This window comes from Molothrus ater, chromosome 4, assembly GCF_012460135.2.
Source record: "Molothrus ater isolate BHLD 08-10-18 breed brown headed cowbird chromosome 4, BPBGC_Mater_1.1, whole genome shotgun sequence".
Lineage (NCBI taxonomy): Eukaryota > Metazoa > Chordata > Aves > Passeriformes > Icteridae > Molothrus > Molothrus ater.
In genome coordinates this window covers 236538-380716 of record NC_050481.2, presented here as the reverse complement: position 1 = coordinate 380716, position 144179 = coordinate 236538, and the positions used below count along the sequence as shown (strand labels likewise).

At 39.2% G+C, this 144179-nt stretch overlaps 1 protein-coding gene across 2 annotated transcripts; it reads right to left on the bottom strand.

The window, feature by feature from the left end:
• Nucleotides 1–66755: 66755 nt before the first annotated feature.
• SLC7A11 (solute carrier family 7 member 11) lies at nucleotides 66756–132923 on the bottom strand. Of its 2 annotated transcripts, XM_036382962.1 has the most exons (13): nucleotides 132848–132923; nucleotides 128842–129067; nucleotides 126043–126169; nucleotides 121387–121502; nucleotides 112918–113043; nucleotides 110752–110851; nucleotides 107549–107593; nucleotides 81244–81367; nucleotides 79975–80078; nucleotides 79413–79509; nucleotides 75785–75934; nucleotides 73856–74033; nucleotides 66756–68956 (listed from the first exon to the last, which is right to left on the bottom strand). In XM_036382962.1, the coding sequence occupies exons 1-13, from the start codon at nucleotides 132866–132868 to the stop codon at nucleotides 68889–68891; spliced, it is 1482 nt and encodes a 493-aa protein (XP_036238855.1). In that variant the 5' UTR covers nucleotides 132869–132923; the 3' UTR covers nucleotides 66756–68888. The 2 variants fall into 2 exon arrangements, with proteins under 2 accessions (XP_036238855.1, XP_036238854.1); XM_036382961.1 differs by lacking the exon at nucleotides 132848–132923 and having other exon boundaries at nucleotides 128842–129161.
• Between the last annotated feature and the right edge of the window lie 11256 nt (nucleotides 132924–144179).

The following is a 144179-nucleotide window of genomic DNA, read 5'->3' as shown; positions in this document are numbered from 1 at the left end:
AAGTCTCTGAACAATCCTCAGTGGTAAATCCTTTGGTTTACATTAGCCACAGAATCCCTTTTTTTTTTATAGTCTGGGTATAATTGCTTCCAAAATGTACGTCTGTTTTGGAAAAGGACACAGAGCAAACCAGTTTCCAAACTGTGGATTCATCATCTACCTAACCATCTTTAACTTCCTGAGGGAACTTAGTTTCCAAGGTGATATTAAACCTAGGAAACAGCTTTATAGATGTACTTGATTTTGGTACTCTTAAAGCAGAAGAAAGTTTTATAGGGAAAAAACATCTCCTGAATATTAACGTTTTCTCTGCCCTTTTCTTGTTATTTTCCAGTTTTCCTTCTGGAGCTTTTGAAAATAATAGCTTCCTAAGGATATTGTAAAATACTGGAGAGTGGGATCCCAAAAGAGGTGGCCATTTGCAGAACCTACGAACCTACAGTTTTCTTCAGAAGTAAAGGCCAGGAGACTTCCAGTCCTTCTCTCTTCCCACCCAATTCTGTCTCTGAGCACTCAAACTAGACACAGCAGAATTCACAGAACTCTGTCCTTCATTTCTTGTTGATCAGAATGTTTTCTTTTGGTAGAGTCCAACACAGTTGGGTGTAGAAGGGCTCACAGTTTCCTAACATGGCATATATACCATAATTATTATAAAGGCTAACAAGGAGAAGGAGAATGTTCACTGAACTGCCCAAGCTCTGTTTCATCTAAATTCCTATGCTGTACAGTCATCTAGAAGTTCCTTTGTGGTATCATCCCTAGGGATATTTACATTGAAAGGTTTAAGACAAGAACACTTAGAACACCTGAGTTGCCATAGAGAGATTCTACTTCACCTTGTTACATAAAACACAAGATCTCTCAGCAGACATTATGCAGTAGAAAATAACCCCAGGTTTTTAGACCACATCAGGTGAAGTAAGGTGCAGATGTAGGCCTCTTGGCAGGTCTTCCCATTCAAAAATAAGGTATCAATACCTTGGAAATTCATTAAAGCATCCCAGTGCTAGTGCAAATGTGGAGAATGGATCATAGACAAGAGCACAGACATGCTGCAATGACACACAATGTGGAGTTTTCCTCCTCTCAGCCTCAATGCTCTCAAAACCTGTCCAGTGTGAGGGTGCAATCAAACTATGCCTTAAAATCTGTGAACTGTGAACTACATCTTCAAAAAGAACTTCAGTTTCCCAGCTGAGGGATTTCTTTTGCTTTAATGCAACATACCAAGTGTTTTACCCTGGCTGACCCAAGAATCAGATAGGATCAGCAAACACCCTGAGATCCCATCAACATCAATACCCCCCGTAACTGTCGGTAGAAATATAACAGCAGTGAACTTTATGTGTACCACTGAGGCTGGTTTATGTAAATTAACTGAAGTAAACCTACCAAAATAAACTTGGGGGGGGGGTCTAAGGAAGTGAAGTGGAGATATTCCTAACAGGAGCAAAGAAACTGATAGAAATAAGAGAGAAAAATCAAGATTAGACTGAAAGACTGACTTGTTCTATGTGAGAATATGGAAAAATGGATTAAAAACATCTTTCTGCCAAGGAACAACATAAGAGCAAAATCTGGACTACTTTTCAAAAAACCTTTGTAAAGCACTTTAGATTCAGATACAAGTAACTTCTCATGCCATGCAGGTAGTTCTCACTTCTCATTATCTTTAATGAGAGCATAAGGCCATAAGAAAAATGTGCAACAGTGATTCATGCCATGGATCAAATATGACCAGGCTAATGTAGCAGAATAACAGAATCTCTGAGAAAAACTATAAAAATTTGAATACATTGTATACATTTTGGTGAATGCAGCCAGTGAAAAGAAGAGAAACAGAAACTGAAGATCTAATTAAAGTGAATTAAAATCAACATTTTTGCATCAAACTGCTTTAACTCCTAACAACATACCCTCAAGAGAAAAAAAGCCTGTACTGGCTCTTTGTATGCAGGTTTGCCACTTGTTTTATTTGAAGAGAGATTGCAAGGAAGTTCTGAAGAATTAGAGACTTGTCAACTCCAGCTATCAATAGGTGGAGACTTGAAAGTCTTCCTATTGAGATTTTCAACAATAAAATTTTGGCTTTTCTCTGCTTCTGAAGACAAACATGATTCAACCAGTATATGTAGTATTTAGAAATCATAACTAAGAATTCCCTTGATGACAATAGTAACAACTATGGGTTTAAGCACTCGATAACCTTTCTGCCTGTGATGAATGTGAAAATGAGCAGGCACTGAAACAGCCATAAGAAACAGTCATGAACTCAAGCGACAGCAGGAATAAAATGACCAGGTTGTATAAAAGAAAAGTGTGTGAAGTACTCAAGAATGAAATAAGAACAGCCTACATCAAGCAGGGCTATGTTCACCACAAACAATGTACTCATCACACACAAAAAAGGAAGATCATTAAAGAGAAATTACTACCTGACCAGCACAACACTTAAGACTGCAGAAGAGTCTACAAAGTAGAGAAATAAAAGGTCTCATATATGAGAGTCTGAAGTATATTCAGAGGAAATGGAAAATATCGTCAGAAATAGTTTAAAAAATACATTCTTCTGAACAGAGGGTCTACCAATATAACATGTCATAAAGAATAATCTGCCAGTAGAAAAAAAACTGAAATATTTTATTATTTCAGTACTTCAGCATTTCTCCTCATGAGCATTACCTACATTGTTATTGCTGATAATTTTTACAACTCTTCTGTGAGTTACAACTGTTTTGGTGATATTAATATTTTCCCTCTCTGCTTTATATATTTATTTTTCTTTGAAGATTTTTTAAATTCATTGAGTAACCATAAAGGAAGTTGTTCTTCAGGAATTTGTCTTTTTTTGTGCTAGTATAATTTTTTATGCCAAACTGTCATATATGAGTAAAAGTCTTTAATTTTGTATAGTGATGGTCCAAAATTGCTTTAATTCTTGGATATTGAGCTCTGTCCACATGCATGATATCCAGATAGAAATGAAATTTTCATGTCTTATTCCACATGATATTTAATACTCCCATTTCAGGTTAAGAGTGCCCAAGATAAATTTTTAGTTTTAAAAGATCAACATTAGAACTACTCACAGAATTTCTCTGTTAAAACCAATCCACAGTTCACCATGATGTTTATAACCAAATTGACTATTTTTACTGCAGCAATGGATTGGCTCGTCACAGGGTGATTTCCCTTTCCTTTTAAGGTATTGGTACCCAGGATTAGAAGTCTATCATTTTCTCCTTTCAGTTTACTACTTGTATATATTACTTTCATTCAGATAGCATATAAATTGCAAATCTAGAGATGAGCATTAGGAAAAATGTCTCAAGTGCATTTCAATGCTTCCAATGTTTTTTTTTTTTTAAGAACACTGTAGAGCTTAAAAAAGGCACAAATCCAGTTTCAGATCACACCATGTGACTTAATTGCCTACTGATTGATAGAGGAGTGAATTATTTGATCTGTAAATTCTCCCCTTGCACATAACTTCAAAGGGAGCACTCCTTAGTCTGTGCCTCTCCTAAGTCTGGGTGTCATTGCATTGGTCAGTGGAAGCAATTCTGCCAGTTCTGCCTTTATTCTTGCAAAGGAAGAATCATAATTTTCCTGGTGCAACACAGCTACAAGAGAGTTGGATTGTTCTTTAAACATTAAGAATAAAACTGCTGTTTTTTCCCCTCCCACAGGTGCTGAATAGGTGATGCTTGACTGAGGGTGTCAAAAGGCCTTTTTGACCAGTGACCCTTTCTGAACCTGAATTTAAATGCTTTTTGAGGAAAGGGAAAATGTTTGTTTTAACAGACTTCTCACACTTCAAATTCTGCCATCAAACCTTGATAACCTTCAGAGAAATTCACTGAAAGACACAGCTACTCAGTGGGGTGACAAAAATGGGTATGAATATTTTTGCCATAGTGCTGTTATCTGATTTTTCAATCACTACTCATGTCTATTAGCCTTTTCTATTTATAGATTATTTCTAAATACTTCCTGTGATCAAGATGTATCAAAAATAATGGTCCAGTTTTTATAAGGTTGAACAAAACATGTAAAGTTCCAATGCTACGATTAAAGCACTGGTTTTGCAATATTAAAAAATCCCAGCATGAACAATTAGGCTTCCGATTCTACAGTGACATTATCAAAGAAAAACGCTTCAAATTCCTTCTAATTCCCAGTGCAAAGACTGTGGAACCTGCTCTGGTATCAATAAAGTTTCCCAATTGCCACATAATTCTAAGATACAAATGACATTGGATGTAAAAATTCATAAATAATGATGATAAAAAGCCACTGTTCCTGTACATCTGGGTTCCCTCACTGATATTTTGAAGTGTCAAGGGCATTAAATTTAATTCCTGGCTTTTTGTATGCACAATAAAGATTTAGATTACCAATCTAGTTAAATCAGCAATATATGGGCGCTCATCTGCAGCCTCTGTAAATCAAGCAATGAGACTCAGCCAGTTATAAATCTAAGACATGAAATAGCAGACAAGAAATTGTCACTTAGACAGTACAAGCAGGAGGCATAAATTATTTTTGTCTGTGCAAATAGGCAATTAAAAGAAAAAATTAAGTAATGATTTTAAATAATTTTTGCTCAAGTACAAGAGAAATTAGGGTTTTGGAAAGAGGGTGGTCCACATTTGAAGGATTTTAGTATGGTCTCACTCAGCAAAATAATTCACAGTCCATAATCTGTCTCTGGAATGAAACAAATGTCCAAGATCTTACACACAGAATAAGAAGGAATCAGGGCACAGACTTCACTTCAGCTGGGATTTACACTTTTAGTAAATGTCCAGCATAAACATCACGTGACTGTAGCAGCTGAGAAAACATTTTTCCAAGCACCCTCATGTCATAGTCAAAGCAAAGTGAAAGGCAGAAAAAATATAATTAAAATCACCCTCTGCAATTTGCAAGAGCTCATTTATTGAAGCCTCCAAACTTTCTGCCAAGGGTAGGTGGGGGTCTTTCCAGTTTACTTCTCACATTTTACACTTCAAACAGCTCAAGAATTTTTTAGATTTCTAAAGGGTTTTGGTGGGTTTTGTTCTGAAGTTGATCCCAACTTTATATAAAACTATTTATTGTGACTGGCTATGTTTCACACTCAGAATAATTATTAAAGGACTATTAGTAAAGCCTTAACATGAAAAAAATACAGTACTGAGTGTAAGGTATCTTGCCTCCTGAGAATGATAGGGAGCTGAAACTGTGGCAAAACTAACTAGCAGACTGCTTGAAATCACAAAACAAACTTCTGCAGCAACTTTTGTAGTGTAGATATTGTAAGGGCAGTCTTTTATTCTCCAACAGTATGTCAAAAAGATGATGTGTGTGGTATTCCCCTGTTGTACAGAGCTTGACACTAAACAGGTCCCTGTTCTTCAGTCAAGAAATAAAAACAATGAAACGCACCAGTACAGAAGATTTGCAGCATAAGAAACTAGAAAGCAATTTCTGATTTTCCCCTCTAAGGATACATAAAATGAAACAAAACAGAAACAGAAAATTACAAAATTGTATTTGGATAAGATATTTTTGATTGTGTTTTTTACACAATTCACATATCACAAAGTCAACTTTGACATTGTAGTGCTGCCATGCTTGAACATTTCAAGTTCAGTCATCAGTTTTAAACAGTGGGCTTTGATATTCTTATGTGTTAATTAGTGATAGAAATCACAGAAGCTGAAATTAATCATTCATCAAGTCCTAACTCAAGGAATTTTGGATTGAGGCTTGCCAAGACTGTTTGATGAAGATTAAAGTAGCAGTGACATGGCAAGTGCTTGCATCACTCTAAGTCTGAAACCTTCCAAGATTTAGAGTAAGGGAGCTGGTAGTGTTGGGAATACATTCCTTGCTTTGTCTAACTCTACTGGATTAGGAATCTGGAACAATTTACCCTTCTCCCTTGGAAATATGAACATAGGATACATTAACAATAATAAGGTAGGAGCTTATTAATACATTGCTAGTAAATTAAGAATAATAAACTATGATCAGGCATCATAGTGCATAATCCCAAACAACAGTTTACCTTCAAGTATCATAGCTACAGGCCAAAAAATACTGCACTAGCAATAAGCTTTTTATTTTAGGTACCTACAAGTCACTACAGAAAAGGTGGCAGCCTTTAGCATGCTACTCTTCCTAGCAGTAAAACCTTTGAGGAAGTCTCTGAAACTCATGAAGTCTCCTAAATAAACTCAGTGTGTATGACAGCAAAAGAAGAGAATGAAAATGGAGAAGGCATCTTGAAGTAAGTGGGAGCACAGCAAGAAACAAAGACACAGAGTCTGGGCTTGGGGAGGTTTTTGTGATGGTGATTTTAAAATTTTTTTAAAGCTTAGAATTTAAAGAAGGAAATTAAGAAGTAAGAACTATTTTGATGCCTGCTTTGATATACAACATGCGACAAGGATAAAGTCAAGTATTCCAAATGAGAAAATGAGTTGGATTAAATCAGAATGAGAGCCAGCCCAAAAGTTACTTGGTTAAAAACATGAGGTGGTAGGTGCAGTCATAACTTCCCTCTGTCCTATTTCTGCTGAGAAGTGTGTTAAGATCTTGTTTGCATAGATGCACTTAGCATTTAGTTTCTTCTCATTTTATTTTAGCTGCAATTCTGCATTGCCAAAAATGTTTTTTTACAGTGAAGGGCCGTTTGTTAATCCTCCTATTTAAAAGAAACATACAGAGAGCTCAGCTGTCTCTAGCACTAGCTCATGATTTATTTTACAAGCAGTTTCACACAGCTCTTTACTAAACAGACATTCTTTGTGCTTTATTACAAGTTTATTCCATTGAGTCATGCTCTCTGCGGGATGTTGTGTCTATATTTTATTTCACTCTAGCCATTAATTACCTTCTGGGCCCTGTATCATGTGTCTCACAGTCTCATTTATTACAACGGTACCTGCTAGTGTTGCTAGTCCAGGGGCTGTCAGTATTTCCATTAGAAAACCCATCTCTCAGGGATTTATAAGTCAGCTGTAAAGCTTTACTCCTGGCTGATGGCTGGCATACATGGCCATAGCCAGAAGGGTTCTTTCTTTTCTTTCTTAAATTGAACTAAGAAAAAAAAAAACCCTCAATGTTTTTAAGTCATAGAATCAGACATGAGTTTTGACTCCATGTTTTCAAAACTCAGAAACAGCTTTATTTCTTTAAACCAAGTTTGGCAGGCTATTTGCTGATAGTGTGAGCCAGTGCTGGGGAGTTTGGCTGTTTTCAAAGGATTCAAGTCATCCTTCCACTTCCTTTTCCATCACTGAACTTCCTTCCACAACACTTGCCTCTGACTGACAGGTCTGGAGTCTGCTCCTCAGAAGCTGCTGCTGTCTGAAACAGTTTTTGAATATTCCTGCAGATATGTGCCCTTCCATTTAAGTCCAGCAACAAACAAATTGCTCTCTTCTGCCTATATCTCTATAATCATCATACTCACTTGTAGTGAATATCTCCATATGTCCATTTTGCCCAGAGAAGTTGTTGGTGCCCACCCCAAGAAGTGTTAAAGGCCAGGTTGGATGGGGCTGTGAGCATTCTGGTCTAGTGGATGGTGTCCCTGCCCATGGCAGGGGGATTGAAACAGGATGATCTTTAAGGTCCCTTCCAACACCACCCATTCTATGTTTCTATGAGTTTGAGCAGAACTGGGAGGATGCAAAACCTTGGCATTTCCATGCAGCAACACCTGATTTCTCCTCCATTTAGAACCAAAATGGGCATCCCAAAAGCTTCTTTGTAAGGACTCAGAGACAAGATAGGACAGCCAGGGCCCCAAAAGTCCAAGCAGTCAAGGAGCAATCAGGAGCCTCAGAGAGCCAGCACTTTCCAGATTTAGCACTATAGCATGCAGATGTCTACTCCAACTCAAAATATAAAGCAATTTCTTCCAATTTTATTCCAATAATTTTAGTGCAACCTTTCAATGGCAGGCATTTTCCAAAAATAAGTCCTTACAAGGTATGCGGTATGAGGAGATATTCTACAAAAACTGAGGTGCACACTAGAGATGTGTTGGATCCCGGTGTTCTTATCACGGGGGAGTATCTTTACAGAAAAAAAAAAAAAAAAGAAAAAAAGGTACACATCAACTACTATTTACTATAATAGTACAAAACACTTGGAAGACAGATGTTTTAACTAAATGTATGAAGTTTATCCTAGGTCACTTCCCAAATAGGCTGGTTTTCACATGCTACACAGGAGTTTATGAAAAAGAAGCCTGGGGCATATAAAAGAAATAAGCTACAAAAGACTTCTTTATAGTCTTGATTCATGTGCATTTTGATTCATTAGCTGCATAGTGGTGGAGAGAACTGAGAATTAAATTACTGCATTTATGAATTTCAGGTAAGATGAAAGTGAAAACTTCTTTAGCATGGTAAGAAGTGGGTAATGAGGCTGATAAAGACCAGATAATGAGCACCACTAAATACTCTGGCAAAAAATCCAGTTAAATAGAATTACTACCTATAAAAATCAACAGTACTTGCCATTAAGCTTTATTTGTCTTAAACTCCCTAGGATACATCCTGGTTTATCAAACTTCTTGGATAGAGGGTAGGTTGCTTATTTCTATGCTCTTATGTAAGTGAAGTGGCCATAAATTCTGAAAATTCATTATCCCCATTCTTTTATTTTAACTGGTCAGAATATTCTGCTTTTTTTTGTCATCCAATGCCAATACTCCTTTAGACTATCAGTAAGGAAGAACATTATATAGAAGATGAGATACAGAGACAAGAGGACAATAAATCTATAGCAAATAATTTACTTTATCCAGGAGAAAGAACCAAAGGAAAAGGAAAATATTGGTAGAGAGAAAAAAGTCTTTCTAATGCATACCGAGAATTCTCTATTGATTATACAACCATATTAACTATTAAAATAATCTTAAAGAGTTTAAAGATAACCCAACTGAATCCAGGTTTTGCAACCCCTCCTCTGTAAGCATCCTTTTCAGATGCTCCCAAGAGCATTGTCATTATCCACTGGCTCTCATTCTGAGAAAATTATTCCCTCTCTAGTAAATTTAAGAGAGTTAAGATAGTTTACATCAGAATAAATTGGGGGACTGGGGGGGTATAGCTACAGAATCAGAAGTTACTGTCATAAAACTGGCCATAAGTTTGAAAGATAGATATGGAAGTTCTGTCATCTGTTGCTTTAGGATTTGCATTTGGGTCTTAATTGCTTCGTCCCTTGGAGTTTAACATCCCTTAGAGAAGGGGACTGAACTCTGAACTGAACCTGTGAAACTCAGCTCAATATTGAATACTAGATATAAACTCACCTCATGAAATTCCCTCTTTTTTGTAGGCCTAATATTTTGGCATCATCATCATATTCATAAGGAATTCAGGGTTTTTGCTGTGTTAACCTTACAAAATCAGTCTAGTTCATTCTCTCTGCATCTGTTTGAATTCATCAAAGACAAAAATAAATCTTTACACAAGAAGAATATAGAGCAAAAGTGCCACCTCTGAATCCAGTTTCTTTGACTGATCTTACATTTCTACCCCCAGTTCTTATTTAGTGGGAGGAATAGTGTTTTCTTATATTTTCTCTTCAAGTTTTACAGTGACATTAAAGATTCACTTCAATCAAGAAGTGGTAGCTTTTATTTAAATCCATGTTCATATACAGCAAGCTTACTGTCCATAAATCAAACTGATATTTCTCCATAACTCCTCTCAAGCTATTCTGCTCTCTTCTCTGATTCAGAGAGGAAGTGTCAGTCATGAAAATTAGTTTCTGATTCATTTTCAGTTTATTACCTTAGTTGACTTAGCAGGCTTCCCTGCTAGCTCTGACCTATACTTGCCATTGTAAAACAATTAGAAATGATGCCTCAAAATATGTACTGCCGTGGGTTTGTTGAAATTAAGTTTTGCTCAGGATAACAAGCAGCATGCCTAGATGAAGACAATGAAACCTTCAATGGGGAAAGAAGACTTCACTAACTACAGACAGTCATGGCTTGTGGTCATTTTTCTAGAATTCATGTCAATATTGAAACAATAAAAAGAGAATATGCAAAAATTTCATATTGATATTGCCATTTCTGCTCCCTCCCTGTGAAATTCAGGGGGCAGATTGACAAGTGATATAAGTATCTCCTATGCCAATATTCAGGATTACTTGAATACCAGAATAACAAAGAAGTCACAAACTATTGACAAAAAACACTGCATTATCAACAAGCTTTTATTTTAGGTACCTCCAAGTAGCTACAGAAAAGGTGGCAGCCTTTAGCATGCCACTCTTCCTAGCAGTGAAACCTTTGAGGAAGTCTCTGAAACTCATGAAGTCTCCTAAATAAACTCAGTGTGTGACAGGAAATTAGGAGAAAAAAAATGGAGAAGACATCTTGAAGGTTCTTAAAAATGTCCTAAATGTCAGAACTTATAAGGCATTCCTTTGAAAAGCTTGAGATACTGAGAGCTCAACATGGAGTTACTTACCAAGGAGACAATTTATTAAAGTAAGAGCATGTCCTAACTATGACAGAAGCCTGTTTGTTTAGTTTTGTAATAATTTTTAAAAGTAATATAGTTGTGAACAATGAAGAACCTACAGCAAAGCTCAGAACTTTCAATATGAAAAGCACATATTTTATTAAAGAAAAAATATTTGTGCGCATTAAACTTGCTTTTAAAAGCAATTAGACATTTATAAAAGCTGTTGGTTATAGAGATATATTCATCCAGAATGCATTAGATGAACTTTTTCTGGGTTATTTTTCACCTGATTAGCAGTGATAATAGAGTCATCCTTTGCATTAATTTATGTTTTCACTGAGTTATCACTTAGAAACACAGTGATCATCTCTGAAGTGCTCTACAGCAAGGATACCATAAATATGTACCTAAGCCACTCTTTGGCTGCGGCTGATGAGCGGGTGGAGAGTTTGCAGGGCTGAAAGTCAAATGAGGTGGAGTACAACACCTAAAACTCTGCTTTGGCAAAAAAAATTGATCAATGCAGAGGTGATAGAGGATCTAAAGATACTCAAATTCAGATTTATATTTCTCCTGATCTCATAGTAGTTCCATAATGTTTGGCTCAGAGAGTTTGACTTTTTTAGACCTTTAATCCCACATCTGTGCACCAGAAGTGCTATCCAGATGCTGCCATCAATCACAGCAAGGTCCAAATGCAGCCCTTCAACATGGCCCTAGAGACATCACCCACAGGGAAGTGAACTCACCTGGCTCATTTTGCAAATCTATTAAATATTTGACCCCGAATGTTTCCGGGTGTGGGGTGCCTGGCTTCGTCTGGCCTCGCTGCTGGACCAAAGGCTGCAGCTGTGGTGTTTTCACCGCAGAGATACCTCTGGCTGGCTGGATGCTGCATCTGGGCACCCAGAACAAATCCAGGCAAAATAGGAACTCAGTTTACCTTTGGTGGAAAAGGTTCAGGCGACAGTGAAGAGAAAAGAAGCAGGTTCTGTCATAGAGTCTTTAATCCAGAGTTTTATTTCAGCATGGTAGACCTCTGAATGTGGTAACAGCGCTCAGACAAACACCCCAGCTGCATCTTCTCATGTCCTTTTAAGCCCCAGGGACAGGGGGAGGGGAGGGACAGGTGAGGGCCAACCAGGTGGGAGGAGGGGAAGGCTCCCGGGATACAGACACTTGGACAGGCCAATGAGCCCAGACCTGAGGAGCATCTGCCAACCTCACGATGCCCTGTTGGAATGTTAAGAATGAGGGACAGCTCTTAGGCAGGAGGGCAAAAGGGGGAGGGGGAAAGGTTGGCACACCTGAGGGGGCTGGGACAGGTCAAAAAGGAAACTGCACTGCAACACAAATCTGCAAATATATACTCAAAGTCTGGGACCTCTGCTAATGGTCCTGAATACTTCACCTTCCCATTGCAGGCACATGGTCAGTATTGCCTATTCATAGTCAATTCAAAATTAAATTTTCTCTTGACCCATCCTGTTAACCAGTTATATTTAAATTAATTAAGACATTAAGTATAGTCATAAATAATTAGTAAGTCATATGTGTTGCACTGTAGAGCAAAATGCTGCAGTTCCTTTGGTGTTTAGCCTTTTTAATGCTCTTCTGATAAAAATGAAAAAAGAAAAAAAGAAAAAGAAAAAAAGAAAAAGGAAAAGAAGAAAAGAAGAAAAAGAGAAAAATGAAAAAAGAAAAAAAATAAAAAGAAAAAGAAAAAAAAGAAAAAGAAAAAGAAAAAGAGAAAGAAAAAGGAAAAGAAGAAAAAGAAAAGAAAAAGAAAAAGCATGTATTTTAATAGACTGGCACCAAAGATTGGTGTTCTACAGATCTGTACACTCCCTTCTCCAGGACACCCAGAGAACTGTGTTCATGAACAGCTCTAGACTGGAGCACTTGGGTTGGCAGTGACCACAGAGGTACTCATGGAGCAAGCAGGGATCTGGAAGGGGAAAAAGGATTATCTAATGGAATGTTTCAAAGTCCCTTGGCCATGTATCATTCTGTCTGCTTACAGATACTCTTCTTGGCTTCCAGGGGAGTAGGGTCCTGTCTCAGAGCGAGTGGCACTCTTCCCTCTGCTTAAATAAATATGAGCTGTGCTGAGACAAACAATCTGGGCTGGTCCTCACCACACTGGCACATGCCTTTTGACATATTTCCTGATGCCAGGGGCTGCCTGGTATACAAAAACACTCACTGCAAGTATGGCATTTAAGTTTGGTGACAACCATTTTCCTGCAGAGTGAGCAGACCAGGTTATAGTCAATCTTCCCAGTGTGGTTATTGCAATTTATACTGCACCAAACAATTTCTCCTAGTTTTGCACAATATTGGCAAAGGGCCAAAGTACCCTTATCCATGTTGAGTTTATTTCTCATTGCTTCAAGCACTCTGACACTATTTCTGTGTGCTAAAAAAGGGACTCTGCACCCCTTATGTAGCACAAGGGACACAAGCCTATCCCCACACAGGCCTCCAAAAACCATCTGCATCCTAGGGAGCATAGAAAAGCATATTCCTGCAGAGAATTACCTCTGCAGGGTTCAGTCCCACAAAAACTATTGCATGGGAGTACATGGACTGAAGTGGGAAGCATTTGAATCCTGAAAGAAGAGATTTCTGCACAAACCAGTTCTTCTCAAACATTTGCAGAAAGTGAATTAAAATGATAGAATAGTTGAATTAACTTCTCTATAAGCTTTACCCAGGGGTGTACATTACCTAAATAATGTACATAAAATAAAAACAAGATAAAAAAAAATTGTTCTGATTTTCATACATTGATCAAAAGCATTAGAAGGATGAATTTATTTTTTGTTGTTTTCTAAACTAATACACCACACTAAATATGTAAATTCTGACTCTAATCAATTAACTACAATTCAAGCTGCAAACAAGCTGTTGTTCTTTAGGTATTATGTAGATTGAAGTCTCTGTCACTTTTAAGTGCACCATTATCTTCCACTGAAATGTTTGATTTATGATACAGACACAGTGGAAGTTTAAAGTTTTATTCCCCAAAGTCTCAGAAAAATGAAGACAAAGCAAGCATGTAACTAGGAATGACACCAAATGACAACATCCTAGCAGTTTATACAAGAAATGGACTCACATGGGTAGTGCTGTGGAGGGCCAGGGCAAAACAAAATAAATGGGTCACCCAAAGGCCACTTTGGGGTGATTATATAATACATTTTTGACAGAATCTTAGTCATTCAAAAACAGCTTTCTTTTCCCCAACTAAAATCAACATGTTTTTCCTCTACTTTGCTTTGACCTTGACCACAAGCAAATATCCTTCCTGAGAAACAATTCTAAGTCAACAACATAAGCTTCATTATTGCCTACATTTTTCAAACAGACAAGAATGATGCACAGCCCAAAATCCATGCTTGAGACCCTTATGAACTGCAGTGATCCTTCTGTACATGGAGGGGTCTGGAGGAAAAGCAACCTGATTTGGGTTGTCAGAATTCACATAGTTAATTTAGCGCTGGCATGAGTGTGAACTTAGAAAATGTCATGTCAGCGATGTCAAACGCAGCCATGATGTTACTTTAACTTTTCAGTTAATAGCACAGTACCTAAAGTCTCTTGATAGTTATTTGGTGGGCAAGACATTTTGACTCAAAGCTTGAGCTGGTCAGGATGCCCAGCTAGTTGCAGGTAACAGGGAGCCTGTTGTTCCTGGGCAAGCACACCCGGCAGAGAAGGAAGGTGCACTTAATAACTGCAAAGCCTCTGCACAAAACAAACCCACCACATTTCAGCCAAGCTGGCATGCACACATTATCACACACTGTGCTAGACATGCCACAGCCCACACAGAAAAGGAAAAGGAGCCCTCAACTCAGAGATCAGAGTTTACAGATTTATAGATTAGCATAGAGAAATCTGCATCCTCACTGCCATGGCTCTTAATGGAGCACCACATAGTCCCTGCAGAGCAGTCTTGTTCATGCTCAGGAAGATGTTATCCAGACTTTAGTGAGTGCCTCTATTGGTGAACAAATCTGTTGACTTTCAGAAACAGATTTAGGTGTTCTATGAAAGGTAAGTTTAGACACTGTTTTAATAAAATCTTTTTATTTGTGTGGAAATAGACAAAACAAATATGACAGATATTCTTTTCAGATATTGATGCACAGAGAAAAGCAGCAGAGATACAATATGGAAAATTGCTAGAAGAAAAAATAATTACAACTTTACAATGTCCTGTAAAACTGAATTGGTGGATCTTTACCAAATTTTACTAGAGAAACAAGAAAAAAACGTAGTGTTATAGTAATGGCATAAAATTCTTATTGGCATTCCCAGAACAAGTTTCTCAATGTTTTTCCCCAAAGTATTTTTTAATCATCTACTGCTGTAGAAATAAGTCAATATTGAAAGGAAATAATTACTAGTCCAAAATTGCTTTTTCACTGGATTTTACTTGGAGAATATAGAAATCAGTGGGCTTATTCTAAAAGAAAGGGGATTGTTGCGTTTTGCAGAAGGCATTCTAACCATAGAGACAAATTTAGATAACAGAGCAAAGTGTTCTTATGTTGCTCAGGGCAGTAGCTCTGGTGTAGATCCCAGTCTGACAGAGGCTGCTGACTGGAAGTCCCAGCACTCTGCTGACCAGGGACTGATGAGTACCTGTGATGGTGTTCACAGAGGTTTTTGGTGGAGGAAAGAGATGAGAATCTGACTCCATGTTTCAGAAGGCTTGATTTATTATTTTATGATACTTCTTACAGGCTAACTAAGAATAGAATAGGCAGGAATGATAACAAAAGCTTTTGTTTCGGACAGAGAATCTGAGCCAGCTGGGCTGTGATTGGCCATTAATTAGAAACATCCAACATGGGCCAATCACAGATCCACCTGTTGCATTCCACAGCAGCAGATAATCAATGTTTACATTTTGTTCCTGAGGCCTCTCAGCTTCTCAGGAGGAAAAATCCTAAGGAAAGGATTTTTCATAAAAGATGTCTGCCCCAAGTACCCACCATGTCTGCCAAGCATGGGGGACACACTCCCAGAAGCTCTGCCTGTTTGTTCCACACATCTGCTCTGACACTTGAGCTCTGTGTCCTCAACTGGACCTTTCCCAGACCTCTGGCCACTGCACACTGACCCACAAGACCGGCATGGGGAGAGTGCTCAGTGCTCTGCCAGCAAAGCAGAAAAGCAGCAGCCTGGGGCAGCAGTAACATCCCCACCTGCAAGTGCCACTAGAAAAAGTGACATCAGATGCAGGGGGAAAAACCCCCTACATGCTTAATGTCTAGGACAGCAAGTGTTATTGAACTGTTTTGCTTTCCTTCTGCAAAGGAAAAGGGATGAAGCTGTTATTCTCCCAAATACAAAGCTGTGCGAAAGAGAGGCTGACTAAAGCCTCCCAAATTTACTCTGTGGCTACAGGCAAGCTTTTTGTACTGAGTTAAGAGTCTGAACACACCTGTGATTGGTGGCCAGGCAGAAGGAGAATCTGTGCCTCAGGCTGCCCAGTCTGCTCTGGGTGAACAAAGAGCAGAACAGCTTTTCTCTTGTGCTCCAAATGGTGCAAAACATGTTCTCACTAATGCTACTCATGGAGGTTCTGGAGCTGATGTCCAAGAAACAGCTGTTTTCTGATCTCTGTAGAGCTTGTGCCACTAGGGTTTGAAGCCTTATTCTTAAATTATGCAGAATCTGAGATTTTACCTAAATACTGCAGCAATAGGGACATATTTTAAGTAGCAGTTAAGTAGCAGTGATTAGTTTTGCTACCTATGCTTAATCTGAGAACAAACACTCAGAATTCAGTAATTCAGCTTAGTTATTCACCTCCCTTCCAACTTGGAGATAACTTTGGAAAAAAAGAATACTATTCATAATGGAAGTGGTGTTATTTTATCTAACTTGGAATTAAGGTGCCGCCTACCAGAATAAATCAGGAGGATTTAACTGGGTCCATTGAAAAGAGTAGGTCAAAAGTAAATCTGTCTGCTTACATAACTGCTAAGTAAAATACACTATAATTAGATTTCTATATCCACAGATACCAAGAAGGGGGTCATTATACCTGCTCTTCCCAAGAAGAATTGGTACAATTCAGTAGTTAACTGTCCATGTCCATTTTCCCAAAAAATGGTGATTATAACAAGTACTCATCTTCAGTTCTTAGCTACTTGACAAGGATTATTCAGTGCTTAAAAATGCAAGCTGAATACCTTTCTTAATTATTACTATTAATGTTGAAATGTCTGACTTAAGAGTCCCAGGCTTTTTCAAGATAGCCAGATGCCTCAGCCATGCAACAAGGGGGCAAGAATGAAGGAATGAGAACTTCCCACACAGTAGGGGGGTGAGGAATTTAATTTCTAATTGCAGACACAAGTGTCTCTTCACTGCTAAGTACCAACTGCAGAGAAGCAGCAAGCTATGTCTATTCTTAAAGGATTTGTTTGGTGGTGGGCAGATGCAGGCTTTAACTTCAAAGAGGGAGAAAGTAATAAATATTTTAAAACACCCATGGGTAGTTTTGAAGAGTAGTTAAAGTCTGTTCCAGCTACAGAGGACGCTTCAGAGAGAGAAGGCCACCAGCAATATGCCCTCCATACTTCCACAACTTCCCCTTCAAGCATAAGATGCTTCACTTATCTTCTGCAGTTACCTCTGCCAATATAATTTTTCCATTTGGAATAGAGAAATGCCTCATCACCAATGCATCACTAAGAGCTGTAAATTCTGTCATGAAGCATCTGAAACACAATTCCTCTTACTTTAGCAATAAGAGTTCAATCCGCAAATTTTATGCCTTAAGGTGTTAAAGATTTCCCTACTAACAACACACAGGAACAGAACCAAACTTGAGTAAGCCAAAGCCTTTGACATATTCCAAGTAGCATGCCCTGTCAAGTTTATCTTTTATCCATCTCTTGTCCATGAGACGGAGATATACATAGATAAAAATGAGTGGAAGAGCATTGCATCAACTGCTCTTCAGAATCTGTTTATTTATATCCATTACTTTTTTTATTTTGGAGGCAAGAGATTTATATTTATAGGGCCTAGAAACTTAAAACTGACGGAGATTCAGATCTCATAATGCAATACTGGGAATTGATGCCTGACAGTTGACAGTCTGCGAAGTGTAGGTAAGCACGTAACACAGTTTCTCTCCCTTGGATTTGGTCACTTAAATACTTTGGGAATCTGAATTACAGTCAGGACACTAAGTAAAGCAAGAAATATTGAAACTTTCCCTAAATTGGCACCAAACTCTCAGAGGAACCTCTGAAATGGAAGGGAAGGGACACTCAGAGAAGTTACACTGAAGAAACCTGTAGTTTTTTTAGCAACTATTATAACACAGATTCAAGTTGTAGCTCACAATCCTGCCATACAGTCCACAGGTCTGTTTGCCCAATGCTCAGGACCCAACCTCATGACAAAAAAAGCTCTGGGAAAGTGGGCACTTATTCCTGGACTTAACATCCCTGTGATTTTTTGTAAACTTGCCTGTTAGGTGACGTTTACACTTTTGGTTTGGTACAGACTTTAAACCGTTGCTGATGAGTTTTACATACACAGTGGAATTCCTCAGGGCTAGTTGGAGAGCAGAGGAAATTATGTGTTACTGGGTTTGACTCCAGTAACATCTGTGGAATTGAAATATTTCTTTCCAGAGAGACTGAAGTATGTATATACCTTCATACCAACCTCAGTGAAAAGGAGGCAATAACTAGTCTGGCTGTGTATGGCCTTGCTTCCATTGCAAAGCACACTGAAAAAAGAGTTTAAATAATATTCCATGATGCCAGAGACTTACAAAAAGAAAATAAAAGAGTCAATTCTGATAAAAGAAGATCCAGCCCATGTACAGAAGACCAGCGGATAAGGTGTGTGCAATTCCTCAACTGGGGAGACCACAGGAATGTTTCAGGTTTCTCACATCTTCTCTCAGGGTCTAACTCCACTTGCTCCTACAGCTGTGCTTTCTCCTTTATAGCATAACAAAATGCACTTGAACCCCAACTCCTTTTCCACTCCCCTGGCATGAAGTCTCCTGTTTCCAAATCAAACAAGCAAAACACTTACAGAAGAAAAGCAGAGAACATAATTACCTCCCCCTGCTAAGCATGCTGGCCTCAGATTGCAGAGCAAGACCATTAAATAAAGTAACCCAAAAGCCTCCAAACTCCTACCCCTACCCCAAAGCAAGACAGCCTTTGCACAGAGCCCACCCACCACTAGACCAAAAAGATTTTACTGTGCTCACAAGGTAAACTCTAGACACTCCAGAATTAAATCCAAACTACCTTGGAGACTTCGTTGTTTAGGTGTTGCAAAATATGGCTCAGATTATGAGCCAGTGAAGCCATAACTCACCCCTCATGTTTTTCTTAACTATAGATCAGCCTAATATGTTGCAGCCTTATATTGCAGCCTAATAACAAAACATTTATGTGGTCCTTAAAGTATAATATGAAACTAGAGTTCTTCTGCTTGTGATTCATACATATTGAAAACCTCTTTCAAAACACTGCTCTTTCACCTGTGAACTGCAAGAATCTATTTCTCTAGTGAAGCATATATAAGACTAAGGACTTTTCTGGAACTAGCTTTTCCCCCAAAATATGCCAATGTGCATACCTAGTGGATGTACCTCTTTTCTTGAAATAATCTCTGAATTATAGCATATATTGTACTAAAAAGAAAAAAGCAGAAATATGAAGGTTGAGTGATTGAATGACTGCTTTATTCATCCAAGTTATTACAAGACCTAAGGAAACATTTCAGTGGGTAAGCGTATCACAGTATGTCTAAGCTTATCATATCATCTGGTTATGGTTAGAATCTCATTCCAAAACCATCCTGTCATTGAAATAAATGTGTCCCATAGCACAGAAAAATTACTAGATGTGAGAAGACACTGAGCATATAGACACCAGATGGATAATGTAGTTCTGAGCTATGTAGAACACAAGTGAACACTATTTTCCAAAATTTCTTTTCCTTCTAGTGTGTTGGAGTTTAGAGGAGGAAAATAATATAAATAGTTTTCTATAACCTGCATTTTAACAATTTGCTGTGAAGTTATACAGTGAATTTTTTCTGAAATTTCAAACAATGTGTAGTATCTTGTTAGAATGATGTGAGAAAATTCCTTTAAGACATTTTTGCACATTATTGTAGCCCCTTTATTACAAAAAAACCCTTCATCTAAATTTTCAGAGTAACAATTTTTTGAAAAGAGGAGAAAAGCAGGAGAAGCATTCACTACCATCACCAAATGCAGGAAACTTCACATGGTTTTAATCTTAGGGCAGCTTTCAGTGTAATTGTTGGTTCTACCCTGACTATTTGACTCCCCAAAATGGCAGAAGGTGATGTTGACACAAGATAACAAGTCATGGTACAGAATGTCTGAAAGAATGAAAAACTGGAAATGGTGTAATAATGATAGTCCATCACCTTGATTCTGAAACTCCTGACTAATTTGAGGATGGATGTCCATCCTTTTCACCAAGCCACTCTGATTTTTCTACTTCATTTTCCTTTTCCTTTGATTTTTCACTCACTTTGAACAAAATGAAATGCAGACTTAAGAGCCCCGTCAGGAGTGGGAAATCATGTAAACTTTAGAGCTGCCAGAGTTAACTCTGTCAGCTGCTCTAAGTGAAGGGTTGTACAGCACAAGGGTGTCTAACATATAAATCCTAATGAAGACTCTGTGAGGTGGGACACCTGGTTATAGTGAACTGGACCAATCAGAAGTGAGAGTAAGTCAGAGTGAATTTTCAGGTATGTTCATAACTTTAAGACTTTTACCCCCCAAAAAAAAAAGAGGTACAAATTACAAAATACCTAAACTACACAACAAAGTAAATTTGAAAACTTCACAAGACCAAAGGTATTTTCTTAATCCGTTTTGCTTCCTATAGCAGCAGGGAAAGAAATTACTCTAAAATTTTGAAAAACTGCACTTCTATTAGCATCTGCTAGCCCAAAGTACTTGGAAAGCTACTTAGCATATGTTTCTTTATGAATGTAGTTATTTTTTCCCACCACAGCAATACAAAATAAAGAGGAGAAATTTGGTTGTAGACTATCTTTTCCCAAATATAAGTAGTCCAGTCTTCAGTGCCTAAAGCTGCTGAAGATGGTCAGTAATGGCTTCCAAAAATAACATTTCTTCCTCCTTTTGACTGAAATAGCATATTCCCCAGAGCAAAAAAATATATTTGCCTGTGGCTGAAGACTTGTTGAGGATTGTGAATCAGGATTTCCAAACCACCAGCAACATTTTTTCTGCCATCCCCTACCTGGAGTATTAAGTTCCCCACACAGGCACAGACCTGGGAAAGCCATGATTAAAACAGCTTGTGAAATCTGTCAGATCACAGAACAAGGTGGGAAGGAAAGCTGCAGATTTTCTTGACATGAAAATCTGAGGACATTGAAGGACATTTCTGGGGTTCCCAAGAAATCCTGAAAAGACAGAGAACCCACGTAAGGAATATGGCTCTGTATCTTCTGACATTTGGATAGGTCTAGTAGAAAATACAAATCTGATCAAAAAGAACCACCCCACACCCCACAAATACATCCACTTCCACTTACATGCTTGTATTAAAAACTAGCTGTGTTCACATCCCAGCCAAAGAACTGAAACATCAGGTTAAGCCAAATATGTCATGTTTCCTCACCACTCCACTGAGTTACTATACCAAAATATAGTGAAATTATGTAGACAAACACGAACTCCAATTTACACTTTTTTCTCATGAGACTAAAGAAACTGCACACAAAGCAGCTTGTTAAGAAATAAGTAATATTTTTTAAAAGGCATTTAGCAATCTGTTCCTGCTACAACTCCTTTCCAGCCAATTTGCACCTGTAAGTTGTAGTACAACTGCTTTGGAATCCAGAAAACATGAGTTACATGTTTTTATTACACATGAGATGTATAACAATACCATTAGTACATATATACATAGTTTTCCTTCACTGCCTTTCATGAGCACTTCAGCAAAGTCTTCTTATGTGTATCCCAGATAAAATCAATGTCAAATGGTAGAAAATTGGCAGAAACAGAAGAATGAGTTTTGTTCATCTTCTTTTCATTGTCCTCTGCACCAAAAATGGATTTCTGAATGTCCCTGTGACATTTCTGCCTTCAGATAAAACTTTGCCTAAAGTACTTTATTCTCTTTTAAAGCAGAATCTACTTACCCAGAGGGAAAAGACCCCAAGACTTTCTGCAATCAATAGTTCTTACAATAAATCCCTTGTCAATGAATACAACACCAAGGCAATCTGTGCCTGGGATTTTCATTTCCCCATGGGCAGCACTCAGGTGCCCATTTATATCACTTTGTGCTCAGATATTGACATTAAACATTACTGGCTCTTTCTTCCATAAAGGGCCACTGGTACCAGTGGTAGAGACTATTTTTGTCTCATAAATAATCAATCAAAAATCTGTTCAGCCTTTCTGCAGACATGTGTTTGTCACATGGCACATGGGGGGTTGGAGAAAAAATGTGGAATAGATCATAGGATGGACCTTAAAGATGACCTAGCTCTCCTCCTTCTGTGGACAGGAACATTTTTTGCTATATCAGCTTGCTCAGAGCTCCATCCATCCTGGCCTTGAACTCTCCCAGGGATGGAGCATCCACAAATTCTCTGAGCAGCCCATGCTAGTGCCTCACCACCCTCACAGTGAATAATTTTTTCTTAATATTTCATCTAAACCTACTTTTTCAGTTTGAAGACATTCCCCCTTGTCCTGTCTCTACATGTCCCTATAAAAACCCCTTTTCCATCTTTCTTGTAGTCTCCCTTCAGGTACTGGAAGGCCTCAATTAGGTCACCCTCAAGCCTTCTCTTTTCCAGTCTGAACAAACCCATTATGCTCAGCCTTTCCTCAAGGAGAGGTGCTCTTTCCCTCCAGTCACCTTGGTGTCCCTCCTCTGGAGTCACTCCAACAGCTCCATGTCCTTCCTGTGCTGGGAGCCCAGAGCTGGATGCAGCTCTGCAGGTGGGCTATCACCAGAGCAGAGGGGCAGAATCCCCTCCCTCCCTCCCCTGTGCTCTGGATGCAGCCCAGGACACTTTTGGCTCTCTGAGCTGTGAGTGCCATGGCCAGGGCATGTCCAGCCTCTCCTCCACCAGCATCCCCAAATCCTTCTGGGCAGGGCTGCTCTCCACCTGCTCATCCCAGCCTGGATTGATACTGGAGGTTGCTCTGACCCAGGTGCAGCACCTTGCACTTGGTCTTGTTAAACCTTGGGATATTCCCATGGCCCCACTTCCTGAGGTTGTCCAGGTCCCACTGGATGGCATCCAATCCTTCAGGTGTGTCAACTGCACCACTTAGCCTGGTGTCATGGGCTGAAGATGCACTTGATCCCTCTGCCAGCATCATTAATGAAGATATTAAATAACACTGTTCCAATACAGACCTGAGGGATGCCACTTGTTACCGATGTCCACTGGGACTCTGAGCCATTGACCACAGCCCTCTTGATGTGACTGTCCAACCACTTTCTTATCCATGTAACAGACCAATTACCAGACCATTTAAAGAAAAATGATATTTGGATTATCAGAGCTTGTTGTCATTCACATATTTTCCAGTATAAATTATGAATTGCCATTTCTGAAGCATCAGGTCACTGTTCTTATGAACTCCCACATTTGTGGTGTTTTCTGAGGTCCCCATCACAGGGAGGAATGAATGAATCTGACTCCATGTTCTTAGAAGGCTAATTTATTATTTTATGGTATTAGATTATATTGTATTAAAGAATATTAAACTGATCGATACTAAAGAATAGAGAAAGGGTACAGACAGAAGGCTAAAAGATAATAATGAAAAACTCATGACTCTCTCCAGAGTCCCAACACAGCTGGCTGTGATTGGTCATTAAGAAAAAACAAATTCACATGAAACCAACAAAACATGCACCTGTTGGATAAACAATGTCCAAACCACATTCCAAAGCAGCAAAACACAGGAGAAGCAAATGAGCTAATACTGTTTTCCTTTATCTCTGAGGCTTCTCAGCTTCCCAGGAGAAGAACCCTGGGCAAGGGGATTTTTCAGAAAATATGACGGTGACACACATTAACTTGCAAGATGGTCCCAGATGGCATGAAGACATCAGACGTGCCTCCAATGCCTTTGTCATTCCTTGTCACCCACTATGTGACAGGACAGCTGCTTTCAAGAGTTATGCTGAAGGAACACCGGGATGCATGGTCAGAAGCACAGGTGCTGTCTTCCTGGACAGGTATATTTTATGTGGAATTTCTTGCTTTTGTAACAGAAACAGAGGGCACCTAAAATCAAAGGGTCGAAAGTATTATGAAAATACATGAGTAGGAATGAACATTAGTCCTTTTACTTGAAATTTCAGATATGCTCTATAACAAAAAAAAACCAAAACAGCCTCTCTACTCTGAAGCAAAAAGCTTAGGTAATTACAGAATATTCAGATATTCAGGATCATCACAAAATAATTGTATTATTGCTCTTCATTGAATTAAGTCGTTATTCAGTCTCCCTCAATTTAGGCATGACATGCCTGACTGGTGTTTCAGGCAGGAATAAATCTAGCTCCTAGGGACAGAAACATATATTCAGCTTTGTTAGTGAATTCAGTCAGGTCAAATTTGGTTTTCTGGATATTTCTTGGTTTTTTTTGGAGGCAAAAGAACTTAATAAATGTACTTGGGAAATTGAATGGAATATGGGAAAATGTATGGAATTTTTACTTTTGCTAAATGCTTCTTCCTCTGTCTAAAAGATAGTTTATACTTTTTCAATCTTTTGACTTGCCAGTTTAGACACAATTAGCCTAATATTAATTCATCATAATTAGCAACACTCATTCTACTGCAGTGTCTGTTGAATTATAAATGTTATGCATCTCATTGTTAACAAGAAAATTTAAATTAAAATGGTTACAGCAGAGGTGTGTGCACCAGAATTTCACTGTTCCACCCTCAGTCTGTGACAGTTCTTTACAGAGACTCACAATGGTAAGTTTTCTCCAGACTCCATTTTTAAAACTGTTCAGGGAAGAGGATGCAACACTAAGCTCAGATATTTCTGTATAATTTTGGGCCACTCTGCTGGAGTTTCACATCTATCAAGTGTTAACCACAGTAAATGTCATTCAATACCCTTAGATATTTGATTTAGAGTAGCAACCAGTCATGCACACAAAAAATGAATTTCTAAGTAGTCAGCAACATAAGATTGCAATTCATATATCTTTTTAGTAATAAAATTGCTAACCTCCTTGTAGTTTAGGATAGGCAATGTCTTCTGGGCCAGCCTACCATGCAAGAAGCTAGAATTTGGAAAGAGCTCCATAGGAGCACAGTTAACATTCTGACCTATGCTGACACTATTATCATGAGGAGGAAATGCAGAGAAATAGAAGCAAAAAGAAAGATACAATGAGTTTGTTAAAATCTATATGCACATTAAGAAGAGAGAAAAAGCCTTTCAATCCCTTTGACATTTATAAATGCCACCAGTTAATATTTTTCCAAAGATATTTTACTTCCAATTCACATGCATACTATAATCAACATAAATTAGTGTTTGTCATCAATATTTTAAGGTTCCTGACTGGAACTAGATATTTGATTTCTCAGCTGAAAGTAAAAGCTATGCTGTACTAGATTTAGAGTAGCAACCAGTCATAGATAAGGGTGTGCAAAGAGAATTATTTGACAAGAAGCAATGTAAAACTAAAGTAGACAAACATCACACAAAAAAAAAAAATGGGCTGGAGAAAAACAACCTGCTGCTTCACTTCCTGGCAAAAACACCCCAAAAAAATACAAAAAAGCACAAAGAAAAAACAAAACAAAACAAAACAAAAGCATAGAGGGATTGCCAGGAAACTAGCTTTTGAGCTTTTATGGCTAAGAAGGGAGTGAAAGACCTTCAGTCTCACACAGATGCTTTTCTAAGACATGATAAACTTTTTCGAACACAACTTCTCCACTGGGACTCCATTTCAGGTTACCTTTTCCTGAGTACATGTTCAATAACATCCACAAATATCATTTAAAACTTAAACACTGCAAAGGACTCTCCAACTGCATTTGGAGTTAATACAGATGCCAGTTTTGTTATTTGAAGATGAAACTTCAATATTGTTACATAATTGAACGGAATTTCCATAGCTGTCACCTATAACCTTATAGTAGCATCTTCCAAACACTGCCATTTTTGATCATCCAAAAAAATCCCTATCCTGATCCTCCAAAAGGTTTTAAAAAAGGCAAATGCCATATACAGATTAATTAACACAGTTGTCTGAAGGTCTGCATTAAGCCAAGATAAGAGCAGTTCACCAGAACACAACTATTTAAGTGATCACTGCTTTTGTTTCAAATCAATACTCAATTAAAAATTTCCTACAGTCTTAGCTGTTAATTGCTTCACAGTAGAACAAATAACATTTTAACTGCCTGTAGGCTTGTTAACAAGCCCATTTCTTTCTGTTGTAATTGCTTCTCTTCTTGGCACCCTCACATGTCTTCCTTGATCCTGTTGAAAGAAATTGAACGAATGGATGATAGGAGAATGTACACATAGAGATTGATTGTACGCATTTTGATTATAAAAAATCTATTGAGATAAATAAGAGCAAGTAGAAAAATTGTAAAAAGTGATAATTTTGATCCAAAATATCTTTCCAATGTTTTTTGTTCTTAATTTGTAAAAACATCTCAAACTTTTTCAAATTTAAAAAGCATTCAGAGTTCAAAAACAGAAGATATTTTAGAATATTTAAGTTTCTTTTTATATATAGTTTGCAATTGGGATGATACCAGTAATATTACCACAAAATCTTACAAAGAGAGTAACAAACATCTATCTAGATGTAGAAAGTATTTTGTATCCAAAGTTTCCAATGCCCGAATCACAAGAAATTGCTTGTTGGCATCTTATTCCTTACAGAACAGCAGAAATCAATACACAATGCTGGACTTTATTCTCACCATAAGATAAGCAGTAAAACATCTGCTCTGCCTAAAATGAAAGGACTCTATTTTCGTTTAGAGACTTCTTGCATTCCCTAGGTCATTGCATCACCCGCACAGACCTCTGCTATTCCTTCTTTTCTGCAGAAGAATTCATATGGTGCTTTAATTTCCTCCTTCCCAGAGTGGTCACATACCCTTCTGTATGTTTTTTTCTGTTCCAGGAAGCTGCTCAGACCTCGGAAACACAGGGACTTGAAGGAGTACATCTCTCTCACACAGATCCACTGCCCCTTATTTGTCAAGATTAGTTTGCTAGCAGGTTGCAAAACTTCAACAGATTTGTTTGCAAAGATATCTGCTTTTATACTTGATCCCTTGCCTACCCATCCCTACCTGCCACTGAACATCTGTATTCATGGGCTTCTGGGGCCTTTATCTAGAATAGCCTTTTCACAGCTTCTTCTCCTGACTTAATTACATCAATAAAAGAATTGCAAAACACCTTTAAAAGTAATGAGCTCTCTCTCACACACACACTACTGCTGTTTCTTTTCTTATGTAGTCCATAAAATGTAGCAGGAACTGATGATTCTACTTTACAAAGGGTAACTAACTGGCAATACAGTGTACAGCCCTCTGTTTATATCTTACTTATTAATAGCAATAATAAACAGTAAAACTAATTCATGCAACAAATCAGGGACCTTAATCTGATGCTCAAGATCAAGACTTCAACAGGTAAACTGTGACTGATATTCTCTGAGTATCAGTGAAGATTAAGAACACTGAAAACACAGCTTATCTGATTTTATCACTACACCTTGTCACACTGTTTTTCAAGTACAAGGTGCAGCCCATGTGAAATTATTATGTCTTCAAATACACTTCTAATAGGAATTTTCAAGGCTTCCCTGCAGCTCACATTCTTAAAAATAAAAAGTTCTGCATGTCTACAAAACAATCTTCTGTTAGTAACCATCAAGAAATTTTCACACAAACATCTAGTGAGAAGACAAAAAGATATAAATCTCAGTGGGATGAACTAACATAACTTTCTCTAGACTAAACTAACTTGATTTGTTTAAATCCATTTTTATAGAACTATGCACACGTGTTCTGTGCCCCATTGTGGCCCAATCACATCCAAGATAAGAAATGAACATTTCTGATCAAAAATCACACACACACACACACACACACACATATATATATATATGTGTGTGTGTTGTGTGTGTGTATATATATGTATATATATATATATTTGTTTGTTTTTCTATGTTCATTATTTGGTTATTGTTTGAAGAAAACATGAAACTAACAATAAATTATTATATAGCCAACTGGCTATCCTCCTGAAATATTAAGAGGAAAAAGATCAAGTCACTGTATGCCAATGAACTTACAGGAATGCTTCTGCCACAGCAAATGCAACTGTCCAACAGTGCTGAAAGCAAAATTAAATACTGGGGGAGGTTGTTTCCTTTGATTTTTCACATGAAATATAATCTAAGAATCCTGAAATCACTGTTTCTAGAGACCACACAGGTGTCACTGACATATTTTATGAAAAATCCTTTTGCCAGGATTTCTTCTCCTGGGAAGCTGGGAAGCTTCAGCTTTTCCATGTTTTGCTCCTCTGGAATGTGATTTGGAGAACTGTATACCCAGCATGTGAATTTTTTTTAATTAATGGGCAATCACAGCCAGCTGTGTCAGACTCCCTGAGTCTGTCACGAGATTTTATTATTCATTCCTTTCTAGCTTCTGATGTTTCCTTTCTCTTTCTTTAGTATAGTTTTAATATATGAATATAATATAATATAATATAATATAATATAATATAATATAATATAATATAATATAATATAATATAATATAATATAATATAATATGATAAAGTAATAAATCAGGCTTCTGAAACATGGAGTCAAGATTCTCATCTCTCACCTCATTCTGGGGGCCCTGCAAACACCACCACACACAGGAATCACTAATTTAGTTTAATTGCACTATGAATCTTGCCACTGGTGGAAAAACTTTGATGAAGCACAAGGGAGAGAAGTCAAAAATAGAGAATTTCATATGCCATCTGAAGTTTTCAAGTGAGCTGTGTTCCTGTTTTCCAAATAGTAAAATTCAATCAGAGGGTTAAAACACAAATTCACTGCATTGTTGTTCATTCATACCTCCAAGAAGTTCTGATCAAAAACTTGCAGGAAACCAGTTTTTAGCCTTCAGCTTGTCCTTGGAAGGGACACATAGAGGAAGTGATCTCCCAGACTGCCTTTATAGTCATTACCTCTTAAAGCTCACAAGTTTCCAAATGTGTTACCTCCTTTTAGAATGACAGACAAGCTCTGGCAGGCTGTTGACATCTTAGTGTTTCCCACAAACACCCCAGGTTCTGGCTGTCAGTGGGGTTTTAAAGCTTTTTAAAGTCTTCCTGCAGTTATTTGAATGGCGTACTCCATTTGGATGCTCTTCTAAGTAATTTTCCACTGGTATATACACAATTACTCCTTAAGAGGAATAGTGACATCTGTTCCTCACAGAAAGAAGCGGTAGACTGAGCAATACTGTCAACCCTCAGCCATTTTTTCTTGGCCAGTGGCTAAAACAAAGTTTTACATGAGAATTTAGCACTAATGGGATCAAGAATCACTCTTAAAATTGTGTGCACAACAACAGTCAGGAAATTTTTCCTTTTGTCTATTCTTTCTTACACAACTTTAGCTTGCATTGATTTCACAGTGATACAGGAAGTCAAATCAGGAAACATATTCCCAGTGTTCTATTCCCACATTCCCAATGTATTCTACCAGTTCTTGTAAACTACATCACCAAAAGTAATTAAAATTGAGAAAAATGGATAAGAAAAGCGGAGGGAAAGTAGAGTTCCCTCCTTCCTTATGTATATACTTAATGTTTTTAAAATATTTGCACAATGTTTTTCAAAATTCAACTTTTCCACTGATGTCAAATTCTTATATAGTTATATTTTGGGTCACGTAAATAAGGATAGTTAGAAATCATCAGTTGCTTCCTGTTGACTGGTGAATGAAGCAATTTCTAGACTTCTTTTATTTTTGAAATATTGATAAACCATACATTCTTTTCACATAATCTGGAAAAATCCATCTTCATTTTGTAGGTATGGTAAAGAGAAATAAGACCTTTCCCTTTTCCAGATAATTTGTGTAACAATAAGAGGCAGTCTCCAAATTTTTTCCCATGAAAAATCTGCTGAGGATTTTATATAGCTTTTCTTCTAAATGCCCTATTTGTTCTATCTATTCATCAGAGCAGCACTCGAGATCCAGCTGTCACTGAACTTTATCCATCCATAAAAGCAGGAGAATAAATTATATATAAATAAATCCAAACTGTATGGTGACAAAGAGCACTCAGTATGCCTTAGTTAATAGCAAGTGTGTCCTGATAAAGGATAATGATGATCTTTAGTGATCTTTAGGTGATCTTTTTCTTATGAAGAAGCTGTAGACAGCAAAAAATAAATGCATGTGCTAAGCTAAAATAAATTAACATGGAAGATAACAGGAAGGATGGTTTCCTATGTACAGCTTGAGAAATTATAGCATCAATAAATAGTAACATATTTCTATTCTGTAAAATTTATTAATACTCCTCCAGGAAGTTCAGCACAATAAATTAACATTCCTCCTTTCTAGAAAATTCTGAAAGGAATTGGTAAAATCAGATCATCTGAATCCAGTGTCCTGGATTCAGGAGAGTACCTTTTTGAATTAAGATAAAAACCATGCCTAAGTCTTTTATTGACTGCATTAAAACTTTCTTTAGGGGATTATGTCACATAAAGGATAGTGGCTGAGAAATTTAACCTATATAAAAAGATATTTTAAAAATCTAAAATTATGGTGCTCTACGGTAAAAAGAACTCAGCCAACCCAAAACTTAATTTTTAGAATATAATAAACAAAAAAAAAAATCAAAACCAACTAAAAAAAAGACAAAAACAAAATCAAAGTTGTATCATTCTTCATAACGAAAAAGAGTGTCTCTAGAATAAAATGGGACTCTGACTTCTTTGACTACGTGTTACTTGGGGTAATTACATAGTGCCTCACTACAGCCCACAGAATCTACCTTTACTACATGGTCCTTTTCTTTTGCATCGAAGAGTTGTCACATTTTACCCTGCAAAAGGCCACATTCCAATAGGGATGAACAGCTCTTGTGTATTGCTTGCAAACAATTTCAAGCTTTAAAAGCTTCACAGGGCTACTTGGTCAATTGTTCCTTACAAAGGATACAAGGAACATATATAAAGATGTACCATTTTTTCTCAGACATCACGTGGAATAGTTGTCCAGCACAATGACAATTTCTCTATAATGATAAAATAACTTCTTTCCTACTCATTCTTGTGGAGAGATGCTGTTAAATCTTCCATTTAAACCCTAAAACCCCCAAATGAGAAAGATTTGGAAACTGTTCCATTTTCTTTGGGTTTCTTTAAGAATTTCCTCAACAACATTTCTAATGTAGCTCATGATCAATTAATACAGATAACATAATCTTATGACTCCAAGAGTTTCATAACAACCACATGAGATCACCTGCAGCAAGAGCAAACACATCGCCACAGTTTTCTTTTTTTAAATAAGCCCTTACTACTTAACAACAAAAACAGCAATGTTTTGCTGTCCTGTGTTTTGCAGAAAGACTCAGTTCTGATGCTCTCGCTCCTGCCAAGAACTCCTTCCTGCACAAACATTTACTCTGACTTCAATGTGGTTATGCAAATCCTTGAACCAGGAGGCAAACGAACTCTGGCAGGTAAAGAAACCTCCAGTTAATTGCATTCTTAAATGTAAGCAGAGGCATAAATTCCTTGTTGAATTTTGCTTAAGATGATAGTCAAGACAGAAAAAAATTAATTAGAATTTTACTTGAAAGACTCTAATCATCCATAAGGAAAAAAAATTACTACTGTTTAACTGTATTGAAGTTGAGTAATTTGGTATCCAAAGAAAACTCATCCATGTCTGGTTCTAACAAAATACCATGACATAGACATAAACCTCATTTACCCTCTCTTAATTGTCCTTTGAAAATATTGTCATTCCAAATTTAAATCTTTTCACAAAATTCTGCAGCCATTCTTCTCCTAAGGATATAACTCTGGAGAGGAAAACAGTAAAATAAAATTGAGGGGGATTTCCAAAAACAGTTAGTGTAATCCAACCTGAGCAATGCATAATAAATAATTATGCAAAACTCAGAAAAAGTAGATGAAAGTAGACACCATATTCATGTCAAAGGCTATTGAACACATGACATAAACCCCATATAATTCAGTAGCAGCAGGATTTCCTTATGCCCCAATTTTCTCCTCCAAATGCAACGCAGTTGATTTATAACTAGTATTTTCATGGAAAGTGAGATGAAGCAAGTGGATGAGGCATCCTCCCTTTCAGAGAGGGGCAATGAGAGGTTCCCCCACCTTCAATCAGCCTCCAAGCCACTGCAGGATGAGAAGATGGCTTTGGAGCATCTTCTCTTGACTGACTTCAGGAGGAAGAGGCCAGTCAAAAAACATGTTCAGAGTGGGTCTGTATTTGTAAAAACCAAAACCAATAACACAATAGGCAACACCAGCAGTGAATATTTTATAAGCCAATGTTCTTTTGGTAGTGTGGTATTTTTTTGAGGAAAACACCTGCCTGTTTGCCACTGAAGAAGGGCTAATAAATCTATAGTCTCTCTCAAGAGCTCCACAAGCCCAGTGGACTACTCTGCCCAGAGCAGATGAGTCTGTTCTTCTGCCAAAGGTTGCCACTAGGGAAAATCACAGGCTTTCTGGCCACTTTCTATGTCCCATGGCACAGACATGAAGCATGAGGAAATCAGCCCCTGAATCTCTGCACAAGTCCTAAAAGAGGCACTTATAGTTCCTGCAGTTTTTCAATGAAACTATCCCAGCTCCTGAAGAAAAAAACCATGTTTATCCCTTCTCTGCAGCAAAAGCACCCTGCTCCTGTTCTCCTTAATCACTTAAATGCTTTCCCAGCAGCAGCACATGGAAAAAGATCCTTTCATTCCCACAATGCCTGTGCTAGCAGCAATACCAGAACCAAGGATGGCAGCACACGCCTTTCTTAGTCAAACACTGTTTCTTTCTCTGAATTCTGACCTTCAGCCTCCCCATTAAAAATGTTGCTTTTGGCAGAAGCAAACGTTCTTAACCACAAAATCAGGTGAAGCTGGAGGAAGAGGAGGAAACAGTGATGAAATGGAAAAAGGCAAGCATTTGACCAGAAATTACTCTGTTGTAAGAATAACATTTCCAACTTATTTGTCCCAGCAGAAATAAGGGAGTGAATGAAATGTTACCATTCCCTTCGGGATCCTGAGGGGATGAGGTGATACCATGAAACAATTCTGCCAGGTGACTTATCTTCATGACTTTCCCTTTCTCTCCTCCCTCTGAGAGTCTCGCCACGTCCAGTTCTTGTCATACCCAAACGGGCATCTGCAGCCAGCAGGGACAGAGCCACTCCAGGCCATTTGCTGCTTCTGACTCAATGACAAAAGCCTCAAGGATGATCTTGTAAAGATTGTGTTTTACCTAATGCAGCCCAAATAGGAAGCGGCATCTCATTCAGAACCTCCTTGCTGCAGAGAGATGTGTTTGTATCTCTCAGAAGAGAAAGTCAGGAAAGAGAGAGAGGGAGAATTTATGCCTGATTTTAAAAGATGTCTGGTTTACTGTAAGTCATTGGCCTGTTTTGCTAACCTCTTTTAACTGCTGCTCCTGGGAGCCTACAGCCTGTTCTCTGCTTGTGCCCTACAGTGGGATGAGAGGTGTGCAAATATGTATAAATTTGTTTATAAATTTGTGTATGTGCACATGTTGCTTCGCCTTTTGCACCACCAAGGCAAAGCACCACAGCAGAAATCTATTCTCTCATTTTCAAAGGGTGTGGGGCTGGGATACTTAACAAAATGAAAAGCTATCAGCTAAAGAGAAGCATCAGAAAAACAGCTTTGGAAAGGAACAGGCCACGCACTTTGAGTCTGAAACTGCCTCAAGTTAACAACACACATAAGAAGAATAAACTCGTGGTGCTGTAATTGAATTTTTATGGAAATAAACAGGTGGCAGATTTACTATGGCTGCAGGGATAGCAGGGGGTGAAATGCTGCAGCTACATTAACCTGTTTAATTTAATAGCCTCTCTACTCCAAGAGGGAAAAAAAAGATACTGTGCTGTTAGTTCAGTCAGCTGGATGCCAAATGTAAATAACTGCAATTACCCTACTATGCCCATGTGCTGGATGGGGAAGGGCTTTGTGCCAAGTCCCACTTTTGTTGTCATGTTTATTAATTAAACTCCAGGAAGTTTAAAAACACAACAGTTTTCATAAAAAATCAAGGCAAGAGTAGCCTGCATATGGCAGCAAGTGCAGGGTGTACCTGAGTCATCTCTGTAGTGTCTGCTGCTTAAACCCAGCACTGCATCAGAGATGTGGCCAAGTCACTGCCTTCATTGGCAGGCTTTTAATGCCTGCTGGGGTCTTTAAAACTGGTCAGCATTTAAGAGCAACGTTTAATGCTCACAGGGATCCTGCAGCAATTCAGCACAGGGAATCCAAAACCATTATGTATTTATAATCAAGGAAATTGTATGGGGAGGGATGGAAATATTAGATTTAGCTTTTTTACCCTAACTGCTGATGCAAAACAAAAATAGGTTGAAGCATTAAGAGCAATATATTTGCATCCTGGCATGAGAGAGGTATATGAAAGAAATGCTGCAATAACACTTGAAGAGGGCTCCAGAGCATCCCTATAAAATTACACATTAATGGAGTGGGGAAACTGCACATTTAGGCAGCTGCCAGCCAAAAATGGGTTCCAGGACTCTGCCCCTTGTCCATATGGATGATGATACAGGTTTATTAAGTATATTATCAGTCTTTAATGATGTAAAATAATAACAACACATTTCCTGGTGTACTGCCCTTAATAAGCTTATGCAGCCCCGTACTCCTGTGAGTAAGTAGACCAGATTAAAATACATAGAATTTTTTTAATTTAAGTAAATGAAGGTTCTTCTCTGGAAAATTACTCTGTTCAAGGAAAGGAATTACATTCTCTGCTAGTGTACACTGGCATTGACTCTGAGGGAGCTAAAGTCGTTTATATGCATTGTGGGTCTGGTCCAAGCAATCATGTAATTAAAGACTGCAATGCAATTGCGTCTCATTAGTATGACTGAGATAAAGCTTTAATTTAGTTACTACCTACCTTATGAGCAAAATATCTGAGGTTTTAACATACTGCCACTGTTAGTCTTTATGTAATTTTCTGTCTTAAAAGAGTATGTCTGAATAAAAGAAGATCCCATAATTTAAAACACTTTAGAAAAAACATGACTGGAAGAATGCATATTGATCTCTTTCTCATTTACTATGTCCTGTGCAATATACTGACTGCACACACAAGGATCCTTCCTTATTCCTCACTAATCTTCAGTAAATGTTTTGCTTTAGTTGTTTATTCATGGACAAAAAAACTCCTCTGTCTTTCCCTTTAAAAGTTTCTGCTCAACTTGCCAAACATCTTCAAAATCTTCATCACCAAAATACTTAGCCCTACCTGCCACTCTAAATGACCTAAGAAGGTCAGGAGGACAGTGAAAATGGAAAGGAGAAATTAAAGATAACTGTCTTTTAAGGCAAAACAGGTAACATTTAGCCTGGGAAACTGGAGTCCATTTTTCTATCAGTCTAGATATTCTCTGAATCTCAAGAAGAAAAGCAGGACCTGGTACTCCTGGCTCCATTTTAACTTGCTCCATTGCACTTTCTGAAAGAATACTGATTTTGAATAGTTACAGTGATAAAAGTATAAAACACATGCAGAACAAGGGCCAGGATTTCTGACCCAAATGATGCATCTGAACAAAAGATAAATTTAAACACCAGTAAGGACTTTATGTTGCAAAAATACAACTGCTAAAATATAGCTCATTCTGAGACATTATTAATGGTCCTCCTCTTAGCTGCTATCTATGTTAAATACTGCAATGCAAAATTAGAGTATGCAAAAGATATGGGATAATAGATCTGAGGGTAAAAAACCAACACTGTTAGAGAGATGATTCTTATTTCCTTCATTTCTCTCAATAGTCTTCAGCCTGATCTGCACAAAGCTGCCATGTGTGCATCCCTAGTCCTAAGGAGAAAATCATAGAATGGTTTGGCTTAGAATGGAGTTCTAAAGGTCACCTAGTTCAATCCCTGTGCCATGAGCGGGGACATCTTCAATTAGGTCAGGTGCATCTAAATGATCTATCCAACCTGACCTTGAATGTTTCCAGGGATGGGACATCTACCACCTCTCTGGGCAACCTGCTCCAGTGATTCACGACCATCACAGTAAAAACTTCTTCCTTATATCCAGTCTAAACCAAATTTCTTTTAGTTTATCACAATGGGCTCTGGTAAGAAGTCTGTCTGTGTGGGAATCCACAAAATCAGAGGATTTTGGGAAAGATTCAAAAGGCAGGCCCCAGAGACAGTAGAACTGTGATTAGAGCTAAGCAGCAGCCATGAGATTGGTCAGCAGAAAAATTATTTAAAAAGTAGAAAAGCAAGGACAAATAGAACAATGGTCTGTGTATTAACGCTTGTCTAGAATAACTCTCTAAGCTACAGAAAAGTTTATCTAGCAAGATATTAGGAAGTTTGAAGCTTAATAATGGAGATCTGTGCATTGTGTTTTAAGGCTTACAAGCAGGTATTGTATTCGAAATAAGCAAGCATTGTTTAACCAAAGGTACCTGTGCTTATAGAGGTTGGATAGAACTACTGTCAATGTGCTTTTGCTTTGTGTGATTGGTCAGAAACCTTTTAAAGTAAGTTGTAACATTAAGTTCTTTGTCTGCTGCCTGGGATGTGAGCTGCTGGCATCTTCCCATTGTCAAACCATGGAATGAGACTGATGCTGGAAAATAAAACAGTTCAAGGCAAGTTCCACAGCAGTCCTGTCCCGTTTGTGATTTGTACACAGACTCCGGCCAGCGATGCGCCTGCACCCTTATTATAAGCTGCCATTAAATATTAAAAGGCAGCAAGAGTATTCTTCAGGCTGAGCAAATATTTTTCACAGCAAGAGGTGCTCCAACCATCTTTGTGGCCTCCTCTGGAGTCACTCCAACAGCTCCATGTCCTTCCTGTGCTAGGAGCCCAGAGCTGGATGCAGCAATTCAGGTGGGCTCTCAGCAGAGCAGAGGAGAGAAGAGGGACAGAATCCCTCCCTCCCCTGCTGCCCACGGTGCTCTGGATGCAGCCCAGGACACATTTGGCTCTCTGGGCTGTGAGTGCACATTGCTGGGTCGTGTCCAGCCTCTCTTCCACCAGCACTCCTAAGTCCTTCTGGGCAGGGCTGTCCTCAATCTGTTCATCCCCAGCCTGGATTGATACTGGGGGTTGCACCAACCCCATCCAATAAACACTGCTGTCACCTTTCCTGCTGAGACACCACCCCAGAAGCAGCACGAAGCACCTCAGAACGGCAAGAACAGAGATTCCTTCCACAAAACAAACCAAAAAAGAAAAAATAAAATAAATAAATAAAATAATTTAAAAAAAAAAAAGGGCAAATCCCATGGCTGGAGGAGCTGGAATTCGGAGCTGGGCTGACACTACCATCTAGTGGGGATCGCTGGGAGAGCCAAAGCAGGGAGGCAGCACAAAGCAGCTGAGGCAAATCCAGTATCCTCCCAGCTCTCTAATGCGCCTGCAATTCGACTGGAACCACGCTGAAAAGGCTAAAAAGTAGCCTTTAAGCCTATTACCCCTTCTCCTGTGGCAAACAGTCGGGTGTTTTCCTCAAAAAAATAGCACATTACCAAAAGAACACTGGCTTATAAAATATTGACTACTAGTGTTGCCTGTTGCATTATTGGTTTTGATTTTTACAAAAAAGTAAGTTAGAAATTACAAGTTACCAAGTCTCACAGTGTGTGAAGCTTTTCAGGGGGGTCCCAAACGAAGCAGGAAGACTTGATGGAAAATATTTTATTTGAGCAAAAAAAAAGATCAGGACTCTTTAAAAGCAGTCAGGAGTCTGTCATGCACAGGGAGCAAAGGATGATCCATGCACTGTTTCTGGGCTATGAGAAACAGCCCATATCTGGTAAAAAAACTCAGTATTTCTTATTATTGAGTCTCCCACTGAATTATTATCACTACAATTGCAAATGAAAAAAGCAGAAAATTACTTTATTGATATTTTTAATTGGGTTGTTTTCCTTTTTTCTTTCTTTTTTCCCCTTTTTCTTCTGGGTTGGTTTGGGTTTTTTGGGTTTTTTTGTTGGGGAATTTTTGCTTGTTTGTTGTTGTGGAGTTTTGGGGTTTTTTTTCTAATTGGGTGTTTTCAATGTAAATAAATAAAACCAGCATGTCTTTTTCCTTTTTTTCCTGAAGTTCTGTTAAACTTCAGGAGGATTTCTGTTCTAGAAGAAATATCTTCAGGCTTCCTGGTCCCTCCCAGTACTAGGATTTAGCACACAAGGAGAAGACATTTTTATAGACAAAATACACAAAATAGTACACTGGTGGGGACCTTCTTAGTCGGTAGCCTGTGTATATGTGGCTGCTACAAGCCATAAACGTAGGAAAATTATGTTGCTCCTCATGGTGGTATAGGATAATGAAAGTGTTCAAACTAGAAAAACATGATATAGGTGTACAAGTGTCCTTGGAGTCTGAAGACATCATAAACTACTCATGTTTTTGTCTTTTTACTACCAGAACCCCATAATGCCTACAGAGTGCTTTCCCATCAGTTTTTCCTCAGATGGCCTTTTATATGTAATAGATAAAAAAACTCTCATAGCTATGGCTGTAATATTCATCTATGTAGTACCAGTAAGCAAGAAAGTCTGATTTTATTTCTTCTTCAGGAAAACTGGTGGCTTTTAATCGTTGTTACTCTTTGGCACACATGAATGAGAAGTTAGTATTCCTTTCAACAAACAAAAAAATTTTAGGTAACCCAAATAGCTACTAGAATAAATCTTGAAGGATTTCCCCCTGACATGGTGATGAATATTCCAAAGAACCGAGTTCTATATGAGTACAGGAATTTTACAGCCATTCAACAATGTAAGTGTAAAACCACTGCAAAATGAAGGCCAAAGAAACTTTGTATATATTTACTTATCATACTTCTAAATATTTTTGTCTCTTTTATGCTGTTGTCTTCTTTTTCTTGTTATTATTTTCTTGTTGTTTCTGTATTTGGTTCCTGCCACTAAAGCATCTCCTGTTTGTTTTCTAGGACATATTTTCAGTCTGGAGTAACATATGCAACTTATATTTAGGTATTCTGATAATGATTCTTGCTTTGGATTTGGGATTTTATTTCCTTACTTGCTCAATGGTTTCTTTATAGCATTATATGTCAAAACATGCCAGAATCTGATTTTACTAATAGATCATCTTGTTTGCAATTATATGGGTGCATGATACAATATTCTTCATCTTCCATTCCAGGAGAATTAAAAAGCTTTTGGTTTAATGGAGTTTTGGTTTGGATTCTCAGAGGATTATGTAAAACATTCCTCTAATCTGAATGTGATATCCTGGAATTTTATTGTTCACAAGCACATAAAAGGTCTGACCCAAGCGAAACTCTATCTGAACTTGAGTTTATTCTGAAGTCACATCACCTCTATCCAAACTTTTTTTTTATTTTTCTAGATACAGAATTTTAAACCAAGTGAAATTCAATTCACATTCAACCTACCGTCAGTGCAGTCACCTGAAATGTTTGAGAAGCTTAGAATGGTGGAACAAGCACTTATATTTGTGAGCTTTAAGGTAACTTGAATACCATGCAAAAATAAGTCCCATGGCTCTGGAACATTTCACATTCCAAAAGTCTGAACCACCACAGCTGAAGCATCACTTCAATTTACATGTTTCCATTTGTTTGCAAACAGATCACAGTGCTTTTCTGTTAAACCCACCCAGGAGTGGGAATATGGACACATTAAGAGCCCCCAGTTCCTGCTTATGAGAATCAGCTGATGTCAGTGGAATTGGGTAATTTACACTGTTTGAAAATCTGGCCCTCTGGAATTGTCCATCAAATAGAGCTAGAGTAACAGTTAAATGGCTAAGCATAAACTAACTGATAGTGAGCATAAATAAAACAGTTTTCCATTTTGTAATTGGCAAAGTAAGAAATAGAGTTTTCCGATAAGACTTAGTTCTTCATCTTGCACGAAAGTGCATTCATCTGAAATTTAGATGCTGAAAATACTTGACTATAACTTGCCTTAACATGCAGAACTACTTCAGGCTGGATACACACAGACCTCCCCAGCACTTAAACCATGACAAAGCCCCTGCAGTGTTCACCAGCCAGTGTTTCCCTCACCACTCAGGGATATGCTGAATTTCTCCTGCTGAAGTGGCTCTGCTTGCAAAAAGGGATTCAGTGTTAAATCAGTGAGGAACCCAGCTCAGAGAGATAATATCTCTCTCTCTTTCTCAGTAGTGGTAGAAACCAAAATCCCCTCAAGCCCCCTGAAAGCTTAGCCTGACACTGATAACCTCTCCAAGTGAGTCCAGAGGAGACCCAGGATTGTGATCATAGACCTGGAATATCTCTCTTGTGAAGAGAGGCAGGGAGAGCTGGGGGTGTTCTCCCTAGAGATAAAAGCACACCAGGGGGACCTTAAATTACCTTCCAGTACCTAAAGTGACCTACAAAAGTCTGGAGAGGGACATTTTACCAGGGCAGGTAGTGACAGGAAAAGGAGGAAGGGCTTCAAACTGAAAGAGGGCAGATTTATATCGGATATTAGGTAGAAATTATTTACTGTGAGGATGATTAGGCATTGGAAGAGGTTGCCCAGAGAAGTTGTGGATGCCCCATCCCCAAAAGTGTTCAAGGCTAGGCTGGATGGAGCTCTGAACAATCAGTCTATTGAAAGCTATCCCTGCCATTCTGTGATGCTTTGATTCATAGGATTTTTCTGCTTGTATGCTTTTTCAGAGCAGGGAGGGGTTGGCCAGCTTTCACAGCTGTGCATCCTGAACACACACAGAGACATTTCCCTCTCATTTCTGAGTAAGGTATCTAAACATTTCTCTTGCTTTCTGCTGGGCAGGCTAAACAGCTTCTTACTCAGCATGCTGGTTTTTATCAGCCCCAGTCTTGGGCTTTTAAGAGATATTTCCAAATCCAGGTGGTGCTCTTCAAGGCAACACAGGTAGCAAAAGGGCTCTGGCTGTGTTAGCCGAGTCCACTGATGACTGGGCGGTGTGTGCCCAGGGAGGCTGTGGATCCAACATAGCCATGCTACACCCAGTGCTCTGAGACAGAGTAGAAATTCTCCAGAGTAGCAATCCATTTTGATTTAGGTGAAATGTACATCTTTGAGTCTGTAGTTAAAAAAAACAACCCAGCCATCTGAGCAAAGCAAACTGGCTCTCCCTGTGCATCATCTCCCTGCATTGAAGCACTAATCCACTAATTGTGACAGTGTTCACAGGGGTGTCAGGTTGAGGGAAGAGATGAGGATCTGACTCCATGTTTCAGAAGGCTTGATTTATTAATTTATAATATATATTTTATATTATACTATATGAAAAGAATAGAAGAAAGGATTTCCTCAGAAAGCTAGCTAAGAATAGAATAGGAAAGAATGATAACAAAAGTTTCTGTTTTGGACAGAGAGTCTGAGCCAGCTGACTGTGATTGGCCATTAGTTAGAAACAACCAACATGGGCCAATCACAGATCCACCTGTTGCATTCCACAGCAGCAGATAATCATTATTTACATTTTGTTCCTGAGGCCTCTCAGCTTCTCAGGAGGAAAAATCCTAAGGAAAGGATTTTTCATAAAAGATGTCTGCAACAACTAATCTTAGTTTTTTTTCTATGGCTAGAAAAGGTTAATTTGCATCCTGATGAGGCAATGAGTTAAACTGGATTTTTTTTTTTCTTTTGGGGGGATCTGAATCCAGACATAAAAATCTTTCTCATGCTCCTATCACCCCCTAAAATTTGTTCCATGTGTCTTCTGAAGCAGTTTTTCTCTGCTTCAATCATCACACCCAAATAATACAGTCATCTCCCAAGTGCCAGCCGCTGCCATCTTCTCAGCAGGAAAAAAGGGATCTTTGATCTGAGCTAATTATTCTTCTTGCCGCACACCTACTACTACTGTTAAAACACATAACACATCAGAAGTAGATTGTGCTATATTTCATGAACATTCACTGCTGGCACTAAGGGACATGCCCATCTGTTATTTGCTCTTAACTTCACTTACTGATAAAACAGGAAAGACAGAATGCTGATGGGCTCTTTGAAGCAAAAGCCTTCACTCTTTTACAATTAAAGTCTATAAATTATTTTTTTTCAGTAGACAGCATGCAACCTTGCTCAAATCAAAATTACTTCTACTAAATTAAAACTAAGTACTCTGTACTTTTTTTTTCTGTATCATGTAACTTTGAGTGATGGAAACTTACACCAGTGTGACTTTCTTTAAATTGTATTGGACTTTCTCCCAGCACAATCTGCCTGTTATCTGGATTTCAAACATGTGCTCTAGTCTGTGTTTCAGCTGTGTCTTTGTAGAAAAATCTGTGAGGGGATTTGTGCATTCTGGCTCAGGGACCCAAGGAGGGAATCAAGGGCAGAAGGCAGAGGGCAGATAGGCAATGCAAATGTCTGTAGGATGGAGGCTTTGACAGATTCTGTCCTTTCAGGGGTTCTTTCTGCTAATTTTTATGGCCATCACAGATCCCAAGAACTTCCCAGCACAGAGGACAGACAGCCTATAATGCACCAGGAGGGAGTCACAACCCACTGGTAGCAGACATATATAGCAGGTGTTTGTTATAAATTTTCACCAGGCGGAACAAAGACACCAGACACACGTCAGGAGCTCTTCTGTTTTCTTGTATATTGTCGCAGACATCCTTTATGAAAAATCCTTTCCTTAGAATTTTTCCTCCTGAGAAGCTGAGAGGCCTCAGGAACAAAATTTAAACAATGGTTATCTGCTGCTGTGGAATGCAACAGGTGGATCTGTGATTGGCCCATGTTGGTTGTTTCTAACTAATGGCCAATCACAGTCAGCTGGCTCAGACTCTCTGTCCAAGACAGAAGCCTTTGTTATCATTCTTTCCTATTCTATTCTTAGCTAGCCTTCTGATGAAATCCTTTCTTCTATTCTTTTAGTATAGTTTTAACATAATATATATCATAAAATAATAAATCAAGCCTTCTGAAACATGGAGTCAGATCCTCATCTCTTCCCTCAACCTGACACCCCTGTGAACACGGCCACAGTACATCACACTCCAGTAAGTTTTCAACTCCCACCACAAACTCCTGAAAGGTGCTGACTCACAAGCCAAAACACACCTCCAGCATCTTAACAGGGATGGTTTTCACCTCCTGGAACATGCAGTAGGGGATAGAGCACAGGTTTTGTACAGGTAAATTGTGTTATCAGAGCGTGAGTCGCTCCCTCCTTTTTGTCACTCAGAGCAGTCACCACACTCCCAACCTCCATCCATCTGTGCATCAGCTCAGATTTAATCCCAAAAGTATTAAAAGTTACCCAGGAAGATTTCCAGTTTTCCCAGACACATAATGTGGCAGCAGCTCATCTAATACATGTTACCTGTGTCACCCCTCGTGCCATATCAGTGGACCTCTGGCCAGCCCTGGAGTCTTCATTCAGCACAGGAACACTAGGCAGTGACCTCTCTGAGGATCAGAAATACTCAATGTCACTCTCATCAGTGACAGGGGACATAGACTTTCTCTTGTTATACATCTCAAAGCAATATTTAAAGCTTTTTGGAGGAAAGTTAATTTTCTGATAATAATTAAACTTTCTGCATGCTGTTATTCTACAGGCAGGAAGTACAGGAAGAGCCATCCTCTGTGATTCACAGTCAGTGAGTTCTGATCTTCCAGGATTCAGATGCACTATCCAATAAAGTGCAACAGTTAACAGCACCTTCTTTGTGCTTCTCACAATATTTGAAAAAAAGTAATTGTTCTGGCAAGGTCATTTCTACTTCTTGAACCAATTAAACTGCTTAAGGAGAAAAAAAATAGCCTGCTAAGCACAGAAAATTCAGCTCTAGGTTCAAAGTACCTGAATAGTTCTGAGTAAATAACCTTGTAACTTTGGGACAAATTTGCTAACACAAACGTCTCTGCACAACCACTGTCATTTTGCTCAATGGGATCAACATATAGAACACCTACAATATAGCCTTGTGGGTATGCACCCTCCATATGAGATACCCAAATAACTAGAAAAGCAAAATTTTGCTGTCCTTCTTCCCCACATATTGCCCTATTGTCTACAGTAATCTACAACAGGACCAAAATCTGAGGAGATCTGTTGACTGGTGAATTCTTACTGCTTTGGGAGGCTGAAGGTCTTCATGAACTGACTCACTGAGCCACAGACATCATACTAAAATATCCTAGGAGAACACTTCATGGAAAAACATCAATGCTCCCTGATTATATTATTATTCTATCTTTCCCATACCAACAAGCCTTCAGAGAAGACTGATGATTCTGTCTTACTGTCATGACTTAACTCTATCGAGCAACTAAGTACCACTTAGTGAGCAGATGCTCACTCACTTCCTTCCCCACTGTGAGATGGGGAGGGGAATCAGAAAAAGAGAAAAAGCCCTCGTGGATTAAGGTAAGAGTTTAATAATAGAAAAAACATTAAATAAATAAAATAAAAATAACAAAAAACATTATAGTGACGAGGGGGAAAAAAAAGAGAAAGAAATAAAATCCATGACAGACAAGTTGCACATGATAAAATTGCTTACCACTGACCAATAGGCAGCTCATTCCCAAACAGTGATTGCCCTTTTTTTGGGTAACCCTCTCCAGTTTATACTGACCACGACATTCTAAGATATGGAATAGCCTTTTGGCCAGTTCAGTTCAGCTGTCCCAGCCATGGTCCCTCCCAGATGCTCATGCACCTTCTCACTGCAGAGCCTGGAGCTAGAGCACTGAAAAGTGCTTTATTTAGGGTAAGCCCTACTGAACAACAGCCAAAACATCAGTGTGTTATCCATGCTATTCTCATACTAAATCCAAGCCACAGCACTGTACCAGCTGTTAAGATGAACATGAACTCTGTCCCAGTGTGAGTAACAACTGCTCACATTGAAAATTTAAAAAGGTCTATTAAACCTTGACAAAAATACAACAAAGGACTACATAATGAAAAATTCTCAGTGCTGGGAACTGCCCTTGTGGATGCCACATGACCAGTTCATCTTCAGGATGGATGCTCAGTCTTTTATAACCCTGGGGGTTGCATCAGCCAGCCATGGCCCCTCCCAAAGTCTGTCAGTCAGCTCTTTGCCATTTATCAATGGAGACTGCTTTGTAACTGGATTGGAGCTCAGGAGTTGCCATGCCTCACCCCCTAAGCTTTTCCATTCCCAACTGCCCCAGGTAAGGACACGTTTCTTTTTAACCTGTTCTAGACAACCCAGGCTGTCTGATGGTCACAATACAGGGGAGAAAGGGAACCATGGGGAGAACAGAGGACATCTAAGCTACAATAACATAACTATACATCACTAAAGCTTTTATTAATATTCACACAATAATTATCCCTTAATTGCAAGAGCAAATCATCTCATTATCCATCTATAACACCAGCCTGAACTAGGACACTTACCAGCACCAGGGGAGTGTTTTGAGATCCTCAAAGAAAAGCATGGCTGAAGTGCAAGCAGCAAGAGGTTTGGGCCAGCAGAGGAGCTGAGCAAGCCCAGCTCAGGCAGCTGGAGCCTGCCAAGGAGCTTTGCTGTTCTTCATGGAGGGATAGGCCTCACAGCTGCAGTTAGCAGCTTCATCTGGTTGATCCCTAAAAAGTTAAGTTGGAAAGCAGCTGAAGGTAAATGCCATGCCAAGTGCAATCAGCCCCTTATGTGCCTCTGGCTGAAGGACTTGGTCTGCCTGAGCACACTACTGATGGGTCAGCTGGGCTTATCTGGACTTCGGGGGGGGGGGGGGGGGGGGGTGGTACGTTGATGGGTACAAAGTCAGGATAACCTCACAGTGCAAAAATCTCAACTGCATTACTGCTTTGCCTGCAGCAATCGTTGTTATCTCCTCTGTAGGTATATCTGTCATTGTTGCAGCTGGACATAATTACATAGCTATTTGTCAACACTTTGGAAAACAACGGTGTAGTTTGCAATAGTGTGACCTCACTCTCACAGAGTGCTCTGACTCCATTGTTCTTCTCCATGCAGCATGCTTGTCACAGTTTGGGGTTTTTTTCTTCCTCTTGGGCAGAATAAACAAAAAAGGATACACAAAAAAACCTTTCCTCCTCCAGGCAATGGGTAGCCTCCTCTGGGCACTGTGCTTGTGGTGCACAGTTCCTCTCCCTGGAGGCAGAAAGGGCCACCTCTCTCTGCCAGTCCTGCAGCATTTCCGAGCCACTACAACAGAAAAAGGGATTTGGTAGCATCAGGTCATGAACTTTGTGTCATATGGAAAGGGCAAGTTCCTCTGCCCCTTCCCCTGCCTAAGAAAATTAACAAAAGGAAACAAGGGAAGTCATGCACAATAGAAGTAAAAAAAATGCTGGTAAAAGTAGGCAGGAATACCTATGTTTGTGCATTATTTTCAATGGGTTAACCAATGGTTTTCATCTCTAATAATCTAATACATCTTTTCTTGAAATACCCCTATATCCATGTCCATCTACACAGATACATATAACCTGGTAAAATTAGTTATGTTTTTAGCCTGCTTTCATGCCAAAAGACAGCTGGGAGAAATACTAGGGACATTATGGGTAGTCTGAACTTATCATTTCTTCCTTTCAAACAAGGTCTATGGATTATTTATCCATTCCCTTCAAGTGTGAACACATTCTGTCATTCATTATTGTATGAACATCCTTAGGGACAACATCCTGCAATTAGAACGCCTTCTGTCACCTTCCTGCTAGGCCCGGAGATAATGCACTATCCAAACATCACCTCATACATAACTCGTTCATTTAATTCCCTGCAGTACACTCACTCCTCACCCTTCTTTGCACTTCCTAAAGCATTTAAATACCATCTTCAAACTATTGTTATGAGACTAGCCCACAAAACAGCACACAGGAATTAGATCAGTTTTTTGGAGATGCTGTAAAGACGACTTTTCTCTGTCCCATAACAGTGTTTTTCATGGTCTTCTGGCAGCTCAGTCCTTTGAGAAAAGAAGGCTCAAAACCAAGCCCTTCCTAAAAGAGAGCTGCAGCTTTTTGCTTTCTCTGCTGCATTTCAGTTGTTTCCAGGGCTTTACTGAGCATCCTGGGTCGTATGATTTCCTTTTGCTCAAGTGTGTCAACAGCATATCAGCTCTGTTCTGGTGGTGCTGCACTCAGCATACAAAGAGTGCAGGCAATGAATTTCAAAACAGAAATGCTGGGAGCTACAGAGAATATTCTTAGTGTGAGGATGTTCACAGGGGTCTCAGGTTGAGGGAAGAGATAAGGATCTGACTCCATGTTTCAGAAGGCTTGATTTATTATTTTATGATATATATTACATTAAAACTATACTAAAAGAATAGAAGAAAGGATTTCCTTAGAAGGCTAGCTAAGAATAGAATAGGAAGCAATGATAACAAAGGTTTGTGGCTCAGCTCTCTGTCCAGAACAGCTGACTGTGATTGGCCATTAATTACAAACAACCACATGAGACCAATTATAGATCCACCTGTTGCATTCCACAGCAGCAGATAATCAATATTTAAATTTTGTTTCTGAGGCCTCTCAGCTTCTCAGGAAGAAAAATCCTAAGGAAAGGATTTTCCATAAAAGATGTCTGCAACATTCTTAGTTTTTTGAAGCATTGTCACAATGCTCAAACTTTGAGCACCTGCAATGAAACATCTGTTTGGAAAAGAAAGGTTATAATTTATAACAGGAAGAGTTTCTATTGTAAAACAAACAAAACAAAACCCCAAAAATAATCAAACGCCTGAGGGAGCAAAATATCAAGGAAATATCAATTCCTCCTCAAGCAACCTTCTGGAGAAATCAGCTATTTCCTTACAAGAGATGCCACTTAGGAGAGAAGCATTCTCCACTTTTCCTTCTCAAATGAATTTTGTGTTCAATAAAAGCACAAGCATGTGATGACATTACTCTTCTAACCCTTGCCAGTGCCTGGCTATAGTTAGTCTGCTTCCAAAGCTTGTCAGGTGATCCTATTTTCTCTGTTGTTAAATAGACTGTTTTGTGCAGTTTCTTCCCTCTGCACAATAATGAGTAGACTGGTGTGTGTCACTCCAGCACTGTCATTAACAGCAGGCTGGAATGAGGTCATGCTTTGCTGGAGCAGAGCCAGACCAGAGAAGTGTCTTAATAAATCCCAACACTTTTCTGAGAGAATATCCCAAACAAATCAAGCCAGGAAAATCCCAGAAAAATATGTTTTCATTGAAATGTATGGGATTTTCCAAATATCAAATATTGGGTTTTATTAATTTTTATTAATTAACTTTTTTTAAAAAAAGCAAAATCTTGATTTTGGCGAGAGGGGCCTGAAGAAATACAACTGGTTTCTTGTCAGATGAAGCAACCCTCAGGAGCCTAGGGTCTGTTCTGAAAATGTCATTGCTGATGAAAGCCCAGCAATTATTCTCTGATTCACAGCCCAGGAGCAGGTTCCACTTGCTGGCTGCCACATGTAAGAGCCTATACAAGTTTCTCAAAGAGGTTTTTTCCTCCTACTTTTCCCTAGGTTTTTGGGTTTTTTTTTTCCTCAGGTTTATCACTCATACTTCTCCCCCCCCCCCCCCCCCCCCGCCATTCCCCCCAGAAATAAAACAAAACAAAACAAAAATCTCCAAAGCCCCAGGGCTTCTGAATTCCTCAAAACTGCAAAAAGAAATCTCTGTTTTCTGCTCACTCTGCTCTCCAACATTGACATCTCCAGAGAGTTCACAGTAAGTATGAAATGCAGGTCTACACAACACAACACCCAGGGTGACCATGCAGTTAAAAATGAAATTTCTTTGGTGTCCCTACAAGCAAAAGAAAATCCCAATAGTAATTGAGCAATGTTGCCTGCTCTTAGGTATTTCTCTCATTTGTTTCTCTTTTGGTGGAATACACTATACTTTAAATATTTCACTGGAGTCATCAGCAACACTGTATTGCCTCATATGAAATGAATTAGGCTCCTTGGAGAGTTAGTTTGGATTTAATGCTGGGTTTAATGGTCTAGCTAGTGTGGTTCTCTGAATAACCTGAGTGTCATTAAAACTCGCTCTGTGTGGAAAGATATAAAGATCCAAACCAGATGAATCAGTGCTACATCTGCAAAATTAGTGCAATGTTGAATTCTGATCCTCAAAGAGTGCAATGCAGAGCAACTGCAGGGGTGACTTATGAGGCAATTTTTCTGTATTAATTTAGATGACATACTCTGCCCTGCAAACATAACTCAGGCATTCTTCTGTCCATGTCACAAGTGCAATCCGCTGAGTCAGCTCTTAGTGGCTCTTGATTTCAATCCCATAAATTTCAGCAGCTGGTGACAAAACACATACTTGTTCTTGTTCTTGTTCTTGCTGACTACAGCCAGAAGTCAGTTTTACATTTCCCTAAACCTGGAGCTGGGTTTGGTATTACAGTGGTGCCTGGAGGTATAAGTAATTGTTCCTGTCCAAAAATTTTCCATAAAAACCATTCACCTTTTATATTTATAAATTTACAAGTGTCTGTGTTTAAAAAAAAATCAAAAGGTTTTAGACAACTGAAAATTCAAGAGATGTGAAAATCTGCTTTATAGTTGGTGTGAGTGGGCTGTACTGACAGGCCTATTTAAAACTGTGGTCTCTTTCTGTTTTAAACCCCAATATTTTTGTCTTAAGCATTCCTTCAGCAGTGGCACCTATTTAATACAATCACAGAATCACTTTGGTTGAAAAAGTCCTCTAAAACTATGAGTCCAACTGCTAACCGAGTACTGCCATTAAAAAACCTTGTCCTTAAGCACCACATCTACTCATCTTTAAATATCTCTGAGGATGGTGACTTAAGGACTTTCCTGGGCAGTCTATTCCAGTGCTTGGTAACCCTTTCCTTGAAGACCTTTTTTCCTAATATCCAATCTAAACCGGCCCCAGTGCAACTTGAAGACGTTTCATCTTGTCCTATTTGTTGTTACTTGGGAGAAAGGACTTATGTCATTTATACATGTCAAATTCTAAAAGTAAATTTTTTTTATTTTACTCTTATTCTCAGTCTAATAGGAGCTTTGGTTGCTCTTTCTGCCATTTTAGTGCTTTTATTTGCTGGCACCTTGTGTGCTGTCATGCCATGGCATGAGAGAAGTTTGCTTTCTTTTTGAGAAACCATAAACACTGCCTAAAGGTTCAGAGACCTTTAGTGGTAATAATCCTTCTTCTGTCCAATATCCCCAGTTCCCTCTGTCCTACTCACACACTTAGTATCAGCTGGTAAGCCAGACTCCAGGATGGACTGGAGCCCAACCAGTCCATCCATCCCAAATAATCTGTTGAGGTCCCTTCCAACCCAATTCTTCTCATTTGATTCTTGTATGCAAATATAAAAGTCCTACAAAGAAATGAAGCAACATACAAAACAACAAGAAGTGGTATAAATAAAGGGAAGAAACCAGGGCAATTTTAATCCTGAGATTAATTCCTCTACCATTTGAGATGGTTAAGTACTTCACAAACATCACTAGGAAAATGTCCAGTTCCTAAGGCTCATTTATAAAACGCACTAACTTTGAGAGAAGTCTTCCAGGATTACATTCTTCCTCTCCTCACAAAATGTGCTCAGATTTTTTGATGATATTTCACAGAGGGACAGCCAGCCCTAGAAGAGCTGATTAATTGCACTTCCTGTTCAGTGGGATAGGTGAAATGTTGGAATGCAGGCATCTGGCCTAGCAATACCAATTAGGATTGTAAAATGACTAATGAGATGAGTAATGGCTTAAAATTTCACCTTTCCCGAAAATGAAAAGTGGAGGGAGTTAGTTGCATTTATGTGCTAATTCCTCCTACACAGAGACCAGTTGGCTTTTAGAACTTGTTCCATTGATTTTCTCTATTTTTCCCGAGTTTTATTTATTGACATTCCAGCAAGAGAATTCTTCATTCATAGCAGCCACATAACTTATCTTTGCAGAGTTTTACATTTCTTTCTTCCCTCCCTTTTTCCTGATCATTTTTTTTTTATAACTCAGAAGCCAATTTTGCAAAGTTTAACTGTAACAGCAGTATAATGTTGTTCTTTTGATTAACCTCGTTTTCACTTATAATAAACAAAAATTTGGCCCTCAGAACAGAGGTTGCCTGCAGGAGATAAATGATGGCTCTGCACAGCAAGCTGAAATTTTTGCCTTCTTCTAGACCCTTGTTCTGTCCAGTATCATGTGTCTAAGTCACACCTGAAAAAGCACTTAAGCACATACCTGTTTATAGGAGGCAGAGGTGGTTTGCTAACTAGGAATGCACCACTCAGCTGAGGACTGCATTTGCAAATTGCACATTTATCAGTAAATCTGAGTCAGTATTTTAAGAGGAACTGTCTGAATAGCACACATATGGTGCAGAAATTGCCATAGCACCGGAAAGAAAATATACAGGAGGGTGATGATAATCACTATTACTAGTATTTTTATCAATGGAAATGATGAGTAAGTAGTAATAATGTATCCCAGTGTTTTGATTTTAAAGGTTTGGGGTTTTTTTCTGGGATTAAATGTTTCACAAAAGTTTGCATTATATTTTCATATATACAAAGCAATATTTCAAGAAGAAAGGGAGGCTTAATGCATGTTTCACAGAGCTCTGAACATCAGGATTGTCGCAGACATCTTTTTTGAAAAAATCCTTTCTTTAAGATTTTTCCTCCTGAGAAGCTGAGAGGCCTCAGGAACAAAATGTAAACATTGATTACCTGCTGCTGTGGAATGCAACAGGGGAATCTGTGATTGGTCTCATAGAGTTGTTTGTAATTAATGGCCAATCACAGCCCAGCTGGCTTGGGCTCTCTGTCCGAGCGACAAGCCTTTGTTATCATTCCTTTCTATTCTTAGCTTAGCTAGCCTTCTGATGAAACCTTTTCTTCTATTCTTTTAGTATAGTTTTAATGTAATATATATCATAAAATAATAAATCAAGCCTTCTGAAACATAAAGTCAACATTCTTGTCTCTTCCCTCATCCAAGAACCCCTGTGAACACCATCACACAGGATATTTCAACACTTCAGGCCCATGCAAGCATACATTTGCAGAGTGTTCCATGGTGGCACTGCTGGATACCGTGCCAGAGGTGTCCTGTTCCCTGCTGAATCCATGAGCAATCCTTGCAGCATTACTGACCGTGCTCAGTCTGCCACTAGGAGCTTTTCCAAGTGGAATTAGAGTATTGGAAAAGCAAGATATTTTACACTCTGCTTTAGACTTTTCATCCATCAACAGTTATCATGGTGAATAAACAACTTCCAAAGAATTTAGCATCTCCCTGAAAAGGGAGGTTTCTCTTTCCTGTTTTACAAGTTTGTAATAAACAAATTTCCCTCTGTTGAGGAGACAGCTTGCAAGACTGTAATATCTACTGCATTTAGGAATAGGACAACTCTATTAATTCAACCTTATTGCACAGACAGGATACTTGTACCCATGGAAATGTGTAATGACTGAGGCACAGACTCAGACTGGCAGGGAGTCTGAATCCTTTGTTCAAAAAAAAAGTTGGTTTTATACTCTTCTTGAAGACACAGTATTGCCTTATGCGGTCAGGCTGCCATGTGCTTCTCTGTGCTGCCATGGGCTTCTGCAGGTGAGTCCCATAGCTGTAACTCAATTCTATCCTGTCTCTTCCCACAGGAGTGCTGGGATTGACCACAGGGAGTCACCTCCTGAGTCACTAAGAAACTTTGGAGGTTTTACATATTGGGTCGGGTATTCCATTTCCACCAGTCTTCTTTTGCTGCAGTTGAAACCATAAATGTGATCAGTTGTTAATTCACAGTGAACAAGTGGGTGGACGGGGCCAGTTGCCTTTAGTAGGCGACTCAGAGTCTTCAGATCTCTGGACAAGTGGTCTACCTCTCAGTTTGGAAGAGGTTTTAATGTTTTCAATTTATCGTTCTGAATTATTTTCAGTTGAAAGACAGATAGTCTGTTTAATGACTTGAATTTATAGCCTTCTGTTAACAACTTCATCTGATTATGGGGTGCAAATAACAATGGTAAAGACAGACAGTAGGCTTATAGCAAAATACCCTCTGAAAAATTGAGTTCAGTATATACTACTATAGCTATAAATAAAAGGAACTAGTCTATGACATCTTTACAGAGGAAAAATACTTCAGCAGAGCTTCTTCTTATCACCTTTCTTACTGTTCCTTTTGTGATTGTTCAATGACTTCATGCATTTCAGAGAAGAAGTGCAGCAATGCCTACTTCCCACGTCAGTACTGAAAACAACATGTTTCACATTCACCATGAGTAGTGTCTTGCCTGTACAATTTTTTTTCTCCTGGTACTGTCAGCCACAGAAGGCACAGTCCTGATCCATGCATTGCCAATGGGAAATGGGGAGTATTTGCCTCATATGAGAGGAAGATGTAAACATTCAGGTGGGATAAGATCCCGTTTCTATTCCACACCTCCAGGAGCTATTTATATTTCCACAGGTGGAAGGCAGACCAAAAACCACTGGCAGATACACTGGAGAAAGGGGGGTTTCTCACAGTCCTTCCCTCCCTATTCCCCTCCACTTATGGGCATTGCCTAAAAGACCTGAAAAAATCCTAGAATTTGGGGTTTCATTTGGAAGGGAACTTTAAAGATCATCTAGTCCAACTTTAAAGATCATCTAGTCCTCTACAATGAACAGGGACATCTTAATTATATCAGATTGCAAAGAGCCCCGTCCTTCAGGCCTTGGATGTTTCCAGGGATGGGGTTCTTCCACCTCTCTGGAAACTTGTTTTACCACTCTTAGTGTAAAAATTTTCTTCCTTATATCTAATCTAAACAGAACCTGTTTTAATTTAAAACCATTACTCCTTGCCCTGTTGCTATAGGCCCTACTAAAATGTATTATGATGTAAATCACATTGTTTTGAAAAATAAAAATTTCCTGTGACTATTCAACTAAATAGTGTCCATAGGTAATGCCCTTAATTATTAATAGAACTAATCAAACCTTCTTGAAAGCAACAGTTCTCCTCATTCTGGACAAAGTCTTCAAAGTCTGTCCCAACTTTACAATAAGCTTTCTTACAAGCTTATTGTAAATACTGAAATGCCACAATCAGGTTTCTCAAGAGCTTTCTCTTGTGCTGAACAATCTGATTTGGTTTATCCTCACAGCAGAGATGCTACATCCCTCTGACTATATTTTTTGCAGAGAAGAACAAAGAAGCCTCCTCCATAACAGTGAGCTATTGCAGTTGATATTTATCCAGGGTCTAGACCTCACACCTGTCTCCTTCTTCAGCACCCTTGGTCTTCTTTTGGATACAAAGCATTCCCCTTGTACAACGCTTTCTGACTTGCAAATGGAACTTTGACTGCAGTTGAACTGTTGCCCATTGTTGCCCATTGAATTGTTCTTCCCATAGTAATGCTGCAGTTCAGACACCAAAGTCTGACCCAAATACACCATCAGGAACTGAGGAACCAAGAGGGGTCCATTCCAAAGCATCACACAGACACCTCTGCTACACAAATATCTGGGTGTCTGTGTTTGCATGCACCTGTGGGAGAGTGCGTGCATCCCCCAGTTGCTAAGTTACACTTTCTTCATAACTTCAGTCTGAGACAAATGAAATTGCCCCCCAAAAAATGCTGAAAGTCAAAATGATGTTCTAAGTGGATCAAAACAAGCTTAACTGAAATAGATGTGGGAGTTTATCAAACCTGATGTAGTAAAACACTAATAAGATCACTCCCAATTCATACATATAAGACTGAATTTTCAGCACAGATTGATCGTATTGCTAGGGTTTAATGGGAATTTTTAGTAACAGATTAGGGCTGCAAAACATTCTTTTTCTTGTCGCAGACATCTTTTATGGAAAATCCTTTCCTTAGGATTTTTCCTCCTGAGAAGCTGAGAGGCCTCAGGAACAAAATGTAAACATTGATTATCTGCTGCTGTGGAATGCAACAGGTGGATCTTTGATTGGTCCATGTTGGTTGTTTCTAATTAATGGCCAATCACAGTGAGCCGGCTCAGATAGAGAGCCCGAGGCACAAACCTTTGTTATCATTGCTTCCTATTCTATTCTTAGCTAGCCTTCTGAGGAAATCCTTTCTTCTATTCTTTTAGTATAGTTTTAATGTAATATATATGATAAAATAATAAATCAAGCCTTTTGAAACATAGAGTCAGATCCTCATCTCTTCCCTCATCCTTGGACCCCTGTGAACACCATCACATTTTCTAAGGAATAGTAGATTTTCCTCTTACTGCTAGCAAGTTCTTAATGCTTTTCTTTTGATCAGAACACTAGATGCTCCCTGAAGTGCTCATTTGTTTCAGGAAATAAACCATCAGTTCATTGTCTGCAGCATTTTGAACTGAATGGGACCAGAGAGAAAGAGTATGGGAGCAGAAAATCCTTTCTAGCCATGACTGTTAAAGCATTCCTCTTGGACCTCTTTTTGCTCCCTCTGCCTGCATTTATCACATAAGGGTTTGGATGAAATGAAGCAGCCTCGGGAAGGGATGGAGAGTCCCCAGCAACACTGCAGGGGTGGGAAGACCTGAACTGAAGGCCCCCATCACTGGAACTGACCACTGTATATTTGGCACCTTCTCCTTCAAAATTTGTGTTTGAGGTTTACTGGAAAAAAAAAAGAAAAAGAAAAGAAAAATAAAAAAAATTAAAACCTCTTTTCCGTTAACTCCATGGCTATAAAACCAGCAAAAGGTAGGTCACTCCATCTGCCCCAGTGACAGACACCAACATAACCTTTTAGAGAGGGACTGAAGCAACCTTTGTTCTTCATTCTCCCCAAATGTTTTCTTCCCTCTGCACATTATCCTGGCTTCTTACTCAGGCATGTGCACTGCTAATTGGATGGATAGTCTTGGGTTGGGTTTATCAGTATTGCTTCAAAGAGTAGGATTTATTTCTCCTAAATTCTCAGTTGCCTTGGCATCTGATGTGTGACTTAGGCTCTTCTATACTCTAAGAATGTTCTTTGTGATCAGTGGGGAAAAACCAGAGTGCTCCAGCGGGGGTGAAGAGAAAACCCACCATTCTCAAAATGCTGTGAGCTGAGATGCGTCAAAGGGTGTGAAAAGCAGCCAAGTCCAACAGTGCTGGAGAGACAAAAATGTACAACTCCACTACAAGCAAAAGGCAGACAGAAAAATTCATCCTTCATAGAGCAGAATAGCTCACATTGCCTCCTGGGAGGACCAGTTTGTCTGCAGTGACCACAGAGACCTTCAGTCTTGTACTAAGTACTGTTTTCAGTTGGTTAGAGGCAAGTAAAATGAATATAAATATAAACATCTATATAAATATATATATATTATATTTAATTAATATGATATGATATGATATGATATGATATAATATAATATAATATAATATAATATAATATAATATAATATAATATATAAATATAAAATAATCATCTTCAAAGATCCAGCTTCCACAGCTCTGAAGTTAGCTCTTCATCTGCTCTTATTTTTTTCTGGAAGGCTGTTCATGCAGATTTTTGCTGCAGTTTGATCTACTTAAGGGAGGGGAAAAAAGGAACAAAGAAAAGTATTGTCCTGGCCATTTACATATATATGTGTAAATAAATGTATCCAAAAGGAGACAGTCCTTACAGAGCTTTGCCTTTCTTTGTGTGACTCCTAAAATACAAAGAAAACAGAAGGAATTGCCAAAAGAAATCTTGTCCTTTGGACATGGGGAGAAAAAATAAGACTATAAAGTTATTATAACTATAACTTTATTTATAGACTAAAAAGAAAACTATAAGGTTTGCAGATGAAAAAATCCATGTTTTGACTATGTAAAAATTTGTTAATGTGGGGAGGTACTTTGTGTACCATTACACAAAGGTTACAGTTTTTTGTAACCGAGGCTGACGCTGGTGCATAATCTTTGAAGAGATGCCTATTATTTTGATACAGACTCATTCAGTAAGGAATTTAGTGTGTTCTGGGATTGCAGCTACCAGAACACTTTTGGCACCAGAGTGAAGAGAGCTGAATATTCATATTCCAATCTAGAACATTCGGAAGAATGTTGCTCTGACTTTTTAAGATTTTCTAAGCCTTCTGAAGTTTACATTCTTGTAACAAACTTTCTCACACACTTTCTGTAAATAACTTATTGTTTTGCTTTCTTTTATAGAAGAAGAGAAAATTGATGGACTGTTGGTTTGTCTAGTGTCATTGGAGAGGTGGCACTTCACCCTCCATTCCACTGTCACTTTTGGAAAACTATAAATGTTAGAGTCAGAAAATAAACTTCTCTTTTCTTCACCTTGAGAGCAGCAGTGTGTGATCTCATGTTGTTTCATATCCTATAGCAACAGAACAAGAAATAGAAAAGCTTGAGATGAAATTATAACACAGCACAATAACAGGTCTTTCCTAATGTTTTTTGTAAAGCAATATTTAACAGGGTCGCTTCTGCTTTTTAGGTGCAGAACCAACCATAGATCATCAAGAAAATGGAATTCCTACACATTTGCATTTATAAAAGTATTCTGCTGAGGTACTCATAGATTCATAGACTGATTTGGGTTTGAAAGGGACCTCAAAGATCATGTATTTTCAACCCCTCTTCCACAGGCAAGGATGCATCCCCCTAGAAGGGTGCCCAGAACCCTATCCAACCTGGCCTTGAACACTTTCAGAAACAGGGGTTTAGAAAGTGTGTTGCTGATGTGGCAACATGGGGTAGGTCACATAGTGAGAATTACCATGTAAGGAAATACTGTGCCTTGAAAAAGTGTATAAAACCAGCTCATTTCATTGGATAAATGATTCAGATTCCCTGATGGTCCTTGCCTCGGTCCTTCATAATGGGGCATCCCCAGCTTCCCTGGGCAACCTGTGCCAGGGCCTCACCACCCTCACAGGGAAGAATTTCTAACTAATATCTATTGTAAACCTACCCTCTTTCAGCTGTAATCCATTTCCCTTTGTCCTATCAATAGTCTGTTTGTAAGGAAATCCTGTAGTTGTTTACAAGAGCAAACACTGAGTACCAAGGACAGCAGAATGATGCTGAAGGTTTTGGAAGAAAAACAAAAAAAACTGCAGAATGAAATGCAGGACTCTGAGAATTACCAATTATTAGAAATAAACTTAATGAAAACCAGAAAGAAAATATGAAAGATAAGATTTTCTGGACTAAAACTTCTAAACATAAATTGTTGTCTTAAAAAAAGCATAGTGAAAATGTCATATAATAGATAGGAAAACTAACTGGAGTCACAATCAATTTTTGTAAAAACAGAAGCATGAATAAAAAAGCAGCAGTATCATGATATTCATCCAACCTGTATTTTGGTAATGAAGAATAAAGGATTTCTGCAAAACAGGCTGTTAATGTAAAATCCACAAATCTGCCTAGACTTCAGATAGCTGCTTCTGGAATGATAGCTCCTGGTCTGCTCCTAGCATTGTCAAGAATGCAATAATATGAACTGTGTAGAAAATAAAAGCAAAGCGTTTTTTTTAATCAACAAAATCTTTTAGGAATGGACTTGAACTGCAAGCAAAAATTTCAAAGTGCTTTTGGAGCCCCATGAGCAATATGAACTCAGTTAAGAGGAAAAAAGATATTACCTTTCCAAAAAGAGTCTACAACTTCTAAATTATGGCTCTGAAGGTTCCTCTTAAATTTGAATACTCAGTTACTCAGTTTAAAATACATCAAATTAGATGTTTCAAAAGAAATCCAAAATCTGTGGCTGTCTTTTAATTTATTATTTTATTACTTCAAAAGTGTAATTGTAACTGAAGCTTCTTCCTGTTATCCTTTGAGCATAAATGTTTGGAATTGAATCATAAAATAGTTTGGGCTGGCAAAGATCTTAAGGATCACCTTATTTCGACCCCCTTGCCATAAGCAGGGTCACCTTTCATCAGATCAGGCTGCTCAAAGCCCCATCAAACCTGGCCTTGAATGTTTCCGGGTATGGGACATCCACAACATCAATAGGTGCCTTAGGAGAAAAGAAGCAATATTATGTGCCTGTCTCAATCAATCAATCAATCAATCAATCACAATTTTTTATGGATATAATTCCTCAGTTGTAGACTAAAGATTTCAAAACAATATTTCTCAAATACTGTTGAATATGAGTTGACTGTCAAGAAACCACAGTTTGTCAATTAGTACAATGTCACCCACACTCAAAAGCATTTGTTGCCTGAATGTAAAATGGGGAAAAACATGGAAGGCAAATCAGATATTTTTAAATGTTTATATGAACATTCATTCTCTATTCATACAAACAAATGCCACAACAGCTTGGGCCTCTTTTCAGCTCAGTCCTGCTCTTGTCCCAGGCAGTTCTTACCTGCCCCCAGGTTTCATACAGCAGCCACTCGTTTCATCTGGAAAAACACATAGGTCTGTATCTCTGGCATCCCCCTTTAAGGGGAATTTAAGTCTGTAGTTTCCTCTTCAAGACACCAGGACTTTAAATTCATAGGGAGAAAACTCTGCCCATTCTCTCCTAGAGGTGATGACTGTTGGCACCCTGTCCTGATCCTCTCAATTCAGCCTGTCTCCCTACTGTTACCTTTCTCCTTTTCTCCAGCCTCCTAAAATAACCCAGCTTTCCCAACTGCCCTCATGAGCTGAGGCTTCTTTTTTTATTTTGTATTTCCTGAGATGTGTTTAGCTCTCCAGGGAGCTGAATTACTTATCCCCCATGGAGACAGCAGCACAATACTGACAGCACCTCTATGTTCACTTTGGAGCTAAATTCCTTTTACACAGTCTGTTGGAGCTCAATATAAAAGACTTCCTGGTTTTAGAGCTTCCAGTAACTTACATTTGTTACAAACATGGGCTCATGGGTAGGTTCTCAAAAGCCACCTATTTTTTCCCAGACTGTTCTCACTATATTTCACAGTCCCACTGGGTATGGGGCCGCCTCTCCATGGGGGCTGATGACTTTCCCAGGTACATTGCACCTTTTCCACCACCCAGACAGGAAAAACCACTCCAGCCAAATTTCTTCACAGTGGCAGCACCTGAAAGACTGGTGCTGGAAGTGCCTGGGAGAAGAGACAGGAATATCAGAGTCCCAAAGTTTTGGCAGCACAAATCCCCTCCTGAAGCACTCACACCTCCCCAGAGTTTCAGGATTAGTACACAGAACATTGCTCTTCTGTGTTCTTCCACTGCAATGCTTTATTTCTTCTCTCATGCACACGTATTTGTCTGCTTTTATTTGAGAACAAAATTTTTTATGTAAGTGTGGAGAAATTGTTGGGTTTTTGTTTCTTAAATATTTGCAGTAGTACTTCTGAAGCATCCCATCATCTGACAAAAAAGGAGAATTTAATGCAAACCCATATTTCCATCTCTCTCCCAATACTGCTGCTTCCTCGACAGAAATTGTTTTACTGACTCTGATTTTTTTTTAATTAATTTGGTATTCATGAAAGAGCACAGATTGATAGACTAGAAAGTGATGGCCAGATTTCTGCACAGAACTCAGATAAGCAAAACTATCTCAGTTTTAAAAAGCGTTCTGGTGGGATTTTAGTTCTAATCCACAGAGAAACGTTTCACCCCTGTGCACAACATGATGGAAGGCAGTGTCCCCACTTCTTCCCAGGTTCATTTTAAAGGCTTATTGCCTGTTTGGAGTGCTGTAAGATAGCAGACAGATAGCAGACCCTACCTGGTGACTTTGGGAGGCAGCTTAATGAGAGATAGCGGCCAATAATGTGGTCAAACAGTGATTCAAATAGCTGATCTAACATTAAAAAAAATGATTTATTGCCTGAGAGATTGAGTCTCCTCTTTCATCAGTTTAGTTAGAAAGAAAGGAAATAGTTGTATTTTAAGAGCAACATTGAAAAATATGGATTGGATGAAATACAAAAGAAAAAACTTTTTAATTTTGAAAGTATCAGTGAAGAATATCCAGTCTTCCAGTAGTGGTTACACCCTCTGAAGGAATTCAGTTTCCAGCAGCCTTTCTACCTACCCAAGGGCTATGTTCACATGATCTGGTATGCACAGTCTCTTTGATATGAGAAAACACAGGTGCAGATTTGCATCAATCAAAAAAAAAAATCTGTTTAATGTTTTTCCAACAGCTCCTTTTTATTAACTTTTCCTTTTTTATCTAACTTTGTTCCAAGACTAAAATAACAAGCCTTCATCCCATGCATGCACAGTTGCAGTGTTTGGCAAACTAGGGGCTGGTATGATACCTTACCAAAAAGATGTTCCATTCTTAAGGAAAAGAGGGTCTGTGTTCTTGTGTCTCATTGATATTGGAGAAAAAAAGAGTGCGAAGTACTATAGGTTTGCTACAAAGAGCTTGAAAGAACCTCTTGATTATCATTCACTGCTTTATAGATCCTTGTTAAAAGTGTTGATTTCAATTATCTAAATGTTTTTCTGGCTTGTGCATCATTTGCAGTAAAATTACCAGGGCCAGATTTACTGGTGTACACCATTTGCTGTCTGCAATTCCAGCCTCAGTTTTAGGGCTGCTTTTTGTTGCTGGAGTGGTGCACTGAGCTTCTTAGTGATTCTGGCTTATTGCCTATTCCCCACACATTCTATATCAATTTATTAATCCATGGTGGATAGCTGTGTACTTGCTGCAATTTACTTTAGAAACAGTATTAAATAAGAAGTTGGCATGCATTAAATAATACTTCATTGATCGTCTTAAACTTGCAACACAGGAGTGGAGCTCTGCATCACTAGCCCTAAAGAATAGACACATACATGTATATGTACACACAGAAAATTGTTTGCATTATAAAAGAGAAAGCCAAATGAAAGCCATACAAGCCAAACATAAATGCATCTCAAGTAGCATCTTGAAAAATTGTGAGAAAACCCAACACAATGTGCTGCACCACTCTGTAGTTTTTATGCAGGCATATTCATAACATGAATGAACTGCAATTTCTCCATGACAGCAGCTTCCAGATGAATTCTATTCTTATGACAGATGCACAAACCCCTCACCAGCAAGGCAGGACAGGGAGATAGTCACAGGCTGCTGCTTCTTGCTCCCTCTGCCCAGATAAATTTTTGTCTTTCAGGTCCAAATTCGGTGTTCAAGACCAGAGCCTTGGTGCAGACATCCATTGCCAAGAGCCAAACAGCAACCAAACTCAAGTTTGTATGACCAGAGAGTTTCTGATACTTGAGTAAGCAGTTTTTTCTGAGGTAGGAAGAACATCAGTGTTTGTGTGACCACCTAAACTTTTGACAAACACATAATGATTTCATTTCTAAAAGCTGCACTCTTAGTGAGTGCAGAGATGAGCTATTTTATTACCCACATGAGTCCGCTTTAGCTAAAGGCTTTATGTTTCCATTTTGGAAAGGTTTTTGAACAATTTTTGTTTAAAATATGGGTAAAGGAATAAAAATGGGGAGGATGGATCCAACACAAGAGAGAATTATTACCATGAGCTACAACCTGAAGCATTTTAGCAGACACACGCCACTAAATAAATGTGACAGTGGTGCAGCACTGTATGCTGTCTTCTAAGCCAGCCTGCTTCTCATCATCCAGATGCCTCTGTATGATCCAAAGCAGGGCTGCATGAGACTTGCAGTCAAATGCAGTGCTGTCAGAAAGGTAGGATCAATCATCTCTGGCAGCCTGACAGTACAGGATCTGATTTATTCTGCCTCTGACTCCTATATTTATTACAAAATCAAAGGTAGGGCTAAGGATTAATACAAAGCACTGGAGTTTTGTTCAATAGTGAGCTGTTGCATGTGGAACAAGCATCAAATCCCCTGATGTTTAATGATTCATTTTAAATATATCTGGTACATGAATTAGCAAACAGAGATGGGAAATACTAACAGCAGCCAAAAGTAAGTTATGAATATTAAATTGCACTGTGCAGTATGTGTAGAGAAAATACAGTGAGAATTCCCTTAAAAGCTTCTTTGTCTGCCCCAGCATTCAAGCAGAACACCTGAGGGAGCTGTCTTGAATATAATGCTTAAAAACAAAGGAAAGAAATATGAAAAAGAAAAGGAAAAAAAAGGGGGGGAAAAGGAAAAAAGAAAAAAAGGAAAAAAAAAAAAACAACCCAAAACAAAACAAAATGAGAAAGAAAAAAAGAGAAAAAAGAAAAAAAACCCGAACTCAGGAAACCTGACATGTCCCTCTAGAACAGTAGAACAGATATTTTTTAATGAAGCTATTGGTAATTGAAACTATACAAGTAATTAGGTATACATAGAAGACTAATCATAAAATTCACTGCTGTGCATGTGGTCTTTCAGCTTGTCCAAATCTCCCCCACAGAGTTTTCATAACCTTGAGTGGGTTTTACCATGTGCCCAAATTTTCTAATGCCAGGTTGGCCAAGTCAGGACCTCTAGTCAGGTGTTGGAGTGCAAGTGCAAGGATTCTATTAAAACACCACGCCCTTGATACCTGAGAGGAGCTGAGTATTTGCTGTGATAAACTTTAAGCTCCTCTGGCTGCAATCTGCAAACAAAACTATGAGCCTGTTAGGAGGGAGCAGCTTGGAATCCCTTTAGAGCTTTATGTGACCCTAATTTATGACTGTGTTACTTTTCAAAAGTACTGTTGCAGCCTGAAAAACCAGTTTTCTATGACATGACAGTTTTCAGGTGAGGAAAAATAGGAGGTTTAAAAAATCACAAGCAAATGGTCAAGAATAGCACCCAGCTTAAAATTAAATACAGATGTTTCAAAGAGCTGGCTTGCAGAAGAGACACTGAATATAAATGCTCTCAGTGAAAATGTATTTGTAGCTTTCAGTCAGTGTGAATGCAGAAAAAAGCACTGGGGAAATCATCTGCCTAGGAGGTCACATTTATACCTCTCAGATTTTCCTCATTTTCTCCCAGAAATTTTGCCAAATGTGGAAGAATGCACACTTATATAGAACCTAAAACATCTCAGGCTTTGTACTCATGGTGTGCTGGGCTGTGTCATAAGCCCTTCTGAAAGCCTGCATCCAGTTTAAGCCAGACATCCTGCCTTGATGCTTTTAAACAGCTTGATAGCATGAAAGCTCAAGTTCCCAAGAAGAGTTATTCATCTGCACCAGTCTGACTGCCTTGCTATGCATAATCATTGATGGGCATCGTTAGAAATCAGCTGGAAGTCATAAATAAGACAGGCCAGCATTGCTAGCAGCAAATTATAGACGTGCTTTAGATCCAATTACACTGTAATGACTGAGTAGCAAAGAGATATTGGCAGCTGAAGCTGCATCAAACAGCTTTCTTCAGGCAGAGCCAAATGCGCAGGGTAAAATTAGAAGATCCCATAACATTTAACTTCTCATAACTAACAGGGAGGGGGGAAAAATAAAAATCACATTCCGGCACATACACACACAAAACCACATTTAAAAAACAGCACTAAAATTCCTATCTAACAGTTTTACAAAAAATTTTAAGTACAAATTAGAGAGGTGATAGCAAAAGCCAGCTTCTTTTTAAAACCCGGGGTTCCAACTTCCCTTGAACAGAACAAGCTCTGGGCTCAGCAAAGGGCCTGTCTAGAGCTAAGGTCACCTGCTCACATCCAGGTCTAGGGGCTGAGGTGCACCACAAAGGAAGGGATGGCATTTCCCTTTCAAAGGAGATGTAGGTGAATTCCTGGATCTGAAAAAGGCCTGTAGAAAAGCTTAGCAGTGGGAACATTTAGTAGCCTGGGTTGGGAGCAGAGAATGAGCTTGAGGAGCATAAAACTGTCTGTTGCCACAGCATTTTTAGAACCATGTTGGATCATCCCCAATAGCATATTTAGAAAATATCAAAGCTTTGGTATACATCACACCACCATAGACATTCCTGTTATAGGGAATATGAAGAGGATCCAAAGAGGATCCAAACTCTCCTGATAAAGTTAATCCTTTGTTGGAAGAGGTGTTTTATCCACTTGGTTCTTTGCACTTCAAGGAAAAATTATTTCAAATGTTTCTTTGAATAAATAAAGAAATAAGAAAGCAAATGTAAACAGAAATGGTGCCCATTGTTGACATGTCCCCCAAGAGTTCCTTGGCAAAAATACCATAGAAAACAAATTAAACATGGACTAACACACAGAAGAAACTTCTCCAGGCTTCTGAAGGCAACAAAAAAATTCCATGAGTTTGCCAAGTCTCAACAAATCCCCAAAGGTGTTTAAGGCATGGAGGCTTCCCTCAGTTACTGCAGACACCACCAGAGAGGAATGGTTCAAAAATGCAGGGGGAGGTTCAGGAGGCAAAAGAAAAATCACAAGTGATGTCTTCTACAGAAAAGGCATGGGGATATCTCAATCTGCCATCTCCTTTTGACAGTACCAGCCTTTCCTGACACTTTCCCTGGCAGGGGAGAGCCAGGCTAAAGGGACTCCACAGCACCTTAGGCAGGACACAAACTGGCATGGGCACAAGTATTAATTTTTAGGATGCTTGTCTAGCAGAAGAGTCTCCAGACTCAATCTGCCAAATCACCATTAGGGGTCATCACACATTGTCCTGCACTGCCCCCTGACCACTCCTGCCTGGGTTCAAATGCCAGACTTCGTACTTTGCATCCTTGGCAGACATGAATACAATTTTTGTATTGGATTTCAGTATATTCGTTACCTGCTCCATGCTCTGCTGTCCAAGCTATCTGTGGTCTGCTGGTCATTAAACACCATATTTGATAGGTACAATGAAAAAAAAATGAAATATCTAATTCCTCCTAAGAAAGATGAACACCCATTTCTCGAAGACTTAGGCTAATTAAAATCTGCTTGGATTGTGATGTATGGCTAATTCTTAAGTCAGAAATTCTGGAGGCACAGAACATAATGGGAAATCCTCTTTATCTTGTTATATCAATTATGCACCCTGTGGAAATAGGTAACTACTACTTTCTTCTGTAGAAAAATATTTGAAAACGATTCTTAAATTGAAGCCTGATTTTCCTGTGAAAATCAAAAAAGCAGGAGCATACACATTCAGACAAAGAGTTATATTTATATTCATATAGTGAAAGGCACATGAACCTTTGGCGAGCAAAGATTTTTGGGGGTTTTTTTCCATTCAGATTGAAAAATACAGAAGATGTAGTGTGGTCAAGAGAAGCCTCTGTTTCAATTTGAATTGAAAATAAATAATTCTTATGGGGGAATCATGATGCTCCAGATTAGGAGATGCAAAGGCATGTCAGCCCCTTCAGAGCTTCAGGTGCTGAACAGTTTCTCTATCTTATACTAAACCTGACCAGTATTTGCTACTCACATAAGATACACATTTCTCTTGCCTTCAGTGAAATTTTTACCTATACCCCAGAAAAGTGACAAATTCAAAGAAGAAAAAAAACCAGGAACAACCACCTAAAAAACAGGAAGATATCTTTTGGCACATCCAGTTGATATACAAGTGCAAAAGGCAAGAAAAATAAGAACTACTGAATATCTCCACAGAAATGGTCTCATTGGCTGACCACCTCAGGCCCTAAGAAGAAAAAGGATACATAAAGTTTATTCTTTATTCTAGAAGAATTTCCTCTATGACTCTGAAAATAAATACTTAACAATCTTATAAGAGAACTTGATGCTTTAAGAAAATATGGTTTTCCTCCATTTCTGAAGATATGCCTCACTTTCGAGTGCAATAAAAATCCTTAATACTGATTTTCATCATACTGTGGAAACCCAACTATATTATTTTGTATTGCTTTTGCATGTGCTAAAGAAACTAAATCTGAAATTAAAATCCCTGCTTACCTTCAAAAACCCCAGATTTTTATTTTCCTTGTAATTTTTTTCCTTCCTAAAGTATACAACTTCACAATCAACAAGTCCTAGGATTTCCCTTGGGAAAAATTAACCCTTTACATGAACTAAAGTTAGTAAAGATACATTCACTGAATAAGGCTTCAGAAACATTTCTAAACTTTAAAGACCACAATGGGAAAATAAAGCAACATTCAATATCCATATATTTATGGAGGCCATTTATTTCTACAAGTTAACACTGCCAACAATCCAATTTTCAAGTAATGTGGCACAACAGAAGTGAATACATGGGAACGAAACAGAGTGAAAAAGTCACATCCACTATGGCTCTGGAAGTGGTTTGCTCTGGATCCCATGCACTTTGCATTCATTAGGGGAGGAGTGGGTTAGGTGCACTCCTGCAAGGTGCCAGACAGTTTATTTCTGTCAGAGAGGAGCAGAGTTTGTGTACTTTAGAGATGCTCCATGGTGACAGAGGCCAAACCCCAATGAACCGGGATGGCAGATGATGGCCTCAAAGGCAGAATTGTGACCCAAAGGTAAGTACTAAATAAACCCACCCACTGTCAGCACAAAAAACCCTCTCAAAATGTTTGCCTAAAAAAAAAATTCAAATAACACTAAATTACTGTAAACAGAAAACATTTAAAGAAAAACATTATTTGCAAAATGCTTTCTGTGTCTTAAATTACTGCTCTTCTCCATAAGCAGTTACTTGCATTTCCCTACTCTTGTGAAATTCCACCACAGAGATACAAAATCAAAAAACATGTATACATTTAAGACACATTACTGTACACCTTTAAAGCAGTAGATATTTTGGATATATACAACACATATACAATACACAGTCTCCCTTTACTGTAGTGGTCTGGCTACTAGTTGTGCTTTTCTCCCAATTTAGGAAGTTAAATGTTAATTCTTAGTTCCCTAAGAATTTTCATGAAACGTGACTTGCTGAAAGCAGACAGCTCAAATAGTAGTGCATTCAATAGTTAGGTGTTATTTTCTTAACAGAGGGAAAATAAACCTTAACCTTAAGATTGGGTAGTCATTAAGAATATAAAATTCAATTTCTAAGTATTAAAAAACTTCTTCAGCTATACAATTATCTTTTTAAAAGGGCAAAATTTCAGCTCACATTTGAGCCAGACTTCAGCTCAAAAATAGCTCTGGAGATTAATTTAATTTAATTTTATCTGTTTTGAAGGCCTTTCTCTGTTTCTGCTGAGATAAAACCCATGAGAAGACAGGAAAAGCACATGTTCCTCAGTGTTCCAAAGCTCTGTTAACTGGAGTGTGCTTGAGTGAAAAGCCCACAGATCAGGCACACATCCTACTCAAATCAGCAAATCTGCTGTAGCCTGCCTTATGTCTTATTCATAAGAAAGTATTGCATTTATTGCCACGTCTGTACCATTTCCCACCAAGTGACATCTATTTCTGCCCACCAACACTGATATAAAACTTTAAAATCAGGTTTGCCTGACTGATAACTGCAGGACCATATGCTCCTAGATAGGAAATATTCATACAGCAGTGGAGGTGATCTTCAAATATTTTGACTCATTTGAAGGTCAGTGCTCAACTTGCTGGATTTTGTGTGTGTAGGCACACAAACACTGGTAAAACCAGTGATCAATTCCAGCCTGGTAAAAAAGTTAGTGTGCATAAAGTTACTGCTAAAATTCCCATGCTAAAATCTTTCTGCCCCACTGGCAGAAATATTGAGTCACAGAAGATGTTTCTGTTGGCTATGGTTCAAGAACTCTGGAATGAAGAAACCTGGAGTTTGCCATCACAAAGGTCTGAGGATTGGTTCTTCTGCATCTGTGCACTGGGGCTTCCAGCAAGTCAAAAGAAGTCAAATCAGGCTGCCAAAGAGAGTGATGGCAAGAATGTAGGATGTGAAACTCAGCAGCTTTATCTCACCCTTCCTCTGGTGAGACTTGAGATCTCCAGGGGCAGAAAGCAAGATCCATCTTCACAGTACACCCAGCTGTTACACATCACTTAAACCTATCTTCAGTGACAAGGCGAACAAAATCCCAGTATGATGAACCTACAGACTGTTAAAATAAGACACTGTACCAAAAAAACAGTAAAGAGTTCCCTCATAGCACAAGTACTTGCTTTCTACATATAGATCAACTGTGTTAAAAAAATGTTGCAACAGCATCATAGAAGACAATTCTGGTAAGGGACTTGTTCAGTATCCATTGCAACTGTGACTTGTTCCTCCAGTTTGCAGCATGTTAGGAAGGGAGATAAATCTCCCTACTCTTTTTATTTCAGGTAGAAATGAAAGACCAAGCCAAAAGCTGTGCATGATGATCATGATTTTTGATTTTCCTCTGCTGGGATGACTTCCAGGAGGATTTGCAATGTTGTGGTTACCCTGCCTGCAAAGATAAAAGCATATACATGGTAAGATTTTGCAGGAGAGATTAAGGAGAAGCAGTCAAGAAAATTATCTTAGCTTCTATGAAGGCTACTTGCACATAGATTTCACACAGGTCATATACATTTATCATTTAAACTCGACATCTTCCTATTAACTGTTTTCCATGCCTCTGATCCAAGGCTATGCATATACAATAATAATAGAAGGGTATGGATGTGTAATCTTATTCAATAAAAGTCTGCATGCTTTTAAAGGCTATCTTAAAAAAAAATTACTACTCTGCATAACTGCTTAGCTTTATCAAGATTTTATGTTGAAATAAAAGTCTGGAAAAATTCAAATAACTTAATTTATCTGTGCCAAGACCTGCCTAAGCAAAAAAAAAAAGTCACTCATCCAAGTAACTTCATGTTTTCTTTTTTTTCACTCTGAACATTTATTTCCTTCTGGTGCTTTTGGTGGTTTTATTTTTAGGGTACTGATGCATAAATGGCACAGTTAATTCACATACAGCACATAGAGAATAGTAAAAGAACATTTTCTTCCAATTTCTTTCACTTATCACTCTTTCTTAATATCCTATTTCAAATAAGCAGAAATTGTTGCAAAAGAAAGTTCTCATTTTCCTTGAATGTCTGGCATGAATGTTGACATTGACACAATGCCAGGAGGGTAAAATAGTGCAGCTCACAGAAGATATGAACTGAAACCGTTTCTCTGATCTTCTGTCTAAGGCAGATTCTACCATCCTTTCCTCTTTTCTCTGGATGTCACCAGTTCAGTGCAAAGTCAGGTTGCCCTTAGACTATAAACTGATAAGGGCAGAGAGGCCAGGAGTCTCCAGGCTTTGCATTTTCCTCCCATCTGCCTTCCCTACCCATTGTGGGGACATCAGAGCTGGGCTGAGTGCAGCGGGGATGAAAGACAGGAGGAAAGCAAGCAGCAGGAAAACAGGAAGGCTTCACCCCTGCCATCCCAGCCCTTCCAGCTTTGAGGGCAAGCAAAGGGAAAAAGAGAATTTTATGAGGCTGAGCAGTGGCATGACAGTTCTTGGGAAAGGGCACAGTAGCAGAAAGAAATCCTGGGCATCTCTAGAGCTGGCTGTGATTCTGTTCACCTAAGTGGACAGACCCACCAGCAGCAAGACCTTGCCCAGCTCTCCATTTCCATGCAGCAGTTTTTCTCTCTCCTGGGATGAAGCCACAGCAGAGCAGAAAAGTTGGGGGAGCTGGCATTCTTTGCATTTTTTGGTTGCAATATACTCAGAATAAATCAGTATAAGGAGCATTTTCCCCTATGAAAATGTTCCAATCTGTTTCCAGTCAGTACCTACCTCTATGTTGTCTGCTTGGAGCAGTACCTAGAGTTACAGGATCGATTTCACATTTGTCACAAGACAGCTTAACATGCCATGGCAGTGCAGATAACTTCCCCAGCCCATTTTAAATCCTAGTTATCCCTTTTGATAAAATTCACTGCAAATGGGTCCCAGGGGACAACCTTTATTAAAAAAAAAAAAAAAAAAAACCAAACAAAAAACCCAGACTTTGTATCCACACAAGCACCACATAAAGTTTAGGTGAGGAAAGAAAGCAGGAATTTTATCACATATATATGACTGGACATGAAATCTGTAACAACAAAATGTTGAGATAATCTCCTATGGTCCCACCACAAACTCGACAAAGAGAAGCAAATTGAGCATATAACACTTTGTCCTAAGTGAACAAGTGTTATCCTCTGGAACTGCTAAATAAACCTGGCAGATATTTTGCTATATAAAGAGATCTCATTTCCATCAAGGGCTCAGCTATGAAAAAAAGTAGGATTCAACTTTTTACCTCTTTGCAATTAAACTAATTGTAACGGAAGAAATGTTTTTTAAGTATGAGTCTCGGGTTGGGTTTTCAGCTGGGGAAGTACAGATAGAAGCATTCTCATGCTGGTGATGCATCCTTTTACATACTGATTTGCTGCTTAGGATTTGCTAGGCTCAACTTTTTCATTTTCACATTAGTTTTACAAAAAGAAAGAATGCAGCTGTCAAATGAAGCCTGTACCAGCTCAAAATTATTTGTCCCAGCACATCTAGTTCTACAGCAGAATTCCTTTGGAAGAGGACAGAACAAAATGCTATTCTCATTGCAAAATACCATCCCGGAATCTACAAACCCTGAGAGCTGTAAAGTTACCTTTTGTTCAATGCAGCAGTTTTATAAGGAGAATGGGCAATGTAAATGCCCGAAGTACAGAACAAAGACTTTCAGTCTTGGGAGGGGATTCCTTGGGTAATCCATTCCAGGACTCTGCTCGTGTAATCAGCCTGAAACTCCTTTCAGAAATACATGTATTTTCAGGCTGGCTCTTTTATCCCACTACTCATTCTGGCTGCTCAATATGCCTTTTCTCTGATCCTTACAAAGCCTATTCAGGATATTCCCTCTGACCTTATGGGGGACTGGTCTGTACCCATGGGTATTTGCACCTTATGGGGTTTATGAGCACCAGCCATCTCTCTCTGCTGAAGCACAGCTGGGCAGCTGAACCAGTCAATGCCTCAAGGAGGTGACTTTTCAAAGCCCACACCAGCTGCCCATGTGCTGATCTGGGCACATGAAACAGCTTGGCAATAGTATTGGTAGCACAGCAGTGTGTCCAGACTAGCAGGCTGCTACTTCTCCTCTGGTACCACAGGAAATGCTTTGGTCAAGTGTAAGTAAATTGGATTCATCACATTTGTAAAAAATTAAAAAAAAAAATCATTTATCTTCTCATTGAAAGTTACCCAGTTACTCTGGCAAAAATCTACGTCTTAAATGAAAATCCTATTTTTTTATGCTGTCCTTTACCTTGTGTCAGGAATTACACTTTCATGCCTATGCAAGACATATTGTTTCAAGGTTAGAATATCAAGCTTGCAGCTGCCCAATTTCTTTTCTATATCTCACAGAGGTACCTTAAGTGAATTTATTCTCAATCAATACCTTTTGTAAATGTTCTCAGGCTCCCAAAATAATGCCATCTTAATGACTCCACACAGAAGGTTTATTGCTTCTTCTTCGGGAAAAGAAAAATCTGTTTGTTTCACAAGTAAATCTCCACCCTGGCCCAGCTCAAAACTGTCAGCATCAGTTTTCTGTCATTACTGTTGTTATTTTGGGGATAATAATTGCAAAGCAAACAAGCTGTTTCCCTCACTGACTGGCTTCTGTTGCGTTCCTCTCTGAGCCAGTACACCATGCCTATCCATAGATATGACACAGGCACACAGACTTCTTCCTAGGAGGAGAATTTTGTGTTATCTCAAATCTAGAAATTATTCACCTTCATTGTCACAGCTGGCATAAAAATCTTCACATCTATCCAGTCTGCCTTAAAGAGAATATTCTTTCTCTTTCCCAAGTAATGTAGTTCAACACTGTCATCCCGTGGCCAAAGATTCAAGTAGCTGTACTCCAAAACCTCTGAGACACAACAGAAAATGCCCAAAAACCTCCTGGATTTGATGAGGGGAAAATTCCTACACCCTAAATGTCAAGACTGAGAGATTATAAACAGACTAAACCCCAACTACTTAATAGAATGTCCTTCTGCATACAACTGCTTTAATTTGTACTGAAGATTTCTACCCATTCCAAGGACAATGCAAGTAATTTATAACATTTTAGCTATAAAATTAAGATTTTGCTAGTGCAAAATAACACCTTTTGCTGTAAATACTTCCTACCCTATTGCCTATGGACTTCCCAGCATGTATTGAGAGGAAAATTCACATATTCTACAGAAGATAGGATATAACTCTATAAATTATTTATATTGAGAAAATACATACAACTGGTTATACTGTAATTACATATAAAAGCACTATTCTTTTCTTGAGAGCAGCTCATTTTAAATCATCAATTAAGACTGAAGCACAGAACACAATATGCACTTTTAATTCAGCATCTATAGAAATCAACTACTTTTAGTTAAAGATTTCACAGGCTGAGTTTTAATTTTGCAGCAAAATTTTTTTTTGTTTAATAAATAATCCATGATTCCTGAAATACCTTGCCAATAGTCTTATTTGATATTTTGAAAATTCCCTTTATTTTAGAAGCCTATCATCCTAGTAACAAAAAAATGAGAGTGAAGAGCTGTAATAAATTATAAATAAATACTGACTTCTAATTGAATTGTTTCAAATAATCCTTCTCTAACACATCAGAACTTCCACAAATCCTTTCAAAACCTTCCAGAAATGGTACAGAAAGTATTCTCAGTGTATTTCAGGCATGAAGTACTACTAGCCAAGTCACACAGAAGTCATTCTTCATGAAGCACAGAAATCATTTCCATAGAAGCCATGGTATATGCTGCTACCACCCTGTCAGGAGCCACTGCTAAGGACAGTATCCCATGCCCAAGCTGCCTGAATCTTCCAGACACTTCCAGTCCCATTCCAAAGACTCCTCAGTGGTCCACAAACACATGGTGTCAGTAGGGAACACCAAGTTCATCCTGATATCACAGTTGTTTTGCTCAAGATTCCAAACAGATTCTCCAAGGAGTGCAGTACTGTCTTTATTAGCACAGAGGCAGGGTCAGGAGAAGATGATGGTGATTTAAAAGGAATTAGATGTTTGTAGGGGAGGGCAGGGAAGAAGCATCAGTCCTTTAAAGTCAATCACTGGCTGAGGAACAGCCTTGCTGGGAATGTACCTCATTAGTTAGTGGACACTGATTGCCATTGGCAGAGCAATGCTGGAGCACGTGCCCAAAAGCAACTTGTGCTGTCACCCCCCTGCCTCACAGCAGCTGAGAGGGTCGATCCAAAGGATTTCACAACATGGGGAGAGCTCTGAGAAACTCCTGGAGTCAGCATGAAGGACAGAAGTCCCACCCCAGGACTTACCTAGAAGCTTTCTGAACCACTTTGGCTTGTTGTCCCATACAATGAAGAGGTAGTAGGCAGGAATGCCAGTCAGGGTTATTGCAAATCCAATCCCTGTGTTTACTGGGTCAGAGTAAAGTGACAGCGCAACCATAAAGAGGCAAGTGAAGGAAAACAATGCTGGAATAAATAAAGGAACCTGAAAAATAACCACACAAAGGACCATTAAATAGTAAGGTCATTGTAAAGTAATGACCAAGGCATTTAACTTTCCATGAGATGTAAATTGGATAAGACCCAGCAGTACAGGACAGTTCTGGAGAAATAAGGGTATCTAGAACAGGCACACAAAATGTCAGTGACTGCAGAAGCCAGGCCCTGCCAGTGCTATGCAGTAAGTACCACAGAAGTGTCTTAATTGCACTCTAAAACACTCCAGTGTTTTACTTCCTTTAAAGTGTAAGGACTGTAAATAAGTTACATTGTAAAAGTCCTTCCTCTAATCCCCCAGCATATAAGCAAGCAGCTCTAACCACAGTAAAGATTTCCGTTTTGATAATTACCCATTAGAAAACATTTTAAAATACAACCAGGAGCTCAAGTCACCTTTTAAAACTATTAGGAACATATTGATTTTCTTCCTAAGGTAAAAACCAAAATCTAGCAGGAAGAGAGCAAATTAAACAGCAATTTGACTAGTGATAAAGATATTTGATAGTGTTATGCACCTGATAGGGATTGAAAAAGCACTTTCTGACTGTATGACTGATGGCATTGCAAGTGTCACTGCTGAAAGCACACAAAGTAACCATATCAAATTTATTTGCTCAATTTTCCAAAACACCAATACAATCACTCTCCTAGCAAGTCTCTGAAGGAAATGCCTACAGGCATGGCTTATGAGACATTAAGTGTAATGGAAAATTGAGAATTCCTTGGAGATTGTTCTCTTCTTTTCATGCCTCAAAGCATTACTGTTCTTCTTTTGTGTACTGTCAAAGCTTTTTTTTTAATCAAAGCAAAATAGGTTGTACTTATTTACTAATATACCTCCTTATTTACTAATATACCTACAAGAATGCAACAATACACATTCTTAGTTCGTCACAAAATAGTCATCTTGGCAGCATCTAAACAGAGATATATTTCCCAGTTTTTTGATGATGGATATTACCTTTCTGGATACACAATGGGACAACTTACTTTGTACGATGCTACTTAAAACAAGCAAGAAATATAGCAGAACCAAGGCCAAAATAGATACTATTCAAGGGGCTGGATTATTAGCATTTTCTTTCAGGGTTCACAATAACTCTGTCTGCCAATCCACTGCAAGTGCCAAATATTACAATAATCACACTAATCACTTATTTGCACTGAAAATTGGCATACTTGATATTGGATATGCAATGACATAAATGCCCTCTCTCATAAATTCTTGTACTTGACATGACTTTTTTGATCATGCTATTGTATATTTGATCATAAAATTATCCAGGCCTTTATCAAAGGAGACATTAAATAGAGGACTGGCTGAAAATCAGGTCGGCTCAAGTAACCCCAATATTTGCAGTCTGAGCCCTCTGTGGCTGCAGAGTGCCCATGGTATTTTCACACAGCTTGCATCACACAGCTCACATCAGACAGCCTGAGCACAACAGACAGGCAAAACTGAGAAAATGTCTTCATCTCAGCATAGCACCTTCAGTCTCCGCTCCCCAAGCATAGGGAAGAGGGAAGAATTCTTTTCCAGGATGGAACACAGCTGGGGTAGCACTGGGGACCTTGCAGGAAAACTCTCACTCTTCACAGCAAAGCACTGTTTTCTCTTAGATCGGTTTTTCCTGAGAAAGAAGTTAACTTGTTCCATCAGAAAATGCTCCCTTGCTGTCTGACTGCAGGACAGAGAGGAGGGAGGATTCATGTAAAAGAGTAGAAAGCAGATGTTACCTTGAAAGGACGAGGCATATCAGGACGTTTATATCTGAGATAAATCAACCCAGCAACTACCAGTCCAATAAAAAGCCACCTGGCAAAGCTGAGGAAATTCAAGAGGCTGTAGAGATCCCCGTTGAATAACATTATCATTGTGAGAGGATGCTGCAAAAGAAATTCAGAGCATAAGAGGGGTTTAGTAGATCTATCTCTATTATTTTACAGCAGTGATGTCAAAGTTTTCCTCAGGGACAAGCAGCACAGCCTTATGCACACACCTGAGTGCCACAGACTTCAGGCTTGCCTTTGTCATAAAATCAGGTGTGTGATCAATGTCTAGCTGTCCCTTGAGACCATTTTGGATCAATATATATCTGTCCTGGGTGGCCACACATAGTCAATACAGATCTGTCTCCTGTGACCAAGACAAAAATACACAGGCACACTGCACCACCAAAGTGCTGGAGCACTCTGGGCAGCACTCTCGTGGGATATAAGCTCACTGCAGGTTTACTTGCTCATTGCTGATGTAAATAATAAGAACAGTTAAATTTTGATCACATTAATCATATGAAAGCAGAAGTTTCTAGGTGTTTTGTGGAAGGAAAAAGTCATAGTCACCCAGGCTTCATAGGGGAAGTGAGCAAGGAGGACATGGCTAGGGGCAGTTCCACACCATGAGATGCCAGCTGGGCACACTGTCTTGCCACCAGCTTGGGTTTGCCTTTGTCCAGACTTGCTGAGTGTAGACTTACTGCACATTGTAAATGCAAATATTTATGAGAAGAAGGAAGAATTTAGCTGTCACTCAGGTAGCTACTGAAAAGCAAGAAGGAGAGAGGGAGAGAGGACACAAGAATACATACAGTTCCTCACTAAAAAATTAGTCTGAGATACAAGGCCTCTGTGGGGCAGGCAGAAGGTTATGTACAAACTAGTGTTTTGTTGTGAGTTAGATGGTTAGGGAAGGCTACATGGATCTATTTCAAAGGAGTGTCTGGAGAAAAAAAATGTCCTTGCGTTTGGGCATGAAGGAGTAAGTCAAATTCACCATATCCCTCATTCTTCAACAGGAGGGAAGATCTTGGAAGTGAGAGGTTTATAACAAGGCCACAGGTGAAATCAACTGCAGACGCAGTAAAACACTAGGCTAAATGTTTACACATAGAAAACTAACTTGTATTATTTACCTAGATTCACAGCCACACTCTCCTTTTTTTCAAAGGAGTGCAGACAACATGGATTTGAATCAGAAGGATCAATATTTCAAATGTGGGTTTCTGGCCTCTAACCTGTAATAAAGTACTTGGTTCCCTACATATAGATAGTAAGCAAACTCCTTTGTAAATGTCAAGGGAAATTGTACCACTGAATTGTATTGGGCAAGATTTCTTCTCTGCAAACTCAACCTCTAAAAGCTTAAAATCTCAGTCATAACTGGAATGCAAGCTATATATAATAATGAAAGTGAAGGATGGCTATCAAGAAAAAATACAAGAAAGCAGGATTACAATCAGATAGCATGATTTCTATGAGTCACTACACACATCTATCAAATTCCTCATGTTGGTGAGGAATACTTCTGGTCCAGGTAGCTCAGCTTGCAGACTGAGATGCAGATTGAATTGCAGGCTGAGCTCTGTGTAGAAGCCTGAGAGAAGAGGCCATGAGTAGCCAACTTTTGAGGCAACAAAGAGTACGAAAGATTGGTGACTCCAGCCAGATGGACAGATACTGGGTGACACAGCAGGAGCTGGGAATTGCTGACCCTTTGGATACCAAAGCAAATGAAGACCAGTGAAGACAGCAAAGTGGATGGACATGGAGATGGAGCAGGAACCAAAGATTTGGGAGGAAGAGCAAGACTTGTGGAGAAAATGTGGGCTATAAAAGGCAATGAGATTCCTTTGTCAGGGGTCCTTCCTCAGGGGCACCAGCTCAGCTGTTTCTGTGTTCCTTTGCCAGGACTAAGTGGCTTTATGAAATGAGACATCTGATATTCTGTCATGGGAAACGTGGGTTCAAAGCAGTGGGGAAACCTGGCCTGTGAGTGGGATGTGCAGGAGTCCAGCAGTGACCCATTGAGTCACCAGAGTCACTGCTGGGAAGGGGCTCTGGTCCAAGCAGGGACATACCTGGCATTGGGCGTGTGCTTGCCAGGAAGTCTCATGAATGGTCAGGCTGGAAAATTTCTCTAGCAACATACACACATAAACACATTTCCTAATTTAAAAAAAAAGGTGTTGGTTTGTTTTGTTTTGTTTTTTTTAATTTAACAAGCCTCAAATGCATGCTCATTTTCTCAGTTTATCCTCAAAAGATCTTTCCTTTTTTACAGTGTATAGAACTTGGAAGGAGAAATAAATTAGGGAAATACTAAAATTACTGATGTAGAATATATCTTGCCACTGCTCTATTTGCAGTAAGGTGAGCTAAAAAATTGCAATCTTTGAAGGAAAGCGATCTTCATACTAGAATCTGACTTTTTCGAAGGAAATCAATGCACTGGTGTAACAGGACCATATGCAATAGCAGAAAATGTCTGTCAGGAAAAAAAATATATTAATACATTTTTGCATTTCATTCCACAAAAAACAGTCAATGCTATTTACCCACAAGGTATGACTACACCAAAAGAAATAAAATGCAAACTAAATGTTTATAGAAAATTAATTTCATTAAAACGTTTCACCATAATCACACTGCCTAATTTTCAAAACTTCAAAGCCTATGGTTATATGTGCACATATGAAATCCAACAATTCAGCAATGAGCTTATAGGCTTCAAGGGCAAAAACCAGTTTAAATTCCACAAGGATTTGCTCTTAGTAGCATAGACTCATCGGTGCATCTTTTGCTTTGGCTGAGAGTCCTTAAATATGGCAGAGGCCCATGCAGATACACTGCAGTCATTGATCCCGAAAGTGGGGCTGAATACCCATGATTATGAAGACTACATGTTAAGTGAAAATCTTCCTGGCACTATGAAAACTGAACTTTGAAGTTGGCATTTTGACATTCAGTCCTAACATTTTACCATAAAAATTAGTCTGCAAAGCTAACACATGGCCAACATTTACCTTTGCTGCTTATTTTAGAAGTCTGTAATAGGATTTCCACTGAAGCACCAGTGGTTTTCCTTAGAAAATCCACAGATTATTTCACAGGCACAAGTTCTCTCATTTTTTAATCACCACTATGCTGGACAGCTGAGGGTTCTTCCTCCTTTATCTTAGTTGCAAAACTGCTTGCATTTTTTACTATAAGGTAGTATAATGAGCCCTTAGGGTATTCCCAGATGCTGGTGTTTAATTCAGCTTTCAGTAAACTGAATCCTTTTTTTTTTTTGTTTAACTAGAATTTGTTTCTCTGAAAGGCAACTAGCTCACTACTAGCAGGTCCTTAGAAATTCAGAGCAATAAGATGTGAATTAGATTGCAGTGAGAGACAAGAAAGCAAGGAGGAGATGATAGAATAAGAACAACTCACAAATCTCATTCCTTTCTCCTGTCCTCCACCCTGCTCAAAGCCCATGTTCACATTAATAAATGAGACTCAAGCAGTGCCCAAATTCTGTTTGAATCCTCTAGAGCAAGCCTGTAATATGAATTCTAGTGCAGGAACATTTGTTTGTATGATTTACCAAAACAATGACAGCTGGCAGAGGAGTGTGCTTGCGGACATGAATCATGGAGAGAATTTCTGGAAGGTGACCCTCACGGGATGCAACGAAGAACATCCTGGTGGGAAATAAATGTGGACAGACTTTAAATGTGCTCATTACTGTGAGTACTCAAAGTGGTTCATGAAAGTCACAGAGCAGAGCAGAACTTCTCAGTCTTGTTTGAGGTGTTCTGAATGAAAGCACTGGCAGGAGAAACCTCCACACAGAAAGCAAAACCATCTCTGAAGGTGTCCCTTGACTGGTACTGGGAAGGAGTTAATACTTTCCCTCCAGTTTTCCTTCTTTACATGAAAAAAAGCAGCCATTGATTAAGGGCTAGCCTCAGAGACATTCATTTCCAAACCATTCAAAGGATTTTTAAAATAGTATCCCACACAAAGTGAGAAAAAGCCCTACACCTGGTAAACAGTGTAGTCATTTATCCCGCTAAAGGAATAAACCCTACTCTCCCTTCCCCTTGCTTCCATACTTTCAGTGTGTCTCCCAAACCCTGACCCCCAGGAACATCAGCAGTGCTCACCTGGAGACTGCAAAAACGCCACCATTCATAGATCCAAAGCAGGAGAGAGCAACAAACACGGGTACAGCTAAAGAGAAGTTTCCCATCAGTCGTTCGGCAAAGGTCTGTTAGAAAAGAGACAGAAACGTACAATGATTTTTCATAAAATGGGAAAATTATTTTCCTCTATTAACAAATTATCATGGTGTTAGTTATTCCCCTTCTCTGCATCCCTCACTGAAAATTGTGCAGTGCATTTGTTCCTTCTTTTGTGAGAGTTCAGCTACTACAGCTGAGCTGTCCTATCCCCATCCCTGAGGGCATGTGGAAGGGCATGGCTCCAGTTGAAGCCACGATGAGGAGGTGGAATCAGGCCCAGACTCATGTCAATTTAAACCATTATGGCTCCAAAGAAGAAGATCAAGATCTGAATGGATCAAGGTCTCATCTGCACACCTAATACCCTTTTTCTACAGCCTTCATTGCACTCAGTTGGTACTACCCAGTGGTATCATCTATCCATTCAGGCTTTAGTGATTTAGACTAGCAGAAGAGCCTTAATTGGAGTTTGGGGCACACAGGCAACATGCATAATTTTTGTCATGTTTATAAAATGTTTTCTTTCTAGATCTCCCATTAGCTACAGAATTTGGTCATTTTTCAAAACTCATGTCAATTGAAATAGCCACAGGCAGTATCACTACTGGAAAAGAAATTGAATTATTTATTTCCTCATTGTGCCTCAGATACCAGAAGTATAAAAATCAGTGTCATCACCACAATTCAGCAAGGACAACCGAAGCAGTGTTTCCTAGCCAGTTTGCCTTGCAACTCCTTCCCAAATGAGCTCCAGTACTCACAGCAGCCCCCTTCCCAAGTACTCAGGACACACATTGTGCAGAGAAAAAGTTACTGTATTCTGCCACTCAAGATAGTTCAGAGTTCTCTCTTCCATAAATATCTGTAATTCCTGCTTCCCAAGAGCTGAGTTTAGAATTTAGCTCTGAATTTTTCAATCATGTACTTGGCTATGAAATGTAAATCCTATTGACTTAGTTATAAGAGGTAAATAAATACAGTCCAATGTTACATTATAAATGCTACTGATGACCTGAACTGCAATCCCACTCATCAGTCAAAAATCAAATTTCACTGGGATGCTAAGAAGTGCTGCCATACTGAAACCTGACTGGATGTGTCCACCCAATCTTTTTCCCCCCTGAAAACAATAATATCAACAAACATAACTGCAGCAGGAATATATCTTTGTATTTTTCTTCTGTAACTTACCACTGCTACAGCTTTTGAAAGCAGCAATTCCCCAGCACTGATTGTAGTGAAATAAGCCACGTTTGTTAACACATAGCCAACTGTGACGATAATCATTGAAATGCATATTGCGAGGGGTATATTTCTGAAATACACAAGGCAGCTCATTATTTTGCAATCTGGTTGCTAATCCCTGAACATGAAACAAATAACATGGGAAAAAGCCACTAATGATGGTGAATGCACATTTAGAGATCCCAAAATATCATCACTAGAAACTACCAGGAAAAAAAAGGAATAAACAAAACCCTCTGGACAAAGGAAATAGGTTTATAATGAAGAGGTGAGAAACTATTTGAGGGAGGAGACCTTTGGGGACACCAAGAGGCTTGTGGCCCTCATGCTTCTAATTGGTCCCCCATTTCCCATTTAAGTTGCCTACTCAGATTATTGACCTGAAAGCTGAACCCAAACACCTGGAGGTGTTTGACATCTTCCCCTGGCTACCAAAATATCCAGCATGCAAAATTCTGCCCTTTCCTCCTGGGTGTATTTCTTCTTTTACACACCTTACCACATCCCAGTGATCTCTCTCACTATTCAGGGGAACATGAGAGCAGAATATGACGCAGAAAGGGAAACCATACAAATTTGTAAATTTAGTACAGCACAAATGGTACTGAAAAGCACAACCCCCCTGCCATCCTACTAAAAGATGGAACAACAACAAACAAAAAAAATAATAATACCAAACTTTTATATAGCATGTCTTTCTCATCAGAAAAGTGGAATTATTTCTATTTTTAAAAGGAGGAACAGAGGCACAGTGAATCTGTCCAAAGCCACACTGCAAGAAAATGTTTGAGTCAGGAGAAAAATCCGGGTGCCTCAAGTGTTAAGCTAGTCTCTTTCCACCTAATATTATTGATATCTACATCACACCAAGAAAAAACTCAGATCTGAAACCAATCCTTTAGTTCCAAGGCTGGTATGTACAGTCCCTCTGAGGAGAGCTGAGAGCTCCTCTTTCAGGGCTGGTTCCTTCCATCTTTCTATATTAAGGCTGCTTTTGGAGGGATGGTGGGGTTGCCATATTTAAAGAAGGTCACCCCAGCAGGTGGCTAAAGGAAAGACAGAACTAGGAATTCTGGTATTCCAAAGGAGATCACAAGCACATTTCTCAAGGACTATTGTAATCACCTCAAAGGAAAAGGTATTTTGAAAACCAACACAAAGACCTTTCTTTTCTGATATTTTTTCAAAGAAACATAGTCAGATAAGAATTTAAGGATCTTCTTCCCTTTATTTCTCAAATAGATCCTTCACATCATTATGGCTGTATAGAGCTGAAAACAAGCTCTAACCTGAGACTGAATAAATAAATGTATTTATAAATAAGTAAAGCAGGGCAGTATCATTGTTGCACATCTGGCCCACGTCAGAAACCATGGTGTCAAATGCTCCCATTAACCCAGACACACAGGTGGGTAAGAGGATCGTGCTGGTAATGTAACACCAAATCTGAGTAGGCATCATGATACTGTATTAAGCCACAGCTACCTCATGCACACATCTCAGGTGAAGAAACTAGAAGGAAAGCCAGTCATCTTGTAGGATGTGTTTGTTGATGGAGAAGATGACAGCAAGGACTAGAGCAATGAGCCTAGAATATAGGTGCTGTATTGCTGGAAAACCCACTGTTATGGACACAAGAAATAACTGCAGCTCTGTGTGATGATAATTCACGCCAAAATGAGGTTTGTAAGTCAGATAGATAATATAAGGCAAAATGGGGTCTGTAAGTTGCTAGATATATTGCAGTCAGTTGGGTTAAGCTTCTTACCTGACCTGGGTGTATAAATTGAATTCAATCCTCTTAGCATCTGATTCAAGGTAGGGATACATGGATTTAAAGCCTCTCAGAGCAGGTATTTTATCTATATTTTCTGCATCGCAGATGAATGCTTCAACCACCAAGCTTTTGGAAAAATCAGCCCTGACTCCAACCTTAAAAAGAGTGTTTTCAGCCAAATATAGCAAATTTGGACTTTTTTTCACAAATACCATTTAAATGACTGAAAGCATAGTGCTAAACTTAATAGATTATCTTTGTCCTAACTCTTACTAAACACCTTATATACACATCTAATTCAAATCCCAGTTTAACTTGTGATAAAACAAAATGGCAATTCAAAACAGGGGGGAGGTGGCAGGGCAGGGGTGGGGCTGCAAAGAATCATGCTTCCAAATGTGCGAAGAATGCATATTTTATGATTGGCTTTTTGCAGATATTAAAATGAATATTATATGTGTTATCTTAGAAAGTGATGCTGTATTAATTTTCTTAAGTAGCGTGTTAAATATAGTTTTAGGTTAAAACATAATGTTAAAATAGAAACTATGCTATGTAGGATACTTTTTTTCTAAAGAAAGGACTCACACTGAGATAGCAGCCACAGGACATCTAAATCTTTAGAGAAAGAGAATTTATTGCTCCCTTACCAGAAGAAACGAACTTCTTCCTGCCTCACTCAGCCCTGAAGACACCGTTAGGATTGAGAGGAAGAATTTGGCACTGACCAGACAGAATTCTTTGTTTGAATGGGATTTATGCATCATGTATGAGATGTATGAATATGCAACAGGCTGTTGTTTTTAAGAGTTAATCCTCTGTTAAATTGTGTCCTTTTTCAGGCTTATTTTGCCCAGAAAAAGGTATCTGGATGTCCATAAGTCTTTGTTTCTATTGTCTCATATTGTCCTAATCCAACTTGTCCAAATTTTTATTACTCTAATTATATTACTGTTTTTATAATCATTTTATTACTCTTAAACTTTTAAAATTTTAAAAACAAGTGATTGGCGTTTTTCACAAAACGTGACCATTATCTGAGCACTGCAAGTCCTGCTTTGTTAAGCTGAAAGGTGCTAACGCCCTTGGATAGTATACCAACAAAGAAACACACTCAGAAGAATAAAATCCCTGAACAAGCCAGAACTAGTCAGGAAGCACTATTCATTAAAAAGCCTGCAAATCATAACCCAGTGCCTGGAGCAGCACAAGGGATGCTGTGACTTTTAAGTTCCCAAGTCCCTGTTCCTGGAGGAAAGAGTGCTCAGGCTGCACCAACTTTTGTCTCCTGGCAGGAGTGAGCTTTCAGAGGGCTGTGGTATCCCTGCACAGCCCTTCCAAGTGCTGCTTATTACCCACTGCTTCCAGTGACAGATTCAGAGAGAAATAAAAGGCCAGTTTCAAGATTTCAGGGATAAGCGATGCAGTATGGTTCACTTCTCACTGACACCTCCATTCAGATTCGTGTTGGTCCTCAAAACACCTGAAAACACGGGCAGACAGGCAGGAACCATATGCAAAACCACTGAGTGAGAGCTTAAATTGTGTCTTTTCTATCCATCCAGTTTAAGAGACAGCTCCCAATTTGCAACAGAATCCCATTATCAGATTCTCTGCTGTGAACTACAGTCTCCATGCTAGAATAAAAGCTATAATGCCATTAGCAATAAAGACTACCTCCTTTCCTTAGAGGATCACTGTACCAGTTTTCTTGGAATATTTTAGATATTATCCAGACTTCCAAATCTTGTTTCTAAATAAGAAAAATCATACCTAGGTTCTAGTCTCCATTAAACTGCCTCTACTGATGCAGTTTCTACCTTTTCACTTCTGCATTCTATGAATCACGCACAACACAGAGTGCCCACAATACTGATAAGCCATCTTTCTGATGTAAAACAAATACACAGCTGCCTCACAGCTAGCTGAGATTTTTGGACTACAGAGAGAAAATTCAATAATTATTTAGAAGAGGAAGCTGCTGCCAGGAAAGTCTTTTTGCAATACTCATGTCTTCTCCCAAATCTTTGAAGAAAATCAGTATCAAAGGGAATCTGAGGAAGTCTGAATCAGGACAATGTTGACCCTATAATTAAACAGTCTTTTAAAAAGTGGGTGAGAGACAATTAGGATAACTTCTATATAGCTGAATGTTGACTAAAATTGAATTGAATCTTCATACCTTTTAAGACTTACCCATCCCTAGCTGCTATTCAAAGCTAAATCTTCCCCTTCTGCCCTATATACAGAGTAACTGTAATGAAGAATCACACTTGAACAAAGAGTGCATTTACCTTGTGATTCCCAGAAAAAGAGCCACCAAGGAGCCTACCATCACACAGATGTTCAGGGTTGGGAATACAGCTAGCCCATCCTGTGCTATACAGGGCTGAAATGGTTGCCAAGCAATGCTGTATATTGCTTGGAAGCAAATTTCCTTCCTCTAGAGCCTGTAAAAGGCACCAGAGCTAGAGCATTTGATTCAGTTAATCAGGATAACCACTGGGCTTTGCATTTAACCTTTAGTGCTGCAGAATCATAGATCTTCTAAAAATCTGCTCTAGTACATCTCTACTCCCACAAATATTTTTGCAAGAAAAAAACTGAAAGCAGAGCAAGCAAGAGAAAGGGGAAAAAAAACAATATAAAAGGAAAAAGAGAGAAAGCCAGAGGAAGAACCTCAGGGTGACAAAAACCATGTCAATAAATCAGCTGAGGAACATTCCTAGAAATGTACAGCACATATTCCTGGTTAATGGCAACTTTTATAATAGCAAACAGAGCACTAAGAGCCATGTCCACTGAGGGCTGTTTTCCCTATGAAATGACAACCACACAGTCAAAGACACCCCTCCAAGCTGAGTTCACAACAGTGAAGCACCTTTCTGGCACGTTCTTTGTCACTTAGAGGTCATACCAAAACCTCTTCTTTGCATCCATATCAAAGCCAGGTTTTACAAATACTCATCATAGTCAACTGTCCTGGACAAAGTTGCACTAGCAGGACCCAGCCAGGAAACATAAATAAAAAGGTTGAAATAAATAACTTAATTACTGATGAAGTTACATGAAATTACATCTTCACAATAGCAAGAAAATTGTGGAAGATAATTTTGCATATAAATTTAGAATGACAATAACAAAGAAGGAAAGAAATCCTAATTCCCTCACACGATCTATGGGCAAGGATTTACTTAGTTTTCATGAGCATGATGCTGTATATTCTGTAATTCCTTAGTTGAAAATTTACCACCAGAGGAGTTTCAAAAGTTCCCTTGTGCAATAATTTATTCACCATTTGCAATCTGCTAAGCAATTTTTCAAATGAACTCTTTCCAGATTTTGGCACTCTTAAAAAAAATCTAATCATCCACTGCACTGCCCATGGCACCAAAACTTGGCAGAAAAAGAGCAAATTTATCACAAAAGTAAATTTATCCAAATAACCTGACACCGAGGAAAAAAAAAATCAAATACAGAAAGTGGCAAGAGAAATTTAATATTTCCAGGACTTCAGTGCAAGACTAGAAGACATACAGGCTTGCCTTAGTAAGCACACTGTGTTCCAGAGTCCAAACTATGTCTCTCACCATTCCTAGGTGGTCATTTCATGAGCTGTGACGATCCTAAATCCTGGACAGCAAGCATCACATTTTGATATAAACTCACTTATCCCTGACAAGTTTTTCATGTAAAAAGCAGCCTATAAGACAAAACTTTACACTGAAGGGATCAAATCATCCTCACCATGTCAACAGGTGAAAAATCCACAATCTCATCCATCTGCTAGGAGAAAAGGAAGATGTTAAACTTCAAAGGAGGTCACCTCCCAGGACTGAATCAAAGCCAGGAATAGAGAGACAGAAGGGATGGGCATCATCACAGCACCTCTCAGATCCACATATTTCTACATGCTAACCAGTGTCTCAGCAACTGCTGACTTCAGTGACAAGCTATTATTTTGTTTATTGAAGATTCCCATCAGCAAATCATCTCTTCACTATCTTCCAATATGTTCCATCCTTATGTTCCAGATCAGAAGAACTTGCAGTCTGTGGGCTTGCAGCTTAGACAATATTCAATTATATAACTGCTCTTTGTCATCCTGTGATCTTTTTTTGATTTTGAGAGGAGGAATGAAAGAAAGGAAAGCCCAGTCATTAATATGCACTCTCATCTACACCACGACATGCTCCATGGAAGCTACTGCTGGAGTGAAGTTTTAAAGGGCTCCCCATATTCATTTCCATGCTTTGGTTCCATATCTCTTACTTCAGAGACACAGCAGCATGACACTGGGATAAAAGAGTGAAGAATCAGGCTACAGTCTGCATTTCAAAGCCTTCTTGCCTTCTACCACCTAGCAAGAGAAGAAAAGAGCTTCTGCTGTGCTAATTACTTATTGTCTTCTCAGCGTTTGGCTTCACTGGTTCAGATTATAATTGCTTACAGTTTGTAAATAGGGTCTTCCATGACCAACTGACTTTAAAGGGTCATGCTGTGTATTCAGTGTGCTGCAAAAGGCAGGAAATTTTATTAACTTCTCAGATGTTTTCAGCACTTTTTCCAACAGGTTTTCCTCAAAAACTGATCAGCATAAATACTGCCTTAAGACTTAGGTATTAATTGCACAGGGTAACACTCTTCCATAAAATATCTCCTTTCAGGCAAACTCTCCCAACTCAAGTCTCAAGAGGCAAATCTGTCCACAGCCCTTGAGAAACTGAGAATAGTTGTTATGCTCACAAGGGGATTTGCTTTATTTTAATAGATGTTTAAAGTTGGCTATGATGTCTTTGTGTACACTCAGGTTGCCAAACCAGATATCTGACCACAGCGCTCATTTATATCAAGCCCCACCCTGTCAAGTCAATTCCTTTTATGAAATATCTTTCTTGGAAGAGCAGAATGAACTCTGAAACTTGGACTACCAGCCAGAGACACTCTTCATGGTCAAGCAGGATCCTGAATCGTTTTGCATGGAATGCATAGCACTACTGGCATTTCCAAAGAAAATTATGCCAACACAGCAAATGTCAAAGATTACAGCTAAATACACAAAAGACTTTTGAGATTACAGCACTAAATATTAGTCCCTCTGTCTCTGCTTAGCCTTTTCTTGTATAGCAGGCATATGAATGCTCCTAGGAGCCAGAAATTAAGCATAAGAGGCAGCACACAGAGCTACTATGGGGACTAATTTTTAAAATTTCTTTAAAAGAAGAAATGGAATACAGACTTGAAACAAAATAGCAACCACCTCCTGTGATTTCTCAGTCAACTCTATTTCCATAAGTACATCAAGTGCCAGTGTTCAACATCTTCATGTTGCAAACTAATTGTACTAAGTTTACAACTGTTTCCAAAAGACATGTGAATAACCAAATGTGGCTTTTACTTTGAGAAGTAACTTGACTCCAAGTTACAGTGCAAAATAAAAGGCACATTTGGTTATTACAAATGGCATTATTACATCCCTCCTGACAACCTGAAAGTCCTAAGAAGCTTGCTTTTCCTTCCTACTGCTACAGTCATACCTGCAGGGAACTAGGCCTACCCTAGGAACTCAAGTGTGCTTATTGTTAGGAGTCTGGGAGGCTTAACCAGAGAACAGCCAGGTGCCTGGAAAATGCAGGATCTCTAGCAAAGGATCTGCATTTTGCATTTCAGAACCTGAAATGGTAATGAAGATGGCCAGAAGACAATGGTTATTTATCTAGTGTATTGCAATAAAAGTGAGGTTTAGGTTTGACCTAGTTAAAAGGTTGTCTGCCACTCTCACAAAAGCTTGCCATTTAAAAAGCAGCAGAGTCCAAATTCAGAGGATTCAAATAAAAATATACTGCCACTCCTGGGTTTGATGAATGACTTCTATGTTTCTATCTTACTTCATCATTTAACATCACCCTCCTTTAATTTCATTTGTGGGGAACCTTAATGTCCTCAAGGAAGTTTGTGACCTTTTCCACCAGAGAGACAAAACCTCAGATTTTACCTTTATTGCCCTGCTCTCTCCCAGCCAGAAGATGAAAGGAGCACCTCTGCTCTCTCAAAGAAAGTTTCAGCATTTTATTTTCTCCTGAGGTCTATTTGTGGAAGTGCTCCCAGTACTGCCAGTAGTGTAGATCATGGTGAGAAGCACTAGTAAATCATGGTGCTTGCTTGGAGGCAAGGAAGCCATAACAACAAACCTGACACAGGTCTGTAAAAAATAAACATCTGCTTGCACCCAGCTACATGGAAATGAAGGGGGAAGGGGCAGAGGCACAATCCAAAGCACTTCCTCCAAGCTGCTTTATTTAGTGGGTCTAGTGGGTCTAACTTCCTCTTACTACTCCATATCATCACATATCTCATTGCCAGACTTAAATAAATGCAAAAGGGAAGAAGTGAAGTGATTGTGTATCATAAGTAGTTCAATTTATTACAGCGGTGTGATGGTGTTCACAGGGGTCTCAGGTTGAGGGAAGAGATGAGGATCTGACTCCATGTTTCAGAAGGCTTGATTTATTATTTTATGATATATATTACATCAAAACTATACCAAAAGAATAGAAGAAAGGATTTCCTCAGAAGGCTAGCTAAGAATAGAATAAGAAGGGCTTATTGATAACAAAGGCTTGTGTCTCAGACAGAGAGTCTGAGCCAGCTGACTGTGATTGGCCATTAATTACAAACATCTAAGATGGGCCAATCACAGATCCACCTGTTGCATTCCACAGCAGCAGATAATCATTGTTTATATTTTGTTCCTGAGGCCTCTCAGCTTCTCAGGAGGAAAAATCCTAAGGAAAGGATTTTTCATAAAAGATGTCTGTGACACAGTGGGCTCTCCTGGGAATTTGAAATTATTAATTCCCTGAGCACCTGATTTATGAACAGTGTCTACTTTCTCCACACAGGATCACTTTTCTTAGGAAAGATGGACCACTGGCAGCAGTTGGCAGTGGGGGAGTTAGGGATATTTAGAATTATAAACAAGGGAACCTGATCTGGGAAGTGTGCCGATCAGGCCACCGTAGCTGAGAAATCTAACCCATCATCTCCTGCATAACAATATCATGGCCGGGGAAAGAGATCACAGTGGCTGTGAAAGGAATCCCACTACAAACAGTGCTGCCTGTCACAGTACCCTCCCCACACTGCCACAAGTACCTCAGTGTTTGCAGGGAGCGGGGCTGGGGTGGAAGCAGAGTCCTGCCTCGATCTGTGAGTATTTCTATTGCCTACACCAACTATACAGGTTTGTAATTTGGGCCAGGGCAAATGACAGAGCAACATTTTGAGGAATGCAAGGGAGCAGGCAAGGCTGCTATCATTCCCAAAATGATCTTCTCACACTCACAAGCTGGCAACAAGCAGCCTGAATACCAAACTCCTCACTCAGTTCCAGTGGAAGGTACAGGAAGCAATGCTATCCCTTTAACCCCTCTAAAAGCTAGACTTTTGGGGAAGCATCACTGGTAGCATATTAATGACTCCTTACAGGAATAAAGGAAGGTAAATGCTTAGATGCACAGAGCATAGAGGGAAGAGCACACATATCTGTGTGTATGTGCATAAAAGGAGCCAGATTTTTCATACTTGCTAAATTCCTTGACATTTAATTTTGAGCAGAAGAGTTTCCACAATGCCAAGGATCATAAAGGAACAATTTGCTGCTGTATGTTACCATTGATATTTCAGCATAAATGAAAATTGCACCATTTGGTGATGAAAAGAGCAGCTATTTGTAATAAGGAGCACCATGGAAACTGAAATATCATTTACCAAGACAGGCTCTTCTTCTGAAGAAATTCAAAACAAGAAAAAGGGTAAATGCAGGTGCCTTAAAGCATTAGCATTTTTAAAGATACAAAAAGGTGTAAATGAAATTAAAAGGAGATGTCTTAACAATACTGCACTGCCATGAAGGTGGCTATCTGGCAGATAAATTGTTTTCTCTGCAGAAAACAGGGAAATTCTGGTTTTGTTAAAGGACAGCCCAGCAGAGCACCTACAGATGTAAGACAGCCTATACAGCCACTGAAATAACTCTGTAGAGTTCTGACAGAACAGAAATCCAGAAAACTTCAAATGTGAGCTTGAATATGCCTTTGCAACATACAGTAACTGGAAGCACTTGAATGGAGTTCAAATGGGAATATCAACTTTTTCTATTTTATTACTTTCTGTGCTTTGAGTAGGGAAACAGTAAGCTGAAATCCTCTCTCACTAAAACTTCATAATGCTGAAACTACAATCACAGGCATAGGAGAAAAGCTTATCCTTGTCTTTTTTGATGAAGTGATATCATGAATCAAAATATGCACAATTTTCGACATGGCTAGTAAGGCTGAGGTTTCCTTTTTCTGTGTTCAAACTGAGAAATCTTAAACATAACCTTAAACATAACCTTAGAGAGTTAACCCTGAAACTCTGCTGCAAATCAAGTTCCCTGCAGTTGATAGTGACATGAAAGGCCAGACTTAGTAGCCTATTTCAATTATCTTGGACAGTATAATCAATGAGACTCAGGATTTTAAGGCTGACTCACCTTTGCAATTGCACGTTGTTCAGTGTACCCTCTGCAAAAATGCCCTACTCTTCCATGTTAAAATCTTAAAATGAAAGTGATAATGAGGGTTCATACAGAATTTACCACATTATCTCTTATCCTGACCATAACATCAGCTTAAAAGGACCATGTACTGGCCATCAAAAATCCCAACATTCTGGCACTCCACAGCAGCCTATCCAGCACCAGCCTCCCTGACTTCTGCATTTGAAAGTAAACCTAGATAATCATAGAAGGATTTGGGTTGAAAGGGACCATTAAATGTTATATAGTCCTACTTCCCTGGGAAGAGCACAGACACCTTCCACTGGATCAGACAGCTCAGAACCCCACCCAGTCTGGCCCTGAATGTTCCCAGGATGGGGCATCCACCACTGCCCCAGGCAACCCATTCCACTGCTTTACAATTGTAAACCCCTTCTTCCACCTAGCTAATCTAAACTTATTCTCCTTTGGTTTAAAATCATTACCCCTTTTTCTATACATTGCAACAGATCCTGATAAAAATTCTGTCTTCACTTTTCTTGCAGAACCCCATTAAAAAACACCAGCTCTGGGGAACAAAGACAAATGTATGTGTTAGTTTAGCAATAGTGCTTGCAAGACATTTTTTCAGTAACCAAAGCAAATGGCAGCTTTTGGGCCTCTGTGGGCAATATTATATTCTTAAAAGCAGAGAAAATATGTAATTCACTGCACTCCAGGGTCATTCCAGTACAGCATAGCGGCTCTGTCAACACTTAACACCAAGCTGAGGTGGCCTAAAGCTTGGATCTGTTCATGTCTGGGATAGTCTGCAAGTAAGAAAAAGCCTCTCCTCATGACTTTTACAATCACCAAGCAAGAATCTTAAAGCATTGCTGCTTTTTTTCACATCCATTGAAATATTTCTTCCTTAGACTCACAAGCAGCTTATCCTCTAATGGGAGTTTTGTCCAAGGAAAATTAATTTCATGCTCTTCTACATTCCTGGTTTTGCTTAGCAACTGTTTTTTTTCCTGTAATAAACAAATATGATAAACTAGAACTGCCTGTTATTCCTTTACAGTGCTAGATGAATGTAAATGTTCTTTCCTTCAAAACACCCCCACACAGAAGTTAAACCCCTTGCCATATCAGAGTGCTCCTATTCATTATCCATTCTCATTATCTCTGGAGGAGGTCTCTAAATTGCTCTTAGACCTTTCCAAATGATGGTATCAAAACTGTTCTTCTAAGGGATTTTCCGTTCCATCATAATTCAAAAAATTAAATACTGTTATTATATAGTCCATTTTTTGACAATAAACAAAACATAACGTCAGGGTGAAGATGGAAATAACAGCACTTGTTCAACAGCAAGTGCTACAAGTGAATGAGGATTGACATAATAAACCACAGCACTGCTACTTGTGAAATTCAGATTATTCACTTCACAGCACCCCTGGAGCATTAATAATCTTATATAAATCCTCTTCATTTACATTTCATGGATATAAGCTGTACTGTAATTTAAATGACTAAAAACCCTAATGGTCACTTAGTTAACAATAGTCATTCCATAAATAAAATATCACTGTCACTTTGTGTTTAAAATTCCAAGATATTCACAGCCAAATATCAATATGTAAGTGACCAGAACCTGCTCCCAGAACATCTGCACACCCAAAAGCACTCACAGAAAACAGCCACCATGCTGTGAAGGAGTGTGCAGGGGAATAACAATCTTAGCATTCACTAGGTAAAGATCAATTCTCCCCGACGGAAATTCTGCTGTGACACAGGAAATTATGTACTCATCTATGGGAAAGATATACAAAGCCAAATTGTCTCATTTTTATATGACTATTACATATCTTAAATACAAGCCAGCAATCTCACTACCTATTAAAGAAGAACAATCAGATAAGAGAACCCCATTTAATGTCTCATACAAAAAGACTGTGTCAGAGTAAGTCATTGTGCTGGCTGAAGTAAGTGGAACATATTCCTTTTCTTGTGTGTGTAATACCATTGCTATTGGAATTGTGACCATGCCAACTACTCATGGTGGCATGGCATGTGTTAATGACTCTTTGTGCATTATAAAACTCCAATCTGATGTGCATGACTACAATAAAGATCATATGGCCCTTGCAATTTTTGTTGCCCATTGCTGTGTTTGTATTTTATTCTCCGATTTTGTATCTTATCCCAGTAAAAAATGCTGTCTTACTTTCTCTGACAGTCATCTCACCATCTCTGTCAGATGGGGCTAGCCAGCATCAGCCTACTGGTATACTCCAGTAAAAGATTTACTGTTAATGGCAAGCAAGATGCTGCTACATGTGCTGGTATAACACCCTGCTTACCTAACACTGCCCTAGCACTCTGCTCTTTCTCATTTTTGAGGCTCAGCATTAAAGAGAAAATGAAATAAAAAGTGGCAGAAGAGGGTCATCCCCTTCTGGCTCCAGGAGAGGATGTACCACATACAGATCACAACATTGCACTATGAATTAAAGTAGCTGTTGCTGCCCTATATAAATAACCATAGGTAGTGGGGGTCACTTGCTTACACAAATACCAGGATAAAAGGCTGTGAGACCTCTTTTTCTATACCCAGGCTATAAACCAGCACTGACAGTACCCATGAGAAAAGGCTAATTTGTAATTTCATAAGGAATTTAAGGGTTTTGACTGGGGCTTACAGCAAGATTTCAGGGCCATTTGAAACGCAGATTTAAATCTCAGACCAAAACATTAGGGTGAGTGCTCTGAGTCACCTCCACAAGAGCTAATGCCGTTGGTACACACAAATAAGAGCTCAAACATCAGACAAAGCCAGGTTCCAGTTTAAAGTGGGAAGGAGAAAATCTGGGAGAGGTTTACCTACAACACAGAGCAGCACCCACACTAGAAATTCTATAAAACACACTTGCTTTCACGAAGTGCAACACCCCTAGGACCCAGGACAGGAGATGTGAGGTGCAGCTTCAGTGACTGCCCTGAACCACCTCAGTTGTACTTGTCACCCTAGTGAATTTACTCATTTTTCTATCTACCCCTAATACACTCTTGCCCATTCTACAGTAATTTCAGCCAGGCCCCCTGCTTATGAACCATCAAAAGAGAATGAAAATGTCTAATGGAACCTTTACTGTGGCCAAGAGAAGAGCTGCTCAGCCCTGAGAAACCCATCATCTCTCCAGTAAAATACACTCTGTTCTGCAGCAGAGCATCAGTCTCGCAAGGGATTTTTATTCCCACCATGAATATTTTGCTGAGCAACCCAGGTTCCCCATGAAGAGGAAACTGTCACCCTTCTCTACAGGTACTGCTATGTCCCTCAGTGAAACAGAAATAGATGTTAGAACAGTTTTGCATGTGTTTCAGCTGGTAAAAATGAAGGAAAATCCAGGGCAATGGAAACTTCGAAGGTTACAATGTTTTGTGTTACATTACCCTGCTGGTAAAGCAGATTACGATTTTTCCAGCTTCCCAGAGAGACTGTGGATAAATATTTCTTTTACTTCCTTAGGAGAGCTGATTCATAGTAACCATGATTCACATAAACAAACAGAAGTGGTTTTAAAAAAAACAAAAAAGTAAAACCAGCAACAGGAAAAAAAACAAACCTTACACTCAGCAGGTTATCACATTGGCAAACAAAATGAGCCACGAGGGCTAGAAAGGAGCAATATGTTGTGCAGGGGCGCAACACCGTACACCACACACTGAATAGCCACTGTGGGGACAGACAGCCACTGTGGGGACAGACAGGGCCAGCACACAGGCTTGTCACATCCTCACACCTTGGAGACACCAAAGCTCCATGAAACAGAGTGGCTGCAGGACCCTCTGCAGCAGCCAAGCCACAGTCTTGGCACCCAGGACACGCCTTCTCCACTCCAGACCAGGAGGGAGGGCAGGGAGCTCCACCTGAGCTCCCTGGACTTTGCTTCCTCAGAAGAGGTGCCACAGGCTTGGCAGAGGAAAGCCTGTTTGAGGGCTTGTATCCTAAGTGTGCACCTCCATGTAGATGTTTGCCCCTTTTGTGTACACTGCAAGCAGAACCTCACCCATACCTTCCATTGTCACCTATGAACTAAGGAAAACAGTCACTTGTAAAAATCAAAAGATTGAAATCATGCAATAAGTTTGGTTGAAAGGGACCTTAAACACCATCTAGTTCCACCCTCTGCCATGGACAGGGACACTTTCCCCTTGACCAGTCTGCTCAATCATCATCCCCTCAGAAGAGATTAGTCCAGACCCCCTTTCTCCACTGGCCCTGGATAAAAAAAAAAGAGATAAGAACAGGCATCACAGCAGCCCAGGCATTCACATGTCCATTCTTCTGGTGGCTTTGCAGGAACCTCTCCCATCCTCCCAGGATCCTGCCCCAATGGTGCATTTTTAGAACTATCAAATAGTTCTAACAAATAATCTTCAAAAAGTATCAGTCATCTCCAGGATTGTGAAGGAATTAATCCAGTCATTTTCATTTCAAGTTGGTTCTTTTATCTTAAGCCACAGAGTCTACATAAACAGAAACAAACATATCAAAGCAATGGCTTCTGAGGTATTGCCTTAATGTAGATCTGCCTTAGAGGAGGAGGACAATCCCTCAGGCAGCATGCATTCCCACCCTGCTTTACCATCCTCCCTCCCAACAGTACACACAGAACAGAACCACTACTGCCCCTGTGTCCTGGGATACAGCAGTATGGTATTACACTCTCTGCCCTTGCAATTTATCTTTTTCCTTCCATCCTCCACCTATGTTTGCGGCATAGATTTGATTTTTCAGGTAGCTGACTACTGTGTCACAGACATCTTTTATGTAAAATCAGTTCCTTAGGATTTTTCCTCCTGAGAAGCTGAGAGGCCTCAAGAACAAAATGTAAACAATGGTTTTCTGCTGCTGTGGAATGTAACAGGTGGATCTGTGATTGGCCCGTCTTAGATGTTTGTAATTAATGGCCAATCACAGTCAGCTGGCTCAGACTCTCTGTCTGAGACACAAGCCTTTGTTATCAATAAGCCCTTCTTATTCTATTCTTAGCTAGCCTTCTGAGGAAATCCTTTCTTCTATTCTTTTGGTATAGTTTTAATATAATATGTATAATAAAATAATAAATCAAGCCTTCTGAAACATGGAGTCTGATCCTCATCTCTTCCCTCAACCTGAGACCCCTGTGAACATGGTCACAGACTACCTTCCTGATTTCTGACTAATGTCTTGGCAGTATCCTTATTACATTTTTGAGACATAAAAGAAGTTAGAATCAGATTCTATACCAGCCAACAAGGGGGAAAAGAGCAGAGGTAGCACTATTAATTTCAACTCACATATTCACAGATAAAACCCGGCACAGCAATACTGTATCTAACCATGCATCTATAGCACTCATTTTTATTCTGCCATTTTCCCACTCACTATTCTCCAACACCCATGCCAGGTGTGTGCTATAAGTTAACTCTGTATGAAATAATAATTCAGTCGATTAAAATCAAAAAAATACATAGAAAAAGACAGCTACTGTGTTTCTTTAGTGTGCACAAAACTTTAGGTATGAAAACTGCATTGCCTCATCCTGAATATTTCCACAGCCTTCAGCATGACTTTTATGTGAGTAGGAGTATTTTATACAAGGAATATAAATGTTAGAACAGGCAATTATACAAGTGACCTTGCCTTGCTTCATTCAATAGTGAATTATTAGTCTTCTCAACTGCAGTTTTATAAGAGATCCTATTGTCTTAATTAATGATCAAGGTACATCTTTGAAATCTTTACAGACACTATAGATTAGATCACTCTCTTTTCTAATTTACTCATATTGACTGGCATATCAGTTTAAAGCCTGCCACAGGTAGGTCTTCACTGCCGTCAATTTCTAAACAGAACATCACTTTTCTTTTTTTTTTTTTTTTCTTTTTTTTTTTTTTTTTTTACACAAAACAGAAAGATAATAAAGTGGAAGAGTGGAAGTAGGAGTTAAAAAGACCTGAAGACAGCTGAACCAATTCAAATGCTAAACTGGGGTTTAGAAAGCAGCTGCCAATGACAAAGATACAGCACCCGAGGTCATCTCTCCCATGGTGTAGAATTTCACCACAGGACTCAACAGTGACATAAGCACCCAAAAAAAATGGGGTAGGGGGAAAAAAGCAAGTAACCGCACATGGGAAAAGGAAAAATAAATAAAAATATCTGATAATATGTATTGGATGTGTGTCACATACACATCCCTGAACATCATAGACTGTAACAGCATCCCTAACTAAATGCCTTAGGAAAACATGCAGCCTCTGGAAAGCAGCAGGCACACACAGTGGTTGCTTCTGCCTGTCTCAGAGGAAAGGAAGAGGAACAGGGCCCGATGAAATCTGCAGCCCTTTTGTTATCCCTGCTGCTGGAGCCTTTGCTCCCTGTGATCATCCAGGTGAATCCATGCAGTGAGTCATCTTCCCAGACCCTCTGCTGCCCACATATCTTGCTCTGGTGAGTTCAGAGCACTGCTCAGACACAAGGTGCATCTGTCAAAGACAAAGCAGGGGATGTGCAGTGTTTTCTGCATACATCTGGATCCCTCCAGACTCAGGCTGCACAGCACACTGTGCTCTCCAGCTGTGCTCTCCATTCCCTCTCTCTTGTGACACAGCACTGCTGTGGAGTAGGACCTCATGCACCCATGGGGCAGGGGACACTCAGGTGAGGCAGGAGGAATTTGCATTCAACAGCCAAGAATAAGGAAAACAAGAACAGAAGGACCGAATCTGCATCCTCAGTTAGTTGTATATGGTAGCTACTATGTTGAAAATCTCAAAAATTACAGGGCCAAAGAAACATCTTCACCACAAGACTACAGGATAATCCACATTATCAAATCCAAAAATCCAGTCCAATGTAATTGAAGTTAACAAAAAAAGAAAGAAACCAATTATTTCGATTTTAGTTTGGGTTACCATCCAATTCCATTCTGACTCTTTCCCCATTTTTACCTCAAGCTGGTAACACAGTTAAAAATCACAGTTTTACTTCTTACTCTGGTTGGAAATATTTTGTGGATTCAGTGACCCCCTATCACAGACAGAGCCAAATTAGGGCTCATAAGCAAGTTGCAATCCTTGAATCATTTGTATGTATCACATGAAACTCAATCATATTTTGTCAGCAGAACCAACAGATTGTCAAGATTAGGGCATTTATGGCACATCTCCTGAGGGTGGGATGGAGAGTAGTCTTCGGTTACAATGTAAGATGTAACCAAAAGTTTGTATTCTATGACCACCTGTTAAAACCAGGTGGGGCAGTGTTCTTTATCTCTTCTATGACTCATCCCTGATATCTCCAGGGGATATCTTCTGTTAATGGGCCATCAAAGTCTCACTGCACGACTCTTAAAATTACACCATCCCATTGGGAGATGCTCTGCCCAGGGGGAGGAGCCAAGCATTCCTAACTGAATATAATCTGAGAATTGGAGCTGCACAAGCAGCCTTATCTATTGGATTCCCACAGGATGAGCGCTACAGAACCACCACTTGACATTCCAAGGAGGACCAGGCCTTTCTATAGGATCACTGCTTCAACAAAGCCACACCTGTCACTGCAGGAGGACTGCAGCCACCATTTAATGGAACTGCTACCAACACCCTCACCCACAGGGTGTCAGGTTGTATCCTCACTCTGTCAAGTTAAGCCTTTTTTTTTTTGCATTTATTTTAATTTTCCTATTAAATTGTAGATCTGACGTGGAGTCTCTTACTGATTTGCTTTCAAACTAGTGCAAGAGAGAAGAAAGGAAAGGTTGGAGCCAGAACTCAGGAGTATTAAAGGCCAGGTTGGAGGGGGCCCTGAGAAGCCTGGTCTAAAATCTCCCAAACTAAGAGTGAAGAAAGAATATAAATAAAAGGCAAAGCAACTCAGGATAGTTGAGTCCCACTCATAAGAGAATTTCCAACTTCCAGCAAGAGCACCATCCTCCAACTAAAAAGAATAAAATAAATTTATGAAGGGAGAAAAGTTTGTTCCCATACTGAGATGTCAGAAATCATGCATTCAAGACTGAAATACTTAGTTTCAGAAATGAATTATTAGTAATTTCTAAAAGAAACAATAATTAATAAGCTGAAGATGTGAGTCATAGTAGGGAGCTAATAAAATTAGTGAGAAAGCAAAAGTAAAGGAAAGATCATTGTATTAAGAACAGCTGGTGAGTCAACTCCCCTGAGATCTAGTAATTGTCTTTTTGTCCTTCTCAAACACACACAAATACTACTGAATTACATTCTTAATTAAATGTTTTTCATACATTTTACAAATAGCAAAACCCATGCTTGGTTTCCTGAAAGTAGATTTGAGTAGTAAATTAATTTGTTTTCTTTATTTGGCAGATTCAGCTCCCCATTAAAGGATTTTCTAGATCTGAAAACACTATCACTTACAGAGGGCAAAAAAAAACCAGTTGAAATTGTTGTTGAATTCACCAGGTTTGGACACCTCATCTGAGATGCCTCCCAGATAAATGAAAGAATTTAAGCAGACTGCAATGCTGTTCAACACAGTCAAATTTAGAAAGTATAAAACTTCTATTAAAGAGACATAAAAATAGCTGGGGGGAGGCTAATTAGAACATCCTCATTCTACGATGAAGAATAAGTATTCAAGTGCAAAAAATCTACCAAGACACGAATAATATATAGAGGAAAAAATGCAAATGCTTACTTAACTGACCTGGTTTTCCCTTTAAGGTAATCTGATGGATTCACATGAGCAAATGGGCTTTACAAAATATTGGAAAGATTAGCATTTGTCTCTTTTCGTTATCTTCAGGTCAAATATCACAATGTAATCCTATAACTTCTGCACTGAATATTTGGCACTGTAGCTTGACATGAAGAAAATGAATTGGAATCAAATGTATCTTTTAGGAATAAACAGAATATAATGATACAAGAAAGATTTCAAAGTCCAAGCAGATAAACCTTTTAAGTGTCTAAGAGTACCAATATTAATATTCCTCTTCAGAGTAAATCTTGTCATTAAATTATAAAATAACAACCAAAAAATGTAAGAAGCAGAGAGGCAGAAATATCAAAGGTTTGCATCCTCTCAATTAACACTGAAAATATTTTTTACTCTTTTGCTTACTGGGAATCTGATCCCTAATCAGTGGCTAGATTGACAATGAGCAACAGTGCAATTCAAGTTTCTGACTGACTTTGGCAGGGGGCTGCATTTTAATGAGAAGTGCCAAAAATCAGACTGCCACAAATAACAGGAGAGCTGGAAGAGTTGTAACATCTCAGCCACCATTCCCCTCCCATCCATCTGCATCTCTATAATTCTCAGACAGATTGAAGAAAACACCCCTAATATTTTATTTCTCTCACTCAGTCCTCATAGATGCGAAGTTGACTCTATAATTAGAATGAATGGGCAGCACACATTAGCTAGACATGACATTCACATTATTTAAAAACAGTATAAAAATAGATTTTATCAAACATTTTGATATCCTGATTTTATAAAATGTCTGATGATATAAAGCTCTGGTGGCTTGCTATACAGCTACTGTTCCTTGGTGTTTTAGAAAAGAAGGAATAAATGAAGTGAGAAGAACATGGAAAAATCTAATAGACAAACTGACTGATCTCAGACCCCAAGGTCATAGCAAAGCGATTCATTTCTTGGTTTTTCAACAGCACAAGACATGATTTATCAATCTGAGACCATACTTATAAACACTATACATCTCAATAAGACGTTCTTTGCACTGTGTAATTTTTTAAACAATGATAGATTGCCTGGGCTGGACCAAAGTTATTTTACAAACAAAAATGAAATATTTGCAAATGAAATGGTTCAGTGAGGCAGGGGAGGGGGGTGGGGGTGAAGGAGAGAAATGGAAAAAAAAAAAGAAGAGATAGAGAGACAAATAAAGAAAGGATTATGCCAAATAGCAGCTGTACTTAACTGCAACTGCAAAGTAATCTATGCTGTAAAATGTTTTCAGAATCCACATCCTCTGAAATTCTATTATTTTTGTCCACTAAATGAAAAATATTTCCTAAGTTCAACAACACCAACAAAAACCTACACTGCCAAAGAAATAAAATTATTTAGTAAAACAAGAGCCATAAATTAACATCTCTCTCAAGTTGCCCACTTGATGACAGACAGCCTTGAAGCCAGTAAGGAATTTGAGTCTAAGTTTCCCTCCCCTTAAAGTGAAACAATATTTTCTCTCTCTTCCAACACAAGCCTAATCTTCACAACTTGAAGCATTCAGGCCAATCATCTACTCATAGTGAGGATAGAGAACAATTTTGTTAAAGTAGGATTCACGTTGGCCAGCATCTGACATAACCTGGCTCTGACTTTGACAGGGCTCTGAAAGTGTTGCTGTGATGTGAAAACACTTCTGTGTTAATCTTCTCATCTGGAGGCTGCCAAAATTCTTGATGAACTATAGCACTGATCCTGCACTGCTCAGCCGAAGAGGGAAGTGCTCTTCAGGCAAGAGCTGCTTTCAGGGTCTTGATTGAAAAAACTCAGCCTGCTTCTTGAGAGTACATGGTGGGTGTGACCATGTTCACAGGGGTCTGAAGATGAGGGAAGAGATGAGGATCTGACTCCATGTTTCAGAAGCTTGATTTATTATTTTATTATATATATTACATTAAAACTATACTAAAAGAATAGAAGAAAGGACTTCATCAGAAGGCTAGCTAAGAATAGAATAACAAAAAATTATAACAAAGGCTTGTGGCTCAGAGAGTCCGAGCCAGCTGACTGTGATTGGTCATTAATTAGAAACAACCACATGAGACCAATCACAGATCCACCTGTTACATTCCACAGCAGCAGATAATCATTGTTTACATTTTGTTCCTGAGGCTCTCAGCTTCTCAGGAGGAAAAATCCTAAGGAAAGGATTTTTCATAAAAGATGTCAGTGACAAGAGGGTGCTCAAGAATATGGATGAGATCAAAGACTATGTACAAGAAATGAGTCTGGAAGTTCATGCATGATTTCTACTCCTAAAAATTTCCTGCTCCAGACAACATGGCTCCTGTCAATTTTCAGGTGACAAACTCCTCAGAGACCTGGCTGTTCCTTCATTACCCTATTATTTAACAGTAAGACCTCAGTTTGAGACTGATCCTTAGAGTGTAAGAAATCAAAAAGATCAAAGCTGCAGGTGATATGGCTGCACAAGTTTGTTTTGGTGAAGTTCTGCTTCAAGGATTATTTAGGTATTTTATTTGAAACAACAATTGCTATTGACCCAGCCTGCACATGCAAAGCATAATTTTCAAAAAAAAGGAAAAGAAATTTTCACACTTTAATGTTTTTCCACATATTCTTGATACTAAAACTATTTCAGGCTATTTTAAAAAATTATATATTAAGACTGCAACCACAGCTCCTTCTAAAATAAACATTAACTTTGTGTTTCTTCGGGTGCTACTAATAGCTGCATGAGAGAAGGAGAGAAGCATTTGAACAAAGAGGAATAAAGAAAGGAGTTCAGGCTTAAAAGTGAGACATCAAAAGGTGGTTTAGCGAGAGACAGAAACAGCTACTTTTACATCTTATGATAATTGGGGTTATAATAATGTCCTTACACAAAAGAAGGAACAGGGGCATTTCCAAAGTGAGAATTCAACACTACTTCCAAAACTCTGTTCAAAAAGTAATGACAATCACTTTGAGATTTTTTTTAAGTCTTTCTGTTCTCCCTTCTGCACTGTAAAGGGTGCTTGCTTCCGCTTTGCTCATTCCTACTGTCTCTGTTTCTGCCCTCCCTCTCTAGGGTTTTGTATTGCTTCAGCATCCCAGTGTTTCAGACCCAGAGTATTTATCCTACTTATAGACCTAAGTGTGGAATTTATTGCACCTGGGCAGGCAGCTGCACCTCTAAAGATTCCCGCAGCCTCCAAAGCCCTTCCTGCCTCTACAAACAGCTGCTTGGAGCACAAAGGGGACTGGGCAAGGTCACAAGCATCCCCCTTTCCCTGCCTCTCTCCTGCATTCCCAACAACACATGGCATATTCCAAAAGGTCTCCCTGGTGCCATACACCACAGAAAGGAATGCAATCCCTATCTGGGAAACTTAAAGTCTAATAGCAGATGCTTCCACCTTCCAACACATCTCAGGATATATTCTAGGGCCCACCTCCACAGAATGTTTTGGGTTGGAAGGGACCTTAAAGATCATCTTGTTCCAATCTTGTTGCCATAGGTGGGGACACCTTCCACTGGACCAGGCTGCTCAAAGCCCAATCCCCACTCTCTGCTAGAGCATTCCTGCCATCCCTCTGCTGTAAACCCGGCACATCCCCTTGGTACATTCACTGGGGGTTTGCAGCCTGCTGGTTCACATGGGGATGGAGCTGATTATTCACCTCAGCTACTTCCAAAGCTGTTGCACATCTGGAAATGCACAACTGTGACTGATTCTCAGGCAAACATTTACTTTGACAGCTGCAGGGCAGAAGACCTCACTGTGCTCACCTCCTTTGCTGTAAGTAATTTGCATCCATCTTAACCATTGGAAAACATTACAAATTGCACATCTGGATGTGCTACAAGCTCTAAGTGCTTCAAGCCTGTACTTTCCTCTTCCTTTTTAAAATCAGCAACATCATACCAACAGAAGTACCATACAGTAGAATCACAGAATAGTTTGGGTTGGGAGGGACCTTGAAGTTGTAGCTCCAAGCCCCCTGCCCATGGGCAGGGATACCTTCCACTAGACCAGGTTGCTCAGTGCAAGCTTTAACATCAGGCTCACACAAGAATGAAAGACAGCATTTTAGGTTAAAAAAAAAAAAAAAAGCAGTTTAGTCTTAATAAATGCCTACAACAGCAGAATAATCAGTGGCTCATCTAACATTTGCATTGGGTTTAGTGGGAGCTGAGACAGTTGCCATTGAGATTAATCCACACTATTCTCTTGCCCTGTAGCTTTGGGAACAATGGTGAAACAGCCCTTGGTTCAGGATATCTTTCCAACAGGGCCATTCACAGGTGACAACCAAATTAAAAATATGTTCCAAATGTTTCATTGAATTGCTTATTTCAGCTCAAGGGAGTCCAGAATCCCCACTTACAGGTGGTACAGAGGTCTCTGTCAGCACAGACAGTAAAAACGCATTTGCCCCACCATCACCTGCCACTTATTGAGCAATTTTTAATATCCCACGCTCTTCTAGTCTATATTATACCTTAGCATGGAGATTGTAAAAACTGGGAATCTCATTCTCTCAAAGTGCAGCCTTAAAAGGAAGAGTGATGAAGGGAAGATTTAAGAGCCTTGTGATAACATTGCACATGTAATATTGAGGTGTTTTTTTTTTCCAGTGCCATCCTGGAATACACTCAACCAGCCACGTTATGTGGTTTGCCCTCCAGTCCCACATCCTCACTAGCAGCACACATAACTTCAGCAGCTCTCCAAAGATAACCTAGAGTACAGAGAAGTTCTCCTGAGATGGGAAAAAACAGTCTTCTACCCTCACATCCTAGCTGCAATGGAAAAAAATCATCAGAATTGAACCAGCACCACTTCTCTTTGCTGAGATACATCATGCTTCAAGGGGTGCTTAGCTTTTAAAAGAGAGAGGAGCTAGGCTTTTCTGTCCTATGCAGCAGAGAGCAAAATGTTCAAAAATAGGCTCTCCTCTGACTTCAGTCACAAAAAACTTAATAGATATAAAAATAGCTATAATGAAAATTACCAAGAATTCTAGTTAAAAGAACTGCAGACACAGAAGTTGTTTGAAAAGTCACAAAGGGTGTAGACATCTGCACAGTTAAAAAGATCACATGGTATTGGTGGTAACCACATGATAATTTACAAATTATATTGCTTCTAGCTGCATTTAATCATATCACCAAGACTCTGGCTCCTAACCTATCTCCCCAGAATTTCCTGAAGAGCTAGATGTCCTGGACCAGAATCCCTTCACAGCTACATTTAGTTTCACATTTAAAATCAGTCTGTGACACAACAATTTTTCAAAAGTAAAAAAAAATCTGTAGGCTGTCTTTTGGTTTTAGTGTCTGTCTCTCATGATTTTATAAAGAGAACAGATCCTTGGTAGTTAAACCCTAGATCATCCAGCTTGAGTTCATTTGTGTCCCAAGCCTGGGAATCTTTAGCCAGCTGCTCTTTGTGACGGTGTTCACAGGGGTTTTTGGTTGAGGGAAGAGACAAGGATCTGACTCCATGTTTCAAAAGGCTTGATTTATTATTTTATGATATATATTACATTAAAACTATACTAAAAGAATAGAAGAAAGGATTTCATCAGAAGGCTAGCTAAGAATAGAATAGCAAAAAATGATAACAAAGGCTTGTGGCTTGGACTCTCTGAGCCAGCTGACTGTGATTGGCCATTAATTACAAACATGAGACCAATCACAGATCCACCTGTTGCATTCCACAGTGGCAGATAATCATTGTTTACATTTTGTTCCTGAGGCCTCTCAGCTTCTCAGGAGGAAAAATCCTAGGGAAAGGATTTTCCATAAAAGATGTCTGCGACAGCTCTCCACTGATACAAATGCCTTAAAAGCACAGAAGCCTTCAGGTTTGAAAAGAACTCTAAGACCACTGAGTCTAACCATGAAACCAGCACTGCCAAGTCCACCACTAAACCATGTCCCCAAGTGCCACATCTACACCTTTTAAATACATCCAGAGTCATGTTTACTAAACCACAGCTCCTAAAATGGCATTTTATCAGATCTGAAGATTACTAGTGAAAAACCCATTTGTACATAGGTATCTGTCATAATGATTACTCACAAATATTAATGCAGTATTTTCTACCTGGTCTCAGATTTCGGTCACAGAATCCTCACTCTACATATCTAGATCACATCAAAGAGTCTGCTAAAACACAACACGTCCCAAAGTCACTGAAACGATGGAAATCTGCCAGTGTTTCTACCAGCCTCATGTTTTATCATCCATTTTCTTATAATTTCAGGCCTCTGAAATAGCACCAGGTTTGGTTCAGACTTCGAAGAAAGCAACAAAAATCTTCTGGATGCTCCCAGTCAATGGCTTGGGGTTTTCTTTCCCTACATGTCTCAGATTCATATTATCTGAGTGTACAGTGCTGGGGGTCCTTTTAAAACAATAAGCAATTTGGTACCCAGCCAGCTATCTTATTTTAAAAATCTAAGAAAATTTAGCCATTAATTTCTTTGTCAAGTAAATAGTTTCTTTTCCTCAAAGAAAACAAATTGGAAAGGCACATTTTCTTTAACTTTTAGAAAAAGTTAGTAGCCTTTTATTACTGTCCCCATGTACCAAAACACATCTACCAAAACAGATGGGACAAATCAAATTCTCCCTAACAGGACAACGTTCCATGTTTTCCAGGCAGGTGATGTGGGAGTATTCAGCTCTGATTGGAAACAGGCTCCAACCCATATTCCCTGTTCAGTTTAATTAGATTGGATGCTTTGTGACATGTATTCAAGATCCTGCATTTCTGAGACATCCAGAGCAAGTAGAACTAAGTATTTCATTAACATTTAAACATAGCAAAACTGACAAATATTGCAGCAGATAAGTTTCTTGGGCAAGATTTCCCTGACAGGATATCAGTATCTTCCACTGAAAGGAGCCGCTGATGGTTACTCGTATCTTGAGGGGGAGAACCAGAGCCCTAGAGATAGATCTACTTAATCCTGGAATGCACTAAACCAGCCACTCTTACAGTGCAGATAAAAGCAGAATACATAATAAGGTCACAACAGACTGAAAATAGCAAATTTTCAAGCAGTTGTAATTCAAATAGATACCAAATCTGCTGGAAGGCAAGCAACTTGACCAGCATACAGAACTTTGAAGATCACTACTTTTACAACATTTGAAATTTCATGACCATTTCTCAAAAGTCAAGCAAAACATTAAGTACGTACTTTTCAGGGTTTTCCACTTCTTCAGTGACAAAATTCAGGTAAAACCTAGAAAATAGTTATAAAATGTATTATAAGATTTATTGCTATATTTTTATTCTGTATTTCTTTCACTAAGAATCAAGAAAATTATTTTAGTTAAGCACTGCTGTTAATTACAGTAGGCTTTGCAGGCCCATGTTTAGATTAAGAAGAGAGGGATATTTAACCTTCCCTTATCCTCACACTTAGGAAGAGAATTCTCAGAAAAGAGAGCAAAGCAGGAAAATAAAAAGACAGTGACTATGTACAGTCAGTATGTAATTAATTTTTTCCCCCCCGGCATACTACACAGTTAATGGTTTACCGTAATTCCATACACACACACACACACATATGCGCACTTCAAGGTTTATATTCCATTTGTGCTTGCTGCCTTTTACAGCTTCAGGTTAGATTGGCAAAAAGTCTCATCAGAGTACTCAGCGAGGGCTCCTTAACACTACAAATAACTGAAGCCCCTCCTAAACCAAGAGCTTTCACACCAGTTTGTTGTACAGAATCTAAAACACAGGCTGCTAGCTCTGCATGCTCTTGCACAACCCCCAGTACAGGTTGCACTCTGATCACATTCCAGCAGCATTCAAGGGAGAGCTCTGTATGGGATTCATAGGAGCTGCTCACCAGGCACAGCCCTGCATGCAAAGCAGCCATAAGCCTCAAGGTCACTGAACCCTCTGTTCTACATTTATTAGCACTCAGTCTGTGCCTGCCTGGAACACAATGGTGTCTGGCTCAGAGACAGGCCCAAAGTCATCAAACAGAGCAGTCAATACAGCACCTATGCTGGTCTTCTGATCTTGTGCAGAAAGACAAATGAAAGGGACCAGTGCTGAGCCAGCACTGCTGCTGTGAATAAACCACTGGTAACCAAGCTGGCAGGAAGTCTGGGAACTTTGCCCCATCACAAGTCTTGGAGCAGAACTGGGTTAGCAGAACAAGTTAACCCTGGCTCGTGGCTTTTTAAAAATAGTGATTTTGTGACTGCACAAGAAATTCTTTGTCACCTTATGCAAAAACATCAGTACTTGTTTTTAAACTTTCTAGTGCATAGAGCACAGAAGAAGATTTAGGTTAGATATATGGAGGAAAGTCTTTCCAGTGAGGGTGCTGGAGCACTGGAACTGGTTGCCCAAGGAAGCTGTGGATGCCCCATCCCTGGAAATTTTCAAGGTCAGGTTGCATGGGGCTTTTAGCATCCTGGTCTAGTGGGAAGTATCCCTATCCTTGGCAGGGGGATTGGAACAAAATTATCTTTAAGGTCCCTTTCAACCCAAACCATTCTGTGATAGTCCAGCATCAGTCCTTTTATTGATGCAAAGGCATGTTTCCTCACATTCTTTTCTCCACTTTTTCAGCCAATATTTTACATGCCCCATAGTCAAAACTTGCTCTTGGCAGGACGAACCCACACACAGAACAGATACTGCTTTTCTTCAAAGCTGTATCTTTAAAAGTTAACAGTTAAAATTTAACAGTCTTGTGAGCTATGCATAAAATTCTGCCTGCATCCCAGGACACATCACCAACACTTCCAACACTCCTTCATATTCAGCTAATTGCATTGATTTAGCCCCATGAAACTGATAGTGCAAGGATATTGCCACTCCACTTAATGGTCTGCTCCTCTGTGATGAGGTGATGAATTTTAGTTGATAACAAAGGAAAACAGACAGCAGGGAAGAACCACTAGCCAAATTAGGTCTTTTTCCTGCTAATTTCTTATATAAGTAGCAAATAAAGACCTTGAAATAAAAGTCAGAAGGTGTAAAGGGGAAAAAAAGGTCATTTTTATTGCAAGGCTTTGAACTGTTATGTGAAAAATGGGAAAGAAGCAACAGAATAACAGTATTTTTGATGAAGCATTTTGCAGGAAAGAAATTCTGAATAATAATAATAATGAGCTTTTTAAATTGCTTTCATACAAAAACTTAGGTTAATATTTAAAAAGTGAGAAACCATCACATGCATGGATATGAGAGACAGAGTCAGTTACAGAGAGAGGGGGAAGAAAGTAGAGATTCTCCACATAATCAATTCCATTTCTTTGAGGCTTCAAAATGCCAGGCTCTTTTCTTACATATCTATCTCAGATAAAGGCTTTGGATTTCTTGGATTTCTCTTGGGTTTATTCCCCTGCTGCCATTTAGTATATAAATTCTGTTCATACTTCAGTGTGCACATTTATAATGCTCCTGCAACCGGGGAGTTACAGATGGGCAGAGAACTCCAATGCCCGGCCCACTGTCCTTTCATATTAAATAAACCCCTTATCTTGCAGCCCTCGCCTTTTTGTGCAAGGTAAAGGACTTGGCTGCCTGTGAGGCTACGAAGAGCAAAGGGAAGACCTGCAGACAAAGCTATCACAAAATAAGCCCACTCTGTGCGCTGTAGTCTGCTTCCTTCCCCCCAGGCTGCTTCTGCTAAAGACTTTTGGCACTGCACAATGCAGAGCCCTGAGGAGCATGAATAAATTGTAAAGGCAGATTCTAGAAGGGACAGCACCTTTCAAACCAGCTGCTGTGTACTTTGGAGGGAAAAGAGAGAAAGGACTTGAAAGTTCTAAGCAGGATACCTGAAGGTAGATTCTCATACCTTTGCTCACAGTCAATCACACCTGACTTTTGTGGAAGCCAGCTGCACTTCTTTTAAGTATGGTCCAAATCTCTTAGACCAAGAAGTGTAAAAATCTAAAGATTTTTATTCTGTTTTGTGGCCCATACCAATCTCATTGTTTCTTACTTGTAAAATACTGCTCTTACAAAGCAAGGCTAAGGGCCATTTTGTAACAGAATCATAGATTTGATTTTTATATAATTACTGACTTCTTCAAAAAAATTAAAGCTTCATTTGTACTTTTATCCTGTTATTAAAATATTTAATGAAAAAAATGAAGAATATTCCATTCTTGTGGTGTGATTATTGTGGTGGTCAGTACATGCTTATATATTATACACTGAAAAAGGAAAATCTTTCCCTTGCAGAGCTGCTTGCACAATCACAACTGAGCATATGGAACAGTGGTGACAAATACCCTAGCTGTATGATGTAGCTTGGCAAAAGATGTAGAATGTGCTACTTATTGCTTCATATAAATAAATAGCTTTGTTAAAGCACATTAGTGTTTTTTTTTTCAGGACAAATACGTATAAGTTTCATCCACTTACCAGCCTGAATAGGCATACATTCCTGAATAGAAAGCAAGTGGTAATCCCATAACACTGGCATCATTCCCTGCAAAGGCATTTCTAAAGTGCTGTGTTTCTCCTGCAAAATCAACAACAAAAAATGTTGAAAAATAAGCTCTTTGGTCATAACTAGTTAAAAAATATATATATATATATATAACACAGCATGGAACATTTAATCACCCAACAGTTCACTGACGTGAAGTTCTGCCCCTTGACCTTAAATTCTGACCCAACCCTCACAGCCATAATCTGCCAGCAATTGTAAAAGGCTTTGTGGAATCTGTATTCATGCAATAGGAGAATTTGACCTATTAGTTTATTTCAAAGCATGCTGAGCTTGATGACACTCACTGCTCTGTCATTTCCAGCAGTGACTTACACCAACATGAAAGAGCAGAATGAGCTCAGTAGTTTTTGATGTGGAAAATTTACTTGTTCAACATTTTAATCAGAAGGAACTTTGCTGGCATTTCATTCAGAAGAAACATTTATAAGATAAATAAACCCAAAATCCTAGAAATTTCTACCATTGAAAAATGAGTTTAGTAACCCCCTACCATGATAATCAATCCTGTATTAATATTACATCGAGTAAGAATTATCTATATATCTATAAATGCAAATATGCAACACTTTTGTTATGCTCTCATTCATTTACAAAGTGCTTTATGGTTTGTAAAATGTCCCTACCATATCCCAAATTTCCTGAGAAGCAATGATCCTCCACAAATATGGAGCAGGAAGAAACTTAATTAATTCAGATTTAAATTAGCAATGAGTGAAATCCTCTATCCTTTGCTCTGGTTTTACTAAGCCCTCAGTCAAAATCGCCATTGAAGCAGAGGCTTTTTGGTTTAGGGAGAAACTGTGGCCAGAAGAAGGTCCCAGTGGAGAATCAGGGACACTTAGCTGAGCTACTTCAGGGCAACAACCCCCAAGGGTTGGAGCAGGTTTGACCTGCTCCAAAGGTCTAGAAAAAGTGGGGTGGATGGGAACAGAGAGAACAGAGAGAAATTTTTCACATTTCTTATGTCATGTGCGAGAGGCAACAACATTGCAAGTGCCAGAAAGAAAGTGAAAAACAACAAAAAAAGTGAATCAGCAGAGTGCTACACAGCAAAACTTTTATTTCAGAGTCTATATTAACCACAGAGAGCCTCCTATCCCTGTGAAACTGAGCTCACTGCACAGACTAACACTGTGCTCTTCACTTGGGTGGGACATAGCCCAAAACTGTGACAGTTTTTGTTGGATAAAATCTGCCACCAATACACTCAAGAGGGCTCCCTGCTCTGCCGCTGTGTGCTGCATTGCTGCTGGTGCTCTCTGTAGTTGTAGGGAAGGTGACCCGGGGCTTGTCACCGTCTCACACCTGCTGCTCAGAGGGCTGGAATGGGAAAGTCTCTACAGGTAGCTGAGCACCTGTCAGTGCATGTAGTGACAGGACAAGGGGAAATAGCTATAAACTGACAGAGGGCATGTTTAGATTACATGTTAGGAAAAAATCTGCCTCGTGACACTGATGAGGCACTGGAACAGATTGTCCAGAGAAGCAGCCCAGGATGCTCTGAAAGTGTTCAAGGCTTTGGATGGGCCTTTGAAAAACATGGCCTGGTGGAAGACATCTCTGCCATGGCAGAGGGTTTGAACTAGGTGATCTTTAAGGTCCTTTCCAACCCAAACCCCCATGTGATTTTGTGGTTCTGTGAATTGGGAGCCCTCTCTAGCACCACACACACATGTACCATGACTAGGGACTAGCACAGCCAGAGCAGCCATCCTGCCTGGGCTAGGCATGTGCTCTGGGGAAGTGCATGTGCATCTACCTGCCTTTAAATCCTACCCTGCCCCTTTCACAAAGTTCAGGCCAAAGACAGATTCCAGAGAAGAGCAGTCCATTTGCTCCTTGGAAAAGCAAGTCTGATTGGAACAGTCTCATTGGCATGCTGAAGGAAATACCATTTCATCCCAGAGTAGTTCCACTTCTTATCAATAACATGACAGTACAGAGCCTCGGTTAAGCAAGCACAGACTAATTAAGAGATTTTGCTGCTATAAGCATTATGTGGTGGAGGCAAGTGGGGAAAGGCTGCTGAGGGTAAAGATAAAAGCTTTTTAAAGCATTTACTTTTCATTTCATACCTTTAATTAGCTGGATAACTCCAGGGACTATAATTATCAGAATTGCTACAAGCTTACAAAAGGTAAGGAACATCTGAATGCGGGCACTCCAGCTGACACTTGTGCTATTCAGGACCATCACCAGTGCTGTGAGGGGGAAAAAGAAAAGTCAGAAAGAAATAATTGTCACAAAATTCTTTGCCAGCAGAGAGGTCACACAAACAACCGATCCTGATACATTAAAGGAAATACACCCTGATAACCCTCTCCAGCTCTTGTCCTCCCTCTTCTCCCATCCCCCTTCGAGGTACCGCACCAAAGGCTTGAGCTGAGCCTTTTTCCCTCACCCACTGCATTGACCATCCTTCTGTCCCTTCTCTGCCTGACATCCTCCACACCAAATTGCAGCTTCATTGACCCAGAATTGTCAGCTGCTGGTAGACAACTGGCTGCCAGGACACGTCTTCAGATGAAAGAAATTAATTGCCCAACTCTTGTCACTCCAGATTTCTTTATCAGTGCTGCTTTGAGTAGAGATTTGTATTTTTCATAAACAATAACAATTAATAACCATATTGAACTTTCTCACCCTCATTTAGGCCACACATAAATTTGTAACTGCTTTACTTCTGGTCCTCTTTTCCATGTTCTCCCCACTTTTTGCTGTACCAACAGAGATGCAGGAGGGCCAGAGTGCAAGTACTGTGCCCACACTTGCTGGTAATCAGTGAAGAAACAGAGACCTTTTACTTCTTGAAAACAAAGCCCAGGTCTGCAGCTCACCAGCATGTGGGGAGATCAGTGAGAAGGATATTTACATCCTGCCTGGTCAGCTTGCATCTCCTTCTGGGTCAGGGACAGCATCCTCTAGCATTTCCTACAGCACTGACTGACAGGAGGAGGGCAGGTCTTGTCATTTTAGCGCCACTTAATCTAGTTTACTTAAACAGAAGGAATTTAGATATTAAAAATAAAAATTTCCATAAAGAATGGAAGATAGAAGCCATTTTACTAGATAAAAAATCTCTTTCCCCTGCTGCTCCAGGTAAACATGTTCAAGCATGTGCCTCTCTTTCTTGCCATCATATGGAGCTAATGAAGTAGCTCCTCATCTCAATCCTCCTGTAATTCAAGCTCTCTCAAGAGCAGCAGTTTGTGTAAATCATCAGCCACATCACACATCTCAAGACACAAAAAGCACAATTTGCTAGTTTGTAGGAGCTAGCACTGTAAATCTGTCATGGCACAGGCTTTCTGGAAAAAAACCCCACTGATTTATCTCAAGTCTTTTATACAGTTTCTCTTCACCAGCGAGGTTAAAAAATATTTAAAAATCTTCTCATTTCAACTGAAAGTAGTTTGAGTTTAATGGAACCGGGAAAAACTTCCATGTAATCTGGATCCCAATGTATTTTTCATATATTTTTAATAAAATAAAAATTACAGGGAAAAAAAAAAATATTTCTCTAGAATTTTTATTTGGGAGATACAGTTCCACTCTCCAATGAGCAATTTACAAGTCAATATATATTCACAACACCACCTAACACAATTTTTTCACCAGAAAAGGATCTTGGAGATCAAAATCTTTACTCAGTTTTGTATCTCACCATATTTCAGAGCTGAAGTGTTCTGAAGTCACAAAAAAATTTCTTGGACTTCTGCAACATTTCACTTGAGACCCAAACATGCAATGTTTTACTTGAGACTGTCTTGAGAGACCCAAACTTTTTTTTTTTTTTTTTTTTTTTGCTTATTACTTCCTTGTATACCTATATTTGACAGGCAACAGAAAATCCCAGGGCCTGATTCATTACTCTGTTGTTCCAATATTACACTGACATATCTTGACTCATTTAAATTTTGAAAGATCCCTTTAGGTTGCTGACTAATATTAGCGCTCTTTGAGTTTCCCCTTCTTTCCCTGAGGCCTGATTACCAACAAGACTAACAACTGTTATTTAAGCAAAATATATTTAAAATATTCATTTGACCAAAAGTGCTTAAGTTAGAAAAATCTGGTGCCATAGTCAAGCACTAGCTTATTTTAGTTTTCCTAGAAGACTCAGGATACAATACTTTTCTTCTGTAGAAGGTGAAACCCAGGCATGGACCAGAGCACAAGAAAATGCCAAGGAGGAATTTTTTGTGTAAGAGAATCTGCAATTTGATACCCAGTTTGCTCAGAGTTCAAGTTGACTGCAGCAATCAGTCTGTCAGCCTTACACAGGTCAGAGTAGGTAACATGAGTGGGGAGAGCTTCTCCAGGTTTTCTGATGCACTGGTTTCACCTTCCTGATATGCATATGAGAAGGTTACTAGATGGTATGGCCTCAAACACTTCAGGAATGGGTCACAAACAACTTCTCTGGACAACCTGTGCCAGTGTTGTCCAGAGAAGTGTCTTACCAGCCACATCAGAAAAATTTCTTCCATATATCTAATCTAAACCAGCCCTTTTCCAGTATGAAGCCATTTCCTCTCATCCTGTTGTCTTGGTTTAACCCCAAATGGAAATTAAACCTGGCAGCAGCTTGCTCAATTCCCACCTTTCTCCCTGCATCCGCCACTGGAATGAGGAGGAGATCAAAGTAAAACTGGTGGGTTGAGATAAGAACAGTTTAATAATTGAAAACAAAGTAAAATACAGAAATGATATAAAGGATAATAATAATAATAATGATAACAAAAAGAAAAAAAAGGCAAGTGCTGCCCAATACAATTGCTCACCACCCACTCAGAGCCAGAACCCCCATTCCCAAACCTAGATCAGATGCCTTTTCATTTAAATCCTCCCAGTTTATATACCAGGCATGATGCTCTGTGGTGTGGAATATCCTTTTGGTAATCACCTGTCCTGCTATGCTCCCTCCCAGTTTCTTTTGTGAACCTCCTCACTGGCAGAACATGGAGGCAGGGAAAAATGTCCTTGACTATCGGTAAACTGGACTTAGAAAAAACCAAAACATCAGTGTGTTACTAACACCATTCTCATTCCAAATCCAAAACACAGCCCTGTAATAGCTACTGAGAAGAAATTAACACTTACCTGGCTGAAACCAGGACACCTATCACTGTGTCCTTATTTGTAAATAAGTCCCTTGTAAAAAATCCCTTGATAAAAATGTCCTTTGGTAGTCCTTCACAAGAGTAAGTGCAGAGCTGGAGGACTGCAATAGTAGTAATTCAGGCTGCAGAGCTGAGACTTAAGTGCTTACAAATGCTTAGAAAATTTGAGGCCATTTTATTTTTTTTAATTTTATTTTATTGCACTTATTAGGCTGTAGGAGTTTACAGTCTTCTTTATCATATAATACTACATAATATAAATGCATTATTGTTTATTGTAGACTAATAATAATAATAATAGTAGTAATATTTTTTAAAAAAATATTCAGTGTTAAAGGTTTTGTGTGCATGACACTTGTCTAGAAATGTGGGGCTTACACCAGTACCATGTGCCAGCACCGTAGTACTGATTGTGTGAGCAACTGGGTAGTGAAAGGCAATGGGGAAGTGGAATCATAAAGAAAGCTGCTAAAAAGCAAAAAAAGATGATGACAGCTGTGCCAGGGCTCAGGAAGGACATTATATTCTGGGACTATGGCCATTAGTCAATACCTCTCTTCAGAATAGGGCCTATTGGAGATATTTAGAGAAGCCGATTGCAGACACTTTGATAAGGGATCACAGCAAATATCAGAAGGACCAATTTCTCAGAAAAGGGGAAGTGAAAGGAGGACTCAGGTCTAACTTTTGTAACTAAGAGACAGGCATTGAGTGTGGCTGCAATCTCAATGAAGAGACAGTTAGCTCCAGAGGATGAATAACAATACCTCTGTGAGATGCCTACCCCAGATGAGATAGTTTACCTTCAGGAGGTTCCTCTTTCCTCTTTCTCCACTGTATGGGGAGCACAGGAGATTACCTAAACTAAACACCTTGCTAAGATGAATCCTAACCAAGCGTAGTGTGGAGGGAGAACAAAATGGGTACATGAACAATCAAACACAATGGAAACACCAAGCATGTTTTTCACAATCTCTTCCCTTCCACAGACACAGCTATAGACAGATAACAAAATCTAATGGGAGAAGCAGCAGTGAGCATTACATCCTGGCCTACTTTTCAGAATATATGTACCATTGCCTCAGCAGGAGACCAAGAAAACTGCTCTCCCATAACTTGTCAGACTTTTAGGGTCAAGGCATTCAAAAAATGCCAAAAAATACCCTCAATTTGCAGACCCTAATGAGCCAATTAAAAGTCACAGGAAGCACAAGAGCACCTATCAGAGCATATCTGCAAGAGCATATTAGAGCAGATCCCTGCAAGCCAAGAGATATTTTAATGTAAACTGTTTGTCTGAAGACTGTCAGCAGTAGAGAGTGGCATCTGCAATATTTGCCATGATGAGGGGAAAAAAAAGGCATCTAATTATAGACTCACCTAGACACCAATAAAACTTGGGACTGGAGCATTTGCCAGCAAGCACTGATAGACCTACAGCTAACCACAGTTTTCAAGCATAACTTTAGCTCTAACAGCCAAAGTTTGGGGTATTTGAGTTTGCTAGCAGACTTCTCAAAAGAAAAAAAAATAAAAGAGGGGAAATTATATATTATTGCAGTGTAAAATGCCCAAAATACACGTATGAATTAGTGCAAGAACTCATGTGAGTTGGTAGAGTTAGTAAGTGGTTTTCAGTCTCACAGTTTTTAAGGGCTGAAACCTGTTTATCTGCTTTCTGACATGGAGGCCATGTGAAAAGTTTGGAAAAGGCTCAGTTCTATTCAGGCTACATACTGATAGAAGAGTTTGATACCTTTGCACAGCCCAATTTATCCCTTCCTGTTACCATTATATTTAAGTTTACCATTAGGAAAAGAATTTATAAAACAAAGCAATATATGAATACAGGGCCTTTTTTGCAATGATAGGCATGGTGACAGGATGTTGCTTCATGTCAAGAAACAACAAATATGGAGGAGTTTATCAACTTTCACTTCAAGAGGTAAATGAGTTTTAAACTCTTTCTCTTAAAAAGACTACCTTCAGCATCAGAACAAAGGTTGACAACATCCCTTTGCTTTGTGTCCTGGAGCTATTTTGACCTGCTGGAACAAAGCAGGGAGTTAGAAGGGCTAATCTCCTTGCATTTTCTTCAGCTGTCCTTCCCTGTGCAGGAACCCATCCAGCTTCTCTCTCCTCTAGCTGGCCATTTATTTTCATAAAATTGTAGCAATTAGATCCTGTCTCTGGAAGAGTTCAAGGTCAGGTTGGATGGGGCTTTGAGCAACCTGATCTAGTAGAAAATATCCCTTCCCATGACAGGGTGATCTTAAACATCCTTTCCAACCAAAACCATTCTATGAGTCTATGAAATGTATAGTGTAATAAAAATCTTTGAGACATCTGCTCCTCTTTCACATACAGTTAATTAACCGAGTTGAGAAAAAGTTCATGGCAGACTGACAAATTGAGATCTGCATATCCAGTATTTGATCTAGGTTTTTCTCCTTGTGAAGACTTGCTTAAGAAACACCAAGTGAATTTAAGTGATTTATAAGTTTGAAAAGAACAGGAAGGTTTTGCTCAGAGGTTCAGAAAGCTGTGGCATCTGAATAGAGACTCCACACCAGCATCCTTCTCTCTACAGAGACATTGAAATGTTTGGACATTTTAGTTGGTTGGTCATGGTAAAAAGAGAAAAACCATAATAAAGGCAACTAAAAATGAAAGCAGCATATTGTGGAACAGAAAATTTGTTTTTACAGATCGTTCAAGATTGCTCTGAACAGGTGATTTTGAGGGGAATTTTGTGCCCAGCATATGTCTTTTTCCAATAAATAATAAAGCCAGGACAAGGGGTTTTTTAAATGTCACCATGACCTGTAGTTGCATTTTAACTTTCATCTGATCTACATCTCCTTTGCACTGTCTTTCCTTTTTCACCGAAGAGGCACAGAGGTGGGGAGCAGAATGGCTCTAGCCCCTCTATAAGAAATATATTTTGGCAGCTGGCAGAGAAGCAAGAGTATTTGCTACTCCCCAGCATAATCCTGGTTGCATCCACCTCAGTCAACCTTTTAATAATAGGCTTCAGATGCATCAGTAGAGATACAGGTGGGCAGAAAAACAAAAAAGGAAAGAGAAAAGCTGTATTGTGACAAGGACAGAAAAAACTGGGCTACATTGCCAGTGAGGGTTTAAAAAACTCCCATGCTGGAGATTTTAAGGCCAGTTTTGACAAACATCTGTAAGAAATTGTTTAGATAACACTGATTGTGTTTGGGATCAGAGGATCACCTGAAGATTTTTCAAAATTTCTCCCTCTCCTTTCTAGTACAATGAGAAATGACAAGGTAAAACTTTCAGCCGAGGACAGAGTTCAGCAGTGCATCCCACTGCCTTTCCCCATGCAATAACGACATATACACAATCTGTGCTCTCTCATCAGGCAAGGAAGGAAAAGGGAACAGGCATGGGTAAGAAAAAGGCATGTCACTTCACTTTCTGATTAACTTAAAATTTGAAGTGGAAACAAACACTACTTTTTCCACCATTATATTGGATTCCAAGATCTCCAGAGCTCCAAAGTGTCTGTTCAGTTCAGCACCTTAATCTTACCTGTCACTCTGCCTACATGCCCAATACCAAACATTTGTAGCAATTACCACCACAGCATGATTCTTACCACACAAGGATAACATTCAGACACTCTGGGATCCTTGAGGTTAATTGCAGCAGAAGTTCTAAGAACTACTACAAATGAAACTCCATTGTAGAACATACTGCAAATAATGAAGCCCCAATCTGGCATATCATTGTTTTTCTCAGCATCATCCCATTCACCACTACAAGTTTTCTACAAGAATCCCTTCTTTCAGTGAAATGCCAGTTCACCCTAACTGTGCTGTACAGACCCACTCTGAACAGGAGCATCTGACCTCCCCTCTCTCTTTAGGCTGTGATTATTTCAGCCTGACTCCACCTCCCCTGCAATGCTACTTATTTGTTCAATTATTTTGCCAAGCCCTGGCCTATTATACAGATTTTCACTTAAATTAAAAGTAATAAAAACATATTTCAAATTGTTCACCTATTGTGCTTGAATCACATGCAATTAACAAAATGCCTTGATGGAGTCCTCACTTAATATTCCTTTTGTCTCAGTGACCTTAATATTACTGAACATCTGTTTCACTCCTGTCTTGCACTGAAATGTTTTAGACAGATGTAGCTGAAAAAAGTCATTGACCTCAAAATTCAAACCCCTAATTCAATTATTCCTATGAAACCTATAGTTTGTGCATAATTGAGTTAGAAAGGAATGCAGTCACATACTGATTTTTTAACACTCCCAGCAGAAAGGAAATCTTACAGACAAAGCTCCCACAAAAAGCCACAGTAACCTGGAGACTGGAAATTTAAATGTCAATTGAACTCCTTGCCCCGAAGAAAAAAAGTCATCTGAACCTATTATTGTGCAAAACTGAAGGGGTCTCCTGTGGGCCTTTGATCATTTTGCATGTCTTAATTCCTTTTTCCAGTCTTTTTGTTTCTGATATGCGCACTGAGCAAATTTAAAGGAACAACCTGTTACTAATTACTCAGGTCTACTCTGCACTCCCTCCCAGCACAGCTGAATTCCAATGTGTGCCCACAAGGAGCATTCTCACCTGTGACCAGGCAGACCTGGAAACAAGCCTCTAATGCTACAAGCTCCAGAGTCCCAGTTCCATCATTTTTGTTCCCTCCCATTGCATGCATCCTCCACACCAGCCCAGGTACACTGTAAAGCCTCTGCTGTCAGGGTAGTGCCCCTATTTCCACTGCAAATATTGGCTTTCTGTGACCCTAAATGATCCCTTTTACACTAGGGAACTCTTTTTACAGAGTTAGCAAGTGTAGGACAACAAGCCAGCAACAACCATGCACCAGGCTGTATGTTCTGCTCCCAGAATTCAGTTCCTGCTTTCTGAACCACAAGTGCCTCAATAAGGATTATTGCCAGGATGGAAAGAGTGGGAGTGGGGAAGATGACCTCATGTTGCTGTCTGCACTCAAGAGAACTACGTTTCTTCATGACATCATATTTGGCATTCAATTGCCTCCTAAAACCAAGGTAGAGCAAAGCACTTAAAGAAGGTAATCATTCTTCCATATCTCTGACACTGCCTCGCCGTCTCTTAGGGACTGAAATTGCTTCTACAAAAGTAATGACAATTTGGCCATAAATTCAAGTGGCAACAGAATCAGCCTTGATAATAAATTTTCCCAGCCATTGATAAAGTCTGTTGTTCTTTTTGCTCCTGCCTTAGTTCACAAACACACACACCCAGGCAAAATGTCACACAGGTGCCCCTGGCATTGGATGCACAGTAATTAATGATTTACATCAAGCAGCAACCTGCTCAGTGTGCTATATATTTTTTTTTAATTTATATAATCTTTACCCTCCCCTGAAACCTAAAATGGAACACTTACTGATGCCGACAGCTGTGATAAGTTTAATCGCAAGTTCTGGGATTTCACACTGCATAAAGAAAGGCTCCAAGATGTAGCGTCCAAATGCCAATGATATCACTGCTGTGGCAGCAGGGCTGGAGGGAAAGAAAAACAAAGTCACAAAATTAATCTGTGATAGTACATAGTTATTATTCTTACTGGATCATACTGTAACTTCCCTATCAGAGAACTGTGAACCTTAATTTTGGTGCTTCCTTGTAGCTTTGCTGACATGCACCACAGTTTCTGAATGTAGCACTACTGAGTGATTCTGATCTTGACAGCAACACTTCTTACCAGGGTGGCTCTTACAACTTCCATGTTGCAAAGCAGTTATAATCGAAAAGGAAATGTATCAACAGAAATCTTCATTCACTCACTTGAAGTGAACATAGCCAGTGAGAGGAATAGCAGATTTGTCTTTACAAACCATCTGTGGGTCTGCTGGTAGATAAAACTAGCACTGGGAGATAAAAGAAACGATGGGAAGGATTCCACTGATTGATGAATGGAAAAAGATATTTGCTTTTACAAATGAACTTTAGGTTTGCTGATAAATGAAATTAGACATTGAAAGATGAAAGAAACAATGGGGAATAAAAACCCCTAAATTCCACAAGAATTAAAAATTAAAAGGGAAGGTTGTACATTAGAGGGGAATCTTCGGTATCATCTTCGGTATCAGGTATATGGGGAAGTCTGTACCTCTCAAGTACCTTAGCCAATGGGGAAAGAGAAAAGGAAAATGTGGCTGGGAAATTGGGATAAAAAGAAGGCTGTGTCCTCCAAAAATCTGAGATCCCAGGGCAATGCCTCATGGCTTCTCTGTTTTTTTGAACAAAGTAAAAGGATTCCTCTGTCTCCTTCTTGGACATAAACCTCTGATGTTTGTGGATTAATTTTCCTAACACCAGGATCAGATTACATGGGCAACACCCTGCTAAAAAGTCAGTGAATTTTAGTGGCCAGCTATACCTCACCCCTCAGAGACAAAAGCAAATGAAATTCATTCACAGTGAGAATTTTGGTTTACTAAAATAAGCATCCAAAATCTACCCAGATCTTTTATGGGATTTTACCCAGATCTTAAATGGGATTTTCTAAAATACAAACAGAATATTTTCCTTTTATTGACTAACAATTTCCTAATACTGCAGCTAAAAGCAAAAATCCCTGTAGTAAACCATAGAATATCATAAAACAAAGGAATATGAAAAAATACATAATATTTCTTTATTTGGTCAGTTAGTGCCTTTCATAGTAAGAATTAAGCTCTCCAACACCCCACAAAGTTGTTGCATTTACAAATTTGAAATGCTCATAATATTTATACAGCCTTTCCCTTTGAGGGAAGCTAATTGTTTGACAGAAGCCTTAGCACTGACACACATTAGTAGCAAATTAGCCTGTGCCTGCATATTACTGTTCATGTTCCACTTGGGAGGACATTTTCACTCATTTTAGGACATTTGGTGGCATCTGTGTTTTATCACATACACACTGTAGGACAAAAGAACACATGATTCTCAAAGGATTTCTGAGTTGAACAAGAGTCCATGCAAATTTCTTGTGAAAAAATCTGCAACACCTCACTTCACAGAATTTTGATAAAAATTCCATGGAACAGGGTAAAAATTCTGCAGAGACGTTGTTGTTCTCCATCAAACAATAAAAGAATTTCCCACAAGGGAGTTGCACCCTGGAAACAAAACACTCTTTGTGCTATGACTCAAGCCAGAAGTCATACACTGCGTTGGACCAAGCTGCAGAGCAGGACAGAACAGAACAATCTGCCTCAGTAAGTTTCTGCATGGATGAGCAAGGGCTGCTGCACGAGCATCTCCCACACATGGGGATGTTCTTCTCACTGGACAAAAAACGGCTTTACAAATTTTGTCTGGGTTTTCACAGACATTTATTGACTTCACCTATTTCTAATTCATATCAGAAGATCATCAGGCTTCTGGCATTCAAGTACTGCAGGCAGCCTGCCATAAGTGGTTTTGGAGTACCCTAGATCAGATGAAAGATCAGATCTTTGGAGCTGTCCCAGACTTTTTTCCTTGGTCCCAGCTCCTTTCCCCAGAACTTGGATTTTGCCCTCCTATTTCAAGGAAAAGCCTTTTTAAAGAAGCAGTCACTGCTATCTATACCACCACTATGTTTCTAAAAGCATAGCTCCTAAATTGCACCTCTAATAAATAGCTCTGACATTCCCATGTCTTGGGGGAGATGTTGCTAGCAGCGCAGACAATCAGTGGAGGGGGAAGTTCAGAGAGTGAAACAGTATTAAAAAAAAACAGACAGATGGGCGTTTAGGGACATAGCTGAGTGGTGGACTCAGCAGTGCTGAGTTAATGGTTGGACTCAATGATCTTGGAGGCCTTTTTCAACCTTTCTGATTCTATGCTTTTCCTTTTGCTACAGTGCTCAATAGCTGTGTGCTCGGGAGCAGGTAGAAAGTGCATGACCAGCTTTCACTGAAGGGCAAGGATATAGGAAGACACCAGATGAGGACCAAGACAGGGTCCCAGCACATACCACAGGTGAGTCAGGCACCTGGCAGCACACTCTGATCCAGCCTTTGTTTGGCAACCACCACAGTGAAGCTCACAGACAATGCAGTCGCACTGCTGTCTTTCCTTATTTGAAAAGTAGTTGTTGGGGGTTTTTTAAAGGTATATAAATATGTATAAAATATTAAGGTATATAAATATGTATAAAATACACACAACCTGGCTTTGGGAAAGAAAAAGGTTCACACTGAGTGCACTGAGAAGCAGTGCAGTGCAAGGCAGAACTAATTGGTATGTGGGCAGAGTAGTTAAGTGTGTCCTCCACTGTCACGTAGCAGCTTTAAAGAGATAGATGAGAGCAGGAAATGTCTATTTTGCTGGTGACTCCTCTGCCAGCCTATGAGTGTGATAATCCTGCAATTTTTCAGAAGAAAAATCAGTCTAGCTGAGACGTGTGTGTGCAACTTCATCTGCTGAAAACAAAAAATAAACACATAAGCGGTCACAAGTTCTTTGATGGTAGCAATTAGTTTCCTGATGCAGGAGTCAGATATAAAACTCCACACAGAGTTTCAGCAGTGCTGCTCTGGTCATTGCAAGTTATAACATGTATGGCTTCCTCACAGCCTCTCAGACTGGGTGATTAAAGAATCCGCTGATATTCTCTCCCATGCAACGCAATTATTTTCTGGGTGTGGGGCAGATCACGATGACTAAGAGCATTTATACAACACTCCTGGGACATTGTTGTATGTAAAAAAGTAATTATTTTGTGAGGAAAGGAATTTATGAGGCCTGGTTTCTTGTGGGTGTTGTGCTAGGTTAATAAGTTCCCTCTGCTGAACCAGGTGCAGATTAAGAGGGAGATTTCTATTACTGTTCCCTTTTGTTGATTCTCTAATGTGAAATGATATAGCTGTTCAACCTGTGAAAATATAGTTCTCGTTCCACTGCCTGATTTTTCCCTCTTGGCAAAGAGTTCATACAGTTGAGACATCTGCCCTTTCATCACATTTGATGGAAATGATGCAGTTAATTCAAAGGCTGCATTTTGGTGGGGAGGTTGTGTTGGACCATCTGACATACAAAGCTATTTCCTCTGGAAACAACACAAGGATTTATAGATTCATAATGACTCAGCACCATCAGCACTTTTAAACTCAACAATCTATGCTAGGACTTGTCAGTGTTATGTAAACGTGGCTGTGATTTGAAATCATGCTTGTGCCTCATTTGTGACTAATCTGCTGATTGCAGAAGAGGGGGAAGAAGTGCTAACCAGCCTGATGCCGGGGATGGAGCATTCCCAAAGTCATTTTGTATAAGTGAGTTGCCCTGCTCTATATGTATCAAGATCTCCAAACTCAGCACAACTGTAAAAATAAAAAGGTAGGCTACACGTGAGTTTGAGACATTGATCCATTTACATTATGAAAGTTTATTTTATACAATTCAACACTTTCATATTGTAATTCTTCTGCACAAAGGCTGCATGAGTCACAGGTTTACACACCAAGGCAATATATTGGACATTTTAGGGATGTGAAGACAATGTTTCTTTATTTGGTCTGCTAGTGTTTTTCAAGTAAGAGTCAAGTTCTCCAACACCCCACAAAAACAAAATATTGGGGCCCCAATCTGACGTATAAATCATACATGGTGCCCCTAACTCTGAAAACTACTGGACAATAGTCTCACCAGGAGTTATTCCTGTATCCATAGACAACAGTAATTGCTCCAGAAGGTAGTGCCAAGACTGAGAAAAGGTAAAGGTGACTTCTCTCTTTCACTGTACCATATCTAGGTATGGCTAACAACATTATTAGTGACATCAATGGACATAGTAAGCTTACCAAAATGAAGGCAATTTATTGAATTTTTGTGGCAGGGAGTTTTCTTATTTCCCCCATATATACACACGTGTCTCCTTGAACATTTCAAAGCTGATGAGAAGAATAGCATTTTTAAACTCTCTGAAGCAATCACAGTGAAAGAACACAGTTAACTGACCAAAATATATTTGATTTTTCTTTCTTTTTTTCCCAGCATATATCAGAGATTTTTCTTTATGATTGACATGTGCATGCCATCAGAAAAGAAAGAGTCATGATACACTTACCGAATGATGAGGAGTTCAACCCAGACCCTCACAAATGCAGGTAATGGGCCAAAGGCCTCCAGGATATAGGTGTAGTGACCACCAGATTTCTTAATGCATGTTCCTAGTTCAGCATAGCAGAGGGCACCTGTGAGAATTCAACAGTGCCAACATGAGAGATATCCAGAAATACCTACCAAAACATTTATAGCCTAAACAACAGAGCTTCCATGGCATCACAACTACTTTATATATTTTTTAATTTTTTTCCAACTAATTTTGTAAGTTTTAATTCACTCAGTTAGACACGCAGTAAACCAAACCATTTATCCAGTTACATATAAAGCCTCTGGACAAGCTATTTGCAATTACTACTGTGCTACTCAATATCTTGTGAAGAAGGACAAAAAATTGGGGTGACACACCAGCCACCCTACTTCTCAGGCAGCTAGATTGCAATACTAAATGCAAGATTTCTGACACAATTGCTTGTTATCAAAGGCTGATCTAATCCTTTCAGCCTTAGAGATGCCTGGCTCCAATTCTGAAGGTCTGAAAACTATATTGCCTCTCCTCAGCCATGGGCAAAAGCAACCAAATGGCCAAAATTTGGAAGCAGGATCTGCAGAATAAGGATTTTCCTCAACACTATTCCTAACATCTTCCATACAAAACTCGGGAGATGGCTTAGTCACAGCTTTTCAACGCTAATGGATTGTTTTTTGTGTACTGCAAATGCAGTGAAAGGTCAGGAACCATGAAGCAGTTACAAAGCCGGGGATTCATGGCTCCACACATGGACCACATCAATAGCGTTCCACAACCAACAAACACAGCCAGCCCTCTTGGAAGACTCTGAGAAAACAGTAATAAACAGTAATAAAGATTGTTAGCACTGCATCACAGTGGCTTAAGAGGCTTAAGATCAGCAACATACAGGAACTCATTTCAGCTCTCTTCCCTGCACGCCTTTGCGTCACAACACTTTTAGATAAGTATAGTTGTCAAAACCACATCACATGTACCAGCCCATCAAAGCTGTACCACATGATGACAAATTTTCCAGCCCTGTTCATTTGTTTTGCTTGGGACTTTGCAAAAATGTGGCAACTTTTTATCTGCTATTCTCTAGCTTACCTGAAGATGTGTTTAAAGGAATCCTTACAGCCACATTAAAAAAAGGTAATTCTGAATTTTCTTTTGCTAGCCTCTTCTGCTGAGATTCAGGATGAAATGAAATTGTGTTTTAATATAAGTTATAAACACAGCCTCAGCAAGACCTTACGTGACCTCTACATGTGATTTAACTATAACTAAGTCACACAAGGAATGAAAAACCAAAATATTAAAAAAAAAAGCAACAACCAAAAAACAAACAATCAATCTGTAACAGGTCCATTCTGAGAACAAGATACTATGTTTTGCTGTGCCAATTTACACAGTTCTTCATATCTAGAGGTCTGGAAAATGACCTAAAAAATCTGTTTGATAAAAGAGAGAGGGTTTTTTGGTTTTGTTTTGATTTGGGGTTTTTGTGGGGTTTTTGTGGTTTTCTGTTTGGGTTTTGGTGGGGTTTTTTTTGTTGGTTTTTTTTTTGGTACAGACTTTATCTCACAGCCAGAATAACTTTACTACTGCTAAAGTTATAGCCATAAATGTAGTGCTTCAGCAAATTCTGGGTTAAGTAACTCAAAAGACCAAGGTCTTTTGATAGGGTTACAAATAGGATCTGAGGTTTTTCTTGATAGCGGAATTTTGTTGCAGGCAGATCTTCCATATTTGTACAGGAGATTATGCTGCACATTTATCACTTGACCCAATGGATCCTAACTTACTCAACTGTTTGGCCTGGGTGGGTTTAGCCTGTGAAGAATATTTCTTTTAAGTTCAGAGCCAATTTACAAGGTGGCATTTGCATGTTCTGCCTATTAAGTAGACACTTAGTCCCTCTTTGTCCTCTTCACCTCCTGCCAGTAAACAAGCAGTTTCCCTTTTAAATAAAGCCAATATTCATGTCACTTCTTCAGTTTCTTTGAGATTAACTCATTAAATAGGTCAATGAACCCTCTGTCCCACAGAAGCCAGGGTGGGGTTTTCCACTCTGAATGAGGGTTTTGTTTTGTACAGAACAACTTAACTGGACTTCTTCACAATTCAACACTCTCCAAGAATACAAAGAATCAAACAAAAACACTCCCACAATGTGCAGGCCAGCAATCAAACTCCCAGGGCAGATTTGCTTCCATCACACTGGTTTTTGTAGCCAAATCTTTCAAAGCAACATCACAAGCGAGGAAGGAAGAGCTGGGAAGAGGGGTTATTAGTATTATTGTTTTGCTCCCCTTCATGCCAATACAGCTTACCTACAGTAGGAATTATTCCTCTCAGACCTTGCTCTAGCCTCTGGGGAACTAGGTTGAGCTGTCTAAACATTTCAGTGTTGTTCAAGAAGTGTGTTCATCTAGCTGCCAGGTCTTTACAAGCAAACCATAAATATGTCTTACAGACAGGAGGAAAACATACAGCACATTCTGTAGGGAAAAATGCTCATTTAGTTTTCCTGTTCCTTTAGGGACCCATTAAAAAAAAATATAAAATTTGTGCTTCCAGCTTTCACCATCTGGTGCCGGGAGTTGGGGGACAGGGGTTGCAAATCTTTGCACCCTCCACAAACCCATCATGAAGCACAGACCTTCTGTAGTCCCATTGGTGCTCAAGCTCTGCACTCTGACTTCCTATCCAATAGTAAAATCAGAGAAATAATCACAACAATTCTCCAGCTGCCCCTCTAGACCAATTAGAAACTTTTCAGGGACTTACCAAAAAGCGAGAGGATGCCACACACTGTCCAGACAGTCAAGGACATGCCCACGCTGCCTGTGTTCTTCAGGATGCCTTTGGGAGAGATGAAGATGCCAGCTCCAATGATAGTGCCAATTATGATGGATATCCCCCTCAAAAGCGTCACTTTCTTCTTCAGCACAACTTTTCCCTCCTGGGCTGGCTGTCCGCTGTCCAGAGAGGACAACTTGCCATTAGCTTGTCCCTGCAAGTAGCTTCCATTAGAGACCGTGGGCACAGCAGCTTTCCTAAACATGCTACAGTGCCACCAGCACTCTGCTGGCAAGCACAGGCAGAAAAGTTTTCAGCAGAAACTGAAGAGGTTTTTTCCCTCTCTATGTAGCCAACTACTTTGTCTCTTCCTGTTTTATCTTTCCAGCTGCTCCTACACACAGGTAACAAGCTCTTAAAGAGTCTGTGAGCCCTTCCTGTGATCCAAGCCCAGCTCAGGAACACCTGCGTTTTCACACTGTGGTACTGCCCTATCATTGGAAACCAGCTCAGCTTCCGCATGGACTTGTATTTAAGCTCTTGTCATACCAAGTTACTCTAGCTGAATGATGATGCAAATTCTCCAGGTTTGCATCAGCCATTTGAGAAACCGCTGGCATTACTCAGCATTTCTTTTTTTTTTTCCTTCTTTTTTTGGTTGTTGTTTTTCCTTCCCCCCCCCCCCCCTTTTTTTTTTCTTTTTAAACTGTAGGGGCATGTTGTGCAACTGACCTGGGGGTGGTGAGAAGAACAAAGCACTTGCAAGCAACTCAAGCCAAACCTCACCAATCAATGCAAGCATATCAGCCTCGACACCCTGAGACACACTCCCAATTTTTTAAAGCAGCTCAGAGCCAGAAACAAAAGCCTGCCTAAACATAAAGCTCGTCAGAGCAAAAGGGGAAAAGAAATCAAACAGGATACGTCATCCCTGGGTCTAATCCAATTTCATTCTCGAAAAACTCTCAACAAAAGTTCAGTTTGTGGGGGCTGAACTTCTAGCGTCGCAGTTGATCCGCCTCTCTCACGTCCATGTTACAAATTTGGAAATCTCCGCAGGGACCAGGACCCACTGTAAAGGATCCATAGAGCCCCGGTGTTACCCCCAGTTACTTAGCAACATCCCCCAGTCAGCCTAAGGAGCACACAGGCGTGATTTCCACAGAACAGCAATATTCCTAGGTGCAGCTGTTTTCCGGGATGTCAGGAAATGGCACCATGACACCACCTTGTTAAAATGCACTGCAAAGGTTCACAGCCACCTGGAATGTGTGAGCAGGCAGGAACAGAGCAACACCCCAGAGCACAGGATCTCCAGGAGCTCAGGAATCAGAATGGCATTTCTGTGTTATCCCTGAAAACATAAAAATCCGCAGCCCTCCCCATGCCAGATAAACAGGTAATCAGGTGCATAAATACATTTGCTTCACCTGATCGTTCAAAATTCAAACGGAGCATTTAAAGTGTTAAAAAGAGGTGCCTTCTCCTAAAACAGAGCAAAAATCAATAGCCTTCAAGCATTTTTGACCTAATCAAGGGACAGCCTTTATAATATATGCCAAAGGGGAAAAATTCTTCGTGGTATAACTATTGCAGCTGCTAATAGCTTCAGATTAGATCAGTGTAGTGAGAGGTTATTGCTACAGTTACTGCTCTTACAGGTATTGCTTAATTAGTACCTTGGTTTGGGAGTAAAAAGAAGATCAGTTAAACCATTTTCTCCTTCAAAAGAAGGCACTCAGCTCAGAGCACAACTATGCTTTCAAATTTATGTGAGAAAGAAGAGATACCAACATGCTGCAGCTGTAAAACTTGAGTGTTTTTAAAGCCTCATATTTTCAGTTATAACTCACTTGTAATAGTTGGCACTGAGATGAAAGAAAGCATAAAAAATGCTTATCTGGTTTAAATGCACACAGGTGAAAAGCAAAGTGATTGTAGCTTTTGACTGCAGAGCAGTCAAGTGCTTGTCCGGTTTTCTGAACATATCCTACTTCTGCCTCCCCCTTTTGATGTGCTCAGTAGCTGATCCCTCAGCTGTCAGCTGATCCCTGTACAGCAGCCCACATGTGACTGCACAGACTGATTGCAGACAGGACCTTCCCTGTTACCCTGCAGTCCAAACCAAGCCAATTTCCATGGCACCAGTGACCAGTAAGGCCAGGATTAGGTGGCATGCTGTGCCAAGATGTTTTCTCTTGGTGCACGTTCCATGGGCTGCCCCCCAATAAGGTCAGGCAACTGGATCAAATCAAACCAGCAAAAAGCATTAACCAGAGAACTGAGTTGGGCTGGTGACCTTTATTTTCATTTTCAAAGGCTTTTTAATGAAGAAGCACATGACATCTTCAAACATCTGATACTTTAATGGAGACATTCTTAACTAATGTTTAGCCTTTATTTACACAGGAAGTTGGTTCCAAGATCAAACAAAAGCTCAATAACCAGACGACCCCGAGGCAGCTCCCAGCAAGCCAGTTGTCTGCAACAACCATCCAGTACAAATCCTGGGCAGTATAATGGCTTTCAAATAACATTTGATTACTAGCCAGGAGAATACATGTTTCCCCTTTGGGCATGGCAATTAACACTGTCCCACGCAGGGAAAAGGGTGCTTGCTCCTTCAGTGGTATAGGGATAGCATGCATGCAAATCTTAGGACTTTCTGAAATTCCCAGGGAAATTTATAAGGTAGGACCAGAGAAAAGCTAGATGCAGAAAACTCCTTTTCCTAACTCCTGGCAGCTTGCTAGTGATCTCATTATTTGTAGCCTTCCCAGGGAGTATGTTTGTGTACTTCTTCATAGCTTCTCAATTCTATTCACTAAAAAAAAGAAAAATAGGAGCTTTTCTCCTTTGAGTTCCAGCCTTACTTCCAATTATTAGTTCCACTCAGGCTAAGGAATACTTATTTGGTGTTGGGGGATTATTTGTTATATTCTGGGAATTTCATGAGAATTATCCATCAACTGAGCCCAGTCCTATGGAGGTCACAAAGCTGGAAGAGGGTCATAACTGTCTGCTGACCCCACTTACAGTATACTCACAAAATCTCTTCTGATTATTTGTATCTCACCGTCCACTTTTACTTCAATTATTCATCACAGAGCAAGTACCGCTATGCAAACACAACAAACAATGCTCAGTCTTCTCAAAGAGCTTTTCTGAAAGCACAGGGGTTAACCTGTCCAACAGGTTAGAGCTCAGAACAGCTCCATTCTTCCATAAAAACTCACTCTAAAAGCAGAACAAAAAGGTATAAGGTGCAATTTTCTTTAGAGTGATGAAATTTTTTGAAGCAGTGTTTCTAAAAAAACATGTTCTGAAAAGAAACCTTCAGCCTCTAATAGCATCTGGCATTGTGCATAGCCTTTTTATTTTTTCTCTCTGGTTGTTTTTCTTCTAATTCATAGACATTTTCTCCTGAACAAACACTTTAAAGCATAACTGAGATCATCACTGTGAAACAGTTTCCTTTTGACTCTTACTGCCAGGCCTGATCAATCTATCCACTGTCTATTCCAAACAAAAATCCTTATCAGAAAAGCCTACAAGTCCTACACCTATACCCCGCAAAGAGCTAAAACATCAGCCAGAAGATTCAGCAACCGAGGTTGCCTGAATGCCATCAGTGGCCTCACACAGTGTGAATAACCTTGCTGGTCAGCTGCACCTCTCTTCTCAGTGCTTGAACATCACAGGGAATAACAACAGCTCAGTACCACAGGCTGAACATACCTGACACGGTGTTAGCCCTGCTTATCACACTAACAGAGTTTTTGCCAACATCTGGACACAGCTGTATCATTCCAAAAAAGCTACAATTTTGGTATTTCCTCTGGGGAATGCTACAGAACACACACAAAGCATTCACCTTTATGGTAATGCTACAACAAATGCAGCAAAGTGAAGAACTTAAAGTTCAATCCTGAACTTGAGTTCCCAATTCTCAAGCCCACAAAAACTCTATAATTTCTAGATGTAGAAAGCATACCTTGACAACGTTTCCAGGCATTTGTCTATCAGCTTATTGCATCAAACAAATCCAAAGAGTCACAAGTCGAGCCTCCAGCCACACATTGCCATGCTGACTGGAAACACAGGAATGAAAGAGGAAGTTCAGCCAGACTGAAAAGGCGAGGAAAGCCCCAAACTATTACATGTGGGTGGCATGGCATGAAAAATGTTGTTTAGAAAACTGATCTGAGTCTTCTGTGTACAATGCCAAGTTGTTTGTGAGCTTCAGAAAGCAGCCCTGCAGAAAGGCAGCAGTCTGGTTTCAAATGTCAAAGGATGGGAAAATACCTAAAAGAATTTGTTTCATGTAGATAATCTAGCATTGAGAAGTTTTGACTGGGGATTTCAGCTCCTATTGTAGTGTTGAGAAGGAGTTTAACTAGCACTGGGGGGAGAAAATCTATAAGCATTTAAAAACTAAGGTATCACTGAGAATAAATCATTATGAAGTAACAAATATCTCAGCAGACTGGGAAAGATTTTTAAAACTTTAATGCAAACACAGAGCTGAGAATATCAAAATACTTTGTTATCTCTACTACAGGTCCAATCTTCAGTTAAAATGGAACTGCTGAGAATGTTGGGGGGGTTTGCTATTTTCTAGTCAGAGTCTTACAAATTACTCAATTATTTTGCATTCCCCTCTGTGCTGGATACAAGTTTATTTAGCAGCAAAAGGAAAAGTGAGAAGGAATGAAACACACATCGAGCTCACAGATTTTAAAAATAAGATAAAACCTCTATAAGAAATCCAAAAGCAATTCAAATATTTTTTCTTGTATTCTCAGTCAAAAGCTTCCTACCAAATGCAGGAAGCAAATAAAAATCTGATATCCAGAAGACTGCAGGCAACAGCAGTTTAGAAGGCAAATGCTTCTGAAAGTTTCCCTGTGTTCAATTTGCTGATAGCTGCCAGTCAATTTTCAGCTCAAAAAGAAGGAAAGAAATTTGGAAATCTCTGCAGGATTTCTGAAATCCCTCCTATTTTTCTCACTATTAAAGCTCTATTTCAAAAGACATGATGAACTTAGCTGAATGGTTTGACAGTTTAATGGGTCTTTTTTAAGCAGACAGGAATCATTAGCACCTTGTATCAAGCATGAAAGCTCCACATGAGAGAAAGCCAATTCTCACTGAAGCCCTGTGGATGTGAAAATATGAGTGTGTTTTATACTATCCCATTTTTCATATTTGGGATATATGTAATCATAATCTAAGCAATGCTGTACATAAATATTATTCTTGAGTTTTCTGTGTTTGCATTTCTCATTAGCAGAATGAAACAACAATTTTCAGAGTCCCCATGTTATTTTTCCTCAGCTTTTGGATGCAAATACTGAGATACCTCATGACACTCAAGAAATCAAGACCTCAGGGTAAATTTCCATTAAAACTGCATGTGCCAGATACCTGGCACGATGGCAAGATTGCTGGCAGCTTCAGGGAGTCAGGATTTTATTTCAGATGACTCAGGCTAGGCTGGGCATGTGAAGAGAATTAATTGGCACTTCAGAAAAAAATCTTTGACAAACTCAAATAGAGACAGAATTAGCAGTGAGAATGTTTTCTAACCCATTTCCCCCTTTATCGTGGGAGAATCCTTCACAGCAGATAAAAGCTTGTAATGTGAAGAAAACATACAACAACTGCATAGATTGTCAAATTTTACCTTGGCTCTTTAGCAACTCCATATTCACTTTTATGGTATTTTTCACACAATTCATACAGTATCATTTTCCATTTGCATTACTCTTCTATTTGATCAGGTACTGAACTTTCTGGGAATTATGGTTTTCCACTATAAAGCACATTTTTCTTTTTTTAAAAAGGGTTAATGATACTTACCCCAGTTTCACAGGTGTGACAGGTAGATTCAGCTGCTGAATTCTGTTATGAGAAGAATCTATGCAAAATCTTGGAGAGAAGAATTCAAGACCTTAAACAAAGTTTTAATTTACTGACCACTAAGTGGAGAAATCTTTCACATCCCTTGTCGTGATCTGAAGCCCAGTTCCCTACCTCCACCCTCAACAGGTCACCTGTCTGTCCCACCAGATTAGGTGAGCTCCTTCCCCTTCTGCTGCATACAATTTAGACTAAATAAAGAATATCTACAAAGTTATTTGATTTTTCTTAAGCAGAAAACTACACTCTTACCCAAGAACAATTGTGATGGGAATTGTAGGTCCCATCTTATTCTCATTCCGGTCTCAATTGCCATATGCAGCAATACTCACACTTTTTCCCTTTTAATATAGATTTTTCCCCTTTCTCATTTAATGTAGATTTTTTTTTTTTTGTCTGGAGACCAAACAAATCTTGATTGGGGCATTGTGCAGGTCATGCAAGGTCAGGTTCAGTCAGTGAGCTCTGGGGTAGTCATGGCTTCTTTAGCAGCAATGGCACAACATCTCCATCAATAGAGATGGACAGAAGCATCTCAGTTAAGGATTGAAGCAGTGAAGCAGTGACAGAGTTTGCCACAAGAAGAGATTTAACCTGCAGATAAGCAAAAGCACATACATGCCTGGAAATGACTGGCAGTCAATCATTCACACAGTCATAGCAGTTTAGTGTTGAAATGCAGCCTGTGGATTATACAGGGAATCATTTTATTGGCATCTAAAAACACATACTTTGTCTTCTTGAAGTATTAAAAACTCCATCAGAAAAAGCACTTGCTTTGAGCACTGCCAAGGTGCTTCAGCAGTTTGTACTAGTGCAGCTCCATATATTATTCCTACACTTCAAAAGAGAGCAGCATTTTAGTGCTGAGGTCAGCCTCTGTTTTTACTTTGAAAGTGAAGTTCCTATTTTCCACATTCACAATCTATTCTTCAGAGACACAGCCTACTCAAGCATAGTAATTTTACCAAGTTTTGTGACATTTAGCAAAAAGATTAAGAAGCTGATGTGTGACAGATGGACACAGTGTCTGGGCTTGATGAAGGTACTTCTGACTTGCCACTTCTAGACTTTAAAATTTTGTGCAAAAGAGCTACCATGACAGAAATATGCCCTCTTCCCCCTCCCCACATTTGTGAGGAGGTACAGTTTACCCAGATCCTGAGAAATTCAGTCTCCAGGACAACAAAAAGTACTGACATGGATTTCTAAGCACATTTCAAGCTCATGCTTCACATAGAAACAGCCAACAGCTCAACCTTCTCTGTGTATAATGTACCACTTCCAGCATTTCTTAATTCCTTCCACCTTTAATCTAGTTCAAAGATTAAGAGAGGAGGCTTTCCTATCGAATGTTTCTACTCTTATTATAGGCTCTTTTATAACAAAATGGACACTAACCTCAGATTTTATTCTTCTTTGTTGCAGTTCAAAGAGGAGAGTTGAGAGGACTCTGTAAGAGAGCACAATTCGAGGGCTCTTGCCTTAAAATAAATTAATATAATCAGTATTGTTCACACTTTTCCAGAGGCTTCAGGGCCCTAACAATCCCCTCACAGGAGATGGTGGCAGAGAGGCATTCAACAGGATAAAAGACTCTCACTCCTCTTTAACACACACAAACACACACACACACACACACACACACACATACACACAGAGAGTGCTGAAATTTGGAGCTAATATACACAGTAGAAAACTTAACTCTATAGCTAAAGAAAACTTATCTCTATAGCTAAAGCAAATCCTTCCCACTGCATAACCTCCCCCACCCTGAAGTGGCCCTCCCCTTGAGTATGCAACCCTGAATATACAGATATCTCCTTTACTGAGTATCCATCTGCTGAATCAAAATACAAATTGTACTTGAGTTAAAACAGCACACCAAGTAACTGTGGTCATTTTTGAGTAGCACAACATGTCCCTGTAAAAGATATTCTGTGGTAGACAGAAGGGATGCAGGGAGGGAGTACAGAAAGATGGTGCACTGTAAATCACATGAACACTTCCTGCAGAATAGGTCAAAATGCCACAGAAATTTAGGTTGGGGAAAATTTGAGCGGCTTCTGTATCAACTTCTCTTCAGGTTACACAATGTAGGCTTTTATTTATTCTTAATTTAAACAAGAAATAAAGGAACAGGACTATAGGTTAAGCAGAGAAATTTCGTTAATCATCTGCATACAGCTTTTGTTAATAATTATCTTCAATTTATAAAACCCTTCAGAGAAACTAAGGAAAATAACCCAATTCAGCTTCCTGAAAACAGCATATATTTAAAGGCCTCTCCTCAGGCATGACAGCAATGAATCTGCTACATAAGGAATATCCTGCCATTAATTGTTGCTTTATTTTAGTTTTTGATCTTTATTTCTCCCCTTTTTTTTTCCACCTGAAGGCACATACTCAGTAAAGTCTGAACTAAAGTAGGAGCCATTCCCATTTGAATTTCTTCTTACTTTCCATATTTTTTCATGCCCCTTTCCAGGAGGCAGTGAATGCCCAAGTCTTAGTGAACATCCATGAATAATATAGAATTCACTCTTTGATCCAGATAGCATCATTATCCCAGATAGCTCAGCCAAGAAAAGCAGCATAATCCAGAGCTTTTCACTGTCCTTCCTGCCCCCCAGGCTATGCCAGTTCTGCACATTGGAGGAGGAGGACACCACCAGCCAGCTGAGCCAGCATTGTGTGTCCACACCAGGGCACAGCCAAGCAGAAATCTTGGTGAGGAGACAGCAGTTCCCAGATTGCCTTTTGGCATTGGTGCCCTTCCTGTTTCCCACCAGAGCAGAGTCAAGAGTCTAGAGATAGGAATTCCTGTTTTTCTCGAAGCAGAGCAAGAATGAGCAATATTGTTAAAATATGAACTACTCTATTAGAGGTAATTAGGGAGTAATTTCTCTGATTCTCCTCTTCCACTGGTCCTCCCCTCCCAAATGGGAAAGGCTTTGTTGCTTCTTTATCCTGAAGGGAGAATGGAAGAGGCACTAATCCAGAAGTTCCAACAAATCCCTTAACCAGAGTAGGGAGCTTTTTGAAGTGCTCTCCTCTCTGTATGGACAGCCTTGATATTCTCCACAAAATGGAGGATATCACCATGGAGCACGATGTAAAGGACTGAAAGGTCAAAGCAGTTAAAGAATTTTATTTTCTATAATGTATTTCTCATTATTAATGTATTTCTCATTATATTTCCAATAGTGCTTCTCCTGACAAGAGCTATTCTGAAAACACCGGGCAACAAAATAGAAATTCTACCTCCTGACGATTGTTCTGTCAAAAAACTGGAAATGAGGAACAATGCTCTGAGCCACAGTCCATCTTCCTAACTCTCCCTTCATCTCCCCATGAAGGGTACAAAGATCAGTTTTTCTGTAAGTGCTCCCTTTCCTCTTGGCTTCTGCATGGCAGCCATGTATTTGGGAACTTATGCAAATTTCAGAGATCCTGTTACATACACTGTTTTATTTTTATTGTCTGAGCTTATTCTACCTTATCTATCCAGATATGCAAAATCCACAGCTATAAACTTCAGAATCTCCTAAGAAGAGAATTCATCTTGGTGTAAAAGACTCATGCATTTTTATTTCTACTTGCATGATCTTGCATTTAATTTCTCTTTTTCCCTTCTGATAATTAATTACCTGGGAGTGTGGAGAGCAGAGGGAAAGGTGAGGAGAAAGCCAGGAATTGTGCCAACCTCGGTTTGAAAAAGTACTTTTCTTCTCTATTTTGGCAGCAAAGTTTTGCATTAGTTGTTTTGATTTCCTTAACTGTAGCTGTTACTACATTTTGTTTAGAAGGAGAAATTGTCAGAGTATGCAAAAGTAATTCCAAAGATAAAAAGCAGGAATTGTTAAGCCTCTGTGGTCTGGATTTTCATGTCTGGTGGCAGTTTCTGTAATCGAAGCAGCAGATTCACAGCTCAGTACCACAAAATACAGAATGAGCTGCAACTACTGAAGTCTGCTGGGTTAAAAGAAAATCTGCCACTATTTTGCTCAGAAAATAAGTCCCAAAAGTAAAGGAAAAAAAAATCTGGGAACAAAATCAAACATGCATTGGTTTGTTTCTCCCCCAAAAATAAATGTCCAGGTGCTCAGCTATCACCCAGAGAGTGACATTTTGGCACACCAGGCATTGTGCACTGTAAATGAAGGAAATTCTTCTTCCTTCCTCCTGCAACTTGCTGACAGACTACTCTGTATATTTCAACAGAGTATGGATGATTTGCCCTTGTCCCTGTTCAGGAATGGAAAAATCCAGCCATATCTATATGGCAAAATCCATCACATTGAGAAAACATTGAGAAAAGGATGGGTTTTTTTTCCCTTGGGTGAAGACAGATATGCAGTTTAAACCTCTCAGTTGCTACAACATCCCTCTTACCTAGGTGCCAGATGAACCAGTCACATTTTCACTGTAGCCTGATAACATGAAGTGGAGCACAACTCTGGTATTTGAAATTAAGTAGTGTCTTTACAATCATGCTCAGTACTTAACTTTTTTTGCATGGCTTTTCTGCTTCCATGCTCCCCTTCTGATCTCAAATTACAGAAATTTATTTGCATTCAGGGCTTCTCAACATACTCTTGGTTCTTTTTTCTGCTCATCAGAAGGATAATTTCCTCTTCTAGAGTCCGACGCCATCCTGAAGAGCAAACAGAAATAGATTACAAGCAGCATGCATTCAAATAAATTACATGTTTAAATGTGTCAGTTAAACTATAATGCTCAATTAGACAGCTAATTATGCTGAAAATGCAGTTGTGTGCATAAATTGGTGGCCAGGCCTCCAGCCTGCCTGGCTGCTCCCATTCACACATTGTCCCTTTGTAAATTTTATCTTTCATATATCACACACTTTAAGGTTTATCTAAGTGCAGTCAGATACTGCTTTACTGTTATTTCATTTTAAAATATAATTTCAAGTACAATTCAACCTTTGCGCTGAGTTTTACTACTTGCCATCAAAAATTTAGTGGCAGTAGGATTTGTGGACCAGCTCCCCAGACTTCTCAAGGTCATATTCCCAAAATGCTTTTCCTCATTTATGATGACTCACTTTCCAGGATGCTTTTTAATCATTCTCACTGCAGCATTTTACAAGGAAAAACTAAATTTCTTTTAAATTTATATGCACATGTGAACTTTAGAGATTGACCTCATAGAGAAGCAGTTCATGAAACTAGAGATGACACACTTACATTTAAAAAACACAGTCTTAAAATTGTCACTGCATTCATGAATACTAGTTACAACCTGGAAATCAGTTAGGAAGAAGAAAGAATCTGTCAGCATGAACAAAAAGGTTTCATTTCAGAGTGATATCTTGGTATGACAAAATACGTCCTCGTACTTAATTCCTGACATATCATCTCACAACCATCAGATAAAATAAATCTTTTCATATATATTTTCTGTGTTTTACTACACATTCAGTTTCTATAGGTTTACCAGTTTTATTGGCAACCAATCTGACTGAAGCATTTATACACAGAAAAACCCAAGCTCTCATAATTTATGAGATCTGAGAAAAGATAAAATATTTGTTTGGTGTTTCCAGACAGCTACACATTTCATTTCTCACAATATGAAAGGAATCATACAACATCAAATTTCATCACTATAAATGCATTAAAAATTTAGGCAAAATAAATACAACAGGATAGCACCAAAGGGATAAAAATATACTTCACCTGAGCTCAGCATAAAATGCCATTTCAAGCAGACAGCTGTTCTCTTCAGTTCTTAAGCACAGATAATGCAGAAAAATTAATGGTTAAATAAAAAACTCCAAACCTGACCATTTCCTTTCTTTTCTAGGTTGTTTTTACCTCTGAATTATGGAAGGTGTAAGTTTCATTTTAAGGTCTAAAACCATTGTCATACAGTTAATCCATACAGTTAGACTATATGAGCTATATTATTAGTGTTCTCAGTCAGCCCACATTTCCTGGTAATATATTTAAGATCCCACACAGTAAAGAAAAACTGAAATAACCCCATGCCTGTAGTTCTGGGTGTATATGGTAGTAAAATCCAGCTCCTCGAAACAACCAAAATTAATCTGGAAAAGTACTGAAAATAACAATGTATGATCCTGCTTCAGCTTTGACAGCCTAAGAGACAAAATGATCTATTGTATTACACCTTCTTTCATTTTTTAAAATTTGTTACCTCTACAGTCATTTAAGAGGGAAAGCTTTCAGCACTATGTTCTGCTTTGTTCTTTCAGGACTTTTAGTAACTCTTTAACAGGAGTTTTAGTGAACTACCTTAACAGCTGAAATCCAGGGCATGTTTTTTTTGGCACACACTACAAATTATTAAATTCAATTTCAAAAATAAAAATTCTGTTCAAGTCTCTTTTCAAAAATGGCATTAAAATCCACACATCCATTTCTGACATGTCATTTTGAACCAGTAGTCCTGGAACAGACTAACTGATATATATAAAAGCAGCCTTAGTATTTATCATTTGGTCCAAGTCACTGAGCAGTGCTAGTATGCCAGCCTAGAGAGTCAGAGAGTGACACTGAGAGGGGCTAGAAACTGCTCAGAGATTTTTAAAGGTTCTTATGACTGTCACTAAGCTCGCTGCTTCACAACAGATTGAAAAATGTGAGAGGTTTTCCAGCTGAGGTCACATGTGTCTTAAAGAGGATTAACATGAACAGCCAACTAGCAAATGCCAGGGTTTTTTTCTTTCCATTTTTTAAATCCTTCTTTCTTTTCTATCCTGTAATAAAACTTTTTTTTCAACTTTTTTTCAACTTTTTTTCTGCCTCTTTTCTATATATCTCCCCCCTTTTGGCATAGCACATGAGGAAACTGCAAGTCATTTAATAGATGCACTTAGCACAACAAAGCTCTGTGCTGCAGACTCTGAGGATACAGAGTGCAAAGTCTTTGAGTGAATCTCACTCAAAGCAGGGGGTATTAAATCACATAACCAGTGAAACAGTTCAGGATCTCACCTGCTCTTTTACACATTTCAGTTGTGGCATGCTTATCTCTCCATTCTCTACTATCCCCGATCTGTATATCAATAAAACCTGTTCAGGCTTAAAAACGCCTTTGGCTTAGCTATCAAAAGTCTTTGCAGAAATAAAATAGAAATGCTTTGGATGAATCACACTAAAAGGCAGCCTTCAAAGTGACATCTCCATCAAGGCAGAACGCAGCACCCTTGCACAGCCTCATCCCATCAGCTGGCCAGCTTTCAGCTACATCTCCAAAACATTAAAGGCATCATGGTTTGACCCAGTTCTACAATTATTGTTCACACACAGTATGTTGGCTGAGTACAGCAAAAAAATCAGAGAAACAAACATTGTAACTAACAGATGTCACCATTTTTGCAGATCTGAGTAGTTTAATCAATAGTGTCCTACTTATTCATGTTGAAGTCTTTCCACAGTAACCTGATGGTCTCTTGATGCACTCTCAACTGAAAAAGCTCACTCTTGAGCTTTCTCAACTGAAAGCTAAGAGAAAGAAAAAATACCAAGCTTTATTTTTTTTGGTGCAGATAAGTGAGACAAGAGGCTAATACTGAACTGGTAGTGTTCACCTTTCTCTTCTAGGATCATCTCTTTCCACAACAAAGTAATTTCTTGTTCCCTTATTAGCTGCTGTACACTAGCTTAATGTCACCATAGCATTTTATCATAGCAGTTCTTCAAAGCCTGCCAAACTGGATTCCCCAGCAAACACTATCCACCTATAGGACATAGGCTTGACTCCAGCTGCAGTCCCAAGAGCTCGTGACACAAAAATTGCATCTGAATTACCTGTATTTTAATTGCCAGAACACCACTCCACCATGAATTTGCATAAGTCCCTTTGAGACATATTTCATGCTGGTGAAAACAAAACAAAAAAAATGTTTTCCATATTTCTGCTTAAAATATGTTTTATTTTAGACCATCCACTCACATTAAAACTCCACACTATCCTGCTCTTTAGTTCGTTTCCTTTTAGTCTAGAGGAAGTTTTCTTAGATGTATTTTTCAACCACTTTAAGGAATAAGATATGAAGAAAGAAAGAAGAAAAAAGAAAACCAAATCTTGATCTTCACCAATATCTATCATAGGACTTTTCCCCCTCATTAACACTCTTGAATATCATTCACAAAGCAATTTGACATCTGTATGCACTTAAACTATGAACATCTCAATTTCCTTTTAAATTCCTCAGGAACTAATGGTAAGGCTTAAATGCTAAAGAAGAGGAAGATAAATTTCTGAATGGGACCTCTGAGAGACAGATTATAATACATTTCACTATTACATTAAGCTTTCTCCTGGCAATAAAAAAAAAAAAAAAAGCCAAAGTAAAGGAGACCTCTGAGTCTCCCACACTGTTCTTTTAGGTCAGAAAACTTTGTAGTGCTTAAATATTTCAAACCAATTCTTCCAGAAAAACCTCGAACAAGTAATATTTCTCTCTTTTTTGGTAGCACTCTCTCCAAGTTTGGATGAGCCAATCTGAGCTGTAGACAGGAAGTGGTACATTAGTACAGTGAGGGACTGATCTCATTATAGTTGCAAATCAACAGATTAATGCTTTAGTGCAATACCTTCCTCTCTTGTCCTTCTCTCTGCAAGTGAACTATATATGGACCAATTCTGCTCGCAGATCAGGCTCCAAAAATTTGGATGTCATAATAAAATAAACAGTATTTTTCTCTACTGTAGTTGTTTCATTTCTTGTAATTAAGGAATTCTTCATTAATTGCTTACACCAGAGAATCCATCAATTTGGACCTCAATGAGCACACAATATCCTTCAAGAGATACTTGTTGGGTGTGCTTAAAGCTTGAACTATTTTAATTCAGTTCTCACAGCTTCAGCTCTTTATTCAGGTAGTTTTCTACACATAAGAAGCACCATTTCATCAGAGTATCAGCCATGAACTTTTTCAGCATCTATCCAATAGCAAATTAAACAAAAACAACAAAAATCAGACAGATTTTTATGGATTAAAATAAATTTAGCAGTTCCTCATTTTGAAGCTAATGATTGTGTACATGGAAATAGCTACATCTACTATTACTCCTAATATGTGGGTATGAAAAATTCAGCTTTATGTTCTCTTGGAAGTTCCATAAGCAGCTTCTTTCATCTAATTGTTCATAGGAATGTGCACTGACTACGTGACAATCTCTGTCATGAACCATCAATAAAATGATAAACCTGGTGATATAAACCACCTCTTCTGCAAAAGTGACTCCACCAGCTGGCAGCAGTAACCAGAACACCACACATTTATTTATCATACCACCAAGCTGCATGGAAGGAAAGGGAAGTAATCACTATGTTTACATTCAGCACAGCAGTGCAGAAAGAAATACTGGTGATTTAACTATACTTAGTCCAAAAGCTCATCCAG

What these genes read in the sequence shown, in the direction of transcription:
- SLC7A11 (XM_036382961.1), bottom strand. Translation starts at nt 129,118, where the DNA reads ATGTTTAGGAAAGCTGCTGTGCCCACGGTCTCTAATGGAAGCTACTTG. An exon ending in TGCCAGCTGTCATTGTTTTG is followed by an intron (nt 75,935 to 79,412) that starts GTAAATCATACA and finishes TTTCTTTTGCAG; the next exon opens with CATCCTCTCACAATGATAAT. An exon ending in ATATGCCTCGTCCTTTCAAG is followed by an intron (nt 74,034 to 75,784) that starts GTAACATCTGCT and finishes GTTATTTTTCAG; the next exon opens with GTTCCTTTATTTATTCCAGC.